At 49.6% G+C, this 136,745-nt stretch overlaps 3 protein-coding genes across 13 annotated transcripts; 1 reads left to right on the top strand and 2 right to left on the bottom strand.

Annotated features, from left to right (window-relative positions):
* Positions 1 to 2,230: 2,230 nt before the first annotated feature.
* On the bottom strand, positions 2,231 to 81,867 carry C21H16orf95 (chromosome 21 C16orf95 homolog). 6 transcript variants are annotated; one of them, XM_072946771.1, is made up of 10 exons: positions 81,783 to 81,855; positions 81,502 to 81,629; positions 79,823 to 79,880; positions 77,768 to 77,822; positions 76,857 to 76,997; positions 71,549 to 71,695; positions 70,684 to 70,720; positions 67,836 to 68,046; positions 5,022 to 5,259; positions 2,231 to 2,294 (listed from the first exon to the last, which is right to left on the bottom strand). In XM_072946771.1, exons 2-9 carry the CDS (start codon positions 81,530 to 81,532, stop codon positions 5,199 to 5,201), a joined length of 741 nt encoding a protein of 246 aa, XP_072802872.1. In that variant the 5' UTR covers positions 81,533 to 81,629; positions 81,783 to 81,855; the 3' UTR covers positions 2,231 to 2,294; positions 5,022 to 5,198. The 6 variants fall into 6 exon arrangements, with proteins under 6 accessions (XP_072802872.1, XP_072802871.1, XP_072802874.1 ...); XM_072946770.1 differs by lacking the exons at positions 2,231 to 2,294; positions 5,022 to 5,259 and adding an exon at positions 54,626 to 54,755; XM_072946773.1 differs by lacking the exons at positions 2,231 to 2,294; positions 5,022 to 5,259 and adding an exon at positions 65,550 to 65,818.
* Positions 81,868 to 84,716: 2,849 nt separating this feature from the next.
* On the bottom strand, positions 84,717 to 117,606 carry FBXO31 (F-box protein 31). 6 transcript variants are annotated; one of them, XM_031688868.2, is made up of 10 exons: positions 117,209 to 117,606; positions 106,275 to 106,346; positions 103,049 to 103,135; positions 98,115 to 98,191; positions 95,295 to 95,462; positions 94,667 to 94,741; positions 91,093 to 91,202; positions 90,331 to 90,445; positions 88,890 to 89,254; positions 84,717 to 86,937 (listed from the first exon to the last, which is right to left on the bottom strand). In XM_031688868.2, the coding sequence occupies exons 1-10, from the start codon at positions 117,555 to 117,557 to the stop codon at positions 86,715 to 86,717; spliced, it is 1,641 nt and encodes a 546-aa protein (XP_031544728.1). In that variant the 5' UTR covers positions 117,558 to 117,606; the 3' UTR covers positions 84,717 to 86,714. The 6 variants fall into 6 exon arrangements, with proteins under 6 accessions (XP_031544728.1, XP_031544727.1, XP_072802861.1 ...); XM_031688867.2 differs by having other exon boundaries at positions 90,331 to 90,484; positions 117,209 to 117,604; XM_072946760.1 differs by lacking the exon at positions 117,209 to 117,606 and adding an exon at positions 111,466 to 111,626 and having other exon boundaries at positions 90,331 to 90,484.
* Positions 117,607 to 124,069: 6,463 nt separating this feature from the next.
* On the top strand, positions 124,070 to 134,567 carry MAP1LC3B (microtubule associated protein 1 light chain 3 beta). Its single transcript, XM_072946758.1, has 4 exons — positions 124,070 to 124,286; positions 129,966 to 130,021; positions 132,082 to 132,188; positions 132,792 to 134,567. Exons 1-4 carry the CDS (start codon positions 124,247 to 124,249, stop codon positions 132,964 to 132,966), a joined length of 378 nt encoding a protein of 125 aa, XP_072802859.1. The 5' UTR covers positions 124,070 to 124,246; the 3' UTR covers positions 132,967 to 134,567.
* Positions 134,568 to 136,745: the final 2,178 nt, after the last annotated feature.

Genomic DNA, 136,745 nt, shown 5'->3' on the forward strand with positions numbered 1-136,745 from the left:
CAAACACTCAGTGCCTAACAGTGACGATGATGCCAGAGCGATGACAGAGTCGGGAACAGCATGCACAGCACAGGACAGCTTTAATGACTTATTTAGGGAAACACTCAAAGCCCTCTGTGTGATCTCCGGCACATGATAAAGCCCTCCGTGCGGCCGCTGTTGTGACTGCTGTTGCCATCATTATAAACTTCCAGCTTAAGCCTGACTTTCTAAGCAATTTTAAGCTGATCTGTAAACACCCTTCAGCCTGTATTAATTAAGGCTATATTAATTAAGACTCTTCAGGTTACAGATAACCAAGGCTCTTTCAAGTTGGCTCATGCCAATCCGAAGTACTTTCTTCTCCTAAGTAGAGTCTGTGCTGCAGTTAACGTGGACCAGGAGGCTCCCACAGTGTCTCCAGGTCCTGGGCCCCCTCGTCTCTGCTGCTTTTCTCTGCTCCAGGGTTTCATTTTGGGTAGGTTCTCCCACAGGGATGGCAAGGAGATTCAGGCAGCCTCATGTCCAAATCCCCATAGCGTGGCAAGCCTAGGACCAAGGGAGCATCTCTTTTGCTGTGTTCCAGCAGAAGACCCCTGGAGGGCTCTCACTGGATGTGCTGGTCACAGGACACCCCAAATCAGTCACTGTGGTCAAAAGGGGAGGACTGTTCTCACTCCTAAACCTGGGTCTCCTGCCCCTGGAGTCAGGTGGGGGTGGAGGGAAGGTGATTCCTTGAGAGGGGGTGAAGGGGAGATGGATGCAGAATGGGCAAAATCAGCTGGTGGCTATTGTGAGCCCAGGACACTGAGGTCCAGGTGTGGCAGCCTGCTCCTCAGGGGAAATATCTGTTCAGCTGGCATCCACTGCAGGCTTGCATACGCCAAGCAAGCCTACTGTGTGCATGGCTGACCATCTCTTGCAGGAGACCTCATCAGAGCTGGAGAAGCTGGCCCCTTACACACCCCCAGGAGAGAGGCTGGGGTCCACCACAGCCTTGGATGAGAAGAGACACTGCCTCCCTGATTCCTCCATTACAAGAAAGGGTTAAAATGACGGGGAGGAGCCACTCTATTTGGGCAGCCTGAGGGGAGGGAGCCCACCCACAGGCTTCCTGAAGGGGAGGGAAAGACTGGGTGGCCTGAGGCAAGGTATGCTGGGGTGGGCCTGCTTACTCAGAAAGCCCAGAGCCAGAAGACCGCTAGGTCAAAGTTTGGCCCCTGAGAGCCACCGGGTTGCGTTCATTCTTCTCAACTGACATCATGAGGCATCTTCTGGAGGAGGAAGGAAATGATCTCCCAGGAATGCATGTAAAGATGATCAAGGGGGTGTTTCTGGGATAAGGCAGGGGGTGGAAGCTGCAGGACTGAAAGTGGTGAAGTGGCATGAGAGAGAGTGTGAGGATGTGCGCACGTGAGCGTGTGTTGTGGGAGGGAAGAGATGAGTGTGTGAGAGACAGTATGAGTGGGAATGAGTGAGTGTGAGTGTGTGTGGTATTGCAGGAGAAGGAGGACAGGCTGGAGAGACTGCACTTCGTCTTGGCCACCACTCCTCCAACCAGTCAGGGTCCAGGTCCAGCTCCCCTGAGCACTTCCTGAGTGCTGGACACGGAGCTGGGTGCCCTCCGCCTCGGGGCAGCTGAGTGAGGCGAGGTGTGGACCAACACGGCTGCCAATCCTCAGATAAACTGGCTGACTGGCGTGGCTAACACTGCAATCTGGGACTCACATCCAAATCTTCTGATTCCAAAACCACAGCCTTCCCATTAGAGCTCGTGGCCTCCCCATCCCTAACAGATGGCCATCTGTGTCTCCTCATCCAGGGTTAGGAAACTCACTGACTCTGAAGAAAACAACCCTCCAGGCCAGTGGGTCACACTGGAGACCCTTGGGCTAGATTCACTCCCCCTGTGGGTTTTGTTTGCCATCACTTTGTTTTGTAGAAATTTGGATTTGATTATCTTCAGGCAGTTCCTCATAGTCTCACACGCCATATTTCCTTATATCCCAAAATGCCAATTATTTATGTTACCTTTCCAGCTACTCTAGGCATTTCAGGAAATAGAAAATAACCAACTGCTGACAGTGCTAATTGTCAGACAGGTCTTTGTCGAAGTAAGCGGTGACTTCAGCCCTCCTTGATGAAGTTTTGTCCTCAGTACACAGAAGGTGTCTAATCTATCCTCCCATGATTATGAGGATGACAGCGGTGACGGTGAGAAAGGCGGTAATGATGAGGATGGTGGTGACGATGATTGTGAGGCAGGCTTTATTAAAAACTGTTGCGACAGGTGTAGGGCCCATTGCAATGAGATTCTGCAGGAGGAAAGAGAGATTGGATTCAACTCTGAATTCAACAAGGAAAAGTGAGAATTTACAGCCAAGGAGCAGGTGGGAGTCAGTGAATGGAAAATTAATAACAGGAAACATGAGGGATGAGGGAGATTCTGGCTAAACTGACCCAACAGGATTCCTACTGAACGCAGGTCAGGGGGTCAGACGTCACTGGGGGAGGGGGAGGAACTTGGTCATAGATTGAGGGGGATCAGATACCAAAGGTGGGGATTCTGGCTACACTGACTTGGCAGGGTTCTTGGTAACACTGGGCTTTTGAGGACATGCCCAAGAATGAGCCTAGTTGAAAATGTGCTCAGAGGAGCCTGACTCCAGTTTCGTCAAGGGAGAGCGGTTAAGTGGTTAGTGACGGGCCCTGAGCCCCACTCTCAACACATCTGCTATTGTGCAGCTCAGTGCAGCTGGCATTAGCTCACCAAGTCTGACCAAGGCAAAGATGACTTCTGGTTGTGGCTTCTTTTCAGTTACAGAGACACATATTTTGAATTTTGAAACCATTCATGGGCCCTTGTTTATCACCTTCACAGAACTCCCAAGTCCTAGGGCACAGGTAGGAAGTGCTGTTCTAGAATAAAACTGTGCTCGGGTCACCAGCAGTGGAGAGTGGTCAGCTAGGTGTCAGTCCCTCTGGGTCTGTCCCAGCTGCAGAGAGACGCCCAGCCAAGCCAGCCCTTCCAGGGGCAGAGGTGTAAGGGCTGGACATTTAGGCCGATGGACACTGACCACCGTCCTCACTCCAAGTGCCCATCAGACTGGCCCAGGCTCTATCAGGTCACATGGAAGTGCAGCTTCTCCCTCTACCCAGTCCAGACTCCTCTGCCTTCCTTTCAAAAGTATTCATCCCCCCAAAATGTCTTGTCCCCAACAAGACATCTCATAGCTAGCTCCAAGGGCCCAACCTGTGACAGATACAGTGAAGAATTTTGACCTTTCTCCCCTCACACAGTCTCACCTGGGGGTCATGGGCAACTTAGCTAGACACGTCCAAATACATCAAAGAGCCTCAGTTCCCAAGTCAGAGGCTGATGATGGAAAAGGACGAGGGAGGGGGAGGGAGGCAAGGGGGCTAGAAGGGGAAGGGGAGGGGAAGGGGATAGGAAGGAGTGGAGAGGAGAGAGGTGGAGGGAGGACAGAAGGAGCCAGAACCTCTGTGTTGCCCTCCTGGCTGAACACACTGTGGGAAATCAGAGTTTACCACTCCTTTCGCCAACAGAAAAGGAAGTGCCTTAAGGACTAGAAAAAGACGTTAACACAGGACCTTCAACTCGGTGCCTGGCAACCCGTCAGCCTTCAGCAAGTCGCAGCTATGCTTGTCCCACCACGAGGGGTCCTCCAGATTCATATCCATCGTTCAACACAAACAAGTCAGACGTTCAGTCTCATATCTGAGAAAGTCGCACTGAGGGCGACTGTGTTCTTGCACAGACAGCTCTTTCCGCCATGCGGGGGCTGGGAGGCCGGTCGGCCGATCCTCCATTGCAGGACTCCATTTCCGAGTCCAGGTTGCTGCTCTATCAACAAATTCAACTTTGTTTGGCGTGAGGAATGGTTCACCCCTTCTGCGTTGTTAGTCTGCTCCCTGGAAGCCTGCTGAAGGCCTACAGACTCGACGCTCCCTGAGGAAGGAGGGAAACATCCCAATTCCTTGACAGCTGTGAGACCCTGTGTCCTCTGACACAGCCATTGTCAGCCCCAAAAAGGGTTCAGACAGGAAAGATCCAAGTGCCTCGAGACAAGGTGAAAAGGTGGCCCCATTAACAGGTAAGGGTCACCTGAGAGCTGAGATGTCTTGCAGGACCTGAGCCGGGTTTCCCACATTCCACGGAGAGAAGCATCCACAGGGACATTCCACACACAATCCAGAGCCCCCGTAGACTCTCCTTGGGCGTCTCCTTGGGCAGGGGAGGCACGTGCGCACGCACACGCACACACACACGTCAAATTCACACCTGATCTTCCCTTTTATGTCAGCAGAGATGGTGGGTGGGAAGGTCACTTTCAAGGTTGGAGGGTCACTGACCTGAGAATGCAGCAAGCAAACATCTTAAAACATTACGGAGAGCCTCTGGAAACTGATTGGAACCATTTGTGTGGTCGACAAGAATGAGGGCCACAGAGGACTGGAAGGCCGGGACAATATCTGCTCTGTTCTGAGGCAGGGAACAGATGCCAGCGTTCTTTCTGACTTTACAGCTTTTTCTTGGCTTGTGTGGGTGAAAGAGGCTGATTAAAAGCGGGGCCCGCACTGGATGCTGAACAGCCTGCCAGAATGTGGCACAAGACACAGTGGGCCTGGGCTGGACTCCTCGCTGGCTCCAGCTCCCGCTGAACACACGCACCAGGCAACCAGCGCCAGCCTCCAAGGCCACGGGCCCCGGGATGCTCCTTCCCGGTCTCTTGGGCCTTCTTCCTGCCCTGTGCCGGGGGCTGGGCCCAGGCTGAGGAGCAGAGCTGCACCAACACCCCTCCGCCTTCCTCCAACTAATAAAACCTTTTAGAAATGGATGGAAAGACATTCATCCCCTCCAAACCCATTTCTTCCTGTAGCGGTGTCGTAGGTAAAACCGAATAAGCCCAGGGCATTGAGTTTCACTGGGCGAGTCACTGTGTGGTCTGTTCTGAGAGCCAAGACTTTCCAACCATACATTTCAACGGCGGTTACTCAAGTTTGGGTAAGAAAACACTTACCCAATTTCCGAGCAGACGGTGAACCGCGGGGCCTGTAACAGATACGGAGAGAAGGAGCAGCGCCTGGTCCCCGGCCCGCGCGCACGTCCGCGGGGCTGATACAGGATGCGGCCGGGCCTGCCAATTAGCCTCTGGCCCCTTCGGTGGGAGATGGGGCAAGGTTCCCCCGTGTGCGATTCAGAGAATTTCACACGGTGCCCGCTCCCCTGCCAGCGGGGTCGAGGCTCGCGGGAGGAAGCTGGAATGCAGGTTGGAAAATGAAAATACTCTGTTAATGAGGAGCCAGAAAAGGCTGGAAATGCCAGAGCTGGAAGGGGCCTTGGAGAGGGGCGAACTCAGGTCTTGGGGCCTCGGTGGCCTCGTCCATAAAATGAGGGAGCGGGGGTGGAGGGGGACTGAGGCAGCCGTCCGAGGCCACCCAAGGTGTTAGTGGCTCAGCTGGGCTCAGACCCCTGACCCCAGTCCAGGGCTCTTCCCGCCACGTCATACGCCCTGTCCAGAGAGGAGCCCAGTAAGTGCTCAGTGGGAGGCGGCTTCCATGGAAGCATCTGTCCTGCTACACCCAGGGGTAACTCCCCAGACCAGAGGATCGGCTGACCTTTCCTTCACACAGACCTCTGGGATGGATCTGAGCCCTTGAGCCACTTCTGACCGAGGCTCCTTCATTCATTCCACAGTGTTCTGAGTTGCTCCGTGTTGTGTGTGTGTGCACATGCCTGTGCATGTGCGTGATAGTCACTGAGCCCTGCCCCATCCCAGCCAATGATGTGCTGCTCCTGTTCTGGGCTCTAGCGACATGAGCACGACCAAGGCACCCTACGGAAGTTCCAAGCCAACAGGTGCTAAACCGGCAACGGGTGGCGGTGTGGTGAGCAGGACAGTGGTCCTCGTTCTCCCGCACACTGGCAGTCCCCTGAGGGCGCGACAGTATGTTCTCCGCACCCAGAGCTCACTGCTGAGCATATGAATGCCAGCAGCACACGCTGTTGGGTGGTTGGTGGCTAGCTGACTAATTACTGGTGGGCTGTAACTGGTTGAGCAGGTGGTGGTTCACTGGTCGGTTGGTTGAACGGATGGATGAATAGTTGGCTGATGGACTATTTATTAGGGTGGTTGCTATTGCCTCGGTGCTGGTTGTTCACTAGTTGATTGGTTAGTTGATTGGTTGGCTGGCTAAAAACAAAAAAATAGATCTAAACCAGCATGGTGTCCTAAAGGGAACAGGGGTTTTGGGGTCAGCGGGTGTGGATCCCACTCCCAATTCTGCCACTTTCAAACTTCACAAACTGGAGAAAGTCCCTTCTCATTGACATTTCCAAACCACAAGTCCCTCATTTGTCAACCAGGAATAATAGTACCTACTTTGCTGTTAACACACGTAAAGTGACCAGTACATCAATGGCACTCAGCAAATGGAAGTTATCATCATTATTATCATTCATCATGGAAATGAAGAATTAGATTCTGTAACTTGTAAGGCATCTTTCTCACACATCCCCAGCACAATGTCACTTTGAGATTTTGCACACTGTCACATAGGCCAGTCTATGTGATGAGTAATGGGCCCAGAAAGAAAAAAAACTGGCACATCCCAGTTCATAAAAGAGCCAACCTAAAACTTATAAAGTACATAGACCTCTTAAAGGAGTTCCAATCCATTGGCATTCAAGGGTCCCCTCCCCTGGCCATTTGGGATTAATAGCCAGCACCAAACACAAGCATCTGATGGAGAGAAGTTCTCCCCAGAGCTCAACCACCCATGACGCACAAGCATCCAAAACCCTTTACAGCTTGAAGAGTACATTCCTATCTATTACGTCCTGTGACCCTCAGTATATTCCTGGAAGGCAGGTAAAGCTCAATTAGTCTCCCCATTCGCCAAACGAGGAAACAGAGAAGGAGAGTTACTCAAACAAGTCACACAGCAGAGCCCAAGGGAAGTCCTTTGCTTTTCCTTCCCTGGAGCATATGTTTAATGGGTATTGAACAGGAATCCTTAGTACCAAAACATCTCTGAAGTTGATGTTCCAGTTTGAAATCCAAGGCAGGTGATTTTGTCAACATGCTCTCCAAGGACAACCCTCTACTCAAATACAGAAATGTTCTAAACCACCATTTTTTTAATTTCCCATGAAAATCCCAAAGAGCTATAAATGAAAAATAAACATCTGGACATTAAGTCAAACATCATACAATTCTGGAAAATACCAGGGTAACTACATGCCAGCTCAAATGACACTGGCTCAGCTCCCATCACATGTGTGGCAGGGACCCATGTCCAATCTTCTCTCTCCAGGATTCTGGGGAGTGGGCATGGCTTCCTTCTTCTCCAAGCTCTCATTTGCACCGAAGCTTTCCACTTACACATCATATCACTGCCGCACATGTGATGTCCCTGTTCTACTGGCCGAGTAGACTGGCCCAGTGAAAAAGAAAATCGGTTGATTAAAAGATAGAGCTAAAAGATCACAGAGAACGCAACATACAAAAATGAAGAGGTGAAAAACGTGACGGAGAGTCAAGAAACACAGAAAACAGAATGAAAAGCTCCAACAAATATTTAATAATATTCCTTAAGAAGAAAATAGAGAATGAGAGAGAAGTACTTTTAGGTGAAATAATACCTAAATTTTTTCCAAAATAAAACAAGGACATGAATTCAGACTGTAGGAATACACTAACTCACAAGCGGTTTGGGATGGATGGATGGATGAATAACCAACCTAGTGGTAGACTTGAATAATGATCTATCTGTGAAAAGAGTCCCTTAGCTTAAAATCAAACAATAAAGTCCTAACTCACCTGGCTGCCAAGTTCATATCCCAGAGGATGGAAAGAAATCTAATACTCTGAAGATCATTCTCACCAACACAAAGAACTAAAGGACTTCTTGGAGATGTGGCAATATAGGAATTCCATTACAAATTAACAAAAATTAAATCCCTATCTCACCTCATGACAAAAACAAACTCCAGATACACTAAACAGCTAAACATGAAGAGCAAAATATCAAAACATCTGGAAGAAAATATAGGAGAATAGCTCTATGAATTCTGAGAAGGATTTTTTTTAAACAAGAGGTAAAGATACAAATCAGAAAGGAAGACGTGGTAAGTTTGGGAGTGCTGGAGAGGGTGAAGGGCTGAGTCCCAGGGAATAACTCATCAGCAGTGAGCTGTCGCCAATAAGTAGGAAAAACATCTGTGAGTGGCTCAGTTCCTTCAGCTCACCCTAGAAAATACTCAGCTATTCAGTCAAAGTATCCAGACCAGCAAGGAACACTTATCATCCTCACTGTCATCAACATCATCCTCACCACCACCAGCACCATCATCACCACCACAACCAACAGTATCATCAACCACCACATACTGAGCACTGACCATGACGCTTAATCCTACACATTCCATCTGCATCTGCCCACTTCATTCTTATGAAAACCTTCAGAGGCGTACATAAGATTATTGTTCCCATTTTGTAGATGAGAAAGCTGAGGCTCAGAGAGGTTGTGAGACCAGCCATTTGTCGCACAGCTGGGAAGTCATGGGTCTGACACCAGGGCTGCCCCACGTCCATGTCTTCTGTCCTGCCTCTTTAGGCCCTGGCTTATGCCTGTCATCCTGAGTTCTCCACCAAGTATCTTTGACCTGCCACCTTGAAGTCCCTCCTATTTGGCAGGGACCAAAATATCTTCATCTATGCATTTCACAGAGTTTATTAAGATCTACTAGGTCCTAGGGGTTCTGTAAGACCCCAGAGAGGCTGAGTTCAATTTCACATGACTCATTTCATCAGACTGATGGGAAATACCAGGGCAAACATTTTTTAAGTTTAGAAACACAAACAAACATATTGAATATTTTCCAAGGGTTCCATCATATAAGCATCGATATGAGGGCATTGAGCCCAATGGAAACTGAAAGACCCACACTGGAGAGGGTGGGAGTGAGTAAACTCCCTCCCCACTCCCAGGTCTGCTGAAGAAAACTGTTTTTGCAGGTGGGAAAATGACTACATTTCAATCAGGATCAAATTCCGAAGGCTTTGCCAGCGCTCACAAGTGCCCACATGGTACAGAGCCCTGGCCTGGCCAACTTCCTACTCAATAACCTATTTCTACAGCTCTTTGGATATTAAAAAAAATAAAATACAAGATAAACTCAGCTGAAACCCAAATGAACAGATTCGTTCCCATTTTAATGCCATTTGAGGGTGTTTTATAGCCTGCACTGTGTATCTTTTACACATCTATTTTTAAATACTGCAAACTTAATGATCATGATAAAATACATAAAACCTTTTACGAAATTCCATCTACAAAATTACAGCAAGATCTAGGCAGTAAAAATGTGCAGTCAACACTATTAGGCAGTGATGGAGGGCCTGAATTGTACTGAATCAGTCCTTTGAACAAGGGGCACAAGCTAAAATATCTTGGTCTTCTTCCTGAAGATTGTCCCAGTTGTAAACCCACCTCCTCCCATGAAAATGAGGGAACTCCAAGTGATCAGATGCAGCTGAGTGAGTCAAGCTGTGAAAACTGGGGTCAGCTAATATTCTCAAGACCTTTCTTCTGTGAGGAAGTCTTTTGGTCACTTTAATAAAACCGGCTAACACCTACTGCAGGCCAGGTGCTTACATATATAAACTCATTTAAGACTCACCACAGCCCTGTGAGATGGGTCATATCATTGTCTATTTTACAGATGTGGAAACTGAGGCACAGAGAAGTTAAGCAAGTTGCCCAAAGACACACAGCTCATAGGTGGCAGAGCTGGAATTTGAACCCAGGCCAACTGGCTCTGATCCCTGCTTTTAACCACCATGCTCCCTTGCCTCTTGTGGATGCCTGCTAACAAGGTCATACTTGACTATTGATACTTTGCTAACAGAAATAGAGATAATATAACAATCCTGGTTTCCCCATTAGAATACAATTTCCTCCCTCCAGAGGAAGCAAGCAGTGACTCCCTCCAATAACTGTCCCACTACTAGCCCATACAGAACTCTGGTGTGAATTAGAAAAAGGTACCCCTTCCTCAACCTCTCAGAAAAGAGTCATAGTATACTTTCAGTTGGAATGAGGCACTGTATTACCATCTGCTGTGGAAGTGTCATAATAAGCCTCCATACCTATGCTATGTGTAAGGTGAATGGGGCCCTTACAGTTGTGCAGCGCACAGCCCAAGCAACTGTACGTAGTGGTCCTACCCTCCAACCTCAGCCAAGTCAAAATAAATGCAGTTTGGACAGTGTCTGTGCAAAACAAGACGGCAGTAAAGCAGAGAGGCCACTAGTGTGGTCCTTGGCGTCACACCTCATACAGTCATTTTCAGGATTCAGCAAGGCAGTACAATTAAAGTGTTTCTAGAAACTGCTTGGCAAATGTGAAGTATTCCCCTCATCAGTCCGTTCCAAACACCCCTCCTCTTTCTCATCCTCAGCTGCAGCCCACGGACAGCATTAGAGAAGCTGGAAATCTCTCCTCCAAGGGGGATTTCTACACCCAGACAATCAAGGCTTAACAGAGCTTGCTCTCCAAGGAGGTCTCAGCCAAGTTTCCTTACGTGTTTTGTTAAAACTTCATCAGAAGGTTACTTCCCTTTTTCCCCTCCGTGGAAATGCTGGGTTGCTGATGGGTGACCTAACGTCAGCTTTGACTCTTCACCCTCCAAGTACCATGGGTGTGCACGTGATCCCACTAACCCTCAAGGCAACCCTGAGGGAGGTATTTTTAATGCCCATTTTACAGATTAAAAAACTGAGGCTCGGCCTGGGGAGGTGAGGACCAGAGCTGACAATTCCAACCTGATGTGTTTGGGCTTCATAGCTAATGTCCTTAACAAAGTGCTCATTCAGACAAAATAAGCCCATTTTGTAAATGTTCTAGATCACGCTGACAGCAGTCAATCACGGCCCTAAAGTGTGCGACAGTGAACAAGACAGCAGCCCTTCTTGGACAAGAACCGCTTCTACTTCCCTTTGAAAGAAATAACGAGACACAGAGTAGGTACTCGCTGTTCATGGCATTTGGTTTCTCACAGAAAAAGTGGCTACAACTCAAGGTGCTCTGAGCATTTTAACACCTTCTCAACTGGAAGCACTGCCAGAAGGGTCATCACGTGTGAAGGGAAACATGGTTTTCCACTTAATGTTTAAGTAACAGCTTTACTGAGATCTAAAAACTATGCCAGACGCTTTAAATGAGCTGCTATTGCATCGAATCCAACCCTCCTTCCACTGTACAGATTTGAAAACTGAGGCTCAGAGACTAAACGCTCCCAAGGCTGCCCAGCTGCTCCACGGCAGAAGTGGGATTTGAACCTGGATCTGCCTGAGTCCATCTCACTCTCCCAGCCGGCACAGAAGGATGTGGCGGGAGGGTGCCATGACGGCGCCGTCCTTTCATCATTCCACAGTGGGACACTTCAGAGACAGAGACAAAACTGCACTTTTATTTGGCTTACATAAACTCAAACACATGCAATTTATCGCTTCACCCATGCATATCCTTGGGTTGGAGATGTGCCCACATCTAGGGAACCCCTAGGAACAAGCATTACATAAATAAACTTTTTCTCCTAAATTTCCCTCTTATTCCTGGAGCTACTGAGACAGCATGCCAACATTTCTGTAATTTTTTACATCCCATAAAAATAAGCTGGTATGCAACAAAAGGCTCTGTGGTTTTCAGCTGCATCCTAACCGTCCTCCTGCCAAGTTTCTGAGCGGACTAGCCCCGATAGCGCAGCCTGGAAGGGGCGGCCTCCCTGAGAACACTAGTTATGATGTTTCACCCTGAAGGAAGATGCAGGCCAGTGCTAAGGAGCTGAAAACAAAGGAGACGGGAGCGCTCAACACACACCCTCCCATCGTGGACCTGAGGTGCTGACCAGCGGTAGGCAACACGCTTACCGTCAGTAAAGCCAATCAATTAAAACCAGGAAAATGTTTACATTATTTTACAATAAATCAATTCAAAGCCTTAAAGCCAATTAATTTATTTTACAACAAGTTACGGTGAATAAAATGCAGCTGAAACCTAAAAATTCATTATCTTTGGCACAATTATAAGACAACTGGAATATGATCTAGAAAGAGTGGCCCTAAGTGGCAAGGTCACAGATAGCAAGGTGAGGACCCCAGGTCCCCATCCCAGAACCGCTCACTGTCTGAGAGGCCCTGGCCGACCCATCCACCAGTCTTCCTGGGGTAAAAAACGTGTCACCCACGGCGCGGTGTGACACTGTGTAAATGGTGCAGCTCTCTCCAGGCGTGCGCTTCAGGCTGTCATCAGAGGACACTGTGATGTTTAACGTGTTCCTTCACAAACTGCAGTGAACGTGGGATCGTGGAGTCTAGAGATGGCAAACGGGTTTCCACTCAAGTGTCCTGACTGGAAATGGAGAACCATGCTAAGCAGGATTCTGAGGCTAACTCTAAGGCTGGCGGGATGGAAGTCTGAGATGAGTCAGCAATGTCTGTCACGGCTGAGGTGGGGGGACTTAGATTAAACAAATGATGTAAACTCCCCATAAAAAAACAATATATGACCACCCTCCCCAAACTATGAAGTTATTTTCTTTATGAAAATCTCCAAAAAAGTGAGAACTTCGGCAACATATTCCAGGTATTAGCCATTCCCCACAGGAAATGTTTTCTGAACGGGTTTTAATTGTTGTGAACTTTCCAAGGAAGGCCCAGATTCCATCTTTCTCTACTCCAGACCTGATACCCTAATGAACAGACGATTTCCATTTTCTCAGGCCTCCTACTTTTCCAAACAGGGCACAGAGATGAACAGTCTTCAAAGAATGTTTCATGTTCATACAAAAAGGCAGATTTTCCCATCTGCCTGGAGGTTGCTTTTGGGCCACAGCCATGGGACTCAAAGAGAGCACTGCCCCAACACGCTGACTTCACCCCCACCCTAGGGGAGGGACCCGCTCCTACTTGCAGAGGCCACACTGCCCCCAGACGGCGCCCAAGGCCTGCAGCCCCTGGCCAGCGGCCGCCCCAGGCCTGTCCTCCTGCTGGCGGAGCGGCGCTGCTCACAAGGCCCACATCTGCCGCCCCGGCCGCCAGGGCTTCGCGCTCCCCATCACCAAGGGCTGCGGTGCCAGCCCCACGTCGAGAGCCAGATTGTGGTGGTCTGTCTGTGTTTGTTGAAATTGGGCAGGAGAAGCAGCTCGCAGTCAAGACTGCCTGGAATGTGAGCCCGCACTGTGCAGACGGCTCTGTCAGCAAGCTCAGGAAACGGCAGGCAGGCTGGGACCCGGCGGGTCTGGGCCACGCAGCTCCCAGGAACACGTGTCGGGGAGGGGAACCAAGGCACAGACACCCCCTGTGTGTTGGTGCCGTCCTGCCCTCACTCTGTTTGCAGCCTGAGGCCCTACTTTCCTTGACCAGGTAGAAAGCCCAGTAGGAAGTGCTGATTTTCTCATTTGACGACTAGGGCTTTTTGCAAAAGGAAAACCGAATCACGCTGACCTTCTGGAGAATGCTAGCGTTCCCCCTTATTTTCAGAGGCACAATCTCTGGGTCCCCATCTTAATGTAACAACAAAACAATGTGGATGGTAATGAAAGAAGTCCCCCTCTGTTGAGCACTTACTAGAGAGAGGTCTGGCCTATGGAGTGAGATTCAGAACCACTGAGCCGTAGGCAGCCGCTGATAAGAGTGCCCTGGGACAGCTCTCAGAAGCCCCCACTCTGCCAAGTGTTACCCTTCAGTCGCTGGATCACGAGGAGGTTTGGAGGGTGTGGTCCTGGGGCCATGGCAGGGGCAACAGGAGGGCACTTGGGGCCTCCAGGCAGGGGCTGTTTATGAAAGTGTGCAAAATTTCAGGATTTAACCGCAGTCATGCTCCCAACGCCTTGTCCGAGTATCAGCCCCGCGGAGAATCACCTGAGCAAGGTGATCTCCAAACTGCCCCCAGCATTCCGCCCCACCCTATATGCGCAAGCATCCTCCCACGACTCAGCAGGGCCGCTGACTGCTTGGCCAGCAGAATGTGGGCAAAGTGACGTCTGGGTCAGCCGAGTCCAGGAATTAGGAAGACCTGGCCCTTGGAGCCCTGGTCTCCTTATAGGAAATCCAGGCCACCCTGCTCGAGAGAACAGCCGTGTGAAGAGGCCTGGGGACTGAGACAGCACGTGGAGAGAGGCTACACCAAAGAGCCACATGGGTAGTCTGGCCACGGCCCTGGCCGCCACCTCAGGGCAGCCACATGAATCCCCAGCCAGCAGTGAAATCATGAGGGTCAATAACAGGCTGCTGTCTTGAGCCCCGACACGTGGGGGTGAGAACCAGAACAGCACCCAACACACACTGCCGTGCATGCCTGTCATCACTGTGAGGTGGGCATGGCTATACCCATTTTACAGACTCCAAGAGGTTAACATAACACATTTGTCCAAAACCACACTAAATACTGGAGACCAGCTCACTGGTCCTCTGACCTCCTAAACCATCCTAATTTACAGAAGAACCCAAAAGCTCCTCTCAGGCCCTCCTTCTCAGACCATCCCCCTTCACCGAATCTCTCAGTGTCTCAAGGGATCTGTGTGTCTTGTGATTTCTGCTCATGACCTTGTCAAGAGACCGTCCCCTTCTGCCCTGCAGGGATGCTTGGCCCTGGGTGAGCATCCCCTGTGCTGTTAGAACCAGCAAGCCCACCGCCGTCCTGGGAGCAGCCACCCTCCTTTTCAGAGCCCCACACTGCCCCCGGCCCAAGCACCCTGTCCTGGGAAGGCTGCCCGGCCACGTGACGAGCTGCGGGGTAAATTTAGCTGCTGGGAGACTTCTCAGGATGGCACTGTTGATCCTGGACCCTGACCCGGCGTGAATGGAAGAGCCATCGTGTGGCTTTCTCACTGCCCACTCTTCATGTTTTACACACTTGCTCCTCAAGTTCCTCTGAGGAAGGGAGACGTTGTATAACATTTATGAGCTTTATTCCTGTCGGTGCTAATGGAACTGGAAAAAAAATTCTCATTTTTTTTTCCCGCTGGAAAGTACTTTTCCATATTTTTCTGTCTTTGTTATGAAATCTCCCCAGCTATGTTAGTTAATTATTCAAAACAAAACTGCCCAGTGAGACTGAATTCATCCCACCAGAGGGTCCAGTGTGTTTATCCCTGTTGTGCAGTGGTTCCTGTCTCTGCCCAGTTCTCCCCCTGGCACTCGTTAGGGTGATGGATGCCCAGTGCAAGCCATGACAGGCTGAGGAGGGGAGGAGAAGCACACCATGCCCCCGGCCTTCATGTTCCTGCCTGGCCCCGTTCTCCAGCTCCCATGTTCATCCTTCAAGGCTCTGCGTAACTGCCACCTCCGCCAGGAAGCCCTCTGGGCACTCTCCCTTACCCTCACCTACTGTATGTCTTCACTGGCACCTCTCATATAACCCTAAGTTCCTGTCTCCAATCTAATTTCTCTTTTAAGTCTCATCTTCTCAGCATATCCTACGCTCCAAAGTTCCAATCTCACGTTCTTCTAGACGGCATCACTGTCATCACACACCCCAGGTTCAGCCTCTATGCCCAGTGCTTCCCAGGGATTGCCTGATTTCATAACAGATACACTGATATCCTCATTTTGCAGAAAAGCAACCAGGGCTCCAAAAATGTGCCCCATAAGGCATAGCTGGGATGTGAGCCCCAGTAGCCTGAGGTCAGGGTCTGTGTTGTTAACTATGTTAGTAATTAACCCATAGCCCTACCTGAGCATTACAAGTCAAAAGGAAAAACAGTGGAAGAGCACAATCCAACTTTTTCCTGCAAATGAGCAACAGAGAAAAGGGCAGCCCTTCAACAGCGATCCCCCACAAGATGTACTGAGACAGGACCTCCGATACACTGCTTGTGGGAGTCAAAATTCACACACGCATTCTTGTATTTGTTTTGGCAGTGTAGTGCAAGAATCCTAAAATCAGCCAAAACCTTTCACTTGATGACTCCTGCTGTCCAAATCTCTCTTAAGGAAGTGAGCAAAATGTGGATTGGGATTTATAAACAGCGATATTCACCGCAGCATGTCTTCCAACAGCAGAAACTTGGAAACAATTTAAACAAACAGCAACAGGAATGGAGTGTGGAGACCTGGTGATGTTTACTTTCTTCTGTCATTTTTCTACATTTTCCAAATTCCTTCAAAATGCATGTATTGCTTACATGATCAGGGAAAAGAATTAATAATGTTTTTTGGGCAGAGCAGGGCCCCAGGGCCCCTGAGTCCTGCCGGCAGAGGAGCATCTTTGTGGAGGGCATCCCGGCAGCACACGCTCCACGCCAGCTGTTCTCCTTCTAGGAATTCACTCGACATAAATCCCCGCACAGACGCGCCAAGACACATGTGCAAGGACGTTCACTGGAGCACGACTTGTAATGGCAAAAGACTCAAGTCAACCTAAAAGTTTACCCAAAGGGAATGGTTAAATAAATTATGGTACATCCATACAAAGGAATACTGTGTGAATAAAAAGAAAGAAATGGAGTAGAACATGAAAAATTGGCCGTGATATATTGTTGAGTGAAAAAAGCAGGTTGCAGACCTGTGTGTACAGAATAATCCCATTTGTGTAAAGTAGTATAAATACATGTGATTGTTTATATAGACATTGGAAAGTCTAGAAGGATATACATCAAACTTTTAGCCAGTGGTTACCTGGATGGGGAACAAGTTGGAAGAATGAGGAACTTCTGTGTTCACTCAGCTTTTATTCTGCCTGAATGGTTCCCAAACGCGGCGCTGCTTTAGGCAAGTAAACATAATCTTTCTTTACTCTCCGTTATGGAAAAATTCAAACATATGCAAAAATAGAAAGAACATTTCAATTAACCCAATGTATCTGTCATCACCCAGCCTCCAGCTTCAGAAATGATCAGCTCCTGTCCAATCTTGTTTAAACTCTACCCTGTCCAACCAGATGCTAGTACTAGCACCACACCTGAAGAAGGATGATAGTTTCTTAATGCCATCAAATATCTAGTCAGTGTCACATTTCTAATTTCTCATAATGTTACAAATCACTTTTAACAGTTTGAATCAGAATCCAAATATGGGCCACAAATTACAATCAATCATATGCTTTGACTCTAAGTATTTTTTTATCATAGGGATTATTCATTCTCTCATAGGTACATACGTACATACATACACATGTGGCTGTGTGTGTGTACACGTACACGTGTGTGTGTGTAAATGTGCAGCATGTGTGTATAGATACCTGTGCATACGTATGTGCGTGGGGTGACCCCATTACCCTCATCTAGCAGCCGGGAAACTGAGGCCCAGAGAGGGCAGGTGGCTTGCCCTGAGTGCATGCATGTGTATAGAGAGACTGAGAGAACGAGAGAGCAAGCCAGACCGAAGGAGCCACAGTCTGGTTTGGTGGGTCGCACCCCCATGGCGTGGCTGAACCTGTTCCTCTGTCCTTCCTGTTTCCTGTAAACTGGTGGTTAGATCAGGAGGCCCGATCAAGTTCAGGTTTGATGCTTTGAGCAAGTCTGCTTACGAGTGACAGCGCTCTTGCATCAAGAGCCTGAGACGTTAGCTGCATTGACGCTCGGTGCCTACAAACCACTGGTTTATCATGGTGATGTGTCGGACGTCACTCCCTTGCACGTGCAGCCTGAAACTAGCCTCCCTCTACCGAGCATCAGCTGAGATACAGACGCATGTGGTCGCTGTAATCACAGGAGGCTTTCATCGGCCCTGTTCTTTGCTTCCAGCTCCCGGAAGCTTGATGACATGCCCCCAGCATCACGGGGAGATGGCACACACCCCACACCATCAGTGTGTCCTCTCGCCAGTCTCTCCCCAGTCTGAGCCACCATAACACAGAGTAATGCCTTCCTGTCGTGGTTCCCTCCTGAAAGCACTTTGGAAACTGAAACACTGCAGGGAACCAGGGAGGGACAGGCTTAGATACACATACACACGCTGAGGCAACTCAGTGAAAGAGATGAGCTTGCAGACCCTGGAGCAAAACCGAAGCCCTTTACTCAAGGCTTCCTCACTTTCGGCTCATGTGACCCAGGGAAGGTTACTTGCCCTCCCTGTGCCTCAGTCTCCCTCCTGTAAAATGGAGGTGACGAGGTCACCTACTTTCCTAGGGTGGCAGTGAGAACTGGACTGGGTGATATGCTGAAGCTGCTGGGACCCATGCTGGCACATCAGATACCAGCTTCTGTTCCGGGACTTGAAGAGACTAGGAGTGGAGCCCAGTGAGCACATGATGGACCAGCAGACCCTGAGGTGCCTCATGGCAGGGAGCACAGTGGCGAGAAGTGTTCTGTTCTGGAAGCTAATCATGGTGGTGCTGCTTCTACCTTTGTAACCTTTGTAACCTTAGGTGAGCTACTTCACCTCTCCTCCAGCCTCAGTTTTAGTGTCTGTAAAATGGCATGGTGATGAGACCCAAGCCTCATAGGGTGCTATAAAGAGCTGACAACCTAAAGCATGTAATGGTTAAGAATCCAACACTCATGGGAGGATGACTTTGCTCCAGGTTTCCTCTGTCTTATTGCATTTAGTGGCATCACTGTCCTGGGAGAACTGGTCAGTTTTTACCCCATGTAAGTGTTCTAGAACCCTGCTAAGGATGGAAGACTTTAACTGGTTCACATCCCTTATCTGAATCCTCTGGGGCCAGATCTGTTTCAAAGGTCAGAGTTTGGGGGCTTTAAAGAGGCAATGAGGTATACACCCTGCATTGTCTTAACACTCCAGCAGGGTCTGGGGCAGCATCTGTGATCAAGCATGTTGACACTTTGGCAACAAAACATACGAACATCCCCCACTAAGTGAAATCAACAAAGATCCAAACAGACTCACAACATTTTGGGTCAAGTTTTGCCACCCAATTAGTTCGGAGCAAACTTAAGGAAAATGCTTCAGTGCTCTGATCTTCTGAGACTTTGGCACTGCATGCAGATAGAGGCATGTGGGCTGGTGGTGTGAATATCAGAGAGACCACACGTGAGGTGCAGTGGGCAGCAACAGTGACTCAGATGTCAAGGCAGCAAGGGGTCTTAAAGACTTCCTGGGTAAGAATCCCAGGAGCCCAAGCACAGACAATCCTCTGGACTGTGGGGAATGCTGGGCAGTAACGGGTCCAAGAAAGCTGAGATGAGGGTGGGAACACGGTCTTTACCGTGTCCCTTTGTCTGTGCCCTCATTGGGCACGGGGAGGGGGACACTGGGGTCCCTGAGCCCCTGTGAGGGCAAGCCAGGGGTGGGGTGGGCTCCAGCCTCCCTCATGGTCCCGGGATCCAGGTCACAGCAGGGCCACGTCAGGGGCAAGCCGTGGAGTCAAGTCATGTCACCCGGGCATCCCTCCTTCCCTCCAGGTATGACCCCCTCCTCCTGATACACATACATCTTTCTTCTCCCCAAGCCCTTCTTCGAGTGGGAAGGACTATACTCTGCCATGACTCCACCTCTGTAGCCATATCTGATTGGCCCAGGGGGAAACCCATGAGCCAATCAGAGTGCTTCCTGAGATTTTTCTCAGTAACTGGGAGAAGCAGCAGGAGCAGTCCCTCTCCCAATGGGGCCTTATGAGCCAGGAGACAAAGGGCTCAGAGGCTGCCATTTCTGTCCCCACTGGGGGAAGCTGTCTTGGAGAGTGAGCGGAGAGTGATGTGCGCACAGAAATGGATATAAGAGAGACAGACATTTCTCATGCTCTCCTAGCTGAGCCAACACAAAGACCCAGGTCCACATCTGCCCTCTCCATGGCTTGGATTTCATCCTTTCAATAAATTGCCATTTTTACCTAATTTCCATGGAGCTGTGGTGGGAACACGATGTGGGGGGAGAAAAGGCCCTAGCAGCTGGCCATGAGCGGCTATCTGGCTTGTGAATGAGAGCTGTGTTGCAAAGAAAGCTCCTGGTTCTGTATTTGTTCAGGAGGCGGCGGGGGGGGGGGGCGGGCACATCTTACCCCAAAGCCGCCCAGCACCTGTTGAGAAACACTGACCCCATTGCGGAGTTTGGATTTACACCGACCCTGTATAACACCTTATAAAGAAAGCCACTGGTGCAGAAGATTAAAGAACGCCATTAAGTTCGTTGTTTTATTTCTTCTGAGACTGAACGAAAGCTGGAAAAGTGCAAGGAGACGTTGCTGAGTTATTTACTCCGTTACCAGGGGCCGTGCATCGCCTCACATAGGCAGCCCCGGTCAGTCACGGTGGTGGTTTATAAGGTGTAAATGTTGAGGGGGAGCCAGCGCCATCCTGGAGGGAAGCTGGGAGCAGTCACACGGTCTGAATGGAAGTTAGCACCAATCAAAGCTCATGGGGCCGGTCTGGCGTCCTGGCCCTACAGGACCAGGAAGGAGGCCTGTCCAGCTCCACAGAGTCCCTACCCTTCCTGGGTGGAGTGTGTGTCAAGACTCTGCCCACTGGGGCGGCTCTGTCTCTTTATGGACTGTGCAGATCCCTTTCTGGAGCCCAGGGCCCGTGTCAGGGAGAAAGCAGCCCCTGCACCGCTGGATGCCGTGCAGTTTGAGGAGGAGGAGGAATTTCGCCCTGGGGCTGAAGGAGGCTCACCCCACATCCCCACGTGAGGCTACCTGCGTTTCTGGCCTCACTTTTCCCTGCTCTCTGGTTGTCTTGGTGAAGTGTCTCGGGGTTACAGAGGACAGAAATTGATTTGAGTCAGCCTGAGCCAAAGAGAGAGATTTGTTGTAAGGTGACATAGGGGTTCATGAGACTCAGGGCGCAGAGTGCTAGAACTGGAAGAAAAGGCCTTCAGAAATTAGGGCATGTGCTCACAGCCTCTCTGCCCCCACTCACTCCACAGCTAGATTACTCATACATGCGTCCCACGCTCTTGTGTGGGCATTTTCTGCCTCTCCCTGACTCCAGACCCACTCTTCTCTGGTTCTCCATGTGCACAGCGGAATATGAACACTTCCCAGCTCCCAAGCATGCATCCACCATTCAAGCCACCTCTGAGAGCAGTGTCTCCAAATCCCAAATTTCTTCGTGAGAGAACTTGACTAGCCAACCTGCATTCAAATGTCCAGCCCCTGGCCCAAGTCATCATGGCCTGGCGGTCACATGAAGTTACTCACCGCCGTGCTCCTTTTTCTCCTCCTGAAAGCAATTCCCATACCCACCCAGTCAATAAATACACGTGGAGACCTACTGTGTGCAGGCCTGGTGCTAAGTGGGGGGTGTCACGGTGGGCAAAAGAGGCCCTGTCTTTCCCTCAGGGTGTCATTATCCCAGTGAGGGAGGCAGGGAGGAACTTCTTAGGCACACCAATGGAATTCCAACTTCTGGAAGCACCAAGAAAGAAAAGGCTGTGCTGACAAGAACTTGTAATATGGGGTTGGGGGGAGAGAGTTGGTCCAAGATCTAAAGTGACCATGTGAGTTAAAATCTAAACACTTTAGAAGGAAACCAGGCAAACGACGGAGAAAGAGCCCCCAGGTGGAGGAAAGTGTGCAAGCAAGGGCCCCAGGTGGGAGGGGCAAGGTTGACTGGGTGACTAAGGAGGGGCACCTGGGTGAGCTGACGGGGCATGGGGTGCAGCTAGGGAGGTGGGGGGGCACTCACGATGCCACCAGAGGCACAGGAAGAATCCGATTTCCCCGTAGCAGCAACGGCAGCCATTGGAAGACTTCAGGCAGAGAAGCAAAGAAGGTGTGGACAGAACTCAGAGTGCAGCGGGGGGTCAGTGAGATGCGGGGGGCAGTGAGGAGTATGGCTCTTTCCAGTCTCCGGAGCCCACCTGAGTCCAGTCTCTATGAGCCCAGCCCCTCCAGTCTCACTTCTCAGCCTCGGCTCTGCCCTGCCATCCCCTCCAGAGCTCTACTCTAGAGGACCCAGAGCTCTTCCTGAGTCTCGGCCCCACCTCCGGCCTTCTCATCCTCAGCCCTGGGAAACTCACCAGCGAGGAGGAAAATATTTATCTTATATTTAGCCACATCCCCACCGGGTGACTAACATCCCGTCCCATGCCGCAGTGAAACACAGACTCAGCACACAGACCATGGGACAGCGGGCTGCGCAGCCGGTGGGCCGCAGCCACGGGAGCAGGGCCAGCTCTCACGATGCATCAGTGGCCCCTTCCACTCTGCCGGTTAACACAGAACTTCAAGCCTGCATCGTGAGCCTGTCAGAGGAAAGCTGTGTGAAAACAGATGTGTGGGAACGCCTCAGTCAGCGCACACCACGGGGCAGGAGCGCGACAAGCACTTGGCAAGGGTCGACCGGGCGAGCCGCACAACCCGACACAGCAGGTGCTACTATCCTGCCCGTTTCATTGTTGAAGAAGCAAAGGCACAGAAAAGTGGAGCTTCTCATCCATGGTCACCAGTAGGCGGTGAAGCCAGTTTTGAACCCCATGATGGGCCCCCAGGGTCCCCACTTTTCACACTAGTCTCTTGCCTCCTACAAGGCACTCCACAAATACCGCCCAGATCAGCTATGTTGCTTTTTATTACTTATGTTCATCAAGGATGGCTTCCTGAGGAAGATCAAAGATGAAGCAGACCCACGGGATGGCCTGGGCACATGGGTGGGACGGGCACGCTGGGCAGAGGCAGGCCCCCGGGGCCAGCCCACCCACACGGCCCTGCTCTTCTATGTGGATAGTGCATCTATTCTGAACGGTACCCGGCAGACAGAAAGACACATTAGCAGGACTAGTAAGATATTTTTAAGGAAAGAGGCTGGACTATTCAGGCCCCAAAGGGAGAGCTCATGTGAGAGGAAAGTAAACTGGAGAATCTGTAGTGGTTAAATAAGTCACAGGGCACCCGGACAGTGGGTCAGTCTGTGTCATGGGCCAGAGGGAGCACGTACGTCTGGCCTGGTACAGAAAGAGCGCTGAGATCTACTCGGTGCACCCTACTCCTCACACTATCGGGGTCACTCGGATAATGTGAAAAAACAGTGCTGAAGGAGTGGGACGGGTAGAGTGACACCATGTATGCTTATAGCTCTAGATGTAAATATAAATACGATTTTATATAGCAAGAAAGTTTCTTGAGAGGTGATAATGGAAAATCCCCCCAAACCTGGTCTTGGACAGAACCTCCTTCCACGATGTCATTCACCACCGCCTTCTGGGAAGAAACTGGCATTTCTGATAAATGCTGAAGTGATTTTCAAATAAACTTCCACTTGACCCTTAGTCAGGAACCAATGATTGTCAGCCAGTTAGTCTTTTCCCCTTGTGTCTGTGTGAAGATTTAGGAGGTAGAGGAAGCTCCAGCCTTTATTTTATATGGTTTTGCAATCTTTGAAAATTTTGCCATTGCCATGTATTACTTTAACAAATGTTTTTGAAGATTTAAGCATATATCATGGCCAGGTTGCGGAAAAGCTTAAATGCCACGTGGGAGTATCTGGAAATTATCACAGAAGGGATAGGGACCCTCGGAAGGTTTTGAGCCAAGAATTTCCTGGACTGACGTGTCACTTTCAAGATTTACCTTGAGCTAATGGTGCCCTGCTCCTTGCCTGACTCTGTTCTCCTGAGCTTCTCCCAAAATAAGGCTTGGAAATTACAGTTGTTCCATGTGAATATTCGGAATAGATTTAAATAAAAATTGGCTGTTAAGAAAAGTTGTGAAACACTTTGAAACAGGAAAAAGATATCACTGGAATCAATGAAATGGACTGACTGGATTGACATGGCAATGGATACTTTACTGGAACACTGGGAATTGTCCAGCAAAGCCTCGGGGTCTCCCCGGTCTCTGAGTGCCTACTGTCCACACAAGACAACTGTGTATCAGGGAGCACAGAGCAAGGCAAGTGATTTGTGCCCCCAGAAGCTCAAATAAGCCCTGTCCTGTGGAGATACAATTCACTCACCACATAGAAAAGACGAAGCCAAACACACAGTTCCTGCCCTAGAGACGTAAGCTAGGTGAGTGTCCACCAGGAAATTCACTTCCGTTGGCCTGACACGTCTGCTCCTCACACTCTCCTTTGAACCGGCTTTACCATCTTACCAACTGATTAGTGACCTAAATAAAATCTCTTATGTGTGTTCATTGTAGAGTTGCATGAGAGTCATGATTTTATGTTTTGGAAATTACATGCTAATGTGACTGGGTCAGAATGGAAGAAAGCAGACAGTGGCTCTGCTCCACAGGTACCACCCAAGGGAGAGGAGTCAGACGCCAGAATTTAGGGCCTGAGTATTTTGTGACTGAGCATGTCAGGCGGCCAGGACCGGAAAAGGGAGATGTGATCTGGAAATAGTTCAGCAGTCAGTTGGGCATAGAGTGGCAGGGGACTGTTCCAGATGGGGCAGAATGGGGTGGGGGTGGGGAGCAGATGGAGAAAGAGTGGGAACAAGAGAAAATCTGATTATCAGATGTGCAAGCAGCTTAACAGACATGTTTCTGTAATTATGTGCTGCTAAACAGGACAGAAAGAATGAAGAAAAATGAAGAGCTGAGGGGACTGGATGTGGGGAAACTTGTTATTCTTGTATCTGAACAATGAGGTGTTTTCTTAGATAATCAGATAAGAGAGCAAAAGGGAGACTTGTTCCAAACTGCACCCAAGCCCGTGATCAGACTAGATTTGCACTGAATGTAAAAGCTAATGAAATTACAGGTCAGTGATCAGGAACACAGTGTTTGCCTGTTAACACGTTCTTCCTACTAGGGAACAAATGGGCAGGCGGCTGTGTTTGGAATAACAATAACCCAGACAGAACCAGGAAGGGGTGAGCTCTGGGGAGAAGACCCAGGGTCTTCTCGGGGTTAAGAGGATCTCAGCGAGGACGAGGCAGGAAGCACCCAAGCCCTGTCCCTAGACTTCAGCACCACTTGGGGTTGGGGCTCTGGGACACTGCTTGCCCAGACTGTCACACACTGTGTCACGTGCTTTTCAGGTCAGGGAAGGGACATCCACCCAACGACAGTGGGCTTTCTGCTCCTTTCCCTCAGGACCTGTGGGGGCAGGAAGAGATTTTCCTAGGCGGACGAGAGGCTGAACCTTCCACCGGCTTCACTACTCTGACCACAGACCACAACAATGCTTTAGACTGACACCTCCTATTTTTTTCTTTTCAATAACACAACTCTCTTGGTTTAAGACTCACAAATGGGGACCAGGGGGGTATAGCATTTTGGCTGAGCCCAGAGATTTTGAAGTCAGGGCTCAAATTCTTACAGCTTCTGCTTGCAGACCTTGGGTGGCTCATCTTTCAGACCCTCAGGTCCCTTGTCTGTAAAGAGGAGTAGTGCCCCCAGGGGAGGCCCGTGACTGGAGGGTACCTCCAATGGTGTTTGGCTTACGCTGGACCCGTGCTTAGTGATGGCTGGACTTCATGATGTTGATGGTCAGTAATAGTAAGGTGAGACACACAGGCTGGGTTTAGCTGCTGCATTAGGATAGGGGGAGATTGCTAATAATCATTTCTTTACATTTGTCTTGAGTTTTGTCACGTTTCATTTGTAAAGTGAAAGAAATCTTGGATTCAGCAGGAATAATTTCTACAACATGTAAATAATAATTAGTAACACTTACTGTGTGCCCAGCACTGCTCTATTTTACCCTCCCAGCTCATCTATGTGGTTGGTGCTATCACTCTCCCCATTGACAGATGATGAAGCCAAGGCTCAGAAGGGCTAAGAAACGTGCCGAGAGGAGGTAGCACATGGGATATGCACCCAACAGTCCAGCTCCAGGAACGGACTGCCCCTTCCACGGAGAGGGCACGCCAGCCAGGAGAGACAGCGAAGGCGGAGCCCTGCACAGACCAAATCTCTGGGGCTTCAGTGGGCCCTTCAGCACACCAGGCCTGAATGTGCCTCTGCGCTAAGTCTGGGGTCCCTCAGATATGCTCCAGGAGGCCCCTGTTCCCTGCACCTTCAACTTGCATTAAATCCAAGCCTGTTCTGGTGGCCAGAAACCAGCTGCCTCTCTGTGGTGCAGAACTCCCCAGCTGCCTTTGTTAAGAAACACGAAATGCCGTGTAAAGGAGCAGCACCCTGGCCCAGCTGGCGGGGTGTCCACTGCAAGGACAGCTTCTCCTGCCCAGGGACAGCCCTTGCCAGCCACCAGGTAGGGGACCAAATCATTCATAAAATCAGCTTTCAAGACTCCCACTGGCAAAAGCAGCATCTATGCACGGTTTTCCGTCTGCGCAGGAAGCAGCAGCAACACAGAGAGATGAGCCTGGAAGTAAAATCAGGTTCCATGATTGTACTAAGGCCGGGGCTGCCTGGGGAGCGCCCACCAGCTTCCCGGGCACCGCCCTTCCTGAGGACTTGGGAAGAGTTAAGCCAGTGTCTCGAGACTGAAGCATGAAGACATCCCCAAAAGACAGCGTTTGGGCATAAAAATTATGCTTCTGTGTAGAGCTTCGGGACGCCTGGGCTCAGCTCGGCCAAGCTAACAGAAAGACCTTTCATGAGGCTCTCAGGAGATATTTGAAAAAAAAGTAGAGCCTTTCAAAGAAGAAAGTTCAGCCCTCAGCAAAAACTGTTTTTTTTTTAAATTTAATCAATTTTTGTGGTTTCAATAAAAGCAAAGGGTTTGTGGTTTTCCCTCAAACTTTTCACCATTTTCCATAAAAACAAAAGCCAATATTTGAAACCATTTTTCCCCCAATGAAAGTGGCGACGTTTTTGCCCAGGGATAACTTCTTGGAAAAACCTCTTTGCAGTGTTTCAGCCTCGTGATAGCTCCGCTTGAGCCAGAGAAATCCTGATGCCCTTGTCCAGGCTGGTGTATTTCACCTGCAGCCAAATGTGTACGCCTCGGATCACAGAAATGTGCTTCAGTTAGAAAAATTCCACATTACGAAAAGAGACTTTTATTCTTTCAGGAGGTTATATTAGAAGGGGCCATCTGACTTTCTAGGGAGTCGAACATGACAGTCTCAGGGTGATTACTGAGATGCAAGGGTTGCACCTTAAGCAGGTCTGATTGCAGAAGACAAAATAAGACTCCCCCTGATACCATCACAGTCACAGGAGCAGCACTGTCATAACCGAGATCTCAGCGGAGCCTAGTTTAACCCTCTTATTTTACAGATGAGGAAACTGAAGCCCAGAAAGGCAATGGGACCTTCCCTAAGACAGATTATTGGCAGAGCTGCAATTCACATACAGGTCTCTTTACCTCCACCCAGTAGCTTTGGGATGTTTTTTTCCCATATCACACATCCTCTTTCAGTGAGATTTGCTTATTTTTATCAGTCCTTAATTCCTGGGAAAAAAATCATCTATTACTTTTTACCAGCAAACTTTAACATTTTTTGAGCACCTGGAACTGAAGGTCAATCTCTTGGATTTGAACTTCAGCAAGAGATTCCAAACTCTTGCAAAAATTTCCTTTCAGACCTGGATCAAGAATGTTCCAGGAACTTTAACAGACTCAAAATTTTTGAGGAGACAACAAAGGACCATCCACTCCTCCTGTACTTCTGCCTCCCTACCTTTAACACTGAGAACAACACTCACCTAGTTTTCCTTTTTGCCTTGGCTGCTAGGAAGCTCAGAGCAAATTCATATACTTAACTGCTAAAGCTTCCCTCAATCTGGCTTTTGTAACATAATTTCTATCTCTGTATCTGTATTCTCCTTGATCTCACCTTTTATTCTGGATTAATGCTTTTTGTGCTGTGTATTTTACATTTAAGTAAGTCATTTTAAGAAATCATTCTTCTGAAAATAGGTAAAGAATAAACACTAAAATAAATAAATACTTGCTCTCTCAGATCTCAAATCAAAATAAGTAACAAAATTACTCTATGACAGAAGATTGCAAGAGAAACACAAAAGTAAATATAAAAAGAACTCCCCCACACCAAAAAAAAAAAAAACAGCAAAAGAAAACCAACATGTTACTGGTCAACCTTTCAGAAGCACAAAGTTTTCATTGCAGGCCTCTTGTCCTACTCTAACTATGAACTGCCACGAAGAGGCAGTGAAGCACACGTGTAATTCTGAACCTTGACCTTGAGGATTCATTTTCCCTCTAGCTGCCCAGTATGTGAGAACTCGCAGAACTGCTGAGAGCATCAGCTCTAATCCCACAAGTCACAGATAAGGAGACTTAAGCCCAGAGAGGGTAAGTAACTCTTCTAAGGCCGCACAGTTTGGCAGTGGTGAAGTCGAGATCTGGGGGGTTTTCTACAATATCCCTTCTTCACAAACAAGCCTGGTGTCACCAAACCACATGAGACAGACTTAAGAATTTCATTCACTGACATGAGGTTTTTTGTTTCTGATTTTCAGGACAAGGTAAAAGCTAACTCAAAAGAGAAAAGGCTAAGTTTTCTACTCACTGATCTACAACAGTCTGTGTGTGCATGTGTGTGTGTGTGTGTGTGTGTGCACATCCAAGTATCTCTGTTGCAGTAGAACAGATGATCTAAAATTCCAAGAATCTTTATAGGTAAAATTTAGGAAATTATTTGTAAAAACAAGTTGTCACACCTATTCAAGGAATAACTTCTTTGTTCAATAAATATTTAACAAGAGCCTCCAAGGTACCCAGCACCACAGAGGGAGGGGAGCAGTAAACAAACAGAAAGGTTCAGCCTCCACAGATCTCCAGGTCCTACCCCAGGGAACTTACGTCTGAGAAAAAAACACTATGTCCAACTCAGTACCTCGAAATAAACTCTAAACTGCTGGACGCTGAAGCGAGAGAGAAACCCACAGCCCCGCCATGAAACCAGTCTCTTTTTGAACAGAGAGAAGGAAAGCTTTACTTTCCATAAGCAGCTGCTTCTGTAACATGAATTGAAACAATGCGATCATTTAAACTTTCCCCACAGAATGTGTGGTATCACAGGAATGTGTGTTTGCAGCCTGGAAAACTTGGACTTACTGCGCCCACACATTCAGCCCCTCCGTCTTCGCGGAATCCCTGCTTTAGTGTCTGCTGAAAACTTAATGTCGAATTAAATGGCTTCCCCGAAATCTGGGACCCACAGAGACAGGCCTGGGATCTAGAACATTAGTTTTCTGTGTGTTCATGGAGAGGGATTGATTTAAATTTGTTGAGAACGTCTTAGTGGTAAAAGCGAGTGGATTTTTTTCAGGAAAATTTTATTGGGAATATTTTTTCCCCTTAGGTGTGAAGTTTGGCAGGTAACTGCATTCTCTGATGGACTGTTGAAGACTCGGTTAATTAGAAACAAGATTCGGGTCCAAGGTAAACATCTTGAGCCTGCTAAGTCTTCTTAGGATGTTTGTCTGAAATGCTTCTGAAAATAGTATAGCTTTCTATAAAGAAATATTAACCGGTGTTCATAAACGGAGTTGACTGCGTTCTAACTCAGCCCTTACTAAACTGGTTTTAGACGAGGGATTAGTCTCCGATTTTATTTGAAAAGCAACTCCAACCACTGCTTTCTTATCCGTTTTCCAGAAATAAGGCAACGGAGCCTCCTCTTTGGTCAGAGCAGCACAGACCGAACCAGTCCAGCTGGCTGGGCGCGGGGAACGAGCACAGCTAACTGCTGAGTGCTTGTGGATGCGATCAGCCGCCCAGACAGGAGAGGCTCCTCTCGCTCCGGTCGGGACACTTATCCTGATTCCCGCATTCGAGCACAACACAGCCAGGGCCACCTTCGCCTTCTCCAGTCAACCTCCCTTATTTCTTCCTCCAGTCTTCACACCACATTGTGCTGGGAGGAATTTCAAGCTCCCCGGAGTTCCTGCGAGGAACAGAGTGAGTTCGGGGAACAAGGCCCCCAGCCCTCTGGGCTGGACGTTGAGGCCTCTGGGATGGAAGACATGGAGCCCCTGCCGAGCGCCCTCTGGGGGCCAGGCACCAGTCAGCATCATCCCCCCATTTTCAGGTGAGGAAGTGGAGGAGCAGAAAAGTTGAGCCAACTGCCCTCTTGTCCACAGCAAAGTGGTAAGGGGATGTGAACCCAGACATACAGAGAGGCAGGCAAGACAGTAAAGAGGACATAAGCCCCATGCCGGAGGACACGGGTCTGGAGTGAGCTGAGAAGACAGCAGGAATGCCCCTACTCAGAGAGGGGGTTGCAGTGCAGCAGAGAGAGAGCTCCCACTCCCAGGCCTCAGCCACGGACCCCCTGTTCATGAAATCATAACTGAAAAGCCGTAAACACACAAGGCAAGCAGCATTCAGAAGAAAATGATGCATGGTTCACCCGGCGACAGGGCGAGGAGAAAGGCCCCGCACGCCCATAATAAATTACCCAGCGTGCGTGTCGTGTGGCTGCTGTGACAAACCTGCACAAACTGGGGAGCTTTAAGTACAGAAATCTATTCTATCACAGTTCTGAAGGCCAGAAGTCCAAAATCAAGGTGTTGGCAGGGCCACACACCTTCTGACACCTGTGGGGAAAGTCCATCCCCAGCCTCTCTCTCAGCTTCTGGTGTGGCCAGAGATCCATGGCATTTGTTGGCTTGTAGACACATCACTCCAATCTCTGCCTCCATCATCACATGGCTTCTCCCTGTATCTCTGTGTCTCCCTCTTCTTATAAGGACACCAGTCATTGGATCAGGGCTCTAATGACCTCAGCTTAACTGGACCATGGGCAAAGACACTATTTCCAAATAAGTCACAGTCACAGGTACCAGGGGTTAGAACTGGAATATGTCTTTTGGGGGACACAATTCAACCTGCAACTGCATTTGGAGAAAATCAGGCAGAGAAAGGAAGTGCCAGAGTTGGGGGCAGTGGGTCCAAATGGGGACATCTTCAGAGTTTGTGGTCTTAGCAGCCAGGACACGAGTGAGTCCATCCCCTTTGGACCCCCAGGATTCTGGGGCCCTGGCACCCCCTTTTCTTCTCACTCATCCCCCTCAAAGCTGAGCATCAACAGCATCATTTGGTCACCAAGCCCCCAGTGCTGACACCCTCGACCCCTCTCAGTGCCTGCACATCCTTTGAGCTTTAGGAGCTAGGCTCTGTCCATCCTGCACTTTGGGCAGCAGGCTGACTCATCTCCACTGATGCTGCCTTGTCAAAAATGGAATCCATTGAGCAGTGGCTCCACTTCCTGTCCTCACCCACCAGTCTTCCCACCAGGCTCTCACTCCTGGCCAAGCCCTCCAGGGAGGTCACGCTGCAAACCATTTTTCTGAATAAATGTTTGCACTGTATAATTTTCCTTTGGTGCAAAGCATTCATCTACATGGGAAAACAAGCCAGAGACAAGGCCCCGAGCTGTGTAAAGGCAGGACTCCACGAACTGCAGTGCGTTAGAGGCTGACGTGGCTGCCCTGCACACCCCTTGCTCCCCTTCCCCGCCCAGGAGCTGCAAACAGTGTGCACCCTGAGATATCTATCTCAGGAGGTTGAGGGCTCTGCACATGTAGCCAGTCTCCCCAGGGCTCATCTGTTGCAAATGCTGTAGATAAGCTTTTCTCTTGTTAATGCTACCTTTAAGATTCTGAACAGACTGGAAAAACTTTTTTAATTAATAGGCTTTATTTTTTAGAGCAGTCTGGGATTTAAAGAAAATTGAGCAGAGTTCCCACACGGGAACCCCGGAGCGGGGTTCTTGGCCAGGCTGTAGCCCCCGGCTGATGCCCTACTTGAGGCAGGCTACAGGCTGTGACCAAGGCCACAATGGGGGTGGGGACGGACACCCAAATGGACCAGGCCAAAAGGACTGCTCCCCAACACTTTGATTCTAGAGGGAGGCCAGACAAGTAGGCAAGAGAAGCTATCGCTAATGAGTGTGACAAAGAAAATAACCAGGACAGTGTGACAGGCAGAGAGGTGGAGCCTGCTCCGACTGGGTGCAAAACTTTCACACAGTGCTGTTCATGGCTGGGTTTTATTGGCAATATTGAAAAGTTAGAAACAGCCTCAAGTTTTAAATATAGGAGTGTGGTTAATTAGCCTCAGTATCCAATGAATGAAATACTATGCAGCCACCAAAAATAATTTAAAGACTGCATCATGCCTGGGGAAATACAATATAATTTGAAGTGAAAAAAAGAATACAAAACTGTACTTACATGTACTAACTAGGAGCACATAAAAATATATATACACTGGAAAGAAATACTTCACATTTTACAGGAGTTGTATTTGGCAGCTGAAGAGATGGAAGTGTATTTCTTTAATCAGTATATATACCTTATATAGTAGGTGGGGAAAAGTTTAAAACAAAGAAATGACCCAAAAGTTCAAATCCGTTCTGATGTCAATCAGAGGTTACGACTTAAAAATCAGTATTTAAATTAGTATTACCACTTTTGACATTTAGTTATTTCTGATCACTCACTACTACCTAGCTTAAAAACTATGTCAAGATAATTTGCGTGTATATTCAGACATATTTATACATATACACATTAATACATGTATACTACATATATATACACGCAAACACATGTATGTGTGTGTGTGTATATATATATATCCAGCAGGATTTTCTTCCCCAAAGAAAAGTTACAAATCTTAATTTGTTTGGGAAAAATATCCCTGAAGGTGGGTTCCAAATGGTCTTATGAAAACAGATGACCAGACGGGATTTATGAATATATGATGTAGAGAGGAATAATTTTACACATGACATGTTCCTGGCAGAGAGTCAACCATACATTTTTAAAATTATTTTTTAATTAATTTCAATAGTAAAAAAAGAAAAGAAAAAAAGTCATTGAGTAATTAAATGCCCTGCCTCTAAGCAATTTCACTTAAATAGATTCATTTGGCTTTTAACTGACTCAGTAGAAATTCATAGGCCAAAAAAATGAGGTCTGAGCTAGTAACTCTGGCCTCAGACCATAAACCTGGCTGCTCTGAGCTCTAATTCAGGCCCAGTTTAAACTCCCTCTGTGGTCCTGGGTGAGTTACTTGGGCCTGGCTTGCCACTTCTCAGCAGAGAAAGTTAAAAATCACTGTGGATTCTGCAGTGCTGGTCATTGGCCAGTGGGACTGGGACTGGCCACAGCACCGGGCTGCAAACCCATCCAGGCTCGGGAGAGTGCCTGCCTGCCCCTGGCCAGCTAGAGGCCATGAGCAAGAGAATGTTCCTCGCTGAGCCTCGTTTTCCTTATCTGAAAGACGGGAATAACAAAAGCACATCTCTCATTAAGACTGGACAAAATAGAAGAAGAATATGAAAAAGGAATAGATAGATAGATAGATGACTGAAACACTATGCTGTACACCAGGAATTAACACAACATTGTAAACCCACTAAACCTCAACTAAAGGAAAACAGAAAAAGACTGAACAAAATAAAACAAGGACTCATGGGAAGGGTCTACCCTCCTATTGGATCCCATGCAATAGTTTTCACTTCCTCTTCCCAATTCTTTTTTAATAATTGATTCACCAAATGGTTGAGTTGAGGCTTACATTGTTCCCTTTGGCAAAGCCTGGTTCTCATACTGAGCATTTACTGTGTACCAAGCATTTATCCATATCAGCCACATAATCCTTCTGAGAGCCCTGTGAGTTACTAATCTTATTTTCCCATCAGACAAATGGGGGAGCTGAGGCTAAATAAACAGAACTGGGATTTCAACCCAAGAAGCTGGACTGTAAGGCCACATGCTTCCTCTGTGCTACATGTGAGGGGACAGGACCGTGGACAGGCTTGCCCTCCAAATGTGAATGTTAATTGGGATCAGCAATCCACAGGCATCTGTACAGATTCCTCTATCTGCCCACCTCCACCAGCCCTCAACTCTGGGATTCTAAGGTTAATGATTCCAATCTCAACTCCACCATTTTCAAGCTGTGTGATCTGGGGTGGGTTACTAGACCTCTCTGTTCCTCCTCTTCCTCTGTTTCAAGATAATGATAGAACCTACCTCACATGCTGTGAAGTTAAGTGAGATAATGTATATTAAGTGCGTACAGATCAGGCCTGAGATTCAGAGAGGCTGCAAACCTTGCCCAACACTCCATAACCAAGGTCCCTGCATCAGCTCTAATGAGGCTGGGAAATGAGGGGACATGCCCATTGCCATTGACTTAGACTCGGGCTGCAAACTGTAAAGGACCAGAGGGTAGATATGTTCGGCCTTGCCAGCCATACAGTCTCTGTCACAACTACCTGACTGTCACTGTAATGCAACAGTACTCATGGACATGCCATCAATGAATGGGCATGGCTGTGTGCCGATAAAACTTTATTTACAGAGAGACGGTGGCCTTTGGATTGTAGTCTGCTGACCCCTGACATAGATGGGGTTGGGGCTGGGCACCCTGGACTAGATCAGATACTGGGTGGAAAAGAAACAGAATGTGGTGTCATCCCTACGCTAAAAACTACATAGCAGTTGCTGCAAAGTGCAACAGAAACGAAGAGCTGGGGCACTGCCGAACGGAGGAAGAGCTCTGCCCCAAGTGTGCAGTGTTCCTCCCTCCATGCCACCCTCCACATTCCCTGCAGACCCCAGTCAGCTCTGCTTCCTGGGATGGAAACTCTCACTTGGTTTCTAACAACGTGGGCAATGGTGGGCACTGCGCCTGCTGCTGGGCGACTGAGTGGGGACGGGCTCCCTTCACAGCCAGGGCCTCTGACAGAGGGTCTCCTCTGCCAGTTTGCAGCTGGGGCACAGACTGGAGTCAAAGTCCCCAGGCCCCTTCTATTCTCAGGACCTTGGTACATGCTGTTCCCTCTGCCTGCAACACCCTCGCCCCTGTCTGCTCTTCACCTGACCAACCCCCCCGCTTCAGGTCTCAGTATAAGCCTCAGATCCCAGGGACCACCTCCCTCAGCCAGACACCACCCCCTTCCTGCTTAGGCCTCTCTTTACAAGCCCCCACACACCTGCACCCCACCTTGTAATCCCAACCACACTGTGGTTCTACAGTATTTACTTGTCTCCCCCACTGGACCCGGAGCCACATGCAAGCTGGGACCACATGGGTCTTATTCTCTGTGGTTTCCCCAGTTCCCAGCTCAGGATTTGACTCAAATATTTGTTGAACAAATTAATAAATGAGTAGAAAGAAAACTAAATGTGCAAGCAGAACTCTCCCATTCCAAAGGTGATGTTACACTCAGCAGCACTCCATCATCAGAATAAGCGGTGTGTTTTAACTCTTTTTCCTCTTCTTACATTTCCCCACTTCCCTGCTTTGCAAATTTATAAACTAAGGTAAAGTGAGTTCACATAAAGAACTAAGTTCTTTTTTAAACAAGTTTTTCAGTGACTGATGTATTTCATTAGCATGGAAAACAGTACAGTTACATTATACATTTTATATAAACTACTAATCCACATGTGTGCAAATTTGCCTCTAAGGGCCACTTAGTACTTTTATGATATGCTTTCAGTATTTCCCCATTGTTTCAACATAATATTTTTTTGCTATTAAAATACATAATAATGTTCTAGGAAAAAAAAAACAGGGTCACTCAACCAAGTAAAAGCAGGAGACTCAGGGCTTGCGGATCCGCTTTTTCCTTTGTCCTTTGACAAGGGAAGGCTCTGAAATTAACTTCACCACCTTGATTACAAAAGTACATGGAAATAGTCATAGGCAGGCTTGAAGTTCAGCTTGAACCTGTCACAAGCTTTCAGCCTTCTTTCCTCAAAATAAAGAGGCTCATCTCATGCTGCTCTGTGGAGACACATCAGTGTGCAGGTAAACATCCAACAACGTTTCTGAATCAGGGAGCCCTGGTTAGCAGTGTTTGCTGACTGCTCCTGGGTCCTCACCCGGGGGGGAGAGAGCTCTGGTCTCTTCCTATTCTTCTAAGGGCAATAATCACATCATGGGCACCCCACCCTCATGACCTCATTCTAACCCTAATCACCTCCCAAAGCCACCACCTCCAAGTACCACTCCCACTGGATCTAGGAGGACACAAATATTCAGCCCATAATAGTCACTAATATTTTTAATGCTTATTACTTGTTGAAAGGATAATATTTTTGATACATTAAGTTAAATACAGTATATTTTTAAAATTAATTTCACTTTCACTCTTAATAATGTGCCTATCAGAAAATTTAAAATTATTCCATGAGCACATTTATATTTCCATTGGATGGTGCTGAGTTCAAATTCTACTTGCATAACGTACTGTGTGACACTGAGCAACAAACAGTGCCAGGTTCCTAATCTATGAGATGGGACACTCTGGCACATAAAGGTGAGATTTTTTAATCTGCACCGTCACCTGGCAAACAGCCCTTCCAAATGGGCCACTTCCTGGGAACAGGTGTGTCTGCTGGAATCCTCTACCCCAGTGAAAAGCTCTCCACTTCCCTTCGGTCCTGGCAGGCCTGGGAGTCACACAGCCTTTGTTTGGTGAAGAACTAATTGGCAGGGAGACACTAAGCAAGAAAAACAAACAGGGCCCCTCTCTGTGTAGTTATTTAAGAGAAAGCTTGAAAACAAACAAATGAAGAAAGAAATAGTCATAAGAAATCTAAGTCGTAAATGAGGTGGCCTTAGAACTCTCTCCAAGTTCCAGATTGGGAAGGGGGGGTGCAAAGGAAACGAAGGGGAGGGGATGGACAAAGGAACACCCAGCTCAAACCAGGTCTTACAGGTGAAAACTGACAGGGAGTTCAGGTGAGGCAAGGAAGGAGGTTCCCATGTTTGGAAGTAATTACTGAAACATTTTACACTTTTCAAAACAGCGAGCAGCAATTTCCAGCTCCAAATATCTTTGCAATGTTCCCCACTGCAGAGCCCCTCTGAACGCGGCTGGCTGGGCGGCACCTTCAGCATCGGCTCTGCCAAGCAGGAGGAAACATCTCTGCTCAGGTTTGGAGAGGGGCTTTCTGCTGGGTCCTTCCATGTGCTGTCCTGGGGCTGGAACTGCACAGCAAAAATGCAAGGATGGTTTGTCTGCCACCACTGGGATGGAACCAGCTGGAACCCACGCACATCCTGCACCAGCCAGTGGTCACAGTGTGATGGATGAGGGTCAAGAACGTGCTCCTGACCTGTGTCCTGGGGGATGGGGCTAGCCCCTAGATCTGCTCTGGGGAGGGGGATGAAGCTGGCTGAGCCACAAGGCAACAGCTCCTGAGCTGCTGAGAGGCCACTGTCAGTGGCACTCTGTGGATATTCTGATGAGCAGGTGAGAGCCACTGGTTTTGCAGAAATAAAGTCCAACATCCCACAGTTTCAGCAAGGACCCCCACCCCGACCCCACATGCCACCTAGACACCTAGAAATTTTGGACCCGAAGCTGCTGAGGAACCAGGTCTATTAGAATTATTCGCCTGGCCCGCTTTTTCAAAGGATTCTGATTAAGACCCCGCCTAGGCCAAGCCAACCTAGTCCAGGCTGCTCTCTGCCTCTGCTCTGCTCCTTCTCACAGCCCTTCACACTGACCACATGCTCCAGGAATTTCCCAGAATGCACTGCATGTGCCACTCTTTCCACACTGAGTGAACCCCATCATCACCTCCTCTTGGCAAATGCCCCATCCCCCTCCTCCTGAGCCCCTAGAGAAGGCTTCCTGACTTTCTCCTGCTGCCCTCTGAGTTCAGTGCTCCCCTCACTCCCCTGCCTCCCGGCTCTTGCACAACTATTGTGGCCCCCTACTTACTGCATCGTAATTACTTCTAGGCGTATTCATTTCCATGCCTGGCTGCCAGCCCCCGGGAGGCCAGTGAGTACCTCTGTCTAAGTCACTTTGGCAGTCACATGGCACCAGTACTGAATGCAAACAAGGAAGTGCATGAACGAATGAATGAATGAATGAAAACTGACTAAGCAGCCAGTTCAGTCATTCTGAGTCCTTCTTTAATGAGGAGCACAGGGGTCAAGATCCAAAGCAGACGGCCTGGGTTTGAATCCCACCCCATGCCCCTCCTCACTGTGTGACCTTAAGCAAATTACTTAACACCCCTGTGCATAATAACAGCACCCACCTCTTAGGGCAGGAGTAACCAAGTTACTCTATTTGAAGCCCCTAGAGCAGTGCCAGACACGTAGTAGGACCAGGGACACTGCACAGTGTCTGCACAGAGTACAAAACCAAACACTTTATATAAAGTTCTGGCATCAATCCCAACAGCTCGCTTTGCACTCCCTGCCTTAAAACAGGAGGCAAGGAGTTAAACCCTTCAGCCTCAGGGAAGCGGGATTAGCAGCATTGTGTCTGTTTAGTTACTCAGCTCGATGCCTCTCCAGAGGAAAATATCCTTGAAAGATTAGATTATGTAGCGCGAACCACGACCTTGGTGCCGAGAAGCGCTGCTGTGGCCTCCCGGCGAGGCTGAGGTCGCAGGCTAACCTCCCGTAGGTGGTCTGGGCCAGATTTCCTGGAGGCCGAGGACAGAACCAACTGCCTTTCCTGTCCCCCAGGGATTACAGCGTGAAAGCACTTTTTAAACCTTAAATTAAAAACTGAAAGACCGTGTCCATTCTGCAAACTCCACGTACTTAATTTTTTAAAAAGTAACACGTCAAAGAGCTCTCACAAGTGACAGCCCCTGCTCTGGACTCTTGAAAAGTGTTCACCTTCAAGAAAAATAATTCAAGCAGAGTGACGTGTGCCTGACAAAATGATTCAAAGGGCATCTCTCCTCTTCTGAAATGGTCTTCCCTTCCCCAGGTGTCAGGGCTGTGGGAGATGTGGATGAGGGACATTTAGAAATTGTTCATACTCTGATATTATTTTGTTCCACGGGAGTCATGCTTAGCGCCCCTGGAATAGGAAAATTTCCTTGTTCCAGGTATGAAATTGTCCGTCGGACATGAAGAGAAATGGCCCAGCTTCTGTCAGAGCTTGGAGAGAGCAATGTGCTTGCCCTTCAGATGCATGAAGATCCCCAGAGATACCAACACAGGCAGAGATCAAACCTTGAACAGAGAAGCTGGACTCCAGACAGGGTTGAAATGGAAAGTTCTCGGGTAAGCACCACAAAGCCTGAACTCAAGGCTCTGCCTTGCCATTTCTGAGCTGTGGGACCCTGGGTCAGTTTCTTGACCTCTCTGAGCCTGTTTCCCCATCTGTATAATTGTAGATCTATCAGTACCTGCTTTCCAGGCTGGTAGTGAAGACTCAGTGGGAACTTGTACTTGAACACTCTGTTTTGAAAAATGTAACACAGTATTCAAATGGGAATTTCCTCTAGAGGAGGCTGGGTGTATTGTGTCCTGTCACCCAGAGAATCTTTAAATCTTATAAAACACCCAGGTGCTCAAAGAGGTATAAACAAAGCCCTTCATTGCTTCGGTTTTTATAATGGCAAATCAATTGGAACCCAACTTGCTGTCCATCAAAATTCAATGTTATCTCTAGACACTGAAAAGTACAAGGCAGACATGTAGGAATGGCCATGAGAGGACGCCTAGATATTCTGTTAAATGGAGGGGAAACCAGGTCCCAGCACAGTATGCCTGCAGCCGTGAACCGTGTGATGGCTCATTGTTAAATCCGAAGCTCACACCTGGCACACAGCAGGTGCCCAGAAATATTAGTTGAACCAATGAATATGTATAGAATTATCCTATACGTTGAATATTGGTTGCCACTGAATGTGGCATTAAATGACAAAAGTGTTACTATCCCAACAATACATAAGAGCCTGGGAAGGACCTGGAAGGAGGCGTTGAAACCATTTAGGGTGGCTCTCTGGGGAGCAAGGGGACAGCACCTTTTGCCCTGAACTTCACAATCATTTGAATCTTAAACCCTGAAAATATATTCCTGCATGGCGTGTATACTCTATAAAGTAATAAAGACCCCCCTCAAAAAAAGAAGAAAAAGAAACGCATTTATAACTAATATCCCCTATTGGGTCACAAGAATTCAGGGATCCTTACAAAGAGAGTCTTTGGTGACCCACAACTTGAAATTAAAATTAATACATTCATAGGAGAGAGCTGCACAGCACTCCCACCTCCAGGACAAGGAGCCGAAGGGCCAGAGGAGTGAGTTACTCTGTGTTAATGAGCATGAAGAGGGGCCGCAGCTGGAAATCAGGGGGGGCCCAGCTTTTGCCTCTATATTTTTATTAACCAAGGTCACTTTGGGTTAATTTTAAAACACTCAAAACATGCAGGTGAGCCCAGCTCCGGCATGGGGCCTCTATGGGAACCAGGCACAGGGCGGCCAGGTTCCTTTCGCTCTTTCAAAGCCGGCTCTAACATGACTAGAGGTGAGAGAGGCGCCCCAGGCTGGGCTGTCCTCAAGATAAAGAGAGGAAACCCAGCCAGCGCAGGTTTCAGAGGACACATTCTTCTTCGTGTTGCTTTTCTTACACACACTCATGCACCCACATGCACGCACACACACACACACAACAGCAGCCAAGGAACTTCTAAAACAAATTAATCCCAAATTAAGGCTGGGAAAGGAAACTCCCCCAGGACACTAACCACGTCTGAAGCTGGGTTTCCTGTTTACTTGTTTTAGGCTCTCACAGTCTCTCTCCTGAACAGTAGGGAAGCTACCTTTGGGGTGAGGCAGGGAGACCTCCACCCGGCTTCAGTAAAAAGCTGAGCAGATGTCCCATCAACTAGAGAACCAACCACCCAACCCACTATTCAGTCGTCTCTTACGGACTTGCAAATCCGCAGGACACAGCCCTGTGCTCACGCCCCCATGTACGATGTCACGTCGGCTCAGATGGTCAGGACTGCAAGTCCACGTGGCCCCAGTTAATTGCCCAGTTCTCCTGGGAACGCCCTGGGTGATAGGGATTGTCCCGTGAGACCCACCGCATCATCTTGCCCGGGCATGAACACCCCAACTTAATCTCAGAAGCACCCCCATTACTCCCCTCCCAAATTCTTCCACATCACGACTTTGCCAAGTGTGCTGGTCCCTATCTGCCTCCTCCCCACCCAAACACATCCCCGTGTTGGGGCTTTGGTGTCTTTGGTGAATACTGCCATCTTGTCCGGGCTTCTGTAGGCATCCAGGCGGCTTTGGAGGGATGGAAATGGTAGTTACCCTAAATAAGTCTGAAGAAGACACAGGCAGAGAAGTCCCCTGGAAAGCTATGACGTTACTGAGAAATATCTATTTCAAAAAATGATGAGACCTGGTGCCCAGCCACCTGCCAACCAATGATGTGGGGTGTGTGGCTCTGAAACGTGGCACCCTCTCCAGCCAAAACATACACACTGCTCCCCTGGGGCTGCCCGTCCCCAACACTAACCACATTAACCATCAGAAGCCTCTATGCCCCTGGAGGGGCCCGCACCACCCATGGCCTCGGTGTTCCAGGGTCATGACTATTTCCCACCAGGTGGAGGCAGCTGGCAGTGGTGACGGAGAATGAAAGAATGGGTGCAGGGAAGCAGAAATGAAGATGGACTGGAGCCTTGACTGTGTGCGAGGCCCCACCCTCCATTCCATGAGCTGATAAACTGACCTTTCACTTGAATCTTGTTTCTGTCACGTACACCCAAAGAGTCCTGCCAAGCCCAGCATGTGTGTGTGTGTGTGTGTGTGGTAAAATACATATAACATAAAATCTACCACTTTAACCATTTTTAAAATGTACAACTGAGTGATATTTAGTATAGTCACAGAACTGTACAACTATCATCTCTGTCTTGTTCCAAGACACTTTCATGACCCCAAAAGGAAACCCCATCCCCACTAGCAGATGGTCTCCATCTCCTTTCCTCCCAGGCCCTGGCAACCCCTGGCTTTCTGTCTCTATAGGTTTATCTGTTCTGGACATTCCATATAAGTGGACTCATACAGTATGTGACCTGTTGTCTGAAGCTGGTTTTAGAGCAGTCCTGAGCAGCACTCGCCCTCAGTGGGAGATGGCTTCCTTCCTTCTGACAAAGTGCTCCCCTTGACAAAGATAAAGAGCTTTCAGTCCTCTCCTCACAATGAACCCCCTACTGACAGCAGCTGGAGTGGACAGCCTGGATCATGGGAAACCACATCAGAGTTTGAATCCTCACTCTTCCCTTTCCTTCATTCCACTGTGAGCATTTATGTAGCACCTACTGTGTGCCAGGTACTATATGCAAGTGTATAAGATGAATAAGGGGCGGCCACTGCCTTCCAAGAGTTCACTCAGCCCAGGGGGGTGCTGGGGCTGTGGCAGGGCAGTCGTGTCTGTGAGCCTATGGCCAGCTCTGAGACGGGCCCACCCCCTTACCTGGCAGAGCTGGTATGGCATTTACAGGGCAAAATGAAAGCCAGGATTAGGGAGAGAGGAACAAGGCGCCCAGGGGTATGATCAAGGCAGTGGTGACCCCTTTCACACCCGCAGCACAGAAGGGCTAACCTGCTTGCTCCACTGCCAGCTGGCAGACAAGGTGGGGTAGGCGCCGGAACCGCACTGTCCACCTGAATGACTTCTGTGTTTCTGTGTGGCACGATGCCACACGCCTCCATTCTGTGTCTTGGGCTCATCGATATTTGTTTAGCCCTTGCCCATAAGAAGTTCCATGGCCCACCCCAGAAGTCCACCACCCGCTGCACCCTCTCCCAGGACCCTCTGCCTGTGGCTGTGGATTCAGGTGTGCTGGCTGCTTCCCAGAGCACACGTGCTTGCTGCAAAACAACTCAAGATTCCTAGAAGGTTCTAGAGAGGCACGGAGAAGCTTGTTTCTGATTTTCACAGCCCTGCCACTGCTGTCCTCTCACGGAGCTCAAGACTGAAGCCTCTGCTCATCTTAGCCAGTATCAGTCAGGGTTCCCTGGAGAAATCTCCCTGCAAAACCAACAGGTCATATATATACATAACAAGATTTGTCTTAAGAAGCAGCTCATGTGACTGTGGGGCCTGGCAACCTGGAATCTGTAAGGCAGGCAGCGGGCTAAAAACTCGGGCAGGAGCTAATGCTTCAGTCTCAAGGCAGAAATCTTCACCCCAGGGAAACCTCAGCTTTTACGCTTAAGTCTTTCACCTGATTGGACAAGGCCCACCCAGACCATCCAGGTTACTCACAGCCTACCCAAAGCCTTATCAGCAACCCTGGATTAGTGTTTGATCAAATAATTAGATGCTAGAGCCTGGTCAAGTCCACACTGATCAACCCACGGCCCGTGAGGTGGTCTCAGACAGGTGTCAGATCCTGCTCAGACTCGCCCAGGGCACACGCCAAGAAGCCACAGCTGAGACACAGGCAGGTACCACACCTGCTCCTCCCCACTCCCCAGTGCCTCATCTTACGACAGCGTGCTGCTTCTCTGTGTGAATCATGACTTGGGATACTCCAGTCCACTGTGCAAAAACATCAATGGTGACTACACTCAAGTGGATGACTATCTGCCAGTCAGAAAACCCAGACAGGATGTCATCAGAATCTTTTTGTTCTCTCACAGTAGCTGTCTTGCTTAGCAACTGCTTCTCAAAGCTACCAAGCAACAAAAAGAAACTTCAAGTTTTAAATTTTGGGTGGCTAATTCTTCCACCTAGGACAAATCATTCTTTAATAAAATGACTACCATGAAAAATCCCTGTAACAGAAAAACCATCAGGCGATAGGACCCCAGCCACATCCAAGAGGATAAAACAGCATGGAGTTGTTGCTCGGCCATCCGACCCTTGGAGGTGAAATGTGTTCGAATCTCCCTTATGAAATGGCTGGTGAGGTAGAAGACGTCAACAAGAAGGTCGCATGAAACCGAGTCCCAGGAAGTCAGGTTCTCCTAAGGAGGGCCCCTTGGTGTGTTCAGGAGGGTTCTGTGTAATTGCAAATACATGAGAGAAAAATCACAAGCAGACTTTTCACTGTAGTTGAACAAGTGGAAGCAAAGCCTACTTGGCAGAAAAGGGGGAAAGCCCCCTCATTTATGAAGCAGGAGGCGGCGGGCAAGGGAAGGAAACATTTGGGATTAAATATTGTCGTTTGAGTGGCGCAGCTGATGAAAGCCAGGAAATTCGAAATGTGCGCACCGACAACCTGCCACTCCAATTTTACACTCCGGACCCCGAACAAAAGCCGCTCTGTGAGGTGCTGGGACGGCGGCCGGCAAAGCTGCGAACGGAGGGACACAGACCTCCTTTCCCTTTAATGGCTTTTCAGTGTTGAAGGTAAAAACCAAATGTTGTTCTGCAGCCCCACGCTGGGCCCCTGCTCCTGCCCTGAGCTCAGGTCGCTGGGTTCCGTGGCTGGGGCAGAGGCACCTGGACCATTCTTCACCTCGAAACACTGAAATTCTAGGATGCTTCCACAAGTGGGAGCCCCCTGTCCCCATGTGGACATGGACAGGCAGCCGTGATGTCCCTGGTCTTGAACCTAACTCCCCTGGCACTGTCCCCGTCGGGGCATATCCACCGTGGCCTAGGCCCACATGGCCCCTCGACAGGAAGCCAGACTCCCTGCAGAGAATCAGCTGGGAGGAGCTCCAGCCTGGACTGTGGGCTGGTCCCAGGGAAGGAGCCCCTGAGGTTGGCGGCACTGCTGGTGCCCATGCTCTGGGGAGAAATGACAGCAGGACCAGAAGTCACAGCACCCAGAGTCCCTCATTTGTTCACTGAGTTCAGCCAACAATCTTTGAAACTTCATTTGGGTACTCTTCCAGAAAAAACCCTGGGATATTCAAACAACCTTTGACAAACTGACCCTTGTCAGGTGGGGATCCAGGAGGGAGAAGAGAGCAGGGGAAGCTGGAGGTGAGGCGTCAGGGCCCAGCCCTCAATGGCCTGCAAGCTGTGCATCCCGGAGACGAAAGGCACAGGCAGGCATGGCAAGGCCAATGCCCGAGGGAGCAGCTGGACAGGGGGTGTGTTGGGGAGAAGAGAGGAGACACCCAGCCTTGAGAAGGAGGCGAGACGTCAACTCAGGAGCAGGAGGGAGAACCGTGAACACAGCAGGTTTCTGAGTCCATCACTCTCCCTTTTATACAATTTAAGGCTAAAATCTGGGCTCTGAGAAAAGCCACTGCGAAGCCCCACAGTGCACATCTCATCACGTTTCATGACAGCAGATACGGATTTAAAAGTTGCCCCCAAAGGCCCCACCCAGAACTCATGGGCCTTGAGTGAAGCCCACACCCACATGGACCCACCTTGCTCCCCAGCCCACCTTCTGCCACACCTGAAGCTCTCCCATCACTGCGTCTTAACTTGGGCTGTGCCCTCTGCCTAGAACGCGCGTCCCGTATGTCCTCTCCTGAAGAAATCCTATTGTTGCTGCCCCCGTGACGCCCACGCCAACTCACCCAAGCAGACCACGCCCCTCTCAGTCCCTGTCCCCAGAGCACCTTTCTCTGGGGCGAGCTCGGGTCTTGCGTTTTACTGTCATTGGCCCACAACCGCAACAACCCACGGGCACTGGGGCTTTTATCTCTGCCTCTTAGATGAGGAAGCAGGCTCAGGGGGCTCTTATAACTTGCTCAGGGAAAGGGGCACAGCCCAGAGCTCACCTTCTCAATCACCTACAAAAACAGAAGTGGGTTCCAGCCCCACCAGCCTTTCCTGCAGGAGTCCAGGCAGAGCTAAAAAAAATCTCTTCTGACCTCTAAGACAGGTCCTCACGTGAGCAGAACTAAAAACTCAGATACAGAACCCGAATGGAAGCTTTAACTCATCATTTTATTTTTGTTGTTGTTTTTGTTTTTGTTTTTTCTTCCAGATACTAGTCCAAATGCCCATGATTTTCCCTTGATCTTAAAGCAGCATTTGGGGGATTTCTCTGCTCTACTTCACCTCCTGGCCCATAAAGTGTGGGGCGGCGCCACCTGCTGGCCAGAAGGTGAAGCACAGTGGGCATCCAGCTTAGCGGGTCAGTGAGTGGGCTGTCCTTGAGATCTCATGGGCAGTTTCGCCTTTTCAGTCCCAATCAGGGGAGGAAATAATTGTGGACACGAGGTGTGGGAAGGAGGCTTGAGTGGCCTCTGTGCGCTCGCTTAGCTGCTGTGAGAGCTGCAATAACACGGGGCCTTCCAGGGCTGCCTGGCAGCATATTTCAAAGGTCAGATACCAAACGGGCCCATGAGCCCTGACCACGAGCCAGACTGGGGCCTAGGGGAAGAAATCAGGACAGGAAGGCAGGTGCTCAGTGCGCAGTACAGGACCTGGCACAGGAGGAACCCCAGTAAATGTCAGGAAGTGAAACGAACTGAGTCAGTCAGCAAGCAGGCCTGCTGCCATGAGCCACAGCTGTGGGCGTGCTGGGGGTACAGCCTGAGCTGGGGGTACAGCACACACGGGAGCAGGAGGCACTGGAAACACACAAATAAATACAACAGTAATCCCACGTGGTTTGTCACAGTAAGTTAAAGTCTCCAGGTAAGTCCCTCCAAATTGCTCTCAATCCTCATGGTTATAGAAAGAGCTGAGGTCTCCCAGAGATAGAGGCCACTTGAAACTTTCATTCATTTGTTCAGTAAATATGGACTGAGCATTGACACAATGCCAGCAACTGCAATAAGCACTGTGGTGCATTAGCTCTTCACCACAACCCCGATGAGGTGAGAGTGGAATCTGTAGTTTATAAATTCAGAAATTGTGTTCCAGAGAGGTTAATTAACTTCTCCGAGATCACACAGCTTCTAAGTAGCAGAACCAGGATTTGCACCCAGGTTCAACCCCAACACCCATGTACTTATTGTATGCTATGCTAAGCCCCATGGTGGTCCTTCATCCGGGAGATATTTACAGAGTTACCATCATAGGACAGGCATTGAGCCAGGTCCTTGGGAAACATCACTGAGCAAACAGAACAAGGGTCTTTCCCTGAAGGAGCGGACCAGGGAAGACAGACGACAGACAAGTGAACAGGAGAACGAGATGCAGGGAGGGCGGGAAACTGCTCAAGCACAGAGCTGGGTAGATCCGCTTTCAAACTCTGATTTTCTCCCTTTGTGCCTTGGTCTCATTTGTGAAATGGAAATAAGAGTAGGGCCGATGTGAAGGTTAAAATATACCTGTCATCCAGGACATACCCAAGAGAAGCGGCTGTTTATATGAGTAGCTCAGGAAAGAAGGCTGCATGCGGCCCACAGACAGGGGTGCCAAGAGGAAGAGGTGCTCGGCGGAGTTTAAGGCTGCTCTGATGGCCGTGCCGGGGACACTGGGGCGGCACTGCCCGGAGAGAAAGGCGGCCAACTAGTGCATCACACACCTTGTTAGTGACAGCACTGGTGTCCTTGGCTATGTTGTGCGTTTTAAGGGGGAAGATTCTCTTAAGACATTTTATTTTTATAATTTCAGAGTTGCAAAAAAGTTCAGAATAGTATAAAAAAAAAAATCCCACGTACCCTTAAGCTGGATGCCTCCAGTGTTAACATCTGCCCACAGCTACCGTCTCATTTTCTCCTGATACTTTTGCTCTCTCCACTGGGAAGTAGGCTGTTGCAGGGACATGATGGCCCTCTGCCCTGACACACACCATGTGTGCTTCCTTAAACAGGGCCATTCCCTCCTCAGCTACAGTACTTAAGGTGGCACCGCAAAATCAGGAAATTCGCTTTGATATGATGTCACTAATCTTCAGACCTTATGTGGACTTCACCCCCTACGCGGAAAACGTCCTTTACACCAAAGAAAATCTCAGACCACGCACTGCACTCTGTTGTCACGTCTCTTTAGTCTCCTCTCATCTGGAACATTCCTGGTCTTTCTGGGGCCAATTATTGTGTAGAATGTCCCTGCCAGGTTTCTTCACTGTAAAACTCATTCTTTACCTTTTGCAGTTAGTTTCTCATGGGGAGGTTATTTGAAGCAAATATTCTGTTGCTCAAGAAACTTCCACATTAGCATCCACTAATAATTCTTGCCTGAATCAGTTCTGATCACGGTGGCTGACCAGTGTGGTTTTCTAGTTATTTCCTCTAACTCCACTAGCTGGCATTCTAGCATACCTTTCCTTAGAGACAGATTATCACATAACCGTGGGAAATTAGTCTCCCTGCTTCCTTCTTGCCCCCCTGGCTGCTCTCCACACAATAGTAAGAGAGCGCCTCTGAACAAAGAAATCAAAGCCTGTTCACATGCAAAAAAATGAAGTTGGACTCCCACCTCAAACCATACACAAAAATTAACTCAAAACAAATCGAGCAACTCAATGTAAGAGCTAAATGTCGAGCTCTTAAAAGAAAACATGGGGGTAAATCTTCATGACATTGGAATTTCCAACGGATTCTTGGATGTGACACCAAAAGCACAAACAACATAAGGAAAAAAAATAGATAAACTGGACTTGATCAAAATTTTTAGGTTTTAAAATACACTATCAAAAAGTGAACAGACAGACCCCTACCTCGGGAAGCAATAGGAGGGGGCCCTCTTCTGGATTACAGCCCCGCTGGGCACAGAGCCATCCCCAGCTCAAGCCACCTCTCCACAGGCCCTCGTGAACCTTCTGTCCCTTCCACATGACAGCTCTGTTGTCTGCACCAAACGCTGCTCACTGTTCACAGTGGACACTTCTGCTGCCCCAGCTTTTCCTCAATGATCACGTAGATAGTGCTTCTCAAACTTTAATATGCATACAAATCACCAGCCACTGCTCTGGTCCATGGACCATACTTTGATTCAGAGTAACAAACGATCTATTTACTGTATCCAGTAATGGGTAAGAAGCCCTTTCCCCTGCCACTCCCTCCCTACACGGCCCAGGGCCTTGGGAAGGGCTGCCTCCCTCTGAGGGCAGTGCCAGGGAGATGGGATTCATCCACTTGATGCAAATTAGGCTTTTAGAACTAGGAGATTGGGAAGAGCAGGGGCCTATGGACCACTGGCAAAGTCACTGCCCCATCCCAAGAGCTTGTGTCTAAAGAGAGACGGTCATCTGGAGAGGCAAAATTTGGCAATTCTTGTGTGTTCCAAAGCTGATATTCTACCCTTTTTCAGGATTCAGAACAAAGAGAGGATGTGATTTAAAGGTTTAGCTGGGAATTTTTTTTTACTATTAATTATTAATTTTCCTTAAAGGTACTTAGGAGTGTGTGTCACATGCTCAAAGTTAACCTTAGGAATAGCACCCTGACCCAAAAAAAAAAAAAAACCATAAAAATGATTCTCTCTATAATCCCCTAGTTTCACTTCAGAACTTGAGAAGCTACCATCGTCAACCATGCTTTCAGTCACCAGGCCAATTCTCATTCTTTTTCAAATGAAACCAAAATACTGCTTCTACACACAAGGGTCTAATCATTTTGGACAAAATGGAAAATTAGGAATTGGTTTACCAGCCAATCAATTCAGTTAATTCGGTCCAAAGGATAAGAATAGTTCTATCGACGAAGCCTAAATTGTCAAAGCATCATTTTACCAAAAGAACTGATGTGTTAATGACTATATTCCCTATTTACTTATGGATTTTTGGTAACTTTTTTCAGATGATGGTAAACATGGAGTTATAACCCTGAGAAAAGATACAAAACAGAGAAGCTTAAGAACAGTTAAAATAAATTAATGGCTATGACATCAATCACCATTTCTTAAAATTAGGGAAGTAAAGAGCATTCCTAAATTGTTTTCACATCAATAGTCAAGGACAATTACCCTGACTCGATCTGTCAACAGCACAGTTAGCACAAGCTTGGAGAAGAAAAGCAGCACAGTTCTGAAGTGGTGACAGCTCTCTGCACAACCAAAGGAGAGGTGGGTACCCCACCTCTCTCAGCTGGTAACGTCTAAGGACATCCTTCCTCTTACACCAGAGGAGAAACAGAAAGGACTTTCTACCATGTCAAATGGAACAGATAACTAAAAAGTAACAACACTTCAGCACACTCTAACACTGATGCCAGAGTCTGATGCTTTTCCGTATCTGCCACCTGAAGGGTACACAGAAGAAAAGGGTTAATTTTGTCTGAAACCAAACACAGTTAGGACCAATAAATAACAAAGGGTGGGAGCACTGTAACATACCCCTCAACTACAAAATATGTAAACCACTTGAATCAAGTCCATCCTCAGGCACAAACAAGCTAGGAACGGCCACCTACACTGTAAATAAATAAAAATATGTTTTTTAAAATGATAAAGGTTTAGCTGGGTAAAAAGGAAGAGACCAAAAGTAACAGCTGTGCCAAATGAGGACCAGAAACACATCTTTCCCATCCCCCACCTGTCCGCACTGGGTACCCTCTCGCGTGGGCCGGAGCCCCTGCCTACATCCAGTGGAATCACAGGAGGAAGGAGTAACAGGTGAGAGAGAAAATGGAGGATAATTAATATTTGAGAGCGATTCTATGTCTGGTACTCACACGGATCTTCAGCCACTTCCGCTTTTACACACAAGGAAACTGAGGCCCAGAAAAGGCTAAAGGGTTTGCCCAAGGCCACCTGGCAACCAAGCTGGCAAGAAAAGTTTGTGTTCCTGATTCCTAAATCAGGCTCCTTTCTAACAGGTTTCTTACACAGAATGCTTATATTAAGAGACAAAGCAAAGTACTAATGGCATTTTGTGAGATTACAACTGCACAAATCAATGTATTCCAATTAATTTGGAGAAGCTTGCTGGAGAAAGCAAACATTGTATTGAATGTGAGGAGGCAGGGAAATCGGTGGTCAGGGCAAGAATCATTTTCCAGATATAGGATTTTAGTGAATGGAATGAATGCTTTGGGGCTATTTATTTATTTTAATGAACCAGCAGAACCCTAGAAAGCACCCACTCATTCAAAAGCATTTAATAAGCATCTACCGTGTCCCAGGCCTTGTGGTACACGGGAGAGAGAATGACAGGATCATTGCATTTAATCCTTAGTCAAGTCGTCTGTCATTCCTGTTTATACATGAGGAAACAGGGGCTCAGAGAGGCTGAGTAATCTGGCCAAGGGACGGGAAGCCAGGTATGTATGACCCCAAAGCCTTCAGTCAGGGCACCACCTGCACATCAGCCCCTTGACGACTCAGAAACATCCCCATGACTACATGGACAAAGGCCACACCTGACACTGTTCTCAGTGTCAGCCTGTACTTAGAAAAGTCACACTCTGTCTTCTGATTCAAGTAAGTAGGAAACTAGTGACATGTTATCTGCAAGAAATAACCTTTAAATATAAAGACATGGACATGTCTGAAGTAAAAGGATGGTTCTGGCAATGACAGAGTAGTAAGTACCAGATTTGTCCTTTCACCTTATGCAGAAGAAATACGTGGACAATCTCAGTTCAGAAGAGTCATGCCTGAGAAAGTGGAAGCAGAGGTGAGTCTTAGGAAAGACAACACCTGATAGCAGAGACAGAGAGTGCCTTCCCTGAGACCATAAGCAGGTGCAACACAGCTGAGGAAAGAATCCAGAGAATCCATGAAGCTCGGTCAGCAGAAATCATCCAAACTATACGACAAAAAAGAAGGGGTGAAAAGAGGAGCAGGAATAGAAGGGGGAGAGGAAGCAAGAGAAAGAAAGGGGAAGAGGACGATGAGGGGTTTTAAATACACTGGGGACAATGTAAATAATCTAATGTACGTGTAACTGAAAAGAGAGGCATGATGGTGCAGAAGATCAGTTTGAAGAAGTAATGGCTGAGAATTTTACAAAAGTAATGAAAGATATCAAGTCACAAATCCAAAAGCATCAGAGAACCCCAAGCAGAATTATTAAAAATAAATAAATAAAAATAGACATCCTGTATCCAAAATACTAAAAGACAAGAAAAAATCTTAAAGGCAGGCTAGAAAAATTAAGGAATTAAGGAAATGTAAGAATGACAGCAAACTTCTCATCAAAAAGTATACAATCCAGAGGACAATGAAGTGGCATCGTAAAAGTGCTGAGAGAAAAAATAACTGTCAATGCAGAATTCTACTCCCAGGAAAAACCACATTTCATAAATGAAAACAAAATTTAAATTTTTTTCAGAAAAACAAAATCTGAGATAATGAATTACCAGTAAACCTGTACTGCAAGATGCTGAAGTTCAGTTTTTCAGGTAGAAAAAATATGAAACAAGACAGAAACTTAGATCTACATAGCGAGATGAATAGTTCTGAAAACTGTTTAAATGAGGGTAAATATAAAAGACCTTTTAAATAAGTTTTTAACATTGAGTGTTAAAAACAAAAATAGAAGGAGAGGATTGTGGATACATGGCCTATGTAAAAGTAACAGATGACAACAACAGCACAAAAGATGGGGGAAATTGGGAGCAGACTAGTACAAAGTTCTTACACTATACATGAAGCGATACTTTAAAGGCAGACCGTGAAAAATTAAATATGTATATTCTAAACCCTAGAACAGCCAATAAAATATCATTAAGTGTTTAATAAAAGTATAATGGCAATGTATTGTGGAATTTATAACATCTGTAGAAGTAAAACATATGAGAAAAATAACACAAAGTCTGGGGCTGGAGGAAATTTTCACTCATATTTCTTTGACCAACAAACCACATCTGTAAAAAGAGGACACTGCCCAGCACACAGGGTTATGGAGAAAACTGAAATCACATGTGTATGGCACGGAGCCCAGCCCCGACATGTAGTCAGTGCCTGGGGAATGTTTGTTGAATGAATGAGTGAATGTTCAGTAGCATACATCGAATTCATTACATGATGGAGTTAGGGTTTCTTCCAAAGCAGAGACCCCCCCAAAAAATCTGAACATAGACTTCTTATTTGGGGCTCAGAAGAAAGTGGATAAACTGCCAACCATCTCTGTGTCTTCAAGCCCTGGTCTGTAATATAATCTGTAGTCAATTCCACCTCCAGAATCTCAGTCTCCACCGTCCCAGGAGCTTGTGAGGCAGACAAAGTTCAGTCAGTAATGGCAGCCAGGAAAAATACACTTACCTAGAGAGAGGGACAGGGAGAACCACAAACAGCTTATGTTGAGAAAAGGAATTCTGAAATCCCCCCAACATCTGCAGTGCACATTTATCTTCTGATGGGCATTGGCACTTCTGTGTCTGACCACACGAAGACCCTAAGAAGTCTGGCTGGTTTGAAGATGAATGTATAAGCCACACACAGATTCTATAACAAATCAAAATACTCTCCAACTCTTGACATGTAAATATTACTGTGAATCTAAAAAATCTAACATTAGATAATACTGCTATTAATCTAGTAAATCCCTAACAGGATAACAATTTCCATTAGTCCTTGTGCCCAAATTCTGGGCTAAGAGCAGCAAATAAACCCCATAGAATTTGAAAGATCTCTAAATGGGATGCTGATCAAAGGAACTGCCCATTTTCCATTTTGCACGGGGGAAACACGACCCAGTTTAGAAGGAGGAACTGCCTAAGGAAAGGAGGCGATGGGACAGCCCAGGGCACGTCTCGGAGAATCCAGCGTATCTTTGGGGCTGGCATGTCGGATGTTTCTTGCCCCATATGCTATCCTCTCTGCCCACCATTTTGCTCCAGCAATTTCTGCAGCAGCCCGCTGTGCACAGATGCAGTCAAGCAGCAGCTCACCTCACAGGACTGCCTAAGAAGGATGGGAAGGCTGTGACCTGACAGTAAGTGGGAGAGGCTGAAACTGCTGCTCACTAACTGCAAGACAACTGGCAGGCGGGTATCAATTCCTCCCTCCAGCGGAGGGTAATTATTTCAGCACATTAGCAGGCCCAGTCTCATGTGCATTTCAGAAACTCCACCAAGAATCAGAACCGGGAGGTCAGCCCTGCAGCTCATTTTCGGAAGGTCTTAAATTTTACATAAAAAGGAAGAATTTGGGGTTGCACAGAGGCCGCTTGTGCCTGACCGTGTCGTAATCAGCTTCTCTCTCACCTGGGAGGACAGAAACGAGAAAGAAGCTTGGAAACCCCAAGCAAACTTTGTCTGGAGTGATTTGAGGGGAGTGGGAAGGAAAGTAGCTATTTTATTAGGAAAATAAATGAAGTGATAATCTTTTTGTTTTTCATCTTTTTACTGTGTCCAGAGGTAGGAAATTAGGTGAGCCCTGAAGACCCAGGCCCTCAGGGACCCCCAGGGATCCAGAAGTCACAGTCACTCAAGTAGCCAGGAGCAGTTCCAGGGGTCCAGCCCAGCCAGGCTCCTGTGCATTTCACATCTGCACTCTGAGAGGGAACAGAACCAGAGCATCCTACATCAGTTTTTTCCTATGTAAAATGGGGTGAAAACAGTACTTATTTCAGAGAGAACTGTCATTATTATTGGTAATGGCTGGAATCTGGCTACGTGTATTGAAGGCTTGCTTGCTCCAGGTCAGACTTGGGCTAAGCTTGTCCCCAGCACAGCCTCATTTGGCAGGTGAAGTAATGGCAGCTCAGAAAGGTGAAGTGACTGGCGGCAAGCCGGATGCATACAATGACCCCAGGGCTAGCGGAACAGAGCGGGCTTCAGCCTGCAATGGGTGGGTAGATGGATGGATGGATAGATGGGAGGACTGATGAACAGATTAGCAAATGGAGGAATAGGACCAATGTTCTGATTTTGACAAGTCCAACTTCTTCCTTTAGAAGAAGTATTGGAAATTTCCATGTGTTTGCTTTCTGCAGCCTTTGACAAATGTTCCACAGGAGACAAGGTCTGGCTGTGAAATACCTCTTCTCTTCCCAAGGAAAAACAGCACCTCTTTTTTCTTTCTTGTAAGTGATGCAAAACATTTCACATGGCCCCAAACAGATCTAGCACCTTAAGGGTCAGGAGCTGGGGACTTCACCAAACACATACATCATTAAAGTTCCCCTGAAATTAATGTTACCACTGTTTTGTGCCCATGAATAAAGCATTAAACAAATATTGAGCCTGAGACACCTCATCACCCAGGGTCGTTAAGCGGCTCAGGAACACCGCAGCTACATTCGAAGCCAATTAAGAGGCCTCACACCAGGCGTTGGAACCACACCAGTGGCTGGCACATCCCCTAGCACATAGTAGGCACCTCATAAAACATGCAGAACAAGTCAACAGGATCTCCCTGCCCTGGAGATTAGCCGACTCCACCAACGTGCTCTGTCTTGGATCCCAGCCCTCAGGTCCCCAGGCCGCTTGAGACGTGGACCACAGAGCTGAGAACAGCTGCAAGCACACAAAGCAAATGATCTACATCACCAATGGTTCTGTTTTGGCTTCATTTTTTGTGTGTGTGGTAAAATGCACAAACAAAACTTACACCTTTACAACATTTAAGTGTATATTTCACTGGTATTAAATAGACACATAATATGATTCTATCACCACCATCCACGTCCAGAACATTTTCATTTTCCCCCACTGAAACTATTTGGGGTCCCTTGTGATCCCAAAGGAATTTTAAGATAGGTTTTTCCACTTCTGCAAGAGACATCCTTGGGATTTTGACAGGAATTATGTTGCATCTGTAGATCACTTTGGGTAGTATTGACATCTTAATATTAAGCCTTCCAATCTATGAGCATGGGGTGTTTTCCCATTTACTTATGTCTTCTTTAACTTCCTTCAGAAATGACTTGAAGTTTTCGGTGTACATGTCTTTTACTTCCTTGGTTAGAGTTATTCCTAAATATTTTATTTTTTGATAGTACTGTAAATGGAATTGTTTTATTAGTTTCCTTTGGGGATTGTTCATTATTAGTGTACAGAAATGCAAGTGATCTTTGTGTGCTGACTTTGCATCCTGCTACTCTGCTGAATTCACTTATTAATTCTAATAATCTTGTAAAAACATTCTAATAATCTTGTGAAATCTTTAGGATTTCCTATATATAAGATCATATCATCTGTGAACAGAAATCATTTTAATTCTTCCTTTCTAATTTGGACACCTTTTATTTCTCTTTCTTGCCCAACTGCTCTGGCTACAACTTCCAGCACAGTGTTGAACAAAAGTGGTGAAACAGGGCATCCTTGCCTTGCTCCTGATCTTACAGGAAAAGCCTTCAGTCTGGTGTGTATTCTCAGCTCTCTGCCATCCAGAAATCCTGGCAGTAAAGAACATCCCATTTGCTGGTGCCTGAATGACCTGGAGCATGAGGGCAGCTGGACCCACTGCAGCCGGCCTCCTTCCTGCCTCAGTCTCCATCCTCCCCACCCACACCCATAACCCAGGGAATGGCATCTGGCCCCAGGGCTCTAAAATTAGCCAGCTGGTGACTCAGATCTACACCTCTAGCCCCAACTTCACCCTTTCAGGCAGATTTAGTTCTAACGGTGACGCCAGCACCACCACGTGGCCCCTCAGCAGTGCCCACCACCGCTGCTCCTTCCCTTCTGCTCTCCCACCAGCCAGTCCACCAGCAAATCCTGTTATCTCCATCCTCACGACACACCAGGATCTCAGGCTCATTCCCAACCTTCCAGGTCGCAAGGCTGCCTCACCACAGCCAATCCTCAGCATGGCCACCAGAGGCAGTACATTAGAATCCAGCCTGGGGCCACTCAGTCCAGGAGATTCCAAAGGGCTTCCCCAAGTAAGAATAAACCCCAAGTCTCTCCCATGATGCTAAGGCCTCAGGACCAGGCCTGAGCTGACCTGTAGGCCTCCATTCCTGACCACTGTCCACTCCTCTCTCTACTCCAGCAACACTGGGCTCCTGGACTTCCTCACACTCCCTGCATTTGCCCCCTCAGGGCCTTTGCACCTGCTGCCCTTCTGCCCAGCACACTTGCCCTGTTCGATCCTCTGCCCAGGATCCCCTCTCTAGAGAGGCCCACCACCCCTCCTTTTTCTACTTTATCTTTCTTCCTAGCACTGTCACCACCCAATCAAGTATTTCTTTGCTTACATATGCTATTGCCTTTCAATATTCTGTACAGTAGACATGATAGAGAAGAAAGTGGTATCTATGAAATGGCACACCTGGGTCCCCAGTTCTATCAACTGGTGACAATCAGAGGCCCATGAGGGTTTGCACATCGCCATCTAGATTATAAATGTTAGTGATTCATGGACCCACACGTGTCAGCATGGGCTGTGTTTATGCCGTGCTGACTTCTCATGCTTCACACACGCCCCTGTCCATGACCTTAGCCTCATCACAGCACACTGCAGTCCAAGGACATTCCAGTTAAAGATACCTGGCTCTTCTGCCTTGTTTGGTTTTTAGGATGTTGATCTGCGTTGTCAGCTGTCCTCAGCTGGAACCATGTGAAATGGCAGAATGGATGGCAAAGGCTATGGACAGACCACTCGCAGCAGAGGCAGCATCAATGGCAGTAAATGTGTGGAGAGTTGCTCACACCTCAACTAAACGATGCCAATTAGAATGACATAGCAATAGCATGCTTGACCTCTCAGGGTGGCACAGATTCGAAAGAGGTGTAATGTCCAGTGCAGGTGTGGGGAAGGCAGGAATTAACACTGCTGCATGGTGGGGTCTCACCAAAGAGAAGCTGTGACCAACCTCAATACACCTGTGTCTACACAGAGCACGCCTCACGCTGCACCAGGCAGAGAACACATCCCTTTACTGAAATAACAGCATTCACCACACAGCTAGCACTCATGGTAATGCCCTGCATGCACAGGTCTCCTCAGACACACATCCACAGTGCATAGTCCCAAACACACTTGAGAATGGAACCCTCCAAGAGCAGTAAACATAGTGAGTATTTCATGGAATGCATTTTGGCAAGAACTGCTATCTGGAAAACTTGTAGCAACAGGGAAGCTGAGATATAGGGTAGGAAGAATCAGCATTAAAAAGGAACAGGGACCACTTTTCCAGCGCCAGCCTAGAGCCAGCTGTCCTCCACGCACCCGGCATCCAGTGAGACACGCCGTGCACTGACAGAGCGGACATGGGCAGAGCAATGGTAGCCAGGCTTGGACTGGGGCTGCTGCTCCTGGCACTCCTCTTACCCAGGCAGATTTATTCAAATCAAACAACTGTTCCACCAGTTTCAAGTAACTCCTCCCAGATTACCTCGGCCATCCCAAATCCAGCTAATGCCACCACCAAGGCAAATAATGGTGCACTGCAGTCAACAGCCAGTCTCTTCATGATCTTGGTCTCCCTTCTACATCTCTACTGCTAAGAGACTCAGGCCAAGAAACATCTATACTTCCCCATCTTCTAAACGCAATTCATATGGCATCTAGACATCCAGTTTGACAAGGAAAAGTCTTCATTGAATGAATCTGCTAATTCCTTATTTTATTGACAGAAAATGTTGAGGATCCCAAATTTGACTGGTTTGAAGAGCACGTGAAGGGTTTGATTAGACGATGAATGCCAGTATTAAATCTGCTGGAGTTTACTGTACAAGATGGAGAGACAACATCCAAAAGTAGTTAAGAGATGATTTCCTTAAATGTGGCTTCAGAAGTGTGGACACATAAAACTTTACTTTGCAGATGAGCATAGATTTTATGTTACTTAGAGATCAAGGATGGGATGTGGAACAGAGATTCGGTTTTCATTTGGTTCATTAAATTTATAAGGCCATGAAACAATTAGGTAATACAGAAAGCTTCTGTGATTCTATTTACATGTACTTTAGAAGGAACTTCCAAATATTACTGTAAATCCTCAAGGTAAATCCCCACTTTCAGCAGTACTAATTGAATGCCGATGTACTCTGGATAAAATTTTATGTTAAACTATCATTGCTCTCTTGGGAACTGAACTCTTTCCTCTGGGGCTTCGGATCTGACGTTGCATTTGACTTTTTATGTAGTCATTGACATGTGCCAGGGCAATGACGGATTGGAATCTACCCCAAATCCAAGCATAATGGGTATGTTTTGCCTACATCCTTATCAACTATTCTTATTCAATAAGAGTGCTAGATTCTTTTAGCTAAACTGATAATAGAGTAGAAGTACATTGACCTCAACTAATTTCAAAATGCTTTTTATTTCTCCATCTGTTAAATGCTTTTTATGTTTTTAAAAATGGGTCTCTTTTGAAGGTAAAATTGACAAATCTTGAAATTAAAAAGGCAAATATGTGAAGGAGCCAAACTGTAATCAAGTACTTGGAGGTGAAGACTGGAAGCTTCCTTTCATTAAATTTAGAAAAACTTTTATACTTTCTGTAAATACTTTTTAAAAAATGGAATCAGAGTAGCCACATCTGGAACACTCTGTTATCAGTCAGTATGTTTAGATAGTTAGAACCTGGTCCTCAGCCTAAAGTGGGCTTGATTTTGGAAAGTCTTTTCACAACTGCCTCGATGCACAGAGACCTTTTTAAAAATAGACATTCCCTTGAGTCTTTTGTTCGCATGGTCACACACTGATGCTTAGATGTTCTGATATCTAATATGGCCACAGTAGTCTTGATAACCAAAGTCATTTATTTCCCATCTTTAGGAACCTACACTGGAACAACCCTATCCAACAGATCGCAAGCTGCTGTGTGTGTGAATGAACATTCCCTTTCATTTCACACCTGAATGCTATACATCTATTTTGGATTGTATATTGTGTTTGTGTATTTATGCTTTGATTGATAGTAACTTCTCATGTGATGGAACTGATTTGTATTAAACACAAACTGTAAATAAAAAAATGGCTAGACGAGCAAAAAGAAAAGAAAAGAAAAGAAAAGAATAAGAAACAGGGTCATGGGACAGATCCTGGTTCTGTGTGGTCTCATGTGGTCCCTTGTAGTCCCAAGTGACCCATGTGGCTTCTGACATCCTATGTGGCCCCTGTGGTCCTGTGTGACCCCTGTGGTCCTGTGTGACCCTGAGCGGCCACAAAGGACCCTCTCTGGAGCATCAGTTTCCCCTTCTGCAGAAACAGGATAATCTCAGCTTCCAAGAATTAAATGTGAGAATTTTAAGAATTAAATGAGGGGCAGGATATAGCTCAAACAATAGAGCACATGCTTAACATGCATGAGGTCTAGGGTACGATCCCCTCCACCTCCTCCACAAATAAATAAGTAACCTAATTACGTCTCCTCCCCAAAAAACTTAAAAAAAAAAAAACTCTTTCAAAATGTTAAAAAAAAAAAGAATTAAATGAGGTCTCAGGAACGAAAGTACATAATTTAGTACTTTTTAAATCTATATATCTCCCGACCAGTGAAGTAACAAATTTAGTCCCTGAATGGTCAAGGGATGCTGAAGCCGTCAGGTGAGGCTTCCATGGGGTCAGACTGACCCAGCTGGGCTTACTGGTCGGCAGTAGCATTTGCAGAGTGGGACCACCAGGATCAGGACCTTCCTGATTCAGTGCCACAGGGAGCATACCACCCTGCCTAGAAAATTGTCTTGCAAAAAAATATTACACCCCAGTCTGTCAAGGCTCTAGATCAACTAGGAGTTTATCGGAAATTCGGAGCAAAGAAGAGCGATGATGCATTGTGTTTACACTCTTTAAAAAATCTTTGCCTTTTGAAACATTTTCAGGTGCATATACCTGTTTTTATATGTAAAATGGTTTTTAGAAGGAAGAAGGAAAGGAAGAAAGAAAGGAAGGTGGGAGGGAGGGAGCAGAATTGCTGAGACTAAGACAAGGGCTCAGAAGGTGAGTGCGGGTAGAGACTGATGCCAGGGAGGTGCACAAAGGTGAGAGACTGGGATCACAATCATTGTATAGGCGACCTGCCAGCCCTGATAAGGCACCCTGAAGCCCAGAGCCCCCCACTCCCCACAAAGTCCATGCTGTCAGCAATGTGAGGGGCAAACCCAGGCAGCCCACCACTCCCCGCCCACACCCTGCTCCCCACCTAGGAACAGGGCGCGAGGCATGCTGCAATTTCTGGAATTTCCCTCCTTCAAATGTGGGATGTCTGGAAAGGATACACTTGCTCGCCTGGTGCTGAGACCACAAAATTCCCTGAACTCTGGAATGCTAGACTTGGCCTCCTACGGAATGCCACCACCTTCCACTGCTCATGGATCAACCCTAAGGACTGCTGTTCTAACATAAAACGGTGCCCTCAAAAAGGGCTGCTCATTTGGAAACGGCAAAAGTGAAAACAGGATGTTTCCAATCACTCCAGTGGGCTCCCAGACCCCGCAGTGGGTCACCCACCAGACAAAACAGTGGATATCCCAAATCAACAAGAGCTTAAACACCTACTGGGTGTCACGCACAGTGAAAGCTGCTAGGACAGCAATGAGAAATGCATGACACTTACACCCTGCCAACCTTAGCCTGGGCCTGTGGCAGACTCATCAATTGACTGCAGAGCTTTTCCCCCAAGGGCCCACATGAGCTTTAGTCTTCACCACAGCACCCAGGCAGCACAGCCAACTTCACATGAAATAAAACCCATTGGCCATTTCTCTAATGGAGTTTTCCTTAAACCAGTTAGCCCCAAAAGGAACCTATACGCCATCCCCTCCACCCAGAACATCCTCCTTGACTGCTGCATCCTTTAGTTCTCTATTTCAAGGAAGCCTCCTACCAAGACCCTGTCCCACAAGGTGTTCCATTGTCTGCGCACTCCCCTCACTCCACACACGGCCCCTATGGAGCTACAAAGCCTGCTGTCCTGTCTCCCTCATTACCCACCACCACACTGGGGGCAGAGGTCTGGGCCAAGGGTGAGGGCCAGGCTGCTGCCTAGCAGGGGCGGAGAGATGTTCTGTCAATGAACGCTGAGGTGCTTGTCAATTTTGGCCTGAGTTGGACAAGGCTGCTTTCCTGCATGGCAGTGGCTTGGCCACGTTCTCCAGTACAACTTCTTCAAAGGATGGTTTTCTTGCAACAACATGGTGCCCTCAGTCCCCAAGCAGGCAGCAGACAGCAGACAGAAAACCAGAGATACTATTTCCCTGAGACAAGGCCCAGCTGGACAGCCTCCAGGTCCCTAGGAGCTGGCCCACCTCTGTGTGGCAAAGACAGTGGCAGGTGCCTCCCCAGGACTTGGTCTCTCCAACTATACAAGGAGGGGAGGCCACCCCGCCTGGAAGGCTGTTGTGAGCCTTCAGTGCGTGTGGGACATACTGAGAGCTCAGGAAGCCCACTGCCCTCATCCCCAGGCAGTAACAAGATTAGGAAGGCAAGAAGCCCATCAGTATGTCTAATGCAAACTCTGTAACCTTGGGGCCCATGGGCTTGTCAGCCGGCCAGGGAGGATGGATCAAAGGCAGCAGCTACAGGGCTACATCTGTGCTGTCCAAAATACTAGCCCCTGGGCACACGGCTATTTAACGTTAAATTTAAGTGAATAAATAGTATTTTAAAATTCAGGCCCTCAGTCTCAGTGGCCATATTTCAAGTGCTCAGTAGCCACATGTGACTTGTGGCCCCTACACTAGACAGTGCAGATGTAGAACACTCCATCACTGCAGAACATTCTATTAGATGGGGCTGGGCTACACAGTAACTGCTCAGTAGATAGTATGGGATGTGGGACGGGAGAGGAAAGAGGAAGAAAGGAGGGGGCAGAAAGGAGGGAGGGGGAAGGAGCAATGGAGGAGGCGGAGAAGGTGCTTCCTTGGCTTCTTGATTTGTGTCTGAGCTGCCATGGACCACAGGAATGTCTTTCCCCAAACCCCCTAAACTCTTGGAACACATCCTGCCTAGAAGGTCCAGGTTTCAAGGTGAGCCCGGAGAAGGCACTGAGCAGCCGCAGGAGGCCACAGAGGCCCTTCCAGCTCTGATCTTCCCCAGCTCCTCTGAGAGGTTTCCAGATGGGAGACTTGCAAGTTCCTCCCTCTTGCAGCCCCTCACATCAAATGTCAAGCACACACGCAAGCAGAGTGCTGGGCTCAGGTCCATGATGCCCATCATGGACGTCACGTCAGCTTGGGCATCATGCCAAGCGACCATATCACTCGCCCAGAGCACACCTGGGCATATTTCTGAACAACAGGGCCAAAGACTCCTCTGTACCTGCAAAAGAACTTCAGCCACTCCCTCCATGGACCAGGCACCATTGCCCCTGCTCGGCTGTCTGGTACGGCCTCTGAGCAAGTCCCTGGCGTCCACTCTCGCCCCTCATTCCATTCAACTTGCTTCAGCTGGGAGTGCTGTCCCCAAGTACAAGTCTGACACATTCGGCCCAGGCCTTCCACCAGCCGGCCCCTGCTCCATCTTCTATCACTGCCCCCTCCCCAGCATGACCTCCTGTGTGAACAGAAGGTGCCAAACTGTCACCTGTAGGCCTTCACATTGTGCACCTCTGCCTGGACACTCTGTCCTCACCCTTCATCTCTAGGATAACTGGACTGGTCTTTAAGCCACAGCTCGGAGGGCCTTCCCCAAGAACCTTCCCTGACCCTCCAGACCAGGTGAGCATGCCTCACTATCTTAGGCTCCCCCAAAAGCAGCACCTGAGGCAAAGACTGAGTTCAAGTGTTCTATTGGGAGGTGATTCCAGGAGGCCTGTGAGGGAGCAGGGAAGAGAGATGGGGAAGGGGAGGAGCCAGGACAAAGGGCATTTTCAGGAAGGTGACAGTCAAGACTAAGTCCTGCTAGGACCCCCAGGAGATGGTAAAGAACACAGCTCAGAGCTGCCCCATCTGAGGGCATGGAGATGGGGTGTTTATCCACACTTCCCACTCATCACTGACCAACAAACGATTGCTCCTGAGGGCATCACTCCCCAGTACATCCAGTCCATTCTTGCATGGCTCCTGCAGCCAGAAGACAGCCCAGTCAGGGATTGCTGGTCCTGGGGGCAACGTAAGAATGTGGGCAGGATGTAGGCAGCATCCTCTGAACCCCCTAGTCCTGTGCTCATGTGTACTTCGCTCATTATGGGAATTAGCCCCCTGTGTATCCACTCAGCCTCAGGGCAACCTTGAGGTCAAGGATATTTTCTAAAGCACTCTCCCCAGTGCCCAGCATATAGCAGGCACCAATAAATATTTGCTGATTGAATGAATGATGCTTAATGTTGCCCTAGGACCCCTGAAGATGTGCTCCAGGAGAACATAGCTATGCCTCCCTAAGGGAAGCCTGGGACCCTCCACGAGGACCAGCCAGAGGGAAGGGTGTGCCCAAAATGCCCAGCTACTGGCACACTGACCACCACCTTCATCATCCTGCATTTCTGAGACACCAGCCGTGCTCAGACTAGACTCCCACCTTTCTCTTCTTCCCATTTGTAAGGTGGACACCCCAGTCCAAGCACCCTAGAGCCTGCCTCCTTTAGGGATCTATCTGTACCTTCCTGCCAGGTCAGCAACAAAGCTCAGCTCAGACTGCAGACTGTTTCTTTCTTTGTACATTTCTGTATTCTCAAAATCTCCCAAAGCAAACTGTACTGCTTTTTAAATTAAACCTTTATTTTGAGATAATTGTTGACTACATGCACTTATAAGAAGTAACACAAAGAGATCCTATGTTCCCCTTTATCCAGTTTGCCCCAGTTGGTAATGTCTTGCAAAACTATAGTCCAATATCACAGCCAGAACATTGGTAAAGTCAAGATGCAGGATATTTCTATCACCACAAGGCTGCCTGCCTCATGCTGCCCTTGTACAGCCACACCCCCGTCTCTCCCACCTCACCCCTTCCTGAACCCTTGGCAACCACAAATCTGTTCTCCATTTCCATAATTTTATCATTTGAGGAATGTTATGTGGGACAACTGGATATCCACATGCAAAAGAATTTGAACCCAGACCCCTATCTCACACCATATATAAATATTAACTCAAAACACATCAAAGACCTAAATGTAAGAGCTAAACTATAAATCTTTGGGGAGAAAACATAGGTAAATCTTTGTGACCTTGGATTAGTCAATGATTTCTTAGATATGACCATATATCCTAAAGCACAAGCAACCTAAGAAATAATTAAAAGTTGGATTTCATCAAAATTCAAAACTTTTGTACTTCAAAGAACATCATCAAGAAAGGGAGAGGGCAACCAGCAGAATAGGAGAAAACATTTGCAAAATATATGATAAGGATCTAGTATCCTGCGTACAAAAGAACACAAACTCAACAATGACACAAAAAAACTAGATAACCAATTAAAATACAGGCAATGCGTCTGAATAAACATTTCTGCAAGGATCTACAAATGGCCACTGAGCACATGAAAATATGTTCAGTGTCATTAGTCATCAAAAAATGCAAATCAAAACCACAGTGAGATACTACTTCACACCCACAAGGACGGCTAAAATCAAACAAGTGTTGCCAAGGATATCGAAAAATCAAAAGGTTCATACCTTGCTGGTGGAAATATGAAACAAAATGGTGCACAGTCTTCCTTCCACCATGGAAAACTGAGGCAGCTTCTCAAAACATTAAAGAGAGTTACCATATGACCCAGCACTCCGTACATATCCAAGAAAAATGAACACATGTTGACACAGAAACATATACACATATGTTCACAGCAGCATTATTCATGATAGCCAGAAAGGGGAAGCAACCCAATAACCACCAACTAATGAGAGGATAAGCAAGATGCAGTACATCCCTACAATGCAATCACTATTATTCAGCCATAAAAAGGAACGAAGTACTGACATGCTACAATGTGAGTGAAGCTTAAAAACATTATTCTAAATGAAAAAAAGCCAGCTTCAACGGACAAATATATGATTCCATTTATATGAAATGTCCAGAATAGAAAAAGTGAGAAAATAGGGTAGTGGTTTCCAAGGGTGGGGAGAGAATGGACGGAAGAGTGACTGCTTAATAGGTAAAGGGCTTCTTTTGGGGGTGAAAAGGTCTGGAATTGGATAGTAGTGATGACTGCACAACATTATAAATATACTAAAACCCACAAAATCGTATACTGTAAAAAAAAGTGAATTTTATGGTATGTAAATGATACCTCAGTTTAAAAAAATTCAAACCACATACAATTTTATGCTACTTAAAGTGAGACCATTTCAGGATCCTCGTCCAGAGGGTTTGCTGTCCTTGCAGAGGGAAGAGAAACTCAAACAGGGACACAGAGGTAGAGAACAGGTCCTTCTTTTATGAAGGAAAATCAGAGGTTATCATTTTAAAAGTGACCACTTTACGAGTTTCACAAATAACATTTATTGACCGTATTCATAACGGATTCTCACCCTCATTCACAGCAACTCTACTACAACTAAGAAACACCTGACAATAAATAATTCAGATTGTCTCTTGGCTGTGAATTATATGATCTGAGAAAACAGTGGTTAATACAGACTCCTCCTGATTTGATGGCTTTTGTTAAAGACCTTGAGTATGACTGACATTTTGTTGATATTCTTGACAGCAGCTGAAGATTCCAACTTCAAACCCAAAAAAACTGGCTAGAAAGCAAAGAAAAAGGCAATTACTAGGAGCTGCCCCCTAAATTGAAAGCACACTGCCCCTGCAGGGTCTGTGCAGGAGGCGCTGTGAGGTGGAGGGTGGAGGCAGCCCCCCAGTGCAGCAGGATGTGCACTCGGTCCCTGAGGAGCCCAGGCAGGAAGCAGGGGCAGTGAGGAGACGCCAGGGTTTAGTCTCCAGCGGTGAGACCTCAGATGAGGCCCTCAACCCCCAGAGCCCACTCTCCCCTTCCGGAACCGCAGGGAGAATCCCAGCTCTGCAGAACTGTGGAAGGAATGGAATGAAATGAAGGCTACAGCAAGTCCAGTCAAGGAGGCAAGTCCTTGACTCATCACTGCTCCTCAGGCTCCCTGCCAGGAAGGTTCAGAGCTCACCCACTATCCCAAGCCCACTCAAGCTCTAGCAAGTCTCCGCCGGGCCGGCAGATGGGCCAGCAACTTCTCCTGTACAAGCTGGTCATGTACTTCGGGGGATCTCACAGGGCACCCCACATACACCTCAGGCAGGTAAGGTATTTCTTCTGAACAGCTAGTTAGTGCCTGACCTCGGCCCCAAGTGCCTGGCTCAGAAGCAAACACCTCCTGCAAAAGCATTAGCAATCTTTCTCTGGCCCACTTGGCCCATCCACTTCACACACACCATCTACAGTCAAGTTTCTTTCTTTGCTCTTTCCAGAGTGGGAACCAGGGAGTTCAACTAAATTTGACATCGAGTTGGCAAATATAAAAAGAAAGATGAAACTTCAAGAAAAACAAAGAAGGAAATCTCACAATGTTGCCCCACTCAGGTTCACAGACCACACAAAGTTAACGGAGCCCTGCCTGGCCCCTTCTGGCAACTCTCCCTAGAGAATTTGCAACCCAGGTCCATGTAGGCACTCATCCACCATCGTCTGGGAGTCAGGGAGACACCAGGGCCCAATACTAGGAGAATGGACAAGAAGGATGCAAGGGGAGGGGCTTCCACTTCCAGGCAAGATGGAGTGACAAAGAGCTACCCTCCTGCCATGAACAGCAGAAACCCAGGCAAAAGATGTCTGCAACTATTTTCAGATAATGGACATTTTCTAGAATATTCCTCTTACAACTGTGTGGAGGAGACAGACAATTAAACAGCAAACAAATCAATATACATAAATTCTAATTGTGCACATTCATATATTGGTATATATTTGCATATACTGGTGTGTACACATCTGCATGTATTTAATTAGAGGTGTGATGAAACTGAGGAAGAAGGGGCTGGATGGGGGTAAGGGTTGGGGAGAATGGGTGAACTGGGGCAGGGGAGTTTAGAGGAGAGGAAGGAGGAAAGCTTTTTCTGGCTACTAAAGCAAGCAGCCAGGCAAGGGGAGGCCCTGCCATGAACCCTGGTCACCCTGGAGGCTTCCTGGTGGGAGGAGGGGTGGCTGAGCGGTATTCCAGGTAAGACGTGCAGGGCCTGGGCAAGGCTGGTGGGTTTGAGGCTGGAGGAACTGCTCTTTCAATATGCAGCCTTTATGGCTGTGGCTGGGCTTGGGGAGAGGCAGCAGGTCCCCACCACCCAGGGTGAGCTCAAACCCCAGAACTGACTGGGCAAGCTGGCTTAATAAGACCCACTTCTAACTCCAACACAACCGAAATTAGCGGAAATTAGAACCAGTGATCTTTCGGGGGCAGGGGGATTTGAGAACTTGGGAACAGGGAAGAGGTGAGATAATAAAGGTGAGCGGCCCTGAGATGCCCCACTTCCCCACCACCGGTCCTGGCCCCAGCATCTCCGGATTGCTCTTCCTTTGCCTCCTCTGGAAGAAGATACCTGTTTCGGGTATGAACAAGAATCCAGACACTGGTAACAATGTGACAGAAATCACAGCCATGCCCATCTCTCACCCTCGGGTGAGCGACTACCAAGTTCTCCCACATCTTCAACTCAACTAAACCCCACCAGCCCCTGGGTGAAACAGCCTGCGAGTGAGAGGAGCCCAAGGCCAGCACTGCCCCACCCACACCTGCTCACCGGATGGCCACCATGACCCTCAGGAGGGCCTGGAGGAGGGTCAGGAGGCTGAGGCTGAGGGGCAGGAGGGAGGCCGGGGGCCCAGCTGGCTGCCCCAAGACCACCGGCTCAGCCTGGTGAAGGGCCTGGAGCTTCTGCCACTTGAGGAAACGGCGCCCTTCGCCGTAGATCCGCCAGCAGTAGTACCTGGAGCACGCTTCCAGGGGGTTTTCTAGGCAGAGAAAGAGAGTCAGGGCCCTGCAGTGTGTGGGGACAGGGTGTTCCTGAGTCTGCACTGTGAGAGAGCCCTCCAGAACCCAGGGCAAGGAAACCAGGTATCCAGCAAGGCAGGTTACAGCCAGGGGGTATGGGTGCTAATGCAGCACCTATCGAGATGGAGAGAGCACTGCTGTTTGTTTCTGGGGCGATCGGGAGGCCTCATGGCTGTGTTTTCTGAGTCTTTATAATATAGAGTTGACTACTGAAATATTTTGGATGAAAGGATACAGTATTTAGCTGGGATTTGTTCCACACTAATCTTTTTCTGTGTTTTTTTTTTTCTTTTTTGGAGGGAATGGATGGGGTGGGTGAAGTGCAGATGAAACCACATTAGGTTTGGCCAGGAGCTGATCATGACTGAAGCTGAGTGATGGGAATGTGGGCTTTAGAGGAGTATTTGAAGCGTCCCATAATAAGAAATTAACAACAGCCACCACCACAAATGGAATTTCCATCTCCTTGACAATCTTCAGCTTTTTTGAGACCTGCTTTGGTCACATGTGACCCTCCTGACATTGTATCTTTTATTTATTTTTATTATGCTATTAATATGCTACTACTATAAAACACACACTCTAATTGTACTGATATAAAATGCACTAATATAAAATACATTTTCCTTATAAAAAATTCTACCACAAAAACATTGAGAAGAAAAGCACACAAGCCCCCTCTTTGCAAGGAATATACAAAATCAGACACATGGATTTTCCCTTTAAAATGGGAATCAGCTGGATTTGAGGCCAAGGGAAACATGTCATATTTTTAAATCACTCTGTATGAAGCTCCACTCAAGGAGAGAAGGATCCTAACCCTCCTGGCAGCAGTGAGACTTGCACTCTCAGTCCTATCCTGTGAACGCCTTCCGACTTGAATGGGTTTGAGGACTGAAACACTATCAACAAAAATCGACTGAACTATAAAACAATGGCTGGAGTAAAAATTAAAATTGTTTTTTAACAACGTATCAATGGATGCATGATTCAAAAATAAACTGAGCTTTTAGACTTCCTTAAAAATGTGGACTATTCAAAGCCAAAAACAACCAATAAAAATAAACCCATAAATCTGTGATTATACAGTTAGGAGTTTCTCTGACGGTTCTCATCCAATTGCCTAGAGTTTTTTCAATAAAGTGATTCCTGGCTCTTCTACCTGAAACTCGAGCCAGGGTACTGCTTTCTGTCTCATTCATTATGCAGCCCACCAAGAGTGGGGCCTCTTTGCGGGGCCTGACCTGCCCCCTTTCCCACACACCACCAACCTTTGTCTACACCCAAACAGGGCTTTCATTTTTCAATTAAGTAGGACATTAAATGGAGTCCTATTGCATGGGCTACAGCGACTTATTTTTCTACATCGCAATGTCTCAGAGGGTCCATTTTGTTGTCTAAGTAGCTGGTGCCACATTTCAAACACACCCCCACTAATGTTCATCCTCCCACTGAGAGACACTTAAGTTGCTTCCAGTTTTTTGCCAAGGAAATCACTGCTGCCGAGAGACATGCATGTAGGAGTGTCTAACTATTACCCAGACGTGGACTTGGATTAAAAATTGTGTACATTATAAAATTTCACAGATACCTCCAATCCTCCTACCAAAGGCTGTAACAACTTGTGCTCCTCCTATTTGTGCTACTTTTAAAATCAGGAAAAAGTTACATATGTTTTGCATAAGAGGTGGGCGAGTCAGGTGGCAACCGAGCATTTCCCAAGCGCTCTCCCGCCCCGCTGCACACCCGTGGCTCTGGGCAGGCCGCTTAAATCACCTGCCCGTGACGGGAACCTCAGGTCAGTCAACCAACCTTTCGGTGTCCGTCCAGTTGCTCCTTCACAGATTCCATCAAGGGGACTCACAGTGCAGTGTGGCCCCAGTATGGAAAGGGGAAGGTGTAATATGAGGCCACAAAACACATCCACTCCTTTGCTTACGCACAATGCAGAGAAAGCAGAATTAGCCATCAGTGAGGGAAAGCACCTCCACTAATTTCAGAGACAACGGAAGTAAAGATGGGGATGGAGACACTACCTCCTGCTACACTGTGATGTAAGCACGTGAGTACATGCATTCACCGGCCACAAATATGGATATGTGAACACACCTTGTCATCCATATGTACTGCACTGTGAACATATGAACATGAGTATATGCTCTGCCTGCCATGAACATGAGAATGTATGAGTATACTGTATGATGAATACATGCATAAATACAATGTCATGAACATGTGTCATGAATATACGAGTGTAAACATATGTACTATGTCATATGTATTCATGTACAACTCACACACACAGATTACGAATTTAGAAGATTCGAGTGTGAAAGACATTTCAGATACTATCTAACCCCAGGCTGGAAATTGGCTTCATCTTGAGAGCCACTGTTGAAAACTGGTAAGAGTCTGAGGCTTCTCTGGGCTCACTGGGAAGAGATGGGGGTGATTAATGATGGCTGCAGGGAGTACGGGTGGGAGGTATGTGTGCCAGTCTATGGCCCTCTCTGTCTCCCCAGCCCCATCATGATGTTCATGAGACCCTGCCTTCCTTGGGGAGAAGGAGGGGATGCGACAAGTGTGCACTGAGTTACCTGGGATGCCTTTAAAACTCTGCTGCCTTTTCACCACCTACAGGATAAGAATGTGGGCAAATGTGTCAGACTCAGTGATTCACCAAGAGGGGGGCCCAGTGATGTGACCTGGAAACCCCCCAAAAACAGTCCATGACAGCTGAAAATGCAAGTCATGGTGTCCTTTTCAAAGCCTCTGGATCTTAATTCTGGGGACAGTTTGCTACTTGAAAACTAACAGAAAACCAGCGGCTGGAATATGGGTAAAGGCAGAAAGAAGCCTCTAACTCCAGGATACTCAGAAACCGCAGGAGAGGAGGGGCCCTGGGGCTGAGCTGGGCTGGGCTTGACCGACCTCCCTCCCACAGTCACTGACTTACAGTCACTGACCTGGAACCCAGAACTGTGGGGTAAGCAGAGAGAGCCAAAGAGCAAGGACAGACACTCGGGGGATGGTCCTTCCCAGCCCCCAGCACCCTCCCTCCACGCCTGGGGCTACACGTGCTGGGGGCTCAGACAGGCAGAGAGAGCTGGTGGAGGAAGTGGGGGCAAGGAGAGGGAGGACCAGGTAGGAAGGAAGAGGGAGAGAGGCGAGTGAGGTGGAGGAGAAGAGGGAGGAGAAGGAGGCAGGAGAGGAAAGGAGGGCACAAGAGATGGTGGGAAAGGTAGCAACAGCAGTGTGCCCCACCGTTCCCAACACCACCAGGACACCTGAGCTGGCCCTCCTGCGCCCTGCTGCCCTGGGCCATGGCTTCCAGAGGACCCCTACTCAGTAATTGAGGTTACTGTGGGGAAAGAACCCAGAGCCCTTCCCCCTCGTCTCTAGTCCCCCCACAGCCCACCCCTCACTCTCAGGCCTTGCTGCCCATGCGAGCCTCCCTCTTACCTTCTTGTGAGACCGCAGGACCTGGGGCACCCAGTAGGGCATCATGGCCTGATCCCTAGGCATCGGGAGGCGGCCCCCAAAGCGGTGGCATGGGCAGGGGCATGCCCTGGTGGTTTGGGGGACATAAAACCGGACCATCTTCTGGATCTAACAGAGGAAGGGAAGAGAAGGTCCAAAGGGGGATGGAGCCACAGCCCAGACAACCTCAGCCTCAGGGACGGGGCCCTGGAGAGCACCTCTCCCACACCCCCTGGCTGAGGGAGCATGCTCACCCCTTCGTGATACTTCCAGGGGTGGCTGGCACCCTCACTGCCCACCATCTACACCCGTGCAGTGGGCCTCATTGTGCTGTGGGTTGGCCTTGTGAGACCCAGCTCTGTTCTGAGCCTGGCAGCTACCAGGAGCAGACCCTGGGCACGTTCAGCCTCTCTGAGCCTCAGTATTCTCGGCTAAAGAGAGGGCTCTGCCTGCATCTTGAAACGTCAGTCAGAGTCTAAAAAGAATAGTCTCTGGTCCAGCAATTCCACTCCTGGGACTGTATTCCAGGAGGACATGTTGCGTTCGCTCAAGAACACTCGGTACAGCATCGACTGTAGTGACCGGACAACCTGGAATGCCCTTAATAAGGGACAATAAATGAGTCATGGGAACAGCTGAATGGGCAGTCTTTAGAAAGAATGAGGCAGACCTGCCTTTCCTGACAAAGAACGTACACAGAGATGTGGTATTCAGTGGGAAATGTAGCATTATGAGTACACCATCCTACCATTTACATTAAAAAAAAAAGAATGTGTGTGCAACGTTGCTTGTATGTGAGTTGTGGTGAGCCAGACCCTTGCCCCAATTCCTCACCCCTCCCCATAGCCTCACCCTTTGCTCCGCAATTCAGTTCAATCCAGTGGAGCAACAGGGTAGACCCCACACCTCAACTCTGGTCAGACTATGCACTGGTTTCAGCAGCTGGATCTGGGATGGGCTGAAGGGATTTGTAGGTTTCCAGCTGCTCTCATATCTCAGCCACAGTCACAGAAGACAGTGCCTGAGCCAGCCCTCTGGCCCAAAAATCAGGGACACGTGGGGCTGAGCCACCCAACAGAGCCCCCTCAGACACATGAACAATCTCAGTGACTGTTGTTTCAAAGCCAGGTGTTTAAGGTGACTTGCACCTTCCTAGCAAAAGAACACACGCCTGGAAAACCTCCAGGTCAGCTGAGGAAGCCTTTGGGGGAAGGGTGGGTTGGAGGGAGAGGTATGTACACCATCTCCCCACTGTACTGTGGGAATTTCCAACCATGTGCTCATGGCACACATTATAAAACATCATCAAAACTACTTCTGAGTGGCTGCTGGGACTTCCCGAGGCTGAGAGAGAACTGAACTGGACCATGCATGTAAGGTGTATGGCAAAGCACAAACATTGCCATGGGGGAAGGAGCTCGGGGGGTCCCAGGGTTCCTCTAGAGGAGATGAGACAAGGCCTGGAGACATGGGAACCTCCCTGTCCCGAGGCCCCTCACCACCACAGCACAGGACACCTCTTGCCAGGGACCCTTTGCCCAGCAGGATAAGGACACTCTGGCCACTTGTACCCAGACTGCCTGCACCTGCTGGGCTCATTCTCTGCGCTAGAAGCAACAAGACCCCATCCTGCCCACGGAAGCTCACTGCACAGCACTGGGAAGGAAGAAAGGCCAGGACATGGGGATCTGGGAGAACATTCAGGGCAGAGGGGCTGTCTGAAAAAGTGTCACTGAGCCAGGTAAGAGGACTGGCTGGGTGGAGAAGTGGGGGCGAAATTCGTGCCTGTTGAGATCCCCAAGGGCGCAGGCAACAGGACTACCAGGGCGGACCCAATAGGTCACCCACACAGCAATCATTCCCCATCTTGTTTAAAAAAAAAAATGTTGCTCACGAAGCAAAATGCCCAGGCCCAGGGATCAGCACCAGCCAGTCCAGGCTTTGCCAGGGGATGGGTCCAGCAGGAACAAAGAGATCAGAGAGAAGTCAGCAGAGGCTTCTGGGAATGTTTTACCCCTGATAAGAAAGAGAGGGTGGCAGAGCAAGCCTTAGATGCCCTCATGTAAAAAGGACTCAGAAAGCCTCACTTTCTGCCACATGCATCACGGTATAAGACAGGGACCTGCAGCCACCATCTAGAAACACTGGAGAGCACAGTGCAAATGCTGAGCAAAAGGGTGAAACAAACCTAGGTCCCTGAAGGCATCATAAAGCCATGCCATAAAACCAATCCTGGAAGAATCCTCTCTGTACCAAAGATCCTGGTTGAACCCACTGTGGGTCAGTTTTTTGTTACTTGCACCTAACACTTCCCCTGGGATGGAACAGGAGCCCAAGGGGCAAATAGAAGGGTGAAATGGAGTTCCAGGCAGGGTCAAGGTCCAGAAGGGCACCAGGCGTTGTCAGGGAGTTTGGCCCATATGCTGAGGGAAATGAAGCTCCATGGGAAAGTGACGGGACCAGATCCACAGTTTAAAAGCTCACCAGCTACAGATCAGAAAATGGACAGTAAAAGCGAAAGAGGACGGAGGCAGAGGGACCAGCTGGGAGGCTGGGCAGTATTCCTGGGGAGACTAGGCACTTTGACTTCTGTATTTCTTCCATCCTCCCTCCTGATGCCCAGCAGCAAAACTCAGTGGGAAAAGTCCTAGAATCAGAGCCAGAGACCTGGATTCTAATCCCTGATCTGCTACGGACTGACTGTGTAACCTTGCACAAGTCCTTGTCCCTCTCTGGACATCTCCATTTACATACATATATATATATAAATAATTTTTTGTATATATATATATATATATATATATATATATATATATATCTTCATTATCTATTCAACTACTGATGTGCACTTAGGATGCTTCCATATCTTGGCAATTATAAATAATGTTGCTGTAATAGCAGGGTATATGTATCTTTTTGAGTTAATTCTTATTTTGTGGTTGGCTTTATTCCTTTGATAACTATGTAAGTTTGAAAAGCAAAAGCTCTAAACGTTCTTAGAAACAATGAACAGTACATATATGTAAATTAAAAAATATATGTGCAGTAAAAAAAAAAGATCTATCAAGCCATAAAAGACATAGAAGAAACTAAAAAGACATATTACTAAATGAAAGAAGCCAGTCTAAAAAGGCTACAAACTGTATGATTCCAACCAAATGACATTCTGGAAAAGGCAAAGCTATAGAAACAATAAAAAGATCATGGTTTCCAAGGGTTTGGGGAGAGGAAGGGAGGGAAGAATGAATAGATGGAACACAAGGATTTTTTTAGGGCAATGAAATTATTCTGCATGATACCATAGTGGTGACTACATGTCATTATGCATTTGTCAAAGCCCATAGAATGTACAACATCAAGAATGAACCCTAATGTAAACTTTGGACTTTGGTTGATAATAATGTGCCCATGTTGGTTCATCGATTGTACCAAATATGCCACACTGATGAGGGATGTTGAGGGTAGGGGAGTATATATGTGTGGGTGGGGAGGGCTATGTGCAAGCTCTGTATTTTCTGCTCAATTCTGTTGTGAACCTGAAACTGCTCTAAAAGAATAAAGTCTTTTAATTTAAAAAAAAAAAGGAAAACAATGTTGGAAAACTAACACTACCTGATTTCCAGACTTTTTATAAAGCCACAGTAATCAAGACAGTGTGGTATTAGTATGAGGATAGACAATTAGATCAGCAGAACAGAATACCAGACCAGAAATGGACCCACACGTATATGGACAACTGGTTTTTGACAAAAGTGCAAAGGCAAGTCAGCGGAGAAAGATGGGCTTTAAAATACATGGTGTTAGAACAACAGGACATCCATGTGCAAAAAAATGAACTTCAATCCAAACCTTGCGTCATATACAAAAACTGACTTAAAATGGACTACAGACCTAAATATAAAATGTAAACTCTGAAAATTCCAGAAGAAAGCACAGAAGAAACCTTTCTGACCTTGGGTTAGGCAAAGATTTCTTATAAATGTTTAGAAAGCATGATCCATTGCTGTGCTGGGGACAGGCACACCAAAGCAAAATCCAGAAAAGACTGAATTGATAAATTGGACTTCATCAAAATTTAAAACTTCTGCTCTTTGAAAGATACTGATAAGAGAATTAATAGACAAGCCAAAGACATAGAGAAAACACTTGCAAACTGAATATCTGATAAAGAACTTGTATCCAGAATATACAAAGAATTCTCAAAACTCACCAAAAAAAAAAAAAGCAACCCAATTTTCTTAAATGGGCAAAATACTTGAATAGACATAAATCAAGTAAGACATGCAGATGGCAAAAGTATATGAAGAGATGCTCAACATCATTAGTCATTATGAAAATACAAATTAAAACCACAATGAAATACATACCTATTAAGATGGCCAAACTTTAAGACTGACCAAACCAAGTGTTAGTGAAGATGTGGAGGAACTGGAACTTTATACATTGCTCATGAGATTGTAAAATGGTACAACCACTTTGGAAAACAGTTGACAGTTTCTTTAAAAGTTAAACATATACCTACCGTAAGATGCAGCAATTCCTTTCCTAGGTATTTGCCCGAGAAAAACGAAGGCATGTTCATACAAAGATTTGTACACAAATGCTCATAGCAGCTTTATTTGTTAAGACAAAATAGTCAAAACTGGAAATAATCCAAATATCTTTCACTGGATGGATGGATAACTGTCATCTATCCATATAATGACACACCACTCAGCAGTAAAAAGGAATGAACTATCAATGCACACAACCATGTGGATAAATCTCAGAAATAACCATGCTGAGTGAAATAAGCCAGACAAAAAGCATACTGTGTAATTCCATTTATACAAAATTCAAGGAAATGTAAACAAATCTATAGTGACAGAAACAGATCAGCAATTACCTGGGGACTGCAGGGTAGAGAGGGTTGAGTGGAATTACAAAAGGGCACAAGGAAAAAAATGAAGAAATTTCTTACTTATCAAATAGAAAATGTAATTTTAAAAAGAACATCTTCAAAAGAGCAACAAAATTTGTAATATAATAGTGAATAAATCTAATGATCTGCAAAACAAAAGGGCACAATGTGACCTTTTAGGGTTATGCACATGTACTGTACTATACCATTTTACACAAAAGACTTGAGCATCAAGGATTTGGGTATCCACAAGGGTCCCAGAGCCAGCCCCCAACCCCAGGATACCTAGAGATGATTGTATTTTATGTCAGTTGCGGTGATGGTTTCATGGGAGTATATAAATGTCAATCATATGCCCATAAATCTGAACCTCTGGTTCAAGTCACCTACCTGCTTTCGGGGTCTCAAGGACAGAGGGACCCAGTAAGGCAGCACCGCCTCAGCCCTGGGCACTGGCAGGTGGCCCCCAAATTTGGCCTGGCACTCACAGCAGATGAACTCTTGGCGAACAGTGCTGGGGACGGGGCACATCTGAGCAAGAGCCAGAAAAGAGAATTGAACTTGATGTTGCATTAGTGATGTGAATCGAGGCACACTCTAGAATAGTAAATCCATGCTCAGAGGAAACAAGGTTGAGACAAGGCATCCAGGGAAGAGGTAGGGACAGGGACAGGGGCCTCAACTCCTACCACTCACAATGAGGTAGGTTATCATGGCCTGCCCTAAAGCCCTCCAAAGTCACGTAGTGGAGGACCAGCAGAGCCTACAGACCATGTGTGCTAGGATTTGTGACCACTTACAGACATATTACCATGAGCAAGTCTTAGGTTTCCCCATGAAAAATGGGGAAGTACAACCAACTCTAGTGGGGAAAAGATTGCTCTTTTTGTGGTTTTCTATGTCGGTCTGCTTACATAGTGCTCTATGTTTGCAAAGGTTTCTACATCAACCCCATGTGATCCTCCCCAAACCCACAGGCAGGCAGGAAGGAGAGGAAAGCCATCCTCTCCAGGGGCAGATGGAGCTAGTGCCCAGAGAATATATATGTTAAGGGGCAGTGTTGGTTCTCTCAGGCCTCCTAAATCCCTGTCTCGAGGTGTCAAGAGGAACTGGGGTGTGGGGGAGGCAGTGGGGCATCCTACATAGAGATTTGGGGGCTTGGTGATGGCCCCGGCAACCACAGATCCCCTGTCTGAAACACCGTCTCATGAGATGCTGCTTCTGGACCCACATTCTCTGCTCTCCCCACCCCACAGGGCCATCAGGGTTTGGGCAAAGTAGCTGACATTTGTTTTGCTTACCAAATGATCTGTGAGGCACACTTCTTTCCCAAAGGTTTGAAATGTGCTTCTTTTCCTAGAAAAGAAGAGGAAGACTTAGAAAGTTCTGGACCGTTTGTAAATTGGGACAGGGGTAATACGGTGAAGGCCTGTGCCAGCCTGACTCATCTCACTAAACCCCAAGGGTCATCATTCTGAGCCTAAGAGGGGGCAAGGGTGACAACAGAAGCAGGTATGTGCGTGCTCTCATGCTGAAGTCTGGGGGTTCCCAGATGCCAAGCTATATTGTGGAATCCTGCATCCCCAGACCTACTCGCTTCAGGCACACTCCAGCTAAACCTGTGCTAGGATCTTCGGGAAAGACAGGAACATTCCAACCTGCTGAGAACTTTCTGAAACATGCAGCTGCCAATCACACCTATGCTTTATCAGACACCCTGAGTTTACTTGGAATACTGAAGGAAAATATTGTCAAAACTAACACAATTTCTTGCACTATAAAAACCTGGGTACTTTGTTTCTGGGATGAAAAAGCACTTGGGGCTACACAGACTGTTACTCTTCCCCATTTTCCCCATAACAAATTGCTAGAATGTGGGCAACCGTGTGGAGAGTGTCCAGTAGGCATACATCAAATTCGAAGCAGAGCCCAGCTTCCCTGAGTGATGTTTAACATGGAAACAGCGAGAGGGAGTCACTGCAACAATCATTACTGCTGCTGTCTTATTACAAGAGCTTCAGGTCACGGAGCTCAACTCCCCCAGATGACCCTTGAAAACACAGAGGATGTGGGATGCTGCCCTGCACAGCATCCAACCCCCCGACTGGTCACAACAGCACTGCTGTTTCCTTGGGGGGCCCACAGCCCCAGCCTGGAAGGTGAACCCTGGAAGGGTTGTCTCAGAAATGGGCCCGGAATGGTGTCATAACCCTAGTCAGCCCAATGAAACTCATTCTGGGACTTCGTGTTGAAATTATTGGGAAAGGAAATGTCCTTTTCTGTTGAGGTCGTAAGCCTCTGGAAGTCTTGGTGGTCATTCTGCCTCTGGGAGGGGAAGAAAGCAAAGCTGAAAGATGGAGACAAACAGTCCCTGACCACAGTTCTCGAGCACTGGACACAGTCATGCCTGATGACTTGCTCCTGACAATCTCAGTGAAAGAATGAACTGAACTTATATGATGTAGGTGTGGTGTCTGCACTGTCTACCTGTAAAAACTACTGTGGGACGGGTGACTTGGGGTGATCCGAGTTTGGGCCCCACAAGTGAGCCGGGATCTGTTTTCCCTCAGGTGACCCAGATTTGGGCCCCTCAGGTGACCCACGGTCTGTTTCCCCTCAGGTGACCCGGGTTTGGGCTCCTCAGGTGACCCGAGTTTGGGCCCCCCAGGTGACCCGCAGTCTGTTTTCCCTCAGGTGACCCGGGTTTGGGCCCCCCAGGTGACCCGGGTTCGGGCCCCCCAGGTGACTCGGGGTCTGTTTCGCCTCAGGTGACCCGGCGCCGGGCCCAGCGTGTAGGACTCAGAGGTGCACTTGCCTGTCATGACGCGCTCGGGGTGAGTGCGTGCTGACAGACGGAATGGACACCCGAGAGCTCTGGGAAGGGCTCTACTAAGTCGTGGTGAAGGAGGTGACGATGTTCATGGCGTCGGCCATGACGAAAGTGAGGGCGGGCTCACGCGTGTCACTCCTCCTGCGGACCGGCCCCTCACACCGCCCTTCTCGACCCGGGGGCCTTCCTCGACCTCTGAGGTCCCTCTTCTTCCGCCCGCTCGCCTCCCTAAGGCCCGCCCCTTCCGGCCGACAGCCCGCGGCGCGCCCCACCCCGCCCAGATAATTGGCCCCCTATCAGCCAATCAGGCCCTGCCTTTTAGGTATGTGCGCCAAGCTGGCGGATGATTGGGCGCTGGCTGCACGGAGCTCGGGCCGGCGGGTTAGTGGGCCGGGCCGCGCTCTGGACCAGAGGGGAGGTCGGACTTGGCGTCCGCAACTGTCTTTCGGTTGTCCGGTCCCGGCGGTCATAGGTGGGCGTTGGACCCGGAAGACCTCCCTCCCGCGAGCCGGGGAAGCCCACTCACCACTTCCGACGGATGGGCCTGCCGGGCCGCAGGGCGCCCCAGCTGGGGTGTCTGTGCCCTAGAAGGAGAGAAGGAGGTGGGACCCGCACCCCGGCCCGGGGCCGATCCGGGCACCGCAAGCATCTCGGTAGGACTGTGTCCCACGCGGTACCTGGGACGTCATTGTGTTTCTGACGTTCAGATTGAACTGAGCGCCCCGCAAGTCACTTGTTGAATCCGGCAGCCCTACCGATGGGCTCCCGTTGTGACGAGAGAATGTGCATTTCTCGAGCAGCCTGGAAGTTAAAAGTCCGTGGAATTCAAAACAGCTGCATCCAGAGGGTGTCGATACAGTTTTGAACCCTCTGGACTGTGTTACTCCCCTCAGCCTCCCCTTCCTCCGCCCTCACACATGCACTCTGGACAGTTACCAAAATGAAGACAGGGTGTGTGTCTTCACGTTTTAGTAAACCAAACTTTAGTGCTTTCTGCCTCTCTGTTCTTAGAAGATTTTTATTTCTTGGAAACAAGCTTTTCAGTATTTTCATGCTAATTTTGATACTCTCAGTTAATATATCGATATTTGCTCAAATCTTTTTAAGCAGCCCTACCCGTGATGGGCCATACCTCCATGTGCTGCCCTAGCCTAGGAGAGGGCCCAGAGCTGCGACTGGCTGTGCCCTTGGAGAGCTGGTGGCAGAGGTGGATTCTCGTCGTCACTCCTGCACGTGGTGAGGGTGGCAGGCTGTGGCAAGATGAGGCTGAGCAGGTGCTCATAAAAGCTTTTCTAAAACCCTGGGTGGGTGCAGGGAAGCGAGCAGAAAGGGCAACAGCAGCCTTGCCAGGGGCTGCAGGCAAGACTACCAGCTGAGGTTTCCAAAACACCAGCCCCTTGTTTCAGACTCTGGATTTCCCAAAGATGGGAACCTCCTCTCAGAGAAAAGAAAAGGAAAAGCCTGTCATCTTCTCCAAACGAGGACTTGCCCCCATAGCAGACAGCTATGGCTGACCCTCTGGGGTGTTTGGGGAGGTTGGGGATGAGGGCAGGTGGGGACAACTCTGGACTTGAGAAAGCTGGTCCCAGAGACAAAGGGCTTGGTGCCCACCATAGTGATGGATGTGGGTGGGCAGACAGCCAAGGGCAGGGGTAGGGGTGAGTCCTGCAGGAATGACACTGTCCTCAGGCACCCTGGCCACACAGCGCTGCCCCAGCCAGCAGCTGGAGGCTGGCCACTCCCCACGTGTAAGACACGTGTCCGTATCCATATCTCTGAGAACATTACTGTAGAAGCATGTATTACTAGTAACCCAGAAAAGAACAAAAAGTTGTGCTTTTGTTTTGAGGTTGACTTGTTATTTCAGGATAACCTTACCAACTGACCTGGAACAGGCAGAGAACAGGAGTTCAACAATTCTAAATCCTGTGGGTTACATTAAATCATAATTTTCAAATAAAATCTAAGTAAAAACTGTCATCTTTAAGTTCTCATGTCCCCCATCAGAGGACTTTTTGGGCCTCTGAGGCTGAGCAGTCATCCTTTCCTGGCCCAAGCTGCACAGTAGTTTAGGTCAAGATCATACCAGGTGCCACCATTTTAACAGCCCTGGACACAGGACTCACTTTCTCACCCACACAGGGTGATGTGTTGGGTCCCCACGGGTGGACAGCATTCTGTCAACTCTGCTGCCCCCAACCTTACCCTTTCCTCGTGGAATCACAGGCTTCATCATCACCCTCACCGACTGTGACACCTAGACTTCTCTCCTCAGTGGCTGTGACAGCATCATCGTGGCCTCCCTTCCCTTTTTCACTGTGAGCTCCTGCAATCTGCTGGGAGACACGGAACCACTGTCACCGTCCTCCACACGGAAATCAGAGCACTATAAAAGGGCAAAGCCCAGCTGAGCCAGGCAGCCAGGCTAGGGGGGTTTATTGTTTCCAAATGCCTCTGTCATCGCCTCACCCCCACCCCTGCAGTACCAAGGACCCTGCTGTAGTGCTTCCCCTGAGATCACTGAAGCGTCCCCGAGAAGAGGCCTCCACACCGTGTCCCCCGTACCCATGGCGCCCTGGGAGAGCTTGCCTTCCAATAGAACTGGAACACAGGGAACAGGAGAGACACTCCATGGCGACGGGGCGGTCCACCTGGGCTCACACGTACATAGAACCACACAAATGCATACAGGACAGAATTAAAGTCTCACAAGGAATATTAGGGGAAACTGTCTAAAAAGGTGATGATGAAAAGAAGGCTGAGAAACTGCTGAAGGAAGGAAGCCAAACTAAAAAACCTATACATACTATGTGATTCCATTTATTTGACCTGAAAAAGGCAGCGCTATAGGACTGGAGAACAGATCAGTGGTTTTGGAGGTGGGGGCTGGCTATGAAGGGGCAGCACCAGGGGCTTTGAGGGGGATGGAACATTCTGTATCTTGATTATGGTGCTTATTCACAGCTGTGTGTTGGTCAACTCAAAGAAATAGGCTCACATTAAAAATTTACAAGAATTGTATCTCAAAAACCTAACCAAGGAAAAAAAGACAGCTCAGCTATTCCCACTGAAGTGCCAAGGACAGCTACATCTGGGGTGGACCTCGGGTCTGCTCAGGCCTCCCTCCAAGGCTCCCCACATGTGTCCTGGGTGGCCCACTGCCTCCTTCCCTCTGATTCAGCTCCCAGAGAAGCACCTGTTCATCTCAGGGCCGGCAGAGCTGTCAGCCCTCCCTGCACTGCCAGAGAGGGTTTCATGCCCTGGAAGGAGTCAGAAAGGCAGGCTTCCATTGTGGATTTCAAGTAAAAATGGAAGAAGTCTGAAAACTTTACCCAAATGGCCTTTCTTTGTTCTTTTCACCTTGCTGGGGGTGGGTGGTGGTGAGATGAGGTGGGGGGGGGGACCATGCACATGTGCAGTGACCCTAAGCACCCACTAGAGGTCGGGCTACAAAGGGACCAAGTCACAGGGCCCAGGACTGGCCCGGAGCAGGCGCCCCAGGCCTGCCACTGCGTGCAGGGCACAGGCCATGCGCAGTACCTTCAGGGGAGGGGGGCAAAGTGACGTCCCAGGTGGGGAAGGGGACTCAGCCACAACCCCTCTCAGCAGTCCAGGCCCAGCCGGATGGGAACATGAGGTACTTTTTAATTTAAATATTTTGCATCCCAAAAGAAATTATAAAGGTTCAAAAACTGCTTTATGGAGAAGCAGCCCCCGACAGCCATCCCATCCCAGCCCCTGCCCCACCGGAACACCTGGGCAGATGCCTGAGCATGACCACAACTCCTCCCATCTCAGCTGCCATCTTCACCAGTCAGGGCATGGGGCTTAGATCAAACAAGATAAATGTTTTTCTTCAGGAGGGATATATGATCTCAGAGAACCACCCAAAGTAAAATTAGGCTAAAAAAGCAAAAGGTTCTGACCCCTTCACATGTTCTGGCTGGTCTCCCTGCGAGCACAGGAAGGACCCGGAGAGGGGACCCTTAGGGGTTGCTGAGAGTCATGGCGCTGCAGGCCAGCACGCTGTAAATGACAAAGAGCTCCATTCGGTTCCTACTCACAGTCTCAGGCAAACCGACTGCCTTGTGGCTTTCTTCTACTCTAAATAATTCTGAGTATGTACCGTCAAATTGCACTTCAGATCTCCCAAAAGTAAAGACAGAGAAGTCAGCCTTGGTCGGCACTGGGATGGACTGTGAATTGGGGGCGAGGGTTGTATAAGAACATTCCCATAAGCATTCTGAAAAGTCAGAACAAGAAAGCAGCTGCTTTCCCAGAGCAACAGCTCCACCCCTGGGCTCTCCCTACGGGAAGCAGGAGTGGAGGCCCAGCGAGCACGTGGCTAGCTAGTTAGACTGTGCACCCTCCCACCCTCCGCACTGGCCAGGGATGCAGGCACCGGGCACGGAGCAGCCTGGTGTTGGGGTAGGAGGGGCAAGGGAGGAGAAGGCAGCTGTGCCCATGAGCACCAGCCACAGTGAGCTGGACTGTCCCAGACCCAGGCGAGGCCAGGAAGGGAGGTACCAGTCTGGACCGAGGGAGGAAGGAGCTTGCAAACCTCCTGCAATGATGCCACCAAACCTGTTCACACTCGGTATTAGACGCCGGAGGCCGACAGATCCCGGTATGGAGCCAGACCCACATCAGATAGCCAGAAAAAAAGGTTATTTGCCCCAGCCTCACACCAAAAGCATTCAGCCCCAAAACAGAAGACTCCCCAATGACCCGTGTTTGAAATCTCTAATCACATGACTTCCATCAACTGGAAGAGCACAGAGCACACCCAGGTATGCAGAGGTGCACTGAGACTTCCCCAACCTCACAGCAGCAAAGTGGCAGTGAAGGTGGTGCCATGCAAACATCCAAAGACCCGTCGGGGCCACCTGCCACCCCTAGACTAAGTCCCATGTGGGCGCAGCCAGTCCCTAACCTGGGTCATTGGGTTCCCCACTGGAACATGCTCTATCAAAACCCTGGTTGCCTTTAGGCCTTGGACAATGATGTCAACAGTTCTGAATCCTCACCTACGTTGAGTTCACCAGTCGGAAGTTCCCCATGTGAGCTGGCTGACCATCTGCCATGAAGGGGAGCAGCTGGCACTGGGTTTCCGCACAGAACCGCCACTGTCCCCGCATCTCACCTACTGAACCGGAAACCAGAAGCCGGCTGAGCATAGGTCAGAGGGGGAGGCCTCTGCTTGACCAGCTGTGCAGATGACGAGCCGTTGCCCTTCACTGCTGCTGTCCTGCCTGGCACCACCCAGGCCACTGCCAGGCGGACGGACCCACCCACAGGCCCTGCAGCCCCGCCTGACACCCAAGACAGAGGCCAATGTGAACGCAGCCAACAGCCCAGGGTTATTTTAGTCACTGTTCGTGGAAACCACATGTAGGCCAGACACTAGACGCAGAACATCATTCAGATTTGAGACTGGTTTTTAATCCGAAGCAGTCGTCTTCAATCTGCGTGCACTTTACAATGCTAGGGGCCTCGGATGGAGGCAGTCCCTTAGAGCAGGCCTCAGCTCTAGATGAAAGACATTTTTCTTGATTTATTTAAAATGGAGGTATAGCCTAGCGCCCAGCTGTCCCCCATTATTGTCCTCAAGGTTTTGAGGCCAGCTGTCACCACTGGGGACGGCCATGCTTGGCACAAGAGAACAGCCACGCTGTGAGAGGGAGGTAGGTGACAGGCTTTTAGGCTCAGTCCCGCGAGAGATGCAGGAACTGGGATGACGTCCCCACCAACTACAGGTCCTGCTGGAAGGATCTGGGAGGTGAGCTGCGGTGCCTCTGACGAGACTTGGCTAACAGGGCTGGGCGGCTGCCCGGGGTGGGGGGGGGTGCCCACAGAGCCTCCTGGGAGGCCCCGGTGCCGGTTAGGGCCATGCCCAGAGCTCATCACTTCTGTGATTCTGGGCAGCAAAGGAAGGCCAAAGCTGCCAAATGTACTGAAGCGAGGGCAGTGAGGGGTTATCATTTTAGAAAAGGGCCAGTCAGGGAGAAATCCATCAGGAGACACAGTGCACGTTTCATGGGGCACCTCAGCTTGGTCTCTGCATGAAGGCAGTTCCCTTCCCTGGGGCCCCGCACCTGGCATGAGAGCTCAGCACAGTCCATCCAACGAGGATGAGCAACTGGGGGGACAGAGTATGCCCACCCCAGGAAGCCATACGCCCCAGCTGCCAGGCACGGTGATGGCTCTATAGGCTGGAGGGGGAGCTGAACCCAACTCCAGAGGCCTGTGTACATGCAGCTGGGGCTCTGTTCTTCAGAAGATGCCAAGATCAGACCGCAGAGGGGGTCCCCAAGTGCAGGCGTCACGACCTGGGCACACACTGGAGGAAGGGTCAGTGCCTGGGGTCTCCATGCTGAAGGGCCCCCGAGGGTGCTTGGCTCCAAAGTGCGCCTCCATACGTGTGGGTGATGCTTCCGGAAAGCTGCCCTCTCCCTGCAAAAGGCATCAGACTCGCCCAGCACAACCATTTCTGGTGCTTCGCCCCCTTCAAGAGCGGTACCTGCGCAAACCACGCAGGAGGAACAGGCGCAGGGCCGTCCCACGGGGCCGCGTCCCAGCTCCGAGAAGCAGTGCAAATCGGGGTCTGATGCCAGCGGGGGGGGCGGGGGGGGCAGGGCGTGCACTAAGAGAATGCCGTCCGCACGGCTGCAGCCGAGGCCTGGGCTCCGAAGCCTGAGAGGCCGGGCAAGCACACGGCACCGTGGGGACCAGGGCCAGGGTAGTGATGCAGGGTCTTCAAGCTGCTCGAAGGCTAACAGTGACGTTCTCTGGTGACCCATATCGCTGACGCCATTTCACTGATTCGAAAACTGAGATTGGGGTGAAGTGCCTTTGTCCCAAATCCAAGCAAGCAGGTGCAGAAATGGGCCCCAGGCCCAATGCGGCTGACTCCCTGGAGCTGCTCTTGCGCGCGCGCGTGCGCGCGCACACACACACACACACACACACACACACGGCCCCTACCCGCCCAGGCTGAGTCCAAGTCACCAAGGCCCTCGCCCAGGCCCTCTGGCTCGCTTCCCGCAGAGAGGACGGTGGAGCCAGTGTTCCATCAGCTGGAGGCAGAATCTTGTGTCCTGAACCTTCCTGAAGGAGGATTCTGTTTTCCCTAGAAAACAGCCACTCTCTCCAACGCACTTATCTGCACGCCCTGCAGCCGGTGCTCTAGATCAGTCCGGTTGTGGTCTTCTGTTTTTGTAAGATGTGCTCAGCATTCCCATTGGCTGTTGACAAGCACGCGGGCAGTAGGGCACTCTACGGAAGCGCCTGGGGCAGCCGCGTCGAGGCTCCTACGAGAAGACGGGGGTCGGGCCAGAGGCAGAGTCTCCCAAGTGCGTGCTGCTGTCCCCATGACACGGGGTCGGGGCCTGGAGCTGCCCGACGCGGGGCCGGGGCCTTCAGGAGGTGAGGGACTGGATGTTCTTGAGCATCTCCTCAAAGGCCTGTGGGGACGGGGAGTCCGCGTTCCGGAAGGTGGCCTGGATCCTGCTGTACAGGCTGAAGGATTTCAGCTCCAGCCAGATGAACCCAAAACGATCCTCATCGAACAGGACGAAGACCCCAGGGGTGCGCTCAGGGCTGGTAAAGCCATGGCCGGCGATGAGGCCGGTGCCATAGAAGCTGAACAAAGACAAGAGGGAAGACACAGGGAGAGAGGGGTGAGCGGGGCCTGGAGGGCGCGTGCCACCCATACCAAGCACCCTGCGTCCCAGTGTTCTGGAACTCCCTCCGTTCCACACGAGCCACTTCCACCACCTGCCAGCAGGAGGCTAAGAAACAGCAGTTAAAGGCCGCCGAGAGAGCCATCTGGTGGGCCCCGGGCCTTCGGGAAGCAGGCCTTTCAGTACGTGCCAGACTTTTGGGCTCACCCCACCGACTGCTGCTCCCTATCCACCCACCCAACTAGAGGACGAGGGGCCCAGGCAACCTCACCTCGTACCTCTGTCCCAAAGTACGCATCTTCATGATGTGACCCAGGTAACAGATCTCAGTCCCTGGGACAGTTACATCCACATATGAACAACTCAAATGTAACATAATGACTTATCAGCATGCAGCTGACATTAACTGAGAAGCCAGAACTTGCAAATACCCATTACAGCCAAGTTTCTAGATCAGCGGCAGGCTGAAATACGTTTATGTCTTTCTTACAAAGAACTCAGTGTTTCTGACAGGAGACAAGGAGCTTGGGGCTGGTCCAAGCCTCCCAGTGCATGGAATGGTGCTCAGGACTCCCACTTCCACCTGCCACACAGAGGCTCTGCCAGGCAGGAGGGGGACAGCAGCCCCAGGTACGAGGGGCTCAGAGGGTTTCTTGGGGTTGGAAGGGGAGCAGCACTGCAGCCCAAAGGGAGGCAAAGTGACGCCCACTGACCTCAGACACAGAGACGTGAGCACACACGCCCCTCCTGGCCAACCCCTGATACTCGGCACTGGGTGGAGGACCATGTGTGGCTCCACCGGAGGCTGGACCAGAGCTTCCAGGCCTGCACGCTGGTGAGCTGGCTGTGAGAGGCTGTGAGTTGTCAAGGCTCCCAGGGATAACAGAGCCCATTCCTTTATGACCTTTCAAAAGTTTACATCGGGTGAAGTTCCATTGGAACACTATGTGTATGTCTTCCTCTGGAAAACCCAAACTCAGCCACTTTTATCACAACCATATATGTGGAGAGAACATAATGAGTTTTTTCCATCATACCCACATAGGTGTGCACTCACGCTGTCAGTCTACACATGGGGAGCCAGGAGACCACTGTGGACACACGAGACAGCAGCTGGCCCAGAGGTAAAGAAAGCAAACCCTCACCCGCAACACGACAAAGGCTGGCACAGAGCCTGTTCCACCAAAACGCACCCTGGGCGACTGACTGGGATCTCTGCGGTGACAGGATGTTCCAGACCTGCTCCGTCCACACAAGAGCGGCTACTGAGCATGAAATGTGGCCAGTGTGACTGAGCACCTGAACTTTTAATTTTATTCACTTTAGTTAATTAAATGTAAACAGCCCTAGAGTGGAGGAGACTGGGGTCTCCTCACTCATCTCCAGGGAGCACTGAGTGGCCTGGACAGAAGCGTGTGAACAGCATGCCAGGCCTGGAGCTGGCTGAGTGGGGTAGGCCTTGACCCAGACTGGAGCCCACAGCCTCTGTGGGGAGGCTGTCCGAGCCAGAGGAGCCAGACGAAGAAACGAGGAGGAAGGTGGGGACCCAGGACAAGACTGACTGCAAGGTCTCCCAGGGGAGGTGTGGGTAGGGCCACCACAGCCTACTTTCAGTGCTGCCTGCCGCCTCACCTGTCCACCTCTCACCTCAGTAGCTGTGCAGCGCAAGGCGCTAGGGTGGAGGCCTCATGCCCAGCAGCTCTAACAGTCCCCATCTGAGGCCCCTGAGGAGTGAGAAGACAGGAGCCCACAATCTGAGACCCGGTTGTGCCGCCCAGGAGGTAGGGCTGGCACCGGGCACTTGGGCCAAGCTGGCAGTGGACCAGGCGGACAGAGCTCCCCACCAGTGCAGCACCCAGCGTGGGTCAGCCCGGGCCCCCGGAAGCCCCACCCGCCATTCCGCATCCTCACCACATCCTGCAGGTCCGGGGATAGTCCTCGTTCCTCGAGCTCACGCCCACGGGCAACACGAACGGCTGCCCCTGCCCAGACTGGACAGGCTGCTCAGCTGCGGCCAAGGCCCCTCCATCCCCAGGCTCCCTGCCCTGCTCAGCGGGCGGCTCCGCATGGGGCTGCACAGGGCCTGGCCGGGGCTCTCCCTCGCTGTCCTCAGGCCCGCCTTCCTGCTGCTGCTCCTGGCGCACCTGCTCGCCCACTTCCAGGACGATGCGGGAGAGCTCGCTGAAGTCACGGAGGCTCTCGACATCGGGCAGCTGGATGCGGTACCTGAGGTCGATCTCCACTGTCTGCTGCCCGGCAGGGATATTGGGGTCACCCTGCGGAGCGGGCAGACAGTGGTCAGCAGGCTCAGAGACCCACAGAACACACTCTGCACGGCTTCCACCCTCCGACCCACTTCTGGCCAAGAGCGCTCACTCGTCGTTCCTTCTGGTTTGGCAGCACCACATACAGCTCAGAGTATCTTAGAAACCCTTCAAAAGACAGCGCCCAAAGTAGGCAGCCTTCCGTGAAGGGCCTCTGAGGACTGGCAACAGTGGTGCCCATGAGGGCGGTGGGTACATCCGCACCCAGCGACCTCTGAACCAAAGACAACTGAAGAGACAGGACTTGGAGAGGCCCACGGCCGGGTCAGGTGAGTGGCAGGCCTGAAACGCCAGCCCAGGCCTGTCTGCCTGGAACACAAAAGCTCCTAGGCATGATCCCGGAAGAAGAGCCAGGCCCTGCAGTTCCACGCAGGGCTGAGGAGCTGCAGGACAGCCCACTGTGCAGAGACGCAGCCCAGTCCCAGGCCCTCATCCAGAGAGCTTTCCCAGTGCACAGAGGAGCGGGCGCTGCCCTGCTTCTCCAGGATGCTCTCACCCACACCTGCTCGAGGATGGCAGCACAGGGAAGAACAGCCCCTGGAGCGAGGGACAGGGGCCTATCGTCCAGAACCCCCACACAGCTCAGCCACCCTCCCCATGCTTTCCCGAGCTGCTGAGGCCAGGACAGGCTGCGGGAGCCCGAGTACTAGCTAAGACCCTGCACCTCAGGGTCACCTGGGGAGCGCCTGGAGCCCCGCACCCAGTCCATCCCCATTAAATCAGGAACTCTGGGTGGGGCCCGGGTATCACTGTTTTCTCCATCTCCCCAGGGACTCCAGCGTGTGGCCGGGGCTGAGAGCCATGTGGGAAGGTGCCTTGGAAACAGTCAGAATCCCCTGGAGATCTCATGGAAGGCAGGTCCTAGATCAACAGGTCCAGGTGGTGTCTGAGACTCCATGTTCCCAGCAAACTCCCTGCAGTCTGGGTCCCACCCTGAGTAGCTGGGGTGCAGCCCGAGTCAGGCCACATCATGCCAACCTGACCAGGTCTACACAGCGCTAGGCCCACTAGGCGGCCTCTGGACTCACCGTGATCTTCGTGCCCCTGGCATGCTTCCCGTGGAAGCTGAGCATGACGATCTCCAGGCCGTGGCTGCCATAGGTGCCCTTGAAGAGGCCAGGCCTGATGAGGTCGTCCGGGTGGCTGGGCGGGAGGTAGATGCGGCGGTAGGTCAGGCAGTTGCTGCAGGGTGGGGGTGTGGGCAGCGTGAGTGTGCAACGGGCAGAGCCCCACGGCCTGGGCAGCACAGGGCTCACACCTCTCCCGGCCATGCTGCGGTGGTGGTGCCTGCCAGGCCAGCAGGGAGCAGGGGGACCCCACCTTCCTGAGCCACGCTCCCCCCCTACCCACATGTGCACACGCACCTTACACTGCCTCCAACGGCTGCGGACAGGGAGCCCTGAGACTGCAAGGGGGACAACACAAAGGAGACATTGCAAAGGGGCTAACGGGCTGTGGGACAGGGCCAGAGGCTGCAGCAGTGGGGAGGCCAAGAGGCCTCCCGAGCGGGTGTGGGGAAGCAACCACGAGGCTCTAATACACAGGACAGGCCGCAAGAGCACATGGCTGGTGGGTGAGGGTGGTCAGACACCAGGGTGGGCTGGGGAGGAGAGACGGGGCTGTGCACACAGTGCCCAGAGAGGGACTTCGCTTAGAGTGCCCAGAGAGAGGATGCACTCACAGCACCCACAGAGTGGGGGGCCAGGCTCACGGCACCTGAGGGAAGGGCCACAGGCAGAGCACTCCGAGAGCGACTGTGCTCACAGTACCCACACTGGGGCTGCACTCACTCGTACTGACTGGTGTAGATGAACTTCATCAGGATGAGCTCCTGCATGTGCTCATGGAAAATGTCCTCCAGCGTCCGCCCCCACTCTTCCCTCAGCCACGTGCGGAACTCCTTCCAAGAGAACACAGGACATGAAAACCACCACGGCACAAGGTGCGGAGAGGCTGCCCCCTGTGATGCTGGTGGGCGGGCAGGAGCGAGCAGAGCCGCCATGCGCTTGGTCTCCCAGAACCTGGTCTCCGTCCCTGCTGAGGCGTGATGCCAACGAAAGCCAGGGGCACTGGTCCCCACTTTCCCAGATGTCCACAGGAAGGGAGCCCAGGGACCGTGGGGGTCCTCTGGGCAAGGCTGGGGCCGCAGCCTGCGTCCAGAGCTCCAGCCGTGCGAGCCTCACTTCTGGGTCCCCACAGACAGGGGGCGTCTACACTGAGCCTGGTTCTTGGGCTTCTAGAGGGGCGGGCACGGCCGGACTTGACACTCACCAACAACCCAGCCCCGTGCTGGCCGCGTCAGCAGAACTGCCTTCTGCAGCCACTGATGAGGAATGGGACAGGTACAGGTGGGGTGGGGAGTGCGGCAGATTTTCCATTTTAAAATGTGCCCTTCATAATCATGTCATATTCGGAAGGTATGTTTGTGAAAAGAAAGCTTTTCTATACACCACGTCCAAGTAAAGCCCAGTAACTCCACGGGATCAAATAACTCAAAGGACGTTCAGTGGTAGTAGTTCCGTTCTGTACATTTAACACGATTAATCCGCAGCTCTGAGTTCCCAACGCAACACAGTATTTCTAACGAATGTTTGAAATCAGCTCTACAAACAGAAGCAAGAGCAATTTCCAAAAAAACGAGAAAAGCTACAATCTGTCAAATGCTTTAATATGTTACTGCCCAAACCCTGGCAAAGAACAGAAATTACTAACGACTGAAATAAACAACTATTAGAACTGCAACGCCAACATATTAAAAACCAACTGAATTTTTATAACTATCAGCACAAAACTGGAAAATGAAAGATTTTAAACCCTATTTACAACAGCCTCAAAAAACGCAAGACTCAGGAATAAATACTATAAAACGTGTGATACCTGTGCTCTGCAAACCACAAGGGAGTGAAGAAAGAGGCCTGCGGAGCAGAGGCAGGGGTGGCCTGGAAGACTCAGTACTGGGCAGCAACTGTCTCCAAACGGATGTACTGACTCCATGCCCGCCAATCCTAATCCCGCCAGGCTTTCTGTAGAAACTGACAAGCTGGTTCTGAAATTAGCTGGGAACATCCAAAGCAATCCTGCAGAAGAACCAAGCTGGGGGACCCACGCCAGCCTGCGTCACGACCTACATAAGGCTGCGGTAATCAAGATGGTGCTGGAGCATAAGGACTGACGACACACTGACAGAGCTCAGGAGAGCGCCTGGAAACGGGCACGTCTATCTCTTGAGCTGATTTCGACAACGGTGTCCAAGTGATGCAGCGGGGAAAGGGAAGTCTCTTCCACAAGCAGTGCCTGAACAGCTGGACAACCACGTGCAGCAGCTGAGCCCATCCCACCTCACACCACACACAAGAAGCAATTCAAGACAGGCCACAGACCTAAACCAGTGTGAAGCTACCAAACTTCTAAAAAGATAGCAAGACACTCTCTTTGCAGCTTGGGAGGAAGCAGAAAACAATAACCACAAAAGAAAAAACTTAACAAATTAGACTTAACCAAAAATCAAAACCTTCCACTAAAAGTGGCTGAACTCATGAAGGAAAGGCCCTAAAAACAAGATCAGATAAAGAAATAACAGATAAAAATGGAAGCGAGTGAACTAGTGAGCAGGATTTAAGAGTTGCCATGGTGAATAATGAGACTTGAGCTAAATACCACAAAGGTGACCTGTGAACATTCAGAATCTTATTTATTTTGCAGAGAAGGTCAGTGATTAGGAACACCAGCCAGACCCAGTTACTCAGAGCAAAGATCTCTGATGGACACCGACGGTGAAACGACCTCCTCAGATGTGCACCCACGAGGACAGACACAGGGCCTAGAGCACAGCAGACAAGAGCGAGCGCACCATGGATCCAGGCTTATTCACCACAGATGGCACCGCACAACCACCACCTCAATCTGCGTGGTGGCCTCGGAGGGGGGCACTAAGATTCTCCCTGTTCAGAAAAAGTAAGGAACCTTCCCAGAGTCACCCAGCCAGCCAGTGGCAGGATCAAAGCTAAGCAAAGGCCATGTGCTTACTGGTCTCATCCCCACCAGGGCCGGCGCCAGGGCTGGCAGGAGCGCGGCGAGGCAGGGGTCACGTGCCCTGGTGGGCTGTGAATGGGGACCAGCAAACTGACAACGCGCAAAAAGAATCTGGGATATCTTCCGGGCAATTCCATTTCTGTATAATCCAAAAACTACGTAAGGTTTTCGCAGAGCTCAGGCAGCGAGGTTACAGCAACAAGCCTGCGTCTCTGCCGGGCTCCGGTCAGGCCCGACACTGGCTGTCACTCTCCTGCCACGGCCAACCCAGCCTCCCAAACGGCTCGGGGCTACAGGCAATCTCCTGGCCCCACTTCGCAAACAAGGACAGTGGCTCCATGAGGGAAAGTCCCTCGAGCACTTGGCCAGGAGGGTAACAGGGGAAACGACACCACGCCTGGCCACAGGGGAGCAGTCACGGCATCTCGGCAAGACGGCGGGCAGAACACCGTGCTAAGGACAAAGCCTGTGAAGGGTGCTGATGAGCCCGGGAAGTGCTTCTGGAATAACAGCAGTTACGCTGAAGGAAAAAACTGTCCGAACGAGACAGCTGGCCTTCATGCACGTCACAGAGGCCGAGGGAAGCACGCAGGGTGAGGGAGAGTAGGCACGGAGGCCGCTCCTGGCGGGGCTGGGTCCACACCCCTTCCCTCCTGATTCTCAGGGTTCGTATCTGACAACGACAAGGTATCACCTTAGAGGTGGGATGAGAAAGCACAAGAGACAAAGGAAAGCAGATTAGCGGGAGGCCAGCGCCCAAGCACCTCTACGGCCAAGCACACCACGGGATGGGCCAGGCCACCCTCCTCCCCCTCCCCCCACCCCTGCTCCTCCATGCAGCCCCCAGATCTCCGGAAGTCTCAGGCTGGGCCCCGGACAGGCAGGGAGCGGGGAGGGGAGGTGGTGGCTCAGCCTTGCCCATCCCCTATGAAGAAAACCAGGCAGCAACTGCACCAGGAAGCCAGACAGGAGACTCAGGGCTGGGGTCTTGGGCGGGCGAGGGCCTGCACGGCTTTCAAGGACCCAGGAGATGAGGCTGCAGTTTGAGGAGTGCCTGGGAGGGGCACCTAAGGAGCAAGCAGGACACCGCAGTCCTGTGGTGCCCGATCCTGCCACAGAACAGCCTGGACTTGGCCTTCGAAGGTGTACAAGGCTGGCATAAATCCCAGAACCGGAGTCTGGGTGCGGGAAGTGGGGGGCTGGCAAGCCTCACGATGCAGTTTACACAGAGCTGCTCTGGGCGTGGATGAGAGGGCTAGGGTGGGGGAGACTTCCACGGTTCCCTCCTGAACGAGGCTCCAAAGGGGCCGGAGGCCGAGGGCCGGGGCTTACCTCCTGCCTCCCGCCTGACATCCTGTGGTGGTCCGTCTGGTTGCACTTGGTGGAGAACTCATCCTTCTTCATGATCTTGGGCATCCACACCAAGGAGAGAGGGTCACAAGTCACCCTCAGCACCCCACCAGCCAGGGGCACCACCAGGCCCTCCTGCACAGAAGCCCCCACTCATCTACATGAGCTCAAAGCTGCCAGACCGTGGCCGGTGCAAGAAGGGGGCTCAGAAGCCCTCCAAGCACGGCTGCCTTCCAGGGGGGCTGGCAGGTTCCTGCTGTATAGATGACAGGGTCGCTATGGGGTAGCCGGCTGCCAGGCCAATAGCCCAGATCAGAATGTCTTACTCCAGGCTGATACTCTTGCAAAGAGGATAAAAAGGAACAGTGAGGAACTGTGGTTAGAAGAATACATGGTTCTAACTGGAGGCAAAGTCAGGGGGGCTCCAGCGAGTGCCCCTCTGAGGGGTAAGAGCAGCACCGACGGCGCACAGGGGGCCAGCCCCCCCGCCCCCGCTGGCCAGCACGGAAAGACCCCAGCAGGCAGCCGGCACGGGGCCTCAGGAGAACGGGGGAGACCCAGCCCCTCACTGCACGCATGAGCAGCTGCGTCCAAGGAGCCCCGCGCTCACCTGGATGTGGCCGTTGTGGGGCCCTCTGTGGCCGTACATGCACTCCACTGTGGCCGACTTCCTCTCCATCAGGTGGATTCTGAACAAGGGCTTGAACCGCATCGGGTCGTCCACGTGAGGGTCGTGGGGAGGCAGGTACATCCAGCCAATGATGAAAAAGCCGTCCACCTGCGGCGCAGGTCCACGCAAGGGTGAGGCTGGGGGACAGCATCCCGCCCCCAGGCTAACCACAGGACCACCCTCGTCTCCACGCTTCAGTCCTGCAAGGACCTGGGGGCCCACCCAGCACAGCAGGATAAGCACGGCCCCGCACACCAGTGCGTTAGCTGAGAAGAGGCTCTCTAAAATGACACCCGGTGACTAACGCTGGTCACACTGTACTATACCACTGAAACCCGCTGAGAAACGGAGCTCAGTGTTCTCCCTACCCCTCAAAAGAGGCTAAAACAGAGAGGTGATAGGTGTGTTAACTAACGAGATGGCAGAATCCTTCCACAGCGTGCAGGCACGTCAGATCACAATGGTGTCCTCTGTACATATCTTACAAATTTGTCAATTACACCTAAATAAAACTGAAAAAAACTAATCAGCTATTTTTTAAATAGAAAATACAGTGGTTAGATCTGAATCCAAGCAAGCCTTTTAGAGAGAACTTACAGGTCTGAAGTGGAGGTAAGGGGCTGGGGGAACCCGCTGGAAGATACAAGGAAGAAGCAAGAATGACCCCCAAAGTGGACACCCAGCAGGGCACTGGCCAGAGGAAAACTGGAGATGCTGCTCCGGCAGGAGACATGAGGCAAAGCAGACACTGCAGCGTGAGGGCGGGTTTTGATCCTGATCCGAACCAGCCAGCTGTCAACAGCCAGCTCTGAGACCACACCCACGTCGTCAGAGAACCCCACTGAAGCACAGACGCCACCAACCGGGCACGCTACAGCCACCTGCTGAACCCGGGGTGTTCCCACTGCTCTTCTCACTACTCATGTGCGTGTGTGCAAACGATAGACAATAAAGGTGGTGACCAGGTCAGAGGAGGGAGCGGCCCCCAGACACGGGCACTCAGCAAACGCATGCACGTTCTCAGCTGGGGCGGGGGGACTCTGCATCCCCGCTTCAGATGACCCAGAGGACACTCCTGCCCCCCAGGGGAGCCAGCATCCACAGCTTCCAGCTCTGGAGACAGAGGAAGAGAGAACTCAGCCGTTTCTGCAGCGAGCTGTCTGAAACAACGGCCAGGTGGTGCTGTTCTGTCGTGGGCTCCACGTCCCTGTCTCCTGCTTTCAGAAGCCCTTATTTTTTTTTTAACTCTATTATTCACTCCCAGTAAGAAAAACAATTATCACCCTCCCCAACTAAAAGGAAGGAAAGAATCTGGCCATGACGGGAGGGAGCTGTATGGCTTGTCCCTGGGAGAACATTCTAAAAGCAAGGCTCCCCCAGTGACATTAAACATAACAAATGTAAAGTGTTTCTTTAGTGGATGTTTCCACCAAGTTAGAGAATATGAAGCAATACTTATCCCCGCCCCAAACCCCACCTGGTGAGCAAAATACAGAGTGACAGAGTAACCAGAGTCACCCAGTGGCCCCCGTGAACCAGGCTCAGAGGAGTCCACACCCAGGCCGTGGCGCAGCAGAGCCACGCACGGGGACACAAGGCAACGCCAGGCCCCCAGACTTGGCTTCTGGCCTTCCAAGCGTGTGTGCCGAGAGGGGAACAAAAATCAGGACACTAGCCATGCACAAAGGGCACCTGACTTTGCTCTCACTGCACCACCTGCTGCGGCAACGTCCGAGGCCAGGCGCCGGCCCAGAGCTCCGCGATTGTGATGCCCACCCAGGTCCTGGCTCCTGATCCAGAGGCCTGGCTCACAGAGCACGCAGCCAGAGACCCGGCAAGGGCTGCTCCTGCGAGGCGCCGACACCAGGCCCTTTGGGACAACTCAATTTTAGACTCTGGCTTCCAGACTGGGAGAGTAAATCCTGTTGTTTTAACCCTCCCAGTGTGTGGTAATTTGTTCCAAGAGCCCCAGGACGCTAAGACGGTGAGTGATAAGTGATCTGTGAGGAGAGGCTCTGAGACCCTGGAAATACCCCATTTCCCAAAAAGCGCTCACTTGCTGGTTTCACCAGCCAGCGAGGACCCTGGCCCGGCTCTGGCGTTACCATGAGGGTGAGGAAACATTTAAAACCCCACGTTCTGACTCTGCTCTAAGACTTCTGTCCCCGAGGCCATGCCTGCAGGGTGACCATGCCAACGCCTCACCCCAGGGCATCTCCCATGCTGGACTGTGTCTGATTCATAGAGCAAGCACTCCACACGCGCTGGGACAACAGAAGGCACTGCAGTAGTGACAGATCAAGGCACAGAGACGGACACTTGCCACAACACCGGGCCCAGGCCGCACGGTCCCCTGGAGTGCGTGGGCTTATGCTTTCCATCCAGGACTAGGCTCCGAGTGCCCCATGCAGCCTCCTTTCCTTTCAGCCTGCAGACCCCCCAGTTCAGGGCTACGAACCAGCGCACGACCCAACACCAGAGTGTCCTGCGGTGTGAGGGCAGTGGCCCTCAGTGTCTGGGAGACAGGGACCAGGGAAGGGAAGATGCCCTCACAGCAGCTGGCATCCCATCACCACAGAGTCCGGAGATGAGGCAGAAGCCAAGAGCGACCTTAAATGAATCTCTGCTCATTTAGAAAATGACACCTGACTCCCAAAAAGTAATCCGATTACTTTGTCACACAGGAACTGCTGGCCTGCCCCTCCGGCGGAGGACGGAGCCCCGTCCCCGAGAATGCAGGCGCAGAGCTCCGGGACTTACCACCACATTCAGCAGTCCTCCGTACGGCCCGATGTCCGGCTGCCACAGTCCCAAGATGTGTCTGTACCGGTGAAGCACTACAGGGAGAGAGCACAGGACCTCGCTGTAGACACGCCCGCCTCTCCAGCAAATCGGAGGAAAGGGTGGGAGGAGGGCGCGCGGGTGAGGAAACCAGCTGCAAAGGCCTGTAGCAGGGCCTCGGGAACAAAGACGGATTCAAGCAAACCACCCCTACACAATGGGTCGTTCGGAACCTCAGCCTCTGCAACCCAGCTCCAACAACTAGGAACCGCTGCCTCGGAGGACACAGTGAGCGCCCTCGTCAAGTAGAGCCTCCCGGCAGTGCACACAGCTGAGGGGGCGTGGGCTTCTCTGACGGAGGTGGAGTCCAAAGCGCCCAGGGCTGTGCAGTGAGATTTACGCTGCCTCATCTGTCTTTAAAAAAAATTTCCCCCTTATTTCAAAAGCAACACGTGTGTATCCATCAGCGGAGAAAAGGCACCTAATGCCGACCTGAGATCCCACTGCCCACGCTGGCCAGCGCGGTAAACGCCACAGGAACCACCCTCACTTCGTGTATTTGCTGAGCGAACAAGTGAAGGGATGAGCAGGCTGCCCAGAGAAGACAAGCAGCTTATGCAGGGCCCTGCCTGCCAGCCGGAGGGCCTGGGGTCTCTCTGCAGCCAGCATGTGCTGGTGCATCTTACGTGTCATCTGTGCTGGGCCACGGGGGGGTCCAGACACTTCTGGTCAAACATGATTCTGGTCTGCCTGTGCTCTGGGTGAGATTAGTATTGAGATCTGTGGACAGAGAGCACAGAATGTGTTCCCTCGTGTGGCGGGCCTCGTCCAATCAGTTGAAGGCCCGGACAGAAGAAGGCTGGCACTCCCATCAGTGTGGAGGAGCTCCGCCTGCCTGGCTGCAAGCTGGGACATCGCGTTTTCTAAGTAGATCATGGGCTCTTCCTGAACAGCACAAAAAGGCTGAGCCTCCCATGAACACAGGGCAATCTTCTCCTGCCTGAGTGCCTTGAGCTGGTGCACTGGGCTTTCCTGGCCTTCGGACTCCATCTGAAACATGGGCTTTTCCTGGGGCTGGAACCTGCTGGACTGCAGACTGGAACTACACCATCGGCTCCTCTGGTCTCCAGCCTGCTGACTGAAGAGCCTCAGACTTGCCAGCCTCCCTGGCTGTGTGATCCAATTCCTTGTAATAATCTCTATATACAAAGAAAGCGGTTTGGTGTCTGAGAACCCCGGCTAACACACAGTGGGGGCCACGGGTGGTCTGCACCATCACACCAGTCTGCAGGAGGAAGACCGAGCGACAGGCCCAGAGGGGCCTGAGCCCAGACAACAGCCCTCTGGGGACCACCTGGTCTGGGGCACAGAGAAGGGGAAGGTGAGGCCAGAACCATCCCAAGGCTGCAGGGCGTACAGGCAGCTGGTGGGAAAAACACCAGGTGCTACCGAGGTTTCAGCCTGAGGACACACGTCTCTAAGTGAGCCTGACTGTCTGCAGGACACCTGCCATCCCCTCTGTGTGCAATCTTCTGAGCCACTTTACCAGGCACACATCAAAGTCCGTGCTTATTTTACGGCCATACCCTGATGGGGTTCATGCTTGTTACACAAGCAATATTAAGCAGAAACCATGAACAGTGAACTTCAGACAGTGCAACACACACTCAGGTGTTTAAGGGTGAAGCAGACTGATGCCTGCCACTCACCGTGAAATGCATCTCAGAATAGGATGGACAGATGGACAGATGCATGAGAGCAGAGTGGAGCAGGGCACTATGGAATCGGGTGATGGTAAATGGGTACTCACCACACAACTCTTTCCACTTTTCTGTATGTTTTTAAATTTTTATGGTAAAATGGTGGAGGAAAAATTAAATCTCAGTAGATGCAGAAAAGGCCCTGACAGAATTCGACATCCATTTACGATGAAGACTCTCACGTGGGGGGTTAGGACAGAAGGTACTGCAACGTGGTAAGGCCACACATGACAAACCCACAGCCAGTATCAGGCTCAACAGTGAAAAGCGGAAAGCCTTTCCCCCAGATCAGGAACAAGACAAGGATGCCCATTCTCGCCACGCTCATTCGCCGTAGGACTGCAAGTCCTAGACAGAGCAATTAGGCAAGAATAAGAAATAAAATGTATCCAAATGGGAAAGGAAGAAGTAAAACTGCCACTATCTGCAGATGACGTAACTATTTCTAGAAAATCCTAAAGACACCACCAAAAAGCTAAGAACTAGCACACGAACTCAGCTAAGCCGCAGGATACAAAACCGCTGCGCAGGACACAATCAGGAGAAACAGCACGAAGAAACCCAGCCAGGTCAGCAGCAGAGGCTCTCTCCTCTCTCAGACGTACCTCCGGCGGGCGCCCCGCGGCCTTTCCAGAAGCACCCCTCTGCTGTATTCTTACCAGAGGTCTCCTTCCTCCCTCAGTAACCATCCCCACCTGTGTTCTTGGCTCCACTTGGCAGACTGGGCTTTGGGGGGCCTTCCTGTCAGACTCCATCCTGTGCAGCAAACACCCCTTGTCATCTGCCCTGAGGGTTAAAGGTTGCCTGCCCGCCTCCTCACTTGTGGTGGGCAACGTTCCAAATTCCTTGCGTCACTGGAACAACCTGGAGCCCTGCCAGAATTCTAGGTTTGACCTCAAACCCCAGAGCCCTACAGTCATAGCAAGAGTCATCTTTAAGGTCAAAGTGCAGTCTGACAGTCACTGTAGGTTTGCACACAAGGACACGTGTCAGATCCCCAGTAAAGACCACGAAGCCCCCATGACACCCTCGAAGCCGAGCAGACAAGAATTATCCAGACCATCAGGCAGCAACACGCGGTTCCCAACAGAAGAGCCGCAGCCTCACGCAACGCTGACTCGTTTCTCCCAGGACGGCGTCTCTCGGGTCCTGGGGAATGTGGCCCGGAGGACTCCAGGGGACCAGAGGACGCAGGTCCTCACACCTCCACGAAGGGCACGAGCGGATGAGGGAGGCAGGAATGGCAGCAGGTCCCACGCCCCTTACAAGCCAGCTGTCACCGCAGGCCCCTCGGGAGCCTTGGCCAGCGTCAGAGGACGGATCTCCAGCTGCCCTTAGGACACAGCAGGACACGGGAACACTGAACACCTGGGCACACGGACATTTCAGATCGCGCTGAGTCTGGCTTTCCCTCGTCACACGTGGAAACGCGTCCGCTGACATCCCAGGAGCCCATGAAGGTAACAGACCCACCACAGTGCAAGCATGTCCACGGAGAGGGGCAACCAGCGCTGACAACTGGCTACTTCCATTCTGTTTTTAGGAGCTTGCACGCTTTCCACAGTGACTGCTGGGCTCTTGTTATTCCACCCAATCCTCGAGGGGACAGCAGGCCCCAACTGAAACGAGCCGGCCATACGGCCATCAGCCACAAGCAACAGGGGACACCCCAGGACGCAGCTACCATGCCCAGACGCGCAAGCCAAGGCCTCCCCGGGGCGTGGTCACAGTCTGGACTCACGGTGCGTCCTCATTAGCCGCAGAGAGCTTTTGCGCACCCCCAGCACAATTCTGGGCACTTCTAGGTCCCAGCCTCCGAGCACCCAGAGGTGGGTCAGAACCCCACGCTAGCTCTGCGGTGTACATTTCGGGTAGGCTGTTGTTCTAGAAGAATCCTGGGTCAGCCATGTGACGTCATGAACCTCTCAGCGCTTGTCTGTTTGGACCTAAGAGCTCGCACACCCGGTTCCCGTCAGCACAGCTTCACGTCGATCTGCCCACCCACGACGTCAGTTCTCCCGCGGGGCCGGAGGAGGCCCGGCTGCCTGACCGCTAAGCAGGGAGGGAGGGCCAGTCTGTGATGGGGCGTTCTAGAGAGGCTGTTTCCCAGAGGGTTTGGGAAAGGACAGAATTCATGCCTTCAAACCTGGCCAGCCCGACCCCCTTCCCTTCCGAGCGCAGCCCACCCCGGGCTTGAGGTGACAGCTCCCACCTCGCCACCCCGGGCCTGGGCAACACAGACACGGTGGGTTTGTAAGCAGTCGTGTGCAGCCCTCAGAGGCCACCCCAGAGCATGCTGCCCACACCTGGGCAGCCCTGTCCTGACCCCCGGGCAACCCCCTGAGTAGAGTGGGGCCGGCCAGCACACAGCAGCCAAGTGGCCGGGGGTTAGGAGACACTCCACAAACGACTCTACTCCCCCTGCTCCGAGCAGTTTTGTGGGGAGCTGTGCACTTCTAAGACTCAGAAGGGGGTCCGCTCCGTGCAGGAGGCGGACGTGAGGAGCGCTCAGAGGGGCCGGCGTGAAGCGCAGGAGGGTGTCCGGGTGCTTCCAGAAATGTGAGAGCGGCTCTCAGTGCGTGTCAGCTCAACCCAAGAAAAAGCAGAGACAGCATTAACCGCCTATGGAAAACGGCTTAGGGAAATTTCCAGAGCTCAAATAACGCCAATCAAAAGAGGAATCAGGAGCTAAACAATCAGCTGTCTCCACACGCTTCTGCTGTGTGTGCTACGTGCACGGACGCTTTTTAAACTGACACATGCTGTTAAAACGTGGCTGACCAGCAAAGCCCGGATGTGGACACTGACCTTTCATTTTGGAATAGAAAGGCTTTTGGGCTGCTACTCTGTCTCAAGAAGTGACACATGTTAAAATGCACATCGACACAGTGACCTTGGCTGGTACGACCCAAAAACCCAAAGCCACTGTGGAAACTCGGCCCATCCGTGCAGCTGCCCTGGGGCCGCCGCTCCACGATGACCAGGTCACCCTGAGCCAGGGAGGACCCACAGCTCAGTGAGAACAGCAAAAGCCAGGGAGGTCAGCTTGCTCTCGGGACCAAAGCCGTCCCCGTGCTGGGTGAGAGGGCCCTCTCCATGCAGCTTCTCGGCCGTGCTCGCCCACGAAAGCAGACGCCAGCAGGAGGTACGTACGGCAGGTGTAAACATCTCTGTACTCCATGTGTTCATAATCGGGAAGAATTTTCATGAAACGTCCTGACTTCACACGAGGGTTTATACCTGAACGGACACAGCAGGGAGAGGGCTAAAGATGGTTCTGCCTTCACAACTGCAGAAACAGTGTTCATACGACTCGACACCCCTCCCTCACCCACATCACACAATTCCCTCACTTCCTCGACCCCCACGTTGCTGGGAGGCAGGCGCTCGCCAAGGTGGTGGTGGTGACAGCCGTTCTCCCAAGTCATGATCCACACCAGACAGTCCCAACGGAGGCCAGCCGGGACCCCCGCCAGCTCTCTCCCCATCACCCGCCACCACCAATGGGGCCCCCGAGCTGAGAGGGCAGAGGTCAAGGCTTGGGGATGTTTGACGTGACCATGCAGGAAACTCTGTGCCTCAACTAGGACGCCCGCTTGCCCGGTGCACACCTGGCACTTTCCTCCATCAGCTCCGTGTGTGTGCTGTTTGTGATGAGGGACGGTGATCGCCAGCCCCCTCAGTCAGACCCCTTCCCTCCTGAATCAAGGTGGCTGACTCTGCCATCTACACTGGAGCCAGGGCTGACTGTCCTCCACCACCTGTTCCAGAAGCTAAGTGACCTCCTTCTGCAGGAGGCCTTCAAAGCAAATTCACAAAAACACAGTTCCTGCTCCTGTGAAATGAAAACTGAAGCCACTTTGGCCGAGGACAATTCAACAGTCTGGGACGTGAAACAACAGTCAGTATGAATTCTTCTCTGGATCTTGTAACCATTTTCAAGGGGTCGAGAAGCAGCAGTCAAAGAAGTCTCCAGATGCCCCCCTGCGCCTGGGCACGCCCATGTGACCATCCCACCACCACCCACCCAGACCTCCCCCTCTCCTCCTGCTCACAGGCATGCACCACCCACCTGTCTGCCCACCTGCACCCAGGCACCCCCGCCACAGGACAGCTGCCCCCCCGGGCCCACAGCAGAGAGGAGCTCTGCAGGGGCCTTAATTCCCCACCTGTGCTCTCCTCTGGGTTTCAGCTCCTAACACCTGGCAGGTGTGAGCTCCCGCCTCCCTCCAGGATGCTATTTTGAGTGCTTACAACTTAGAGTGAAACCGAGTTGCTTTAAGATGATGTTATCAGCATTGTGCTGTGCACCAGAAATTGATACGACGTTGTAAACTGACTATACTTCAATAAAAATACATATATACCCCAAAAAAAAAGATGTCATCAAATGGCCTAATTCAAAAAGCAGTCAGAGGATAAGAACTTGTGGTATCAGATCCTCGTGAAAACAGCTGACCGTCCAAAAACCCAGCAGACCTCTCGAGTGAGCATTCTCAGAGACTGCTGAGGCCAGGCCGGCTCTGACTCAGACATCGACGCCCACAGCCCTAGACTCTACACTCCGGCAAACTTGAGGCACAGAGCTCTGGGGAGCAACGCTGGAGTAGAGAGTGGAGCCAGGGCCACGGGGGCACCCCCAGAGCAGAGGGTACCGGGGAGGGGACACACCAGCTTTCTGCCTCTGAACTCTCAGCTTGACAGGATTCAAAGCAGCGTTGCTCTCGCCATTGAGGCCAGAAGACAGGAAGGAGTTTCACTTCCGCGAGACAGGGCCACTCAGGCTCCCAGACCCACCCTCCTGGAGACACTAGGCCTCTTGGGTTGGTGGGTTGTGGAGCAAGGCCAGAGAAGAAAGCAAAGTCTGAAGTGCACAGGGAGGAGGAGTGGGAGGTCTTGCGCACACCAGCCCCACACTGGGCCCAGGACCAAGGACAGGGGCACAGGCGGCGGGGGAGGGGGGGGAATGGCGGCCGAGGGTGAGGACGCAGCTGGAGGCCGTTGGGGACGGGGAGAAGGGGTGCTGGGGGGTGGTGGCAGAAGTGGGGCTGGGACATGCAGGGCTCCCAGAGGCAGCAAGGAGGGCCAACACCCAGAACTGCACGTGCCCAGGGCAGCTAGGCTCCTCATGGAAGGTCTACGAGGCACCCAGAGCCTCTGACAGGAGATCCCCACCGCGAGGGCAAACCCTAACCCAGGAACACGGGCTGACCCAACAACCCCGCAGGATAAGTGTGGGGACAAGTCTCATGGGATAAGGAAACGTGCCAGTGAAACCAGCCCGGTTCAGGGGCCAGCCGCACAGGAAGTCCACACTCTACCTGTGCAGGGTGGGGGTTGGGGGTGCAGGTGAAGGAGGGGTGTCTCCAGGGGGCCTCTGAGGGGGACAAACCCACTGAAAAGAGGGTACACAGCAAGTGACAACAGCTAGCAAGCCCCCAGACCCTGGAAGGAAGCTTCCAGCACATCAGCGCAGGCCCAGCAGCCTGGCCCACAGAAAGCCCCGCTGCCTCTGTCCTCAGTCCTGAATGACAGGTGTTTCCAGGCAGAAGCACAGCCCCAGGTTCCCAGGGAAGGCGTTTAAGTAAGAAGCACCACCTGGTCTAAGTGTTCAATACGGAACTGGGTACAAAGTTCAAAAGAACATGAAAACCAAAATCTAACAAGACGGTTTTAAGATGAACACTTAAGGTCCTTTCAGAGAGATCAAAAGGTCAACTTTAGGCCAAAGAGAAGTGAGTCACCATGGTTCCTAAATGCCCAGCCTGAGGTGTTGACAAAGCAGGCCACACCCCCCACCATGAGTGCACTGCCCAGAGCAACATCCCTGCCAACAGCCTCAGGCAAAGGGCACTGAGGAAAGGCCAGTGGGGAAGATGCTTGGGACCTGCAGGGGAGGGTGGGGAACTCTGAGCATCAGAGAGCGTTGCTGGCAAAGGAGCACAGAACAAGAAAGATGGGGCTGCGGGACTCAACAAGCCTGCAGGAAGGCGGGGGGGCTGGGACTGGTGCGGGCCCGGGCAGGGGGAGGGGTCAGCTGCAGTCCACGTCTCCAGCCAGGCTGCGGCCCAGGATGCAGAGAAAGGGACACCTCCGGAGGAACACCAGGGTTGTTTCCAGGGTAGCCACGCTCCCCAGACCGGTGTGGGCTGCAAAATCAGGGTTGTGATACAGCCAGAAGGGGAGAAAAGAGCCCCTCCCTTTCCAGCGCTGTCACTACCAGTGTTGTCTTTTAAATGTCAAGTATGACTTTTTAAGACGGTGTCTGAGAGAGAACCTGTAGGCTGGGGGCCAAATTATTTCTGTTTTCCACAGTTGGTGCTCACCGTGTGTCTGCTTTTGGAACAAAGTTAAGGGTAGATGGTAACGATTAACTTACGCTTTGCATAGACGTCTCTACAAGACACGCCCGTGATCTCCAGCTTCCGCAAGTTTTCACAAACGCCATACTCTGTAACAAGAAACATTTGCTGGACATTACAGTCAAGAAAACAACAAAAGCAGCAGAAATAGACTGGGCAGAGGGGGTGGGAGAAGGGTTGGGGGCATTCCTCAGCCTTGGCCTTGTCTTCTGAGATTGAGTCTGTCTTTCGTTGCAGGGACTTCTCCACAGTCAGCCAACACCCTCACTCGCCAGCAAAGCCATCGTTCTATTTCTGGACGACACAGCTCTGAATGAAACAGCAATCTGCCCAGTCTCTTCCAACAAGCCCTAGAAGCCTGATCACACAAGCCCACCACCACACAGCCCCAGCTCACGAGCCCGGTGAGGCGGAGACTCAGAGCGGAGGACGAAGCACCTTCACACGGGAAAGGAAAGCCCCTGGTGTCAGGGCTCCACGAAGGCCCCCAAAACCCCACTGTGGCTACCGACTCTCTTAAATAAAGAGACAGGTCCCACAATCAGAGACCGAGGAGGAGGGACACTAGGAGGAGAAGCAGGACCCTTTGTCCCTTCTGCATGGGGCTGCCCGGAGCCAGCAGCCGGCGAAAAGGATGCCGGACACCCTCCCTGTCTCCCCACCCCACGTGCCTGGCTGATCAGTCCCTCCTGCTTCCTCTCCTGGCCCCCTACCCCCACCCACTGCCCCCAGCACCTCCCAAAGGAAACTCCCACCCCTTCTGCCAGGCCTCTCCGTAGTGCACAGAAACGGACTGCCAGGAGCTGATAAACAACAGCAACCCCACGTCCAGGCCCTGGTGCGCTGGGCACCAGGCCCAGGTCCTGCTGGACATCGGCCTGCCAGCAGCCCACCAGAGGCGTCCCCATTTTAATAATGAGAAACAGGCACAGGGCAGTGAGTGACGGGGGCCCAGAACTAAAGCCTGGAAGGGAACCCTCTCAGTGGGGAGCACAGCCCGGCAGTGTGCTCAGCAGGCGTCTGAGAAAGGGAGGGGTCCCCCAGGACCCCACGGTCGTCACCATGTAACCCTCACACACTGTGCTCACCCTGTGCAGCTGTCCAGCTAGGGTTACCCAGGACAATGGGATAACAAAAACCTGACACCCACCTCCAAGGCCGGTGCTCTGCCCACACCCCAGGGAGGGGAGCCCAAGCTCGGTGAGGGTGATGACTCGGCAGTCCTTCTGGAAGGTGGACTGCAGTCAGGCCAGCAAAGTGCCGTCTAGCTCACCAGTCACAGACCCCCACCCCGAGGCCTGGTCCTTTCAATGGATGACATTAACCCCAAACGCTTCTATGCCTCTATGACTGGGAGGATTCCGACAGTATACCACGTAAAGCAGACGGTGGAGAGCCCATCAGTGGCAAGGTGGTTACTAACCAGGGCCCTGCCTTCCCTGCCTCCACTGCTGATGAACAGACCGTGGCCTTGCTCGATACCAGACAAAACACACATTTCATTCCTCTGCCAAGAAGAACATGGACTCCATTCTAGAGGGTTATGCAAGGTGCAAGAACTAGATAATGAAATAAGCTGTTTGTGAACCTGGGGCAAGGATAACACCTGCATGAAACAGGAGTGACCAGCAACTGAGGGGCCCCAGTTTGTCAAAATCCTTGCAGACCATCTGGGGGACCAGCTGAAAGGGCCACATCCGCCCTTGCCAGCAAACAGGCTGGAGGTGGTCTGGCCGCTCCCCTCAAGATGAGCTCTGCTCCACGCTGACCTGTCTTCATGACTCCCTGCCAGCTCCACCACCCTGAGTGGCCCTCCAGGAACACACTGTCCTTCCCTCATACCAGCGATGAGCTCCAAAACTGCTACCACACAAGACTGGTGCTTCGTTCGTCTCCTGTGTGGTGTGGAAGGGCAGCTCCTCTCCCGGCTCCAGCAGCTACCGGCGCTCACGGCTGCAGACCAGCTGCACCTCTTTTCTGCCTTGGCGACAAGGCAGTTTAGGGGCTGGGGGGGTCTTCTCCCTTGACCTGTGCACTTCTGTGACACGTGTGGACACTCTGGCAGTTAGATGCAGGGCACAGAACTAAGACACATCCGGGTGTGCCCTGGCCGCCTGAGGCGTGTGATGTCAAGGCCGGCCGTCTGCGTGGCACTGATGCTGTCACGCAAGGCATCCCCGGTGTCAGGAGGCTGAAGGCAGGCGACCTGGTCTGTGATCTCTGCATCTGAGTCCAGTGATGCTCCAAGCTGACAGAACAGCGCACTGCATCCACCCTGGTCACCTGAGGGATTCCTAGACTTCCGGCCAGGACGACCACATCACTGTGAACATCTGCACACGGTGTCAGGAAAGGGTGCCGCTGTCATTACACAGCAGACCAACTTGCATGAGCAGACGAGCCACCCACAAAAACGCCGTTAACAATCAGAAAAGCAAAAGTAGGATGTGGTGCTAATAAATGCAGCAATCCTTAGTGGATTTTTCTTAATGTTCCCAAAAGATAATAAATTCACCAAAGTGGAACAACGCTGCTCTTACCCAACTGCTCCTGCAAGAAATGTTTCGTATTTTCCACATGATGGAAAAATCCTTTTTTTAAACAGTGGCTAAGAACAATTCCACATCCTCTGACTGTTCTGTAAACTTTCCCATAAGTCAGCAGGGAAAAATGCCCTTAAAGTAGTGTTAATGCCAGTGTGCTTGCAGCACCAAGTGCACTTCCCTCCTCCCAGAAAAACTTTACCAGTGTTAATGCCACACTGGCCAAGACAACGGAAAGTCAGCACATGAGGGAGGGAGGGTGCAGCTGAGCAGCAGAGCACATGCTTAGCATACACGGTCCTGGGTTCAATCCCCGGCACCTCCATTAAAAAATGAATATAAATAAACAAACAAACCTAATTACGCCCTCCCAAAAAATAAAAATAAATTTTAAAAGTCACCAACTATGATGTCCACAGCTGCTTTCTAAGTGCTGGATTTGGTGTTGCAGGCTGTCAATTCAAAAACTTTGGTCCTAATCCATGATATAAGGTAGTTTGTGAAAGTCTTTTTTGAACTGTCTCTACTCCAAAAATGTCAACAAGTGGAAAAACAAAAAAAGTTGGGAAGCGGGAGAAAAATGGGTGAGCTGGGCTTGAGGAAATTTAAATCAAACACAGACTCACCTCCTGATACAGCTACTGTCCTATTTCTGGGTACACACAAAAGAAAGGAAAGAGATTGGATGAGATATTCGACACCCATGTTCACAGCAGCACTAACCACAGCACCCAAGAGGTGGAAACAGCCCAAGTGTCCATCGACGGACAGTGAGTAAGCAAACCCTGGTCCATCCACACAGTGGAATATTATTCAGCCTTAAAAAGGAAGACGTTTCTGACACCCGCTACAGCATGGATATGCCTTGAGGACATCATGCTGAGTGAAATGAGCCGGTCGCAAGGGGACAATACTGTTCAAGTCCACTCATGAGGTCTCTAGAGGAGTCAAATTCACAGAGACAGAAAGTAGAATGGCGGAGGCCAGGGGCTGGGGGAGGCAGAGGGGAAGTTTGTTCGTGTTTGGGGGGAAACAGCATCCACTGGGTGAGATGGAAAGTGTTGGAGATGGATGGGGGTGGTTGTACAAAAATGTGAATGCACTGAGTGCTACAGAACTGTACACTCAAAAGTTAAAATGGTACATTTTATGTATGTGTTACCACAACAAAAAAATTAAATTGCCATCTCAAATACTCCAATCAGAACATTTCCAAAAAGCTGTTTAACAGATGTTTTTCCAAGAGGGAAGGTCGACTCAGGAACTTCAGCTGAGCCGAAGCTGAAGCTGAAGCTGAAACTTCCCGGGAGCTGAGGGCCAGGGGCTCCAAGACCCCTCACTTGCCTCCTGCCCAGCGAGGTCAGTCACGTCCGTGGGCTCAGCAGAAGCCCCGCCCCAGCACACTCGTGAATCGAATCTAGTCAGTCTCCATGGGTGGGAGCGGATGAGTTTTCTCTCTCCTTCCCATTCTCCTGTCCGACAGGAGAACCCAGTGGACACACTCTGCTCCTGAGGCCCCTTCCCTGGAAGACATGACGGAGATTAACAGAGACGGGACTGGAGCCAGGCTGGCTGGGATGTGCACACTCTGCAGTGGGACAGAAGGTGACAAAGGGCACTCATCACACTATGCTCTGCACCAGCCGGGAGCGTGCAGTCAGAGGGCGCTACGCCCGCGTCCAGTAAACACAACTTGTGGGGCCTCCACCCACAGCACTAACACCGTCTCTGAAGCAAGCTGGCGGGCACACAGGATACGTCCGAGAAGGTGGTTCTCTCCCGGTGCTGGTGGGACTCCAAGGCCAGCGAGGGGGGGTCCACGGGCAGTGCGGAGACACTGCAGTGACCTCTGCAGAAAAGCAGTGCGGCTGGGTGAGCAGGGGTGGAGCCAGCAGATGCACCTGGAGACGCAGGGGGGGTCCAGTGAGGCCACGCAACAGCCGTAAGGCAGGGGCAGGAGGAAAGGGTGGTGTAACCAGATGTGGCAGCGACGGGCAGGAGGGAGCAGGGGAAGGACTGGAGGAGCGCTGCTGGCTTATTTCCCACCTGCTGTAAAGTTTTCCAAATAAAACCAAAGGCAGTATTGACTGGAAATTTAGCCCATTTCTGTTCTCTCTAAATTAGAGAATAATTATAACCCCTAGTAAATTATGGTTAAAACTTTACTCCCAAGGCTGAACAAGGAGGCAGAGGCAAGCATGGGACCTGGTGGGCAAGGGGGCTCCACCAGGCTCAGGGAGGAGTCAGTCCACTGGCCCCGGCGTCCTGCCACAGCTGCTGGGAGCAAACGTCCAAGGACAGCCCTCCAGCCACAGAGTGCAGGCTCCGAAGCCCCGTGCGGCCCCCTGCGTGCCACTCTCCTTAGTTAGTACCAAAGCTGCATGAAACACCTTTCTTTTTGTTTTCCTTTTTTTAAATAATGTAGCAGATCTGGAAAAAACACTGTAGCCAGCTTATCTCAGGATGGGAATGAAAGTAAAAACCAACACCTGGACACAGCTGATAGGCATCTCGCGTTAAACACCTAGAGTGTTCAAGGAGCGAAACAAACCGTTCCCGAGGACAGCTGACACCACCTACGAGATCAGTGCGACCTATTCCCAGCCAGTCCCATTCCTCAGAGATGAACAGCCTCAGGAACAGGATGGACCCCGAGGAGCCTCACCTGTCCAGACAGGGGATGCCGACCCTCGTGCAGCTCCCACAACGGGCACCCACTGGCCAAGGGAGACCCTCCCCACTGAGGTCCGACGGTCAGGCCCCGACACTCCTTCCTGGTGCACATGAGCCCTGGAGGTGAGCCCCGAGTCTGACTGGGTTGGCCTTCATCTCACCCGGGACCTTGCCTAAGACTCCAGACACTTCCGGATTCCCCGCTGAGACTCCACAGCTGGCGCAGTTCCGGGTTTGCACCCCTCTCTGCAAAGTATGCTGACTCATGCGTTCTGACCCCAGGCCACTCCCTCAAAGGTCCCGGGGTTTTGAGACGACACTTGTTCCTCTTCAAAGTCCCAAAGACATCCTTGCGTTTGTCCACTCTTCCCAGCCAAAGACAAACCAAGATCTGCCCGTGCATTACATAATCCCTTCATAAACACAACGCAACAGGAAAAAACAGCTATGCCTGCACCCCGAACGGCCAATCAGCCCCTTCTGGCCCCTTGCTGGCAAGGCACCAGTGTCTGTCCAATTCAATACGGCCAAGGGGAAGTCTTCACTCAGTGCCCTCTGGGGGCCAGGTCCACTTGCCAGCTCACTTTTTTAAGGTCAGAAATGACCAAGAGGTACCGATTTCCTTTACCCTTTCCTACTTTGCTAACTGGAAGGACTGGGTTTCTCTGTGAAGCAGCGCAGGAGATTCAACTTCCAGAAAGGAAGAGGCTGTAGTCCTGACAGTTATCAAAGCTGAAGGAAAGGACAAGAGTCCTTACAATTCTGGGTCCGGCTGTGTGTCCAGGAGGTGGCTTGGCTCCCAGTCTCTCGGCTGAAGCAGGCGTGTTTCTGTCACCCTGACAGCTGACCTGCCCACCCCACCCCCAAAACAAGCAGGCCCAACAAGCAAACGCTGAACAAACAAAATATTCCTAAAGCCAACTTTACAACCAACACCTCGGCCACTTCACCGCTCCCCTAGACAGACCCTTCCAATTTCAGTCGTATAGAACTTAACAGAAGCTCCAGTTCTCACATTTCACATCAGCGTATCAACCAGAACAGAAATAGCAGTTTCTTCTGTGTGCAAACAAGAAATTAAATATCGGTTTCTAATTTCGCAGTTCTGTCACAAAGCCCATACATTATGGGAAACGAATGTTTCTAATTATGATGGAATCTAAACCCACTTTAGACTTAAAACTGATCAAAATATTCCACAAATATCATTCCAGATGTCATTAAAACACCATCACGGGAAAAAATGGGCAAATTACACATAAATTCAAATCTTGACACTGGCAGGTACTGAGCTGAATAATATGAAATGCTTGTGCCTCAATACTTAAGAGTTTAGCGTGGAGGGGAAGATATACATGTGAGCATTTCCCTTGTTTTTAAATTTATCTTTTGTTAATACTTCAGTGTTTTGATTTGCCACAGTCTGAATTTTCCAAACTTTCTAGTCTCAGGTAGACTTCATGAAGTGCTGCCTGAATGAGCAGTGTCACAAATGGCTGACACTTCAAAATTCACAAACTCAGTGGTGAAGTATTAACCAAGACGAGCCTGGTCAGGGTCAAAGGCAAAGAGCCGACTTGGCGTCCATCCTCCTGCTCTGAGAAACGCTGGTCTATTTATAGCTCCATGCGCAAGTAGCTGCAGGAGGCCTGTAGCCAGAGGAGCGGTGCAGGAGAGCAGCTCTGGGGCTGGGCTTGCTCAGGCAGGTTTCCTGCAAGAGGGCAAACAGCAGCCGTCTGGTGTCTGCTTGCCCCCAAAACAGGAGCAGGGATTTGGCTTCTCATTCACAACTTTCTTTCACCGGCCCAGAGAAGTATCACCAGAAAATATTCACTCCTACAGCTCCAATACGTAGGGCGCTAGAGAGACCAAGTTCTATCAAAATAACTGATTCATTATTGCTTATTTATTGCTAGGAAACTGGAAGTTGTGAGATTCCCATCAAGCATTATAAACAGCCACCTCATTTTAAGTTTCTAGTGTCTGCTGCCTGCCACAGTCAGCCCCTGACATCCCATCCTGCCCGCACCCTGGAGGTCCGGTCACAGCCCCAAAGGCCCTGAAGCGATAAAGCAACCTCGTCACAACACCCTTCCTGTGACTTGTTCTCGCCTCTGGAAACTCCAATTATCAAAATACAGAAAGCAAACACACCGACACTGAGCAGCAAACGTGCGGATTCACTACTAGTCTCCCTCACCCTCCCAGGTCACTAACACACGGAGGCAACAACCTGTCAGGGCCGGACCTGGAGGGCCAGGGCCAGGAAACCCGATGGGCTGGGAACACCCACCTGCTGCTCACCAAGGCTGGGAGCACTTTGGCGTTTGCCTCTATGGACTTGACTTTGGCCTTTACACCCACCATAACCGAATGTCTAGTTCAGGATGGGTGAAATTGCAGGGCTCGAGAAATGAGATCAGACCTGCCTCACACACGACTGTCCTTTTACATAATCCAGTCACAATTAGACTAACCCTGTGAGATGCCTATGAAGGCCACACGGACTGCTAACCATCCAGTGTTTAACCCAGATGAGCTGGAAATTAAAGCTACCAGAAGGAACCAGCGAAACTGAAGACCTAGTTGTTGACGATCTTCATAACCTCGGGACAATAATGATTACTTAAACCCAAAGTTAAAAGTTCATCACTTTAACACTGTAACTTTTGCAGAAATCACTATAAATGAAATTAAAAGGCAAGTGACTATTGACTATGAGAAAGTGTTTTGCATGTATTAAATCAATCCAGATCAAATAAATAAAACCCACAATCAGTATGAAAAAATAACAATGGAGGAAAAAGGGCAAAGATTAAGGTATACAAAAAGAAGTCCAAATTACCAATTATATTTTTTAAATGTACATCTTCTCTAGTTAACAGGGACTTGCAAATTAAAATGAGATGCTGTTTCTCATCCAGATTGGCACAGATTTTGAGGAATGGATTGTTCAAACTAGACAGGATTTAGTGGATATTGGATTAAATGAAATAAAGAACCCAGACCACAAAAGCAGCTACTTTGAGACACACACCAAGCATTCCTGTCACCTTTAGTGACTTGTCTATGTGCATCCTAATGACAGGTGTGCAAAAGAAAACTATAACTGTTGTATTTAGAACGAAAAATCACTTCAAAAAATAACTAGCCAGTATATAGTAAAACTGCAAATCTCACAGCCCACGAACCCAGCAACACTACTTCTGGATATATTCCTTAGAGAAAATTCCAAATTTATCTGCGTACAAGGAAACATATGAAATTGTTTGCTGTCACCCTGTATATAACAAGAAAAAAGTAAATAAATGAATACACAAGGCCTCTTCAAATTATGAACCATCACATAGCATTTAAGACTGAACTAGACTTAAAGGTATTTACCTGGACAGAGCTTAAAAACACAAGTTGACGGGGGGGAAAGTAGATACACGGTACTTGCAGTATGATATATTTCTAAAATCAAACCACACGACACTGTTATACCTTGAGGATGTCACAGGTGCACAAATACAAGCAAACTCCACCCACAACAGTGGCTGCTTTCCCGGGAGTGAGAAGCACAGGGGTCATCAGTAGGGCCTTGAATGTCAGCTGAGACATTCTCTTGAAAAAAAAGTTGAGAAATCAAAAGCAAATATGACAGAAGACTCAAATGTTATTTATTGGAGGTGACAAGGAATATGCCTGTTTTACCATTTTTGTCTTTCATTTTTTAAATTCTTCCAGTGAAAACTCTCCTAGCTGTCAGGCCACCTTGGTAAACAGAGGCCTTGATTCTCCTGTCGCTATGTCTGCTGTCCCAGGAAAGCAGAACTGAGAACTGCGGCAGAGGGAAAGGCAGCACTGAAGAGTCCCCTTATGTCTGCCTCCCAGCACCCTTCTGCATCTTCAGGAGGACTTTTTATATTTCCATTAGCAATTGTAAGAATCTGCCCTGAGCTGTAACTCCAGTTGATTTTACTCTGTGGCAAATCTCTGAGCTTTCTGACTACATAAAAGTCTTCTGTTACCCTCTGTTCCTAGAATGTTGATACATACCTTACAGTTTCCCCAGAGACGACCCTGGAGACTACCACACAGCTGACCCTGGAGACTACCACACAGCTTCGGCAGACTGACGCAGAAGCGCCTCAAAGCACTAAGGGATGTCTGTGATCAATCTGGGCCTCACAGGTGTACAAAATGCAAAACAAAGCAAATGAAAAGGTAGAACTCTTTGCCTCTGTTTTAAAATGTCAAATGAAATTCACTTGCCACATACATGACAAAAGGTTAATATTACTAACATTCAATGAGCTTTTACAAATGTGTAAGACAAAAATAAACTCCCTAAGAGAAAAAGAGACCAAAAAATCACAAATCACAAATAGGGAACTCAAACGAGGAGAAATAAAAACGTCCGAGAAGCATCATAACCAAAGCACTACCATTTAGGTGGTGAGGGCTTCACCTGCTTTGTCTCATTTACCCGTCAAAGTCACCCTGTGGGAGCAGCACTTCACAGTGACACACGGGAAGGTGAAGCAGCAGAGTCCATGATCTCACAGCAGATAAACACTGATGACAAATCTGGAGCCTGGTCCACAGAGCTTTGTGGCAGAGAGAAGCTGAGTGGCTGATCCTCCTCTGGGGAGGAAATAGGGAAAGAGGCCTTCTTATGCAGGCTTCCTGGGGGTGCCAATACCAACAACTGAGCAATGAGTATCTAAAGTGTTACTAATGTGCACACCTTACTGCCCACATGCCACTTTGGGAAGCACACCCTGAGAAGATAATCTCAGAAGTTGTAAAAGGTAGGTGTAAGTCCCATAAGCTCTTATGAAATGCACAAAGGCAGGCTTGACAGCACTGTTTATAACAAGGAAAAACTGCAAACTTAGAAGTCTATCAGTAAGGGGCTAGTGCATGCATAGTCAGTGGAACACTATGAAGCTTTTTTATACTAAACCGTCTCTAAGAGACCATAAACGGTATGATCCCGTTAAGTAAAAACTTGACGTGGCTCTGCATGTGAATACGGAGAGAAAAATGTTTTCCAAAATTTTATGAGTGGCTTATCTTTGATTGCAGGTATCTCCGATTTTCCCTTTCTTCCCTTTGTGGTCCTTCGTTGTTTGATTTTTCCCTTGCCTATCCTTTTTACCAATATGGGAGCTTATTGAACGTCAGAGATCGTCAACGTTTAAATGCAGACAGCCTTGAACTTTGGATTAAGTAAACATTTCGTCCTGGAATTTGTTACAAAACTACTCACTATCTTCACTTCGGCCACCAGCATCCCTAAGCGGGGCATCCCCACCGCCTCACAGAGCAGGTCCTCGCCCTCAGGAGACCCTCCGAACACTAGGGCTCCCTCGGCTCCCCTAACTATTCAAGTTCACCCTCAAGCGCGAGTCAGCTCCGCCCCCACGGTCTGGGGACCACAGACGTCAGCTTGCTCCCTGGCCTAAACCCAGCCCCAGTTCGCGTCACTGCCCTCGGCGTCCAGGTCCCGCAGCCAGGGGACCCCTCACCCTCTCTGAGCACCTCACGCGGGCAGAGCCCGGTCCGCTGCCCATCCGGGAACCCAACCGCGCGGGGGCCCTGCGCCAGAATCTGTGGCAGGGCCCCGGGGTCACCCCCACCCCCGGCCAGGACCCTCCCCCTGGGTCCCCGATCTGCGGCAGGACCCCTGCCAGAGCCCCTCCCGGGCCAAGCCCCCTCCAGGCCCAGGCCCCGCCCGGGGCACTCACCCTCCCGGCAGCGCCGCCTCCAGATGGTGTCTGTGTGCAGGATGCGCCGGAACTTGGTGCAGACCTGCGCCAGGCTGGGCAGGTCGGTACCGGGCAGAGAGCCGAAGATCTCCACCAGCAGCTCGGGCGGCAGCTCCAGCAGGGAGCAGCGCGGGGGCGACGAGGGGCCAGCACTCCGGCCGCCCCCCGCCCCGGACAGCGCCGCCGCGCCCGCCTCGATGCGCTCCTCCTCGGGGTCCGTGTCCGGCTCGCTGTCGGCCGCTGCCGTCTCGGCCGGGCCCCGGCGCTGCTGGCGGCGCCGGCATCCCCGCGACGGGCCCACGCCGCAGAGACGAGCGCACACCGCCATGCCGGCGACTGACGGCCGTCGCGCCGCCGCCGCCCGTGCGCACGCGCCGCCGGAGAGCCGAGCCCCGCCCCACCCCGCCCCACCCCGCCCCGCCCCGCCCCGCCGGGGCCGAGCCCCTCCCCGGGGAGAGCCTAGCCCCGCCCCAGTGAGAGCCGAGCCCCGCCCCAAAGGACAGTCACGCTTCCCTGTCGTCATCTCGGGCTCCGCCCCGCCCGCCAGGAGAAGACCTGAGCCGTGGAAGCCTTGGGTGCCCCCCGCCGAAGGTTCTTCCGTACCCTCTCTTTTCGGCCCTGCGACCCCTGGGCGACCCCGGCCTCCGCTCACCTGAGGTCGGCTAAGCTCCCTCTGTCCCGTGCCCGGACCGAGCACGGGAAAAGAATGTCACCGACAGAAGTCGCGACGGCCTCCCTTTCCTGGCGCAGAACTAGCACGTGGGCAGTTGACGCGCTTGACCCTAGGTCGGCCTCGAAGACCCTGCAGAGGACCACCCCCCTGGTGAACGCCCCAGGACGCCCTGAGAACCTCTCTGACGACCCCCCCTAGGTAGGCCCTGAGGACCCCCGAAGAACCCTCCAGGAAAGCCTGCAGGTCAGCCCCCCAGGACCGTTCAGGAAGGCCTAATGGAGTCCCCCTAGAACTCTGACTTGGACACCCCGAAGGACCCCCCAGGAAAGCCCTGAGGAGCCCCTGGAGAACCCCTAGGAAGGTTCAGGACACCCCGAGGACCCTTCCCCAAAGAACCCCAAATGAAGGCTCTGAGGACCCCGGAGAATCCCATATAAATGTTAAGGACACACCCCACAGAGCCCTCCCCAGGAGGCCCAAAGGAGTCCCCTCAGGACCCCCTGAGAACTCCCCCAGAGGACATCTCAAGGACCCCTCCCAGAGAATTCCCCAGGATGGGCCCAAGGGAACCCCCCCCACCCCTGATGACCCAGAAGGGTCATAGAATGGGTGATTAGGGGACCAGAGGAGTGATGCAAAATTTACATCACCTGGAACTACTTAAGTCAAGTAGAACCCTGAATTGTGCCTGTCAGCCCTTTCTTTTATCTAAAAGCTGACTTCAAGTCTTTTCTACCTTGCTTGCCCTGAGAAGGGGAAGTCACACTAGGTGTGTCCCTAGTAACCTTGTTTACTGTGTTCAGGGCGTGGGTTGAGGCAGACTGGGGTGGGGGTGTAGAGCACACGAAGCCATCTCTGCACCATCGCTTCCCCCGAAGCAGCTCAGAATGAGAAACTGGGTTCCAGAGGGGGAGGGCCGGGCTGTAATCACAGGCTCATGGGATTATAGGGTCTTCCATTGTGTGGGCCCAACTGCTTTCTGCTCAAGACTGATTTCAATGCCCTGAGGTGCTGAAGCAACTGCCCAGAGTCCAGCCCGAATCTAAGAATTCACCCCAGTGTTTCTGGTCAGATGTGAGGTCTTCCTACTCAGATAGAAGATAGTGACCCTGCCAGGTCCCTGGGCTCGGTCTCTACAAGGTCGTGGCTATTCACCTCCACCTCCATAAGAAGGTCTCCAAGCAGAAAAGAGGGCTGCCTCCTCTGGTCCACACAATCCCATAAACGAGGACGTGCATCTTCTGACAGAAATAGCAATGCTGTGCTTCATAATCATGATCATCTCAGCTCCAGGCAATTGAAAAACAACCGCCTGGTTGGTTTTTCAACCCACCCTCCACCCTGTTCATCAGAACTCTCTTCCTTCAAATAGCAACACACAAACAAAAGCATACTCATCGCTTTACTCACCTACTTAAAGTATTTAATGGCCCCATTGACTCCTTACCATGTCATACAAAGTGTCACAACCCTGTCTTGACCTCCCAGGCTGGCCTCATTTCCTATGCCCACATATCCCTCAATGGGAGCCACCTTAGCCATGCCTCGCTACGTCTCTATCTGTTCAAGATGTCCTGTGCCGGGAAGACCCTCTCCCTAGTCTGTGCAGCACCACCATATTGTTTTATTACAAACACTGGCTTCCGTTGGTGGCCCCTGTACTAGATGTATCCATATCACGTAACAGATATGCTAACACACACCATGGAATCAGCAACTGGGTACTGACTACATGTTTCTCTAATGAAAAAAGTACAAACAAACTGGCTAGAAGGCTAAAAAGAGAGGAACATGAACCACACAGATTTAGAGAAGGCTGGTGGATTATCACCATCACGATCCCAGCCAAGAAGTCTCAGCAAACAAACATGCATCCACTAATGTAATAAATATTTACAGAATGACTGACTAACCCATGTGGTATGTTCTGTGTGGATCCATAGATAGTAAAGCATGAGACTTGCCGCTGTTATATTTCAATCAGTTTTTTAAACCTATCTACTCCCTACTAGGTCCTATTAATAAAATAACCTTTCTCCTCGAGTTGCTTAGAGTACATTAAAATGTACAAAATAACTTGGTTAAATGTCCATCTTTAGAATGGTTAAACTGTGTTCATAATTTGAATGAAGCATAATTCAGTGAAAAGACATATATCTCTATCTGTATATTCTTGACAGCAGGGACAGCTAAAGGCTGTGTACAATAACCCACAAAGATGTTAAAGAATTGAATTCGTGTGCCCATCAGAACAGAAAGAAAAGAATGGCCGTGAGAGCTTGGGAAATCCACACTGGTGGAGAGGAACCAGAGAGGAAGACTGAGGCTGTAGGAGAGAACTATCACACATTGAGCCCTGCAAGCTTTGTGCCCTTGTCACTTTTTCAAACCCTGATACAGAGCTGTACTCTGTATACTAAGAATACTAGGAGGGATACATTCATACCAAAGTGAGGAAAAACTAGATAGAAAAGATCATGTGTTCCAACACCAGACAGGCCTGCAAGAATGAACTCTTTGTTAGTGAGAACTGATAACATTGAAGGAAATAAAGTACAGGCCAAGGCATTTTTCAATAGGTTGCCGCAGAAGCCATAGAAAGCAGTATTTCTTGGACTTAAGAAAACCATGTTAACTTGAGCTGTGCTTATTCTCAGAATCCAGATGTGGAAAACGGCATCTTGCCCGCTGCTCAGAAGAAAATGGTCAAGGTGAACGGAAGGAAGGGAAAATATTCAAAGGCTGAACAAGAGATTCAAGGTGTGAATTAAGAGGCTCAAAGGTTGCCTCCTTTAGTCTCATACATGGGCAAAAGCTGGAAGAACAGCTATCCTTCAGAATTTGTTTAGAATGAAACAAGCAAGCAAACAAGCCATCAAACCAGTGGAACCCCGGGCAGTTCCATCAGTGGCTACATATTCACTGAAGAGGTAACACTGGGCTGTCGGGGGGATTTAAGATGGCTTTCCCGCACGCGCGAGTGTGATTTCTGAGTTGTACACCACAGTCGGAGCGTCACTGGGAGAGGTGGCACTCAGGCACAGAGCCTCTCTCGCTCCGGACAACCCCTCCTGGAGCCGGTGCAGACACTCCTAAAAACTGCAAGCTAAGGAACGTCAGACTCACAATCCTCCTGGCTGAATCCTTTCTGAGAATAGCCGGGGACACAGCTCTTGAGCAATACTTGTTTGTTTACTTGTGCTAAAGAGCAGAGATGACACTTGACTGATTGGAGCGCCGGCCAACAGAGGCCAAGACCACAAGGAGAGTGGGATCTCTCCCCCAATCAGAAAGAGGAGGGGCGGGCCGGGCCGGCCAGCCTGAGGAGCTGAACGCATTCTCAGTGTGACGTGCCTTCCATACTGAGTGTGGCAAAATAACCCGAATGCACTCTGCACTGCTAGTTAATGTTTCATGCCTCGTCTGACAGATTCTTAGAAATAGCTGGACATCGTGACTTCACTAATGCTGGGACGTCATACTCAATTTTTAGGCGTTACCTCAGATCCCCCACGATTATGCTCATGTCAAGTTAGAAAAAAAGGAATATGGCGAGAGTTATTTAAAACGGACACTGGTTTTCTAGAATGATTATTTGATAGTTTAAAAGCACCATGAAGGGGAAGGGTACAGCTCAATGGTAGAGTGCGTGCTTAGCATGCTCAAAGTCCTGGGTTCAATTCCCCAGTACCTCCATTTAATAAATAAATACATATATACATAAAAGCACCATGAGATTCCTGGAGAAAATAGTGAATAAATGTACATGACAGATGTGCTCTTTTCTACTTTATATGGCTTATTTCAAAGAACAGTAATAATTATGTTATTCATTTAAAAATAAACCATACTATGCTTATAATAATGAGCTTAAAATAATTCATGAGTAATGGATTTACCACTCTGAATATTGTTCACTACATTCAACTTCTATTAAACTGTAATCTGAGGGCACGTGAAATTTTTTACATGCACTCAAGCGTACTTGTTTTCAAAAGTGACATGAAGTTACAGGACTTCTCGACTGATTATTTGCATATGAATATAAATTGGTAAACAAATATGATTTATGTATTGTTTATGTCAATATGCTCTTCTTACATGCTCATGAGACATCTGGACACGCCAAGTGCTTTGGATGATTCTCTGAGAAACCCAGAGGGGTGTGTGGTTTTATATTCAAGTAGGAATTCAAGGTAAGGGTGTAACAGTCACTGTAAATGTGGGCTTCAGTATGGGAAAACCCGCAAAGTGTAATCCTGTCCCATCACCAGCACAGCCCTTGAGGGAATCCCTAGGGCAGTGAACCCAAGCCCTGAGGTAATTTGGTAAAGCTTTTTGGATGCCTAAGGGACCAGAAGATATGAAACTCTCCCTCCTTTCCCCCTACCTCCATATGCCTGACATTGATTTTTTTCACTCTTCTTGCATTTGGAAAGGTTGTCCAACAAGAGAACGAAAAGTCTATTTCTTACAAAGTAGCAATTAAGCCAAAAAAGCACTCACCAGTCAATACTTAATATCATAAAAACCCAGGGGAAAAAAAAGCAACACACAGTCCACAGTCTCTTAAGACTTCAAAACTGATCATTTTGTGTTTGGCAGAAGGTAGGCACGTAATAAGCACTTACTGGAATTTATTACCCCCACCCCAGCTTCACAGAATAAATACAAAACAAGCAAGATAGTACAGTTGGAGCTTAAAATCTTCCTTTGGAAACTTGGAAACCAGATAAAATGTTTAAAGTTCTCTTTATTAACTGGGTACAAGCAGAGATTTTTCCAGGTGAAGAAGTGTGACAGAAAGACAGGGCGGGTTGGGGGGGGGGTACCTGGGAAAAAGACCCGTGCACAAAAGCACTATTCTTTTGTAAACAATGGCAGAATAAAGAGCTACAACGAACATCATTGTTCTGGTGGGGGCGGGAGTAATTGTACAAGGATTTACAGGGCACTTGGCCTCTCTAAAAAGAAAGAAATCCCCCTCCCCCTTACAAAAGGAAAGAAATCTCAGCTGCATTGAAACCACTTTGAGAAATATATTTTAGTATGTTTTACATGTTTGTATAAAAAATGTATATTGACACAATCCAATTACTTTATCAAACAGGCATATAAGAAAGGCTTTTACAGACAAAAGGGGATAAGTATTTCGAAGCATTAGATATTAAAGGGCAAAAACAGCGAAAGAATCAAGTGCTGCTCACATAGAAATATGTGTGTCAGATGCTGAGGTGGGCAAGGACTGAGCTGCTCCTGAGAGAACACGTGGAGTTGTGCAGCAGTGTTGCTCTTCACAAATGAGCCCGAGACTGAGAACGCATAGGTGCTCAAGGTAGCTCAGCTAGGCAGGGTCTGAAAGACGGAGGGGTCTGGAGCCGGATAAGGCTTTGTGTTTGAGGGCTGGAAATGCCCCTTCCAGGAGCCACGCAGTGGCCTCTGCTAGGTGTGGGGCGGGCCCCAGGTGAGGCCACCGCAGATGCGACAACGGAAGCCACAGCGCTTGGGGGCGCCCCGAAGCCACCTGGAGGCTGATGCCGAGGCGAAGCGCCGACCTTCTCCAAGGCCAGACTCTGCTGACCGTAACTGACCATAACTGACCATAAATGAAATAATGCAGTTGCGGTTCTTTTCCTCGTTAGGACAAAGTGTCAGGGAAATTATCGTTGGATAGTTTCCTTAAGAAAAGAAAAGAAAAAACAAAAGAACTACCAAGTAAAATAAACCAGTCATAAAAATAAAAATAAAAAAACAAAACAAAAAACACCAAAAAACTGCGATGTGCTTGTGGTGGAAAGCCAAGGAAAACAGACACAGAACACGGACGGCGGAGCAAGAACCGGCAGCTCCCAGATGGGTGCTCTCAGGACACAGTCACTCCTTTATTTTCAGGTGGAGACATCATCAGCCCACCTGATCGGCGCGGGAAACAGGACCGAGGCCACGTCGCGGCAGCTCCGCCGCGGGGCAGAACCGAGCTTGCCGGCGGGGCGCGTATCCGCGGGGCCGGCTTGTTCCCGGGCTCGCGCTCCCCGAGCCCGCCGCCCTCTGCCCCGCCCACTCGGCCCGGCCCGTGCGCGTGCGCACGACGCGCTCCCCGCCGCGCGCGCGCCCCGGCCCCGCCCCGGGCGCTGCAGGCGGCCGGCTTCCGCCACGCCCGCCATGGCGGCGGCGTCGGCCCTCCCCTGGCCCCGCCTTCCGGGACGCCGCGCGGGTCACCTGACGCGGCTGCGGGTGGAGGAGACACAAGAGGAGTCGCTGTCGCCACAGTCGGAGCTGTCGCCGCCGCCGCCTGGAGCCGTCGGGACCCTACGCCTCGCCGCTCCTGCCCAGCCTGCCGCGCCATGCCGTCAGAGAAAACCTTCAAACAGCGCCGAACCTTCGGTGGGTGCCGCGGGCCGGCCGCTGACGGAGGGCCGGGGCCTCGGCGGCCGGGGAGCGGGCGGCGGGCCGAGGGGCCGAGGCAGGGGCCTGACGGGCGGAGGACGGCCGGGCCCCGGGGCGCTGAGGGACTGAGGCGGGCGCGGGGGGCTGCCAGGCTGAGGGGCCGAGACGGGCTGAGGCGGGGCTGACGGAGGGCCGCGCCCGGGGCGGCCGAAGGGCCGAGGGCTGCGGGCCTGGAGGTCTCAGGGGCGGAGGGCCGGGGGCGCGGGGGTCCGAGGGCGCGCTCGCGTGGAGCTGCTGAATCACCTTTTGGCCCCTGGCGGGCTGTGGGCACCGAGCCCATCAGCCCTTCAGCCCTCCAGCCCTGGGGTGTTACGGTTCCTCCGACACGCGCAAGCCGCGCAGGGTTGTCGTCCTTGGGCGGGAGCCTGGCCTGGACGCCGGGCTGGGACAGGCCCTTTGAAGTGGTGGCACTGAGGTGCAAGGGAGTCATCTTCAGGTAGGTCGTCTCGATCACACGTGGTCCCTTAACGCGTCGGGATCTTCGCGGAGGAGAGACTCAGAGGCCGTGCCGTCCTCATGCCCGCACCTTCCCGAGCAGCCCCTCACGGCGGGGACGTCTTGATCCTATTTGTGACACAAGAGAGAGGGTGGGTGGCTTTTCTAACTGGCTTGCGACAGCAGTCTTTGACACCAGCGGTAAATCAGATCTCTCCCAGTTCGGGCTAGAATTCCCGCTTAGCTTATTGGCATTTGGTTGGAACTGCAAGTAACATCACAATACTTACTTCTCCGCAAAAGAGCATGAGAAGGAAGTGGTTGGTGCCCCTCTTAAGCAAGACATTTAACCGCGATAACAGCGTGGCCTCCTCGGAGATCCTCGTATGGTGCTTGTTTATAGCAGCTGTAGAGTCCAGGTGGAGCAGGGCGGGACCAGGGCTCCTTCCAGCCACAGAGAATTTCCTGGCCTAATCTTCTTTAGGATCTTAAGCTGTGATACTGCTCCTCTAGTTTTGTCTGGTTCCGTGGAGTCCAGGAGGCTGGGCACACATTTGAGCTTGGATATGATTTGGTAGATCTCATTGTCGATGATTATTTCATCTCTTGTGCCTGAGAAGCTCCAGTTACCGAAATTCACGGTGGCCTTCCGAGCATATATCCTTTCAGCCCCTTGAGGCGGTTGGTTGGTTAGCAAGACTTAGGGCTTGCCTTTTTTTTTTTTTTTAAAGAGATTTTCTCTTTAGTGACTCTCCTGAACTAGTCGATATTCACGAACATTGCTTAGTTTCTGTGCAGCCTTGAGAGCAGCATTTGAAGTAGATTTGCTATTGTATCAGGTTACTGTCCTTATTGACTGGCATTGAAAGTTAACTGGGGATATTTGTATGGGAAAGATGCCCATTTTCTCATGGCTGAAACTATAGTTTCTTTTTGCTTTGAGTATTTTTAGGTTATTCTAGAAAAGTCTCTGAAGAAGGGTGGGTAATAAGAGTAGGAAAAGTAAGAATAATACCTTGTGAATTAGAAGGAATTTATTTACCCTGGAGCCTGTGGCCCTGAGGGTAAAGGCAAAGAATGCTGGCTCTTTTCTCCGTTAGTGCATCCATATACTGCACTTGTGGGCTTTCCTCTAGCTTTATTGAGAAATGACATTCATCACTAGGCATATATAGCATAATGGTTTGAATTACATATATTGTGAAATGATTACCACAGCGGGTTCAGCCAACATGCATCTTATATAGATAAAATTAAAGGGAAATTTTTCTTTGTTTTTTATTTTGGGGGTGGTAAGTAGGTTTATTTATTTATTTTTAGAGGAGGTACTGGGGATTGAGCCCAGGACCTCATGCATGCTAAGCATGCGCTGTACCATTTGAGCTATATCCTCCCCCTGAAAATTTTCTCTTTGTGTTGAGAACTGCCTTCCACCTTTTTAAAAAGAGCTCTTTGATGATCATTTCGCAGAAAAGTATCAAATATCATGTAACGGCTGCTGCCTTTCCTTGCTGTTGATTATGTTAATCAGCCCTGGCAATTTTCAGAAATTTGTAGCACAGTAAATGAGGAAAATCAGTTCTTTGGAAGGACCTTTGTAGAACCAATCCTAGTTAACTTGAGCTGTGCTCTTTCCAAGTGAGTGATAAGGTTAATTAAAAAGTATAGCTCTGCTGATATATTCTAATCTACCAGGATCTAGAGGGTTGAGCTAGATCTTGGGGCTCACCCCAAAAACACTTTCTTTTGTGGCTGAAGAAACTGGGTGGGACCCTGAGAGGTCAAGATCATGGTCCACCTAGTGGCAGAGTCTGGACTTGTACTTTTAACCTTGTCATAGAAATTCTTCCATCCTCCAGTAGGTAGCCGACATTTCCTAAACCCAAAGTGCACCAGCACTCTGAGTCAAGGGGCATAGTGTGTCCTTGCAGAAAATTTTATGAACTGTTAAAGTTGTATCTGAGCAAATTTTGGATTCAGTCTTAAATGTAATCATTTCACTCCATTTTCTTCTAGGGTTGCCCCTGTTTCTTTAATGACAGATCCATCTCCCAGACACTATTCTGCTGAGATTCAGTGTTAAACCTAGATATTAAGTTTCACCATTGATAACAAAAGGGTCTGCATGTCTCTAGGGGGAGTGCATTTGTTGGTCTAGAATAAGTGAACTTATGCTGTGTCTCCCCTTGATGGATGGGATATTACATTTATGATTTATAGACAGATTGGGGAAAATATGCTTCCATTTCAGTGAACTAAGTCCTAGAAAATATATGTAAGTTTTACTTTAGATGCCCTAGGGAATTGCAAAGCAACTTTGCAAATAAGACAGCTTAGACTCCTATTCTGTTTTTCTTCTTTTTGTAAGGCTTATTATGAGTTCTTGGGGACAAGAAGAGGAATCTGGGGAAGTATATCCTGACATAGACTTGGAATAGTATTTCCATTTTACAGCTTTCCTTTCGTTACTAGCATCTAGGTGTACAAGCCTGAGGCCTGGGAGAGCACAGGCGTGGCTAGAGCTGGGTCCCTGACTGCCGGGGGCAGTCTGTTGAGAAAGGCGAATGATAAACAGATCACAGCATTAAGAAACAGATCTTCACAGCATTAAGAAAATAATTGAGTAAATGAATTGCTCTTATGGGCCTTGGCTCTGTGTTGTTGGTAATGCTTTTGTTAAATATACTGTTAGCCTCTGAAAATGGCCTTCTGCTGAAAAAGAGCAGCATCGACATGGACAGTATTTACTTACTCTGGGTGCACCGCTGGGTTTTCACTGCAATTGGCCAAGACACTGAAGACGTTCCTGCGGGACTTTGGTACTGCTCTTTTCACCTTAAGGAAGTCACTTGACTTCCTCAGTTCTCCCACCTTTAGTTACCATTTTTGCCTTCCTTTTTGGACCGTATTTTGGGGATAAGTCAAGATACATCTTGACACTATAGTTTGACGCCTCATGTTTAGAACCAGTTTTTTTCCTTCTCCACTTAGCAAATAAACTTGTTTCCTTACATTAAAAAATCTCTTCCCCCTTCTGCCTGAATAATTCCACTTGCCTTTTAGATTTATTAGGATAAGCTATTAAGTGTGAGACATTCCAGGTCATATTAAAAGAGTTATTACTTATTTGCTACAGTGAATTAATGACATTGTGATTTCCCCTGGCTTCTGAAATCTACTGACATAATAGAGGTTTTTGTTGTAACGAGGTCTGATGGTAGAGCATCTTTTCTGGGCTAAGACAGACATAGGAACAGGTCTTAGAGCTGAGAGACAACGAAGAGGAATCAGTGAAACCCCCAGAAATAGAGAGGGATTCGAAGGAGGATGTAAAGGAAAACTCCTCCCCCTGTATCTCCTTAGTCCTCCTTAAACCCTGCGCTTCCACTTCTCACACCAGACAAGTGGGCTTTCCACACATCAAGCAGTTCAGCTGGGTATCCTACAGTTTAACTCATTTCCAACACTACCTGACCCAGGGGGTTAAGGGCTCCATCCTACCTGGCTCCCCCTCCCCAAGCCTAATTCAAGCGCAGGTTGTTCTCTGACTGGCTGTAAATCAGGTTCTAAGACCCCCTCACATGTGAGTGTGGCTCACAGAACTCAGGAAAACCCATTAACTTTTAGATTACCAGATTACTGCAAAGGATATTTAAAGGATAGGAGTGAAGACCCCAATGAAGAGACTTACGGAGAGGAGTCCTGAGTACAGGAGCTTTTGTCTTTGGAGTTTGGTATGTGCCACTCATGCCACCTGGAAGTTCTCCAAACCATTTTGGGTGCTTTGGAGGCCTCCCTTCTTAGCATCATTGTCCGGTGGTGGTTGGCTCAGTCTTCAGCCACCTCCCTCTTCCCTTGTGGTCAGGGGGTGGGGCTTAAAGTCCCAACCTGCTAATCTTTGTTGGTTCCCCTGGCAACCAGTTCTCATCTTCACAGGCTTTCCAACAGTCATATAAAACTCAGGTGTGTTTGGAAGGGGCTTGTTATGGATAACAAGAGACACGTATCAGGAAATTCCAGGGGTTTTGGGAGCTCTTTGCCAGGACCAAATAATCACTAGATTTATCTTTAGCCTCAGTGAATAGAAATATGAGCTGGCAGGAATCTATGAGTCTGCAGTCTTTGTAGCAAAAATGTTTATATTTAGTGATTTATCTTAGAAGCTGATACAGAAATGTTGGGTGGGAAAATAGAAGCTGTATGTCCATATTTGAATATAGGAATTATTTCAGTTAGGGGGAGGTTGGAGGGGGTGGGATAGTTAGGGGGTTATTTGTTTTTTTTTTTTTAAGGGAAGTACTGGGGATTGGACCCAGGACCTCACATGTGCTGAGCACGCATTCTACCACTGAGCTCTATACCCTCCCCACCTTCAACGGTTTTTATGAAGAATGATACTGAAGTGGTTTCTTGAAAATCCAAACAAAATTGGCAATGATGTTAGGATTAATTTCTTTGTGTAGGTCGTAGCATGACTCCACTTATATTGTTACATTATTGAGAACTGGACTTGGCTTGGCTTTTTTTCCTGTATTCCCCAAAAAGCCTAATACAGTTGTTGAAAATATAAAGTGATTATATTAAGGCAGAGAATACAGAGACTTACTGAAAAGTATTCAGCAGTAGACTTTGTGCTTTAAACTTTTTATTTCTTTTGGGCACTGACAAACTATGTAAAACTCAGATAAGGTATTTTTTTCAATATTCTTTTCTTTTGGGTAGTTTTTTAAAGCACTATATCATTAAAAAGCTGGAAGTAGTAACATTGCATTGAAGGGTTTATTATGGATATTTATACCAACTTAGGCTGGAAAATTCATAAATTGATGGGTGGTAGGAGGCCTTGGAGGAAAGACTGGTAATTGTATCTAGGACCCTGGGGTTCCAAGCCCTCATTTACTTGATTTATTCTGTATTCCTGGTCTCATGGCATACCACCTGATAGAGCCGTGTAATTGCATGTTGGTTTCCATGTAAGTTGTCTCTGTTCTTACATGCCAACCTTTGCCAGACATGAAGTGTTAGTGTTTGGTTTCTCTCAGTTCTAGGGAAGATGTCTTTGCTGCTCTGCTCTGCCACAGCTAGGGATAGGTGAATTCAGATATGGAAGTCACCAGGGAAAATTCATGAAAGAGGCTGCATTTTAGCTCTTAGTAATGCCTATGTTTCTTTTCTTTGCAGAACAAAGAGTAGAAGATGTCCGACTTATCCGAGAGCAGCACCCTACCAAAATCCCGGTAGGTAGTCCGTGCTTCAGTCCTTGTATGCAGAAGAGATCACTGCTTAAGTGCAACTTCAGTACAGGGCTGCTGTGTGCAACTACGTAGCAGGAGTTTCTGCAGGAATCCGCAAACATGCAGCCCCAGTGTGTTAGGTTCATGACCTGGAATGGAGATGTCTTAGTGCACTAGACAACCTTTTAATCTAATCATTCTGCTTCCTCCTTTGCTGCCTTAATGGTATATATACACTTCACAAATCAGATGCATTTACCTGGGGATAGAGGGGCTAGATGTGTTGGTATTTTATCAATGGAGGATGGTATCCACACACTTCTAAAGGATTTAAAGATTTAACCGTGACTACACATTTTAGACTGCCTGACTTTGATGTCCCAGAGAATTCTCTCCTTATATTTGTTATGTTCGGTTTCTTTGCAGGAGATGGAGGAAGGACATTGCTCTTGCCATATGTAGAGACCTCAGATGCTTATTGCTCTCTGCCCTGGATCCTTTGGTGGTGGGCCTTAAATAGGTTTCTGCTGAGGCACTAGGTCTGGAGAGAAATGGTCAAAAGGAACTTTTGGTTTCAGACAGGCTGAGTTCAGGCTCTAGGTTCAAGGTTACTCAGTGATCTTGGGGTAGGTACTGAAGTTCTGAGAAGAGCTACCATATTCTCATCTGTAAAATGGGGAGAGAAAACCATCTCAAGCAGTTGCTGGAAAAATTTGCACAGTTCTAAGGACGTGATTGTTAGCCTGCAGACCACTTAGAGGAGACTACTGCTAAGTTCTGTAGAAGTTTCACGTTTGGCTTTCTGACTGATGATCTCATACCAAAGGGAGGGAAGAGATGGGAGATCTGTGAGATCTGTGAGGTGGGGTTTGCGAGGTGCACAGAAGAGGGTGGGTCTGCAAAGCAGTGTCACGACGTAGGATTTTGTAGTTCCCTGTGTTCCATGGACTGGTTGGAAATTTTAGTATGTCCTTGCCCTCAGGGTTAACATTTGGCCTGGGGATGAGTCTTCTGGGGAATTTCCTTATTTTTAAGGTTTTCTTCACTTTGAGCACCCTCTGTGTCTGTTTGCTAGCGGGCACTCGTTGCTGGGAACAAGCGGCTGGCCTAGCGTCTGCCAGCGTTTGTCCCACAGCCTCCTAGTAAACTGTGACTGTCTGCACACAGAGTCATCTTTCTGCCAGTAGTTTCAAGGTTTTTTGTCTGTTTGTTTTGTGGTTTCAGGTTTTGGGTTTTTTTTTTTTAATAGAAGTCCCATTCATACTTCCTTGTACGTAATAATCGTGTTCTGAACGTACTTCATAGATAAAGCTATTGATTTCAGCAAAGAAGGTGATGGCAGCTTGACTTGGCTAACCCAGAAAGAGCCTCATGTTGGCGCCATACAGTGGAACTAAGTACATGCAAACTTCTCCCCTCTCCTAAATATTTCCCGTTCCTACCCTTCAACTTTCTGTGACAGGGTAGAGGGTTGCTGTACATGGAGAGGGGTGTCCATGGTACTTAGTGAACAGGTAGTGATGAGACTCAGGTGCAGTTAGCAAGCTGCAGTCAGCGACTTTATAGTATAGTGGCTTAGAACTAGAAAAAACAATTATTTTTTTACAATTATAGAAAGGAACTGTGACAAGGAGCTAATGGGTTTATTTCAGTACATGATGTGGAACTAATTTTGTTCCCTGCATAGTTCAGGATTCTTTTAAAACTCATTAAAGAATTATCAAGAATACTTTATCAAAATGACAGACCCCAAGCCTTTTTCTGACTAGGTAGTGTGTTTTCATGTTTCTAAGTAACAGTTCATAGCAAAGTTGCTCTCCCTACCCAGTAGCTGCCACACTCCCCTCCCTGGAGGTAGCCCCATTGTCCCGTGGGCAGCGTATTTCATAAGGGATGGAGTCTAAGCTGACAAATGAACACACGTCAGGAGAATGAGGAGGAAACTAATGAATGTGCTGTTTTAAACCCCATTTTGGCATGTGCCAGCTACAACATAGGAAGTGTTTTATTTATTTTTCATTGCAATGGCCATTTTAAAATCACTTTTCTGGCTTCTCTTCTAGGTGATAATAGAACGATACAAGGGTGAGAAGCAGCTTCCTGTCCTGGATAAAACGAAGTTCCTGGTGCCTGATCATGTCAATATGAGTGAGCTCATCAAGATAATTAGGTACTGAAAAGCACCTTTTTATTTCTTCAGGTAGCTTCTCATTCGTTCAGACTTACAGATAAATGTTCAGTTCTGATAAAAATCTGTGCAAACTTAATGAAACTAGAAGATGTTTCATTTCTGAGTTTTTGTATTTCTGAATCTCATGTCTGTTCTGATTCTTTCATCGTAACGTCTACGTAGATGTTGTCTCGTAATCTGAAAAGTTATATGAGTTTTGTGTAACAAAGTCAGTAAAAGACAGTGTAAACTTAGTCCACTGGTAATTGCACCAGCTTAGATCTTAGTTTGTAAATTATATTTTGAACTATTTTCACACATTAAACACTGGTGGCTATTCAGGCAGCATACTAGTTTAAAACTGGCCTCGGGAGTATAGTAAGAGTGACCTAGCAAGGATTATTATCAATACTGATCATGCGTCTAATCATAGAAAATACCCTGTGCTTTATGAGAAGAAATATCCAAGTCATCGTCAGTAAGGCATGCACCAGAAGCAGCGTTTACAGAGTCTTCATACTTCCATGGATGGAGTGGGTGGTGTTTTCACACATTCTCCCTACTTACTGATGTATCAGTATTTCTTCACGTTTCTTTCAACAGAAGGCGCTTACAGCTCAACGCTAACCAAGCCTTCTTCCTGTTAGTGAACGGACACAGCATGGTGAGTGTGTCCACACCAATTTGTGAAGTGTACGAAAGCGAGAAGGACGAAGATGGGTTCCTGTATATGGTGTATGCCTCTCAGGAGACTTTCGGAGTGAAATTGTCTGTGTAAGACTAGAAAAATGCGTCTGTTCTAAAATCTTTTTAAACCCTTACCAAGGAATGAAAAAGGGATGTTACCAGCTGAGGTCAGGCCATCTAATCAGATCATCAGAACAGCAGTGCTCCTGCCTAGGAGTTTTAGGGAGTTTTTTTTGTATTTCAAGCAGAAAAACAGCTCCAAGTGAGCACACTCAGCTTTGGAAAACTTTATTATTTAACCTAGGCTGTCTTGTTTTCAAATTCAGAAGTTTAAAAATAAAATACTTTGCATTCTAAGTTGCCAGTAAGATAGACCGTCAAGTTATTTTAATGCTCTTTCCCCAAAAGGAACTTGCATTTTGAGCATTCAGAGAGACATTGTCTTCTCTCTACGTTCACAGAACCTGCCAGCTTTTTGTAGGACTTCTACTCAGCTGAGAAATCTCCGTAAGAGGATCTTTAAGCATAAGTTGTCAGGCATAGCCAAATCCCCCCACCCCTCAAAAACCCCTACATTTGCCGTAATAGTTGGCAGAAAGCGGGGGGGGGGGGTGAGAAAACTGAGCTGCTGTTGATGGTTCCTGATCGCTAATGAGTGTATTCCACGTCCACGCTTAACATTATAATGTTCACATTTGGTTTGTTCTCTAGACGGTAACACAGAAAAACACTGCTTAACAGGAACTCTGAATATAATTTTGGTTAAGTTTCTTAAAAGGCCTGGAGAAAAAGAATGACATTTCTTCTGCTTTGAATAATAATGTGTATGAGCCCAAACCGGTGCCTGCTTTGGTGAACAGCTAGGTCACTTTCTTCTTTAGGACAGAGGTAGAAAACTACAGAATACTGAGACTAAAAGCATTAGAATTCAGATGCGCTTCCTCTGCCTTTTGGCTTAAAAGCTGTAGTTGATCCATGTTTTATGTTAAGTATGTGACTAAAATGTTACCATATTTTTAATTTAATTAAGAGTATTTCAGTTGTCACTGTTAGGTCGGCAGCCGTCAGAAATCCCCCCTCTACATGCATGTCCGTCTTGAAAACAGCAAAAGGAGGACTATGCTCTTCACGAATATTAACGTCAAGTTCCATTTTCCAAGGCCAACTAGAATAAATAACCAACGCTTCCTACTACCTGCATGGGATTCACTCTCCACGTGGGACTTAGCACAGAAAGGCCTGTGACCACTTAGACTACTTGTAGCAGGTCACCATTTACCCTTGTGTATTTAGGTGTGTGTGGATCGCCTGTATCTGTTAGTGGAAGTTATTCCCTCTAATGGAGGAAGCAGCAGTATCACTGCGTATGGGCCCTTGACCCCAGCAGCTCCTCCTCCCATTGCATGCATCTGTCCACATGGCTAACTCTTAATATGTATATTTTTACATTATGTAAATTCTTAATCAGCCTGTCTTGTTTAGATTGTATACATCATTATATCTGACATTCTTGTAACTACTGCGTGATCAATAAGATTCCTTAAAGAAATTCTGCTTTTTAAAGAAAAATACCATGCTAAGAGGGGTGATTTGTACCCCAGATTAGTGGGTGGTCACTCGATTTATAGGATCTTTAAAACAAGTACATTTTTAATGAACTAAGGTGAATAAAGGCACAACTAAAAACTGTCATCAAGTTCAATTTAATGGATTAATATTTAAGACTTGCAGTCTGTATCATCCAAATCCAAATGTGGGTAATATCTTTCTAACAAGTTGGGAGGCTGGTTTCTCCGTGCTGGGAACAGACGATGGAGGGACACCCACCTCTGAAGTTCTCTGCTTTGTCATGGGCACCTTGCTTACCTCTCGAGAACTTAGACACACCACAAAGTATGGGGAAGGAGGACAGATGTGGGAGGGACCTAGGCGTTTTGTGGAGATAAACCCTTGAAAACCTGCTCTCAGTGAACAAAGTACAGCAAACAAAAGGCACTGAGTGTGGGGGTTGCGGTCCAGAAGGCACTGTGTGGTGCATGGCACTCCCAGTGGCCGTGTGAGGAGCTGCAGCAGGTAAAGATACAGTACAGACACCAGCCAAGTGGCCCGCATAGTCACTTGAAAACTCTGGACCCAACTCAGATTGAAATAGGCACTTAAATGTTTGTGGAGGGGGGTGGGGGAGCTTAAGTGGGAGAGCACATGCTTAGCATGCACGAGGTCCTGGGTTCAGTGCCCAGTACCTCTAAAAAATAAACCTAATTATCTCCCCCACCTCCCACCAGGAAAAAAAAACTTTGCAGAAAAATGTAGGGAGCTAGTGGAGGAAATGCTTTGCTTCCCTGAGGTTGTTACTCAGCAGCTGTGCACACGCCCCCCACCCCCGACCTGGCCTGTATGGTCTCCTCAGGAAAACACAGACCCTGGAGGTGACCAGACAGAAAGGCCCTCCCCATCCAAGGGGCTGCTAGCAGGTGCCAGGTGGGACCAGCTGTCTCCTGATGCCGTTTACCTGCCAGGAGTGTCTTCCTCCAAGTAACCTCCGGTTTGACCAAGAGAAACTGGGGGCTCCTGCTGGAGGAAAGGCACCAGAATTCTCCCTCTGGGGCCTGGCACTGCTCAGGATAGCACCACAGTCCTGGATTGGAGATAAGAATTCCCATTTGAAAAGATGGGAGTGAAGAAAAAAAAAAGAAAAAAAGATGTGTGCTTCATAGTCTATGAGACAGAGACCTAATAGATTTTTTAAAATTTTTTATTTTCAGTACATTAAATTTACTCATAAAAACATTCTAAAAATGTACAATTTTTTCCTTTTTAACAAAGTATAATAAAACATAAAAACCCCAAAAACAGAATACTTGACATTTACAATTCAAAATCAAATTAGCAGAATATTAAATATTTACAAAACTATATCTTTTAAAAATATTTATAAAGTTACATGCAGTTTTATAGAATTGACATAAAAGAATGGCTCAAAAATGGGAGAATTTTCCTTCATTCCTAAAAAGAAAATATGTCCAATAGAAGCTGTGAAGATTCTTGAGTACACGAGGTCTTCAGTTTCAGGACCAAAGCCTTTGTCTTTGTGCATCTAAGAACTTTCCCACGTGAGGGGCTTGTTCTAACACAGGGACGGACTGGCCAGCGCGCCCCTCCCTCCATTAACAGTGTAGTGATGTTGACCTTCGGGCTCAACCAGCACAGTGTCGAGTGTTGAATTAAGATACTCACTTTCAGTCAGAACCTCGGGACTTTTCAGTAATTAAGCCTCTTCAGAACCTATGGCTTTAAGTGTCACCTGCCTCATTCTTTGGGAGTCACCTGCACTTTGGAAAGGACGGCCAACCTGCTCAGGTCCCACAGGCCCATCCCCACCGGGATGGGTGGTCCAGCTGAGCAGGGTCACGGTTTCCCTTAGAACCTTTAAGACTCTTCAACGTGTAACGCCATCGGTTATCAGTACGTAAAACTAGCAAGGCATCAAGTAAGCCATCACAGAAGCAGGGAGAGTGACAAAACGACAGGGGGCGAGCAGGGTGTGACCCGACTCGTGCTCGGTGAGTGCTCCCTGGCAACACTGGGGGGGCTGGACAAAGGCAAGCCTCGCCAGCCTGGGCTCCACAGGAACGAGCTGCAGCCGTCAGGCAGTTACTGCACCACGGTGCGCCTCCGTACACGTTGTGCAGTGTGAACGGACTGTGTGGACTCCTGGTGATAAAGGACCTAGAGTTCTAAATAGTGAATTAAAATACTGAACCGACTAACTACTATATTAACAAGCTGACTCCTGTAGCTTTTTGGAGATTATAGGCGATGCTGGTTTTTAAAATACCCAATCGCGTATCTGCTTTCCAGAAAATAGCT

The sequence above is a fragment of the Vicugna pacos genome, chromosome 21, assembly GCF_048564905.1.
Source record: "Vicugna pacos chromosome 21, VicPac4, whole genome shotgun sequence".
NCBI lineage: Eukaryota > Metazoa > Chordata > Mammalia > Artiodactyla > Camelidae > Vicugna > Vicugna pacos.

Bases quoted from the DNA above. Each gene is read 5' to 3' on its own strand.
- FBXO31 (XM_031688867.2), bottom strand. From the start codon at position 117,557: ATGGCGGTGTGCGCTCGTCTCTGCGGCGTGGGCCCGTCGCGGGGATGC. The intron at 94,742-95,294 runs GTGAGCGCGGGG...TGGATGCCCAAG, and splicing joins CCCACAACGGCCACATCCAG to ATCATGAAGAAGGATGAGTT. The intron at 86,938-88,889 runs GTGAGGATGCGG...GTCTTTGTTCAG, and splicing joins CCCCGGACCTGCAGGATGTG to CTTCTATGGCACCGGCCTCA.
- MAP1LC3B (XM_072946758.1), top strand. From the start codon at position 124,247: ATGCCGTCAGAGAAAACCTTCAAACAGCGCCGAACCTTCG. The intron at 124,287-129,965 runs GTGGGTGCCGCG...TTTTCTTTGCAG, and splicing joins CAAACAGCGCCGAACCTTCG to AACAAAGAGTAGAAGATGTC. The intron at 130,022-132,081 runs GTAGGTAGTCCG...CTTCTCTTCTAG, and splicing joins AGCACCCTACCAAAATCCCG to GTGATAATAGAACGATACAA.
- C21H16orf95 (XM_072946769.1), bottom strand. From the start codon at position 81,532: ATGATGAAGCCTGTGATTCCACGAGGAAAGG. The intron at 77,823-79,822 runs GTGAGTGGGCTT...CTTCTTTTCTAG, and splicing joins AGGCCCATCCGTCGGAAGTG to GAAAAGAAGCACATTTCAAA. The intron at 68,047-70,683 runs GTAACTCAGTGC...TTCTCTGCCTAG, and splicing joins GAGTTTTAAAGGCATCCCAG to AAAACCCCCTGGAAGCGTGC.